General features: G+C 30.4%; 1 protein-coding gene across 4 annotated transcripts; it reads right to left on the minus strand.

The window, feature by feature from the left end:
• Positions 1-7,469: 7,469 nt before the first annotated feature.
• On the minus strand, positions 7,470-75,295 carry LOC126748198 (pituitary homeobox homolog Ptx1). 4 transcript variants are annotated; one of them, XM_050457260.1, is made up of 5 exons: positions 74,949-75,295; positions 54,518-54,875; positions 34,885-35,022; positions 25,768-26,000; positions 7,470-11,397 (listed from the first exon to the last, which is right to left on the minus strand). In XM_050457260.1, exons 2-5 carry the CDS (start codon positions 54,789-54,791, stop codon positions 10,822-10,824), a joined length of 1,221 nt encoding a protein of 406 aa, XP_050313217.1. In that variant the 5' UTR covers positions 54,792-54,875; positions 74,949-75,295; the 3' UTR covers positions 7,470-10,821. The 4 variants fall into 4 exon arrangements, with proteins under 4 accessions (XP_050313217.1, XP_050313220.1, XP_050313218.1 ...); XM_050457263.1 differs by having other exon boundaries at positions 54,521-54,875; positions 74,949-75,292; XM_050457261.1 differs by lacking the exon at positions 74,949-75,295 and adding an exon at positions 65,077-65,305.
• Between the last annotated feature and the right edge of the window lie 42,727 nt (positions 75,296-118,022).

Below are 118,022 nucleotides of genomic sequence, written 5' to 3' on the forward strand. Positions count from 1 at the left end.
GTTTTCTTAAAACTATATACTCTCAACAGCAGGCGTGTGTACGTATTACCAGCTTTAAAATAGGTCCTATTTATGACCTATCACATAAAATAATATGCACAGAATAAACCCCCCCATGCAAATAATACCGGATCCGCTTTTAGGAGAAAAGACATCTTTACGGGCGCACTTTTCCTATTTTTATATCTGTTTCATTCCCGTTTTATGTGCCTTATTTATCCACCCTTGCACACGTCAGTCCTAGTATTTTACAATCTAATCATGGGGAACGCACTTGGGTAATCCCGGGTTATTTCTCTTGGTGTGTTTTACAGTCGCCCAGTCGGTTAGTCGGGGGTGAAAGAGGACAGCCGTCGCGACTAACGGTTTGGCCGACTGTTTCGCGAACTTCCCTCTGAACGGCGAGATGGGAATATAAAATAAACCAAGAGGACCACCCTCCTCGTCCTCCCCCCGTTCCTACATATTTTTTTTCTTTTTTGTTCTGTTTCTTTTCTTTCTGATGCGATGATGATTCAAATTGTGTCGGCCAAGGCTATTTTTCTATTTCATTTTGTCGTACAATATACAGGGTGAGAAATTAAGGGACAAATTAATAAACAAGTGAAAATTTGGCAACAAGAGAGAGAGATTTTTCTAGTCTAGCACCTACTCACCAAAAACCCCAAAAAATATATGAAACACTTAATGGATATACAAAAAGTTTCGCATGCGTAGTCGATAAACGAACTTCGTTCAGTTGTTTATTAATTAAGCTTTAACTGCGCATGTCTTTAAATAAAAAATTAAATCTGTTGGTCATCCTGACTCAATTTGTGAATTTTTTTCCTTTTAATGCGCATGACTTAAATTTGGCATGATGGACGTTTGAGTGATGTGTGTTTCAAAATTCAAAATAGCGCCAATTTACGGAAAAAATTTAAGAAAGCATGATGTGAGTATTTTGGAATTAAACGTAACATCGTTTTCCATGTTGGGTTGTGCAAGATGGCGTCCACTCGCCATTTTCAACTGTATGCAGATACAGAGTATTTTCAATTCATTCATATTCTAGGGTAAAAAAAGAGTTTCTAATGAACGGCGCATGTTTTAAGTAAGAAATTAAATCTGTTGGTCATCCTGACTCAAGTTTTTTGCCTTTAACGCGCATGTCTTTTAGATTTGGAATGATATGTAATGAATATATATTTTGACGTCTAGGTGAAATTTTCAAAATTCAAAATGGCGCCAATTTAGACCAACTGAAAAATCCGTGAATATTCTGGACTATACGTAACATTGTTTTTCATGTGAAGTTTTCCAAGATGGCGTCCAATCACCATACTTACGTTAAACGTAAGGAGTACTTTCAAATAATCCATACTATTGAATGGAATAGAGTTTTTACTAAACTGCGCATGACTTTAAATAGAAAGTTTGCTTTACAAGGTCAAAATTCAAAATGGTGGATCGATGGCATCTTGGAAACAATTATTTAAATCCATGGCGTGAATATTCTGAAAGTTTACTTTTAGAACGTTGCACCTTAAACATCGTTTTCCATTTAATTTTTTGCAAGATGGCGATCAGTCGCCATTTTGAACTACCATTTATACGTCAAAGTGTACTTTCACTCAATACTCTAGGATAAAATAGAGTTTCTACTGAACTGCGCATGACTTTAAATAGAAAATTTCCTTCACGAGGTGACAGTTTTAAAATTCAAAATGGCGAATGGACAGCATTTTAAAAAAATAATTAAAAAGCCGTGACGTGAAAAGTCTGGAATTGTACGTTTAGAGCCTTGAAAAATCATCTTTTTTCTTTTAAGGTTTTCCAAGATGGCACCCAGTCGTCATTTTGAACTGTCATTTATACGTCAAAGAGTACTTTTAATTTATATTCTAGGATAAAATAGAGTTGCTAATGAACTGCGCATGCCTTTAAATAGAAAATTTGCCTCAAAAGGTGACATTCAAAATGGCGAATGGACGGCATTAAAAAAAAAAATGAAAAGCCGTGACGTTTTGTACCAAGATGGCGCTGTCATTGGAACTGTGATTTCTACGTCAAAAAGTAGGGTGGAATAGAGTTTCTACTGAACAGCGCATGCTTTTAAATAATAAATTTGTTTCACAAACAGACATAAGACAGACATAACAGACAAGACGTTTTATACCAAGATGGCGCTGCCATTGGAACTGTAATTTTTACGTCAAAGGATACGATACTATAAAGTTTCTTTTGAACTGCGCATGCCCTTAAATAGAAAAATCGTTTCATAAGGTGACCGTTTCAAAATTCAAAATGGCGGATGGACGCCATTTTGAATTGACGCCAAAAACAAACGTGACGTTCCATTGACGTTTTCTTCGAAGATGGCGCTGACACTGGAGCTCATTTTTACGTCAAAAGAAATTCCTGTTATAATTTAAATGAAACTTATATTCTCGAATGGAACAAAAGTTCTGTTGAACTGCGCATATCCTTAAATTGAAAAAAATTAATATCTAAATCGTTGCAATGCTGCCAAATGTTTTTAAAGAAATTTTTTTGTGCTCCCTCTCTAAAACTAAAAAAAGTATTTATTACCCGACTGTATTTGATGACATTTATATGGAGACGTATAGAATATTAATTTTTCCACCGTGAAGTATCGCCTATATAAAAATAATAATGTTCACACTAATTTTGCCCCTGTTAATTACACGTGATATGATAGAAATAAAATGTTCATTTATTAGATAAAACCGACAGTTTTATGAAGGATATACAGACGGTAGCATATGAAAATAAATTATTGTTGCCGAAATTATGTCACCCTGTAAATTTTTTCTTTTGCTGTAAATTTATACCCTCTTAAAATAGCAGCTCATTTTGTCTTCCTCCGGGTTACATGTCAGCCATAAATCTCTCCTGTTTCTGATATCAGTATCGATTATTTGGCCCATTTGTTTTATGCGAAGCGCAAAGGATAAATCTTCCGTTTCTATTGACTCCCAGACGCTCGCTGGTCTTTTGTTAATGCATTACTTGGACGAAACCAGTGAACATTTTTAGGGTAATTCTCACAAAGTTTTACTTAAACTTTTGGTTTTTCAGGTGCCCCTGGAAGTTCATTTCAGAGAGTGTAATAAGGATATTTTCATAATTAAACGTTTTTTTTTTTGTAGCTAAACAACTTTCTGAGTTAGAGGCAATTTTATTAGCCAAGGTTCAAAGGTCCCAAAATTTGAACTTTCAACATTAACATTTTTATTTTTAGTCATTTAGGACATTTTTGGGTCTAACATTGGAACCTCTTAAAATATTTCCACGTTAGTTATATCTCAATATAGGGAAGTTCCTGTGGATGGATTAATGGGTAAAAACGTTATTTTAGGTTAAGGAATTTTACAGTTTAGGCGGTTTTGGTTGAGGTATTTTTTTAGTTAATTTTTATAAACAAATTTTGACTTTTCCTGAGAATATATTGATATAATGACGATTTTTTGTACCTCAAAAACTTACGAAAAAACTCAAAAACAAAAACGAGTTTTTAAACAAAAAAGAAAGAAATAGACGAACGTTGAATTGAAAAAAAATAATTCGAAAACTATTAACTTAATCAAACATTTTTATAAGAGACTCTTTTGCGTCTTATAAAAAACTCTAAATTTTATATAAATCGCATCAAAATTGGCATATTTATGGTCATTTTTCAGGAAATTGGCCAATTCGGAACAAAGTCATTCAGCTAATAAATTGACCAAAATTTTCATAAGGATCATTTTTGTTCTTTATCAAAAACATACAAAAAATCACAATACAGAAAACATAAAATATAAATCTATAGTTAATAAATAAATATAATATATATAATAAATACTCTAAAATACATGTATCTGTGCAATAAATAAAAATTGTACGTGATGACAATATATAAGTATAGTAAATAGTCTTAGTACCAAATATTTAAAAAAAAGTTAAAATAAATGAATATTTACGAACCTTTAATGTAAAACACATATCATAAAAATCGGGCTAATATTAGCATATCTATGGCTATTTTTTTAGGAAATTGGCGAACTCTGACTTGGAACCAATTTATTCAAAAACTAGTGTTTTTATCAAAATTTTCATAAAAATCTTTTTTGTTTCTTTTTAAATATCCTTTAATTTAAAATAAATTTTATTGAAATCGGACTAATATTGGCATATTTATGGCTATTTCTTCAGAAAAATTGAACAATTGAACAAAAGGAACAAAGTCATTTAAGAACTGTTAATTTTATTAAAATTTTCATAAGAACCTTGTTTCCTATAAAAAATGCTTTACTTTGTATCAAATTTTATAAACATCGGGCCCAAATCGGCATATTTATAGCCACTTTTTCAGATAATCGGCCAACTTTGACTTTGAACAAATTCATTTATAAACTAATAATTTTAAAGGACGGTTTTTGTTCCCTATTAAAAATTTAATTTAAAATAAATTTTAATTTAAAACAAAATTCATTGAAATCTGGCTAAAATTGGCATAGTTATTGCGATTTTCAGGAAGTTTGGCCAACATTGACTTGAAATAAAGTCATTCAAAAACTATTAATTTTATCAAAATTTGCATAAGAACCTTTTTTTGTTCTCTATTAAAAACTGATAAATTTAAATAAATTTGATTAAAATCGGGCCAGTATTAGCATAATTATGACTTTTTTTGCAAGAAATTGGTTAACCTTGACTTGGAACAAATTCATTCAAAATCTGTTATTTTTATCAAAATTTTTATAGGGATCTTTTTTCTTTCGTATTAAAAACCCTTTAATTGAAAATAAATTTTATCAAAATCGGGCACGAATTGGCATATTTATGACTATTTTTTTAGGAAATTGGCCAACCTTGACTTAGAACAAATTCATTTAAGAAACTATTAATATTATCAAAATTTCCATAAGACCCTTTTTGTCATTGCAATCGGTCCAGAATTTACATATTCATGGAAATTTTTTTCAGGAAATTAGCCAACCTTGATGTGTTGCAAACATTCATTTAAAAACTAATAATTTAATCAAAATTTTTATAAGAACCTTTTTTATTTCCTATAAAAAACTGAAATAAATTTCATAAAAATTGGGTTAAAATTGACATATTTATGCTTATTTTTTCAGGAAATTGGTCAACCTTGACTTGGAACAAATTCATTTAAAAAACTATTAATTTTATCAAAATTTTCATAACGATCTTTTTTGTTCCCCATAAAAAGCGTGCGTTTTAATATAAACGAAATTTTATTAAAATAGGGTCAAAATTGCCATATTTATGGCGAATTATTCAGGAAATTGGTCAATCTTGACTAGGAACAAGTTGATTTAAAAACTATTAATTTTATTAAGATTTTTATAAGGACCTTTTCTGTGCTCCATTAAAAATCCTTTAAACTAACATAAATTTCATAGAAATCAGGCTAAAATTAGCATAATTATGGCAATTTTTTAGGAAATCCAATAGCCTTAATAAGGGAACTCGCTACACCAAAATTTTTATGTTCACCAGAATATTTTTGGGCGTAGCTTTGGAACCGCTTAAGATATTTTCATGTTTTTTGTATTCCAATATAGGAAAGTTCCTGAGGATGGATTTGAGGGTAAAAACTTGATTTTAGGTTAAGGATTTACGTAGTTAGGACAGTTTTGGTTGGGGCATTTTTTAACAAATTTTGACTTTTTCTTAGAGGATTTCCATAATGTTTCGTATAAGAACTTTTTAAAAAAAATAAACGTTTAAAGTACAAAAAAACTGAAACAAACAAAAACAAAGAAATTGGACAACCTTGACTCGAAAAAATCCATTTAAAAACTATTAATTTTTTAATTTTATCAACATTTTCATAAGTACCTTTTTCGTTCCTTATGAAAAAACTTTCATTATAAAATAAGTTTTATAAAAATCGGGTCAAAATTGGCGTATTTATGGCTATTTCTTAAGGAACTTGTTCAACCTTGATTTGGAACAAATTTAATTAAAAACAATTTTTTTATCAACATTTTCATAAGAATCTTTTTTATTTTCTGTTAGAAACCCTTAAATTTATATAATAAATTTAATCGAAATTGGCATATTTATGGCTATTGTTTCAGAAAAGTAGCCAATCTTCACTTGGAACAAATTAATTTTATGAACATTTTTATAATGACCTTTTTTGTTCGCTATTAAAAACCCTTTAATTTAAAATAATATATATGGAAATTGAGCCAAAATTGACATAATTATGTTCGGGCAACCTTGAAAAGGTCCAAAAGCCTCCAAATTTTCTACTTTTTATATAAAAATTTTAATTTTTAGATGGATATTTGTTTGGGCAATTATCTTTGGAACCGTCTAAAATATTTCGATATTTATTATATCTAAATATAAGGGATTTTTTGAGGATGAATTTGAGGGTAAACACGTGATTCTAGGTTAAGGATTTGCGCAGTTAGGGCACTTTGGGCTCGGGCTTTTTAAATAATATAATATTAATTATTATAATAATAATCTTTATTTAGCATTAAAAAAAGCTACATATAAAATTCAATAAATTTTACAAAATTTAATAAAATTATAATACTTTCATCAACCCAGTACATTATAACCGACTTTTTCGTTAGCAAGGGTAACATATACCCAATTAACACATATATTCTTTTGGATAATTTTTTTAGTAAGTTTTAACTTTTCCTGAGAACATTTCCATGAAAAAATTAGATATTTTTAAGAAAGTTTTAGCCGAATAAAATGTATTCCATAACCAATAGCTTCATATAATAACGTTTTTTGTACCTCACAATCTTTTTTGAGTTAGAGGCAATTTTGTCAGCAAAGGTCTAAGAACCATCAAATTTAGCAACCACTTGAACATTTTCTGTTTCTTTTTACACTACACACCATTACCATTTTCTTCCTCCTTTTTCGTCTTCTTCTTCATCTTGTTTCATAGTATCCTGATTTCCTTCCTCCTTATAACTGAATGCACCTTTAAAATCTATACAACCCGAATCAGTGTTCACATCTTCTTCGACAGGTCATAAAGGCCCTCGCCCTTTTTTTGATTATGCTAATATTTATCTTTATTGGATTCGACTACAAATGTAACGTGAGAGGGTAGAATAGGCTGACATTATATGCTATTATTTCAAGTTAGGGGGTTAATGAAACATTATGGGGACTGAGTGCCACGAAATATGCCCCTCGGGATCGCTTCGCGCTTTGTATAAAAAAACAGCGTGCGGGGTGGTTAAAAATATGGTTAATCAGTTGTTCTTTAGGGGGCAATTTAATAATTTTTTTACTTTAAGGGATGATGCTATTAATTTAGTCTTTTTTTTTAATTTTATTAAAGGGTTAGTTTGGAAGCTCTCACTTTTTATTAAGGTGTATACTCAAGAGCTTATTTTGTGGAAAAAAAATTAAAGGACATGGACGTATTGTGAATACGGTGGTTTTATTTATAATAAAAAAAAAACAAAAAATAGTCTATTTAAGAATTTATTTATTATGACTAGATGACTGAAAATCTTAAAACACTGTTATACAGATGATATGCACAGAGTATATTTTTATCTTCAAAGTACCTACAACAGTACGATATTAATTTTTACAGTTTCACAAACTATTAGATATTTTACACCATTTACCAACAAACAATTATATTTTAGTAGTACAGATTTTAAAACAGGGGGAGCGCCTTATTTGACGTATAAATACCATACAAACACTTCCAGCTGTCAGCTGAAAATCTATGTATAAATATATACTTCATTATATATTTCTGGTAACTAAAAATTGCACCTAGCAGCCTTGTAATTAACTTACATAATAAGGTTTCTAATCTCTTAAGAAATAGATAATAATAAAATATTTACAACTGTTTATAGAACGTGTTATATGGCACATGTCAAGAACATTATAATAATATACAAGGAGCTGGAGAGACAAAGTGACCCGTTCTTACTTAAATTATTTCAGGATTAATCCTAACTGACAAATTAAATTTCACTGTCTATTTTCTTCTCAAACAAATGCTACCGCATAAAAATAATTATTAGTAAATCCATATATACAGCTCGACCTAATTTTTATTTAATATGGCAGTAATACAAAATTGCACTAACTTAAAGCTAACTAAAAATAACTAACCAAAAACAAAAATCAACAAAATTTTATTTATTAACAAACTATAATAATATGATTAATACATGCGCAATAGGTTGGCTCTTTGGGTTGGAAATTTGGCACTGAACATTGTATAATTTGGCACATCCATAGCTTAAATAGAACGTAAACGAATTTATACAGGGTGTCATTCTGCACCCTGTGAAAATCACGTATTTCTGCCTAATGAAACACAATAAAAATTTGAAAAAGTCTCTATATACATACAAATTCATTGATTTGCACTAACAAACGTTTATTTTTTACACTGATTTCAATTTATAAAGGACATTTACAAAATTTACAACGAAAAGTGTGAGTTTTACAGTTTATTCACCCGCAAATGGCTTTTGTGAATTCACTGTAAAATTGTGTGAATTTAATTAATGACTTTAAGAGCTATGATTTTTTTTAAATATGGGGGGGTGGCTATATTTAGGTTCTATTGCTGTTTTCGTAGATAAACATTTGGAATCCGTTTAAGGGTACAAAAAAGCTTAAGGGTAGTAATTTTTTATTATTTTTAGGTTATTTGGTTTTATAAAATAAATAAATTCAAAAAATTTCCACCCTCGTTTAGCACGCAATAATTACTATTAACCCTTAAACCGATTCCACTATACAGGATGTGTCTAAATTACACGACATAGAGCAAACTATAGTAAAGTTGTAGGGTTACCAAAAATCTAAAAACTAAAAATATTTTTACATATACAAGGTGTTAACATTTGTATTTTTTTAATGCAAGTATATTATTTCACAAAATGCTTTGATGAAGAGAGCTCTATCTTTATATAACCGAAATTAACACAGTAAGTCTAAAATACGTGTTAAAGACTAGCAGTAATATTTTGTCATTTTGTATTTGATAGTGTTTATTAAAAATGTTCGAATTTGTCAAAATTAAATACGCAATAAAATGTTAAAAAAATTAATTTTTTGTTAACTATGCCCTATACCATTTATTTTATTTTGTGTACAGGTAAAAAATTGAGGAGGTCGTATTAAGCACAATTTATAATGTAATAATATTTTAAAAATAAATTAATTAATTAATGGCCTAATTGCCTGAAATAACAAAATATGTATGTTTTGTGTCTAAGAATCTTTAAAAAAATATTCTAGGCAATAGAGCCATCATTTCGTATTAGTTTTGTTATTCCAGGCACAGTTTAGTTATGGTTTTTTTTTGTATTTCAGGAAATAAATTAAAGCAGGCTCTAGTTCTGGTTTAACTGCCTAAAATATAACAAAACGTATGGTTCAACTGTCTGGAATTATAAACTTATGGATTGAGTAATGTTTGTATAATGTATTCAATTTTTTTGCTTAGTAGAAAAGGTACAGTCTATAAAACAATTTTTTTTTTGGATGAATCATATTATGTTATACACAAATCAAAAAAGTTTAGGTAAATGTCGGCAGTTATTAACAAAGTCAATGATAAATTCTGGCTTTTACTTGGAATATCTTGTAAGTGACTTCCCTATTGTCCAATGCTCGTATTAATAATATAAAAAAATTGAAATAAGTAAAAATCGATTTGGAGATAATAATTGATATCTCTTAAGAAACAGGGTTAATTGATTTTTTCAAAAACCTAAGGCGCTTAATATTGAGGTGTGCCTGTAGTTTGACATAAGTATTTTTGATCGTAAATGAGGTTATTTAGTTACTGTTTCAAGTGTGTAATAGCAATTACAATATTTAGTTGTAGCAATAGTATTTATTTTAAATTTGGTGTAAATTCTTAATAAAGGGATTTAAAAATACGTTTTTGGTGCTTACCTTACACAAAAAATTAGGGTTTTTCACAGATAAATTTAATAAAATAAAAATATACCGGGGGTATTTAAAAATTTTGAAACCTAACGTATTTAATTTTGGAAAAATCGAGAAAAATCAATTATTGTATTGTTTATTGCACCGCATGCATTTTGTGAGCAAATTTCCTATTACGTGTTACAAGGCAACGTAAATCGTGTCAGCGTGTAAAAAAAAACAAAATTAATTTAAAATAATTTTTGTCGCATTTGATATATTTTGGCGCCCAACAGTGTGGATGCATTTTTTTTAAACTTCAATTGCATTATTATATTTACAACTTATGCAAATTTTATAAATGTTATATCAAAGCAAATCTCTCTTAATGCCTAAACATTTTGTGGAATATTATACAGGGTGTTCAATTTGAAAAAAATTGACACCCACCTGTATAAGTAAAAGTAATTTTTATTTGTAGGCAATCCTACAACTTTGCTATAGATATTTTTGACTTACCTTAGCTGTGCGTTTTATTGACGCACCCTGTACAGTGTGCTAAAATTGGTAATGAAAATATTGCGTTTTCGGAAATTTGTTAGACAGAGGTAAACGATTATCAAAAAAAAATTATTTTGTTTTAGTGGCGTGCGTTAAAAAAAATGATAATGGTTTCAAAAAACTGAAACCTCGTAAATTGAGCACATAATAATTTGCCAAAAAACTGAAGGATATTTTCTCCTCTCTCTAACTCTCGAAATCGCAATACATGCATCACCTTTTTTCTCCCACACTCTATGAAATAATTATACGAAATAAAAAAAAACAACATTTGTGATCGACGTCACAAGCTTAATCATCCTGGTCCTCATGTTTCATCACAACATGGCCCTCAAGGGCCACCCCCTCCTCTCAGCCCGGCCTCTCACCCACCCCAATTCCAGTACCTGCATACTGACAAGCCTGTAACCCTGCCGAAGCTGACCGGACTGGACTAACACTAGGATAGCTCACGAAGCCAGTATGCTGTTTAGCTTTTAACCTAAGCGACGCTATGCTCGAAGACATCGCTGTACAAGGTTCCGCGGTTGTCCTATGATGGTACATAGAGTAAGGGTTTGCCGGAGTGGTGTAAGGACAGGGTTGAGCGGAGGGTGTGCTGGTCAAATTTGACATTCCACCAGGTAACATTGAACTCGCGGCACCCCCCATGGAAGCGACAGAAGTAGCTGCGTTAAAGCAGTTTACGGGGCTTTGGTGGTGGTTCGATGGTACCACAGGCCAAAAAGGTTTGGTGCCTAAAGGGCTAGGGACCTTCGTCCAGTTATTGTAAGTGGAATAGGAGTAGAAGCTGTCTTCGCCTATGGTAGGCATAAGTCCGTTGAATTGCGAACCGAAACCGGTTTTGAATTCGGCTGCTGCGTTCATTGCGTTCATTGCGTTGCGTTCACGTTTACGCCATTTTGCGCGGCGGTTCTTGAACCACACCTAGAAGAAAATAAAATTGTTAGTAAAGTTGAAGTTTATGGAGAAATTGAAATTAAATAAAGACAAGTATTCAGCGTAAGAAGTAATATGTTAATAAGTGCATAGCGCTTTCATTACTTGTACTTTACAAAAAAAAACGTGAATGAGTTAAAATCATTGAGCTCATAAATTTTAGATTATTTCTTTACAACAATATATACGGTTAAAAATTATAACATCAATAATTTGTTCTTTAAGAAAATAATTATTAAAAAAAAAATCATGACTAATGTGCACCTTACCGATGTGCTATATAAACATGATTTCTAAAAATAGTCGTTAAATGTATACTATAGCGTAATGTAGATCAAAGAACTATGACTAAGCTTTTTTTGCAAATAATTTTTTTAGATTCCGAAAAAATTATTTGATTTTAAGAAAATTAAGTATAGAAAAATGCGGTGAATAAGCATGCTCTAAAAATGTCAAAAGAAAAAGAAACTCTATATAATAATCAAAATCATGTTTTTACTTCAGTCCGTTATTTAAAAACCACAGGAATCACTCACAATGTATTATTGTTTAAATAATGTTTATATCTTGAACCGGATTAAAAGTAACATGAGATATAATAAAATACAATAAACTCTAAAGAATATTTATTTTTCAAAAACAAAACTCCCTTCAATCTGCCTGTTATTGGGTTAGGTTGGAGTGGGTTATGTTGGGACAAATGTTTAATCTATTCCAGGCAGTTGCTTAGAAAAAACATAATTTTTTTGGATGTTTCTTTAACTGCCTGGAATAAAACTTTATTTTATATATTTAAGGTAGCTGAAGATAAAAAAAATTCAACTGCCTGAAAGATAAAAATTAATTGAACAATTCCAGGCAATTGCTGAGAAAAATATATTTCTTTAATTTTCTGGAAGAAAACATTATTTTATGTCGTTTAGGCAGTTAAGGATGAAAAAATTTCGATTGCCTAAGACAACATAATTTTTTTGGATTTTTCTTCAATTACCTGAAAGATAAAATTGATAAAAAAAATCAGCTGCCTGGAATAAATTAAGATGTTTTCTATTCCAGGATGTTTAGGACCAAACAAGCTGAAATACCTAATAGAAACCATAATTTTTATGGGTTTTTCTTCAACCGCCTGGAAAACAAAATTGATTAATTTAATTTATTTTAGGCAATTGTTAAAGAAAAACATTTTTTTTAAGTTTCTTTAAGTGCCGGAAGGAAAACACTATTTTATGTATTCCGGGCAGTTAAGAATGAAAAAATTTGAAATGCCTGAAAGATAACATAATTTTTTTTGGATTTTTATTCAACTGTCTGGAAGACAAAATTGATTCATCTATTTCAAACACTTAGTGAGAAAAAAACATTTTTATTCAGACTTTTTTCTAACTGCCTTGAAAAAATATGATTTTTTAATGTATTCTAGGCAGCTGAGTGTGGAAAAATTTGGACTGTTGGATATTTTTTCAACTGCCTGGAAGAAAACATTATTTTATGTATTCTAGGCAGTTGAGAATGAAAACATTTTGACTACCTAAAACAACGTAATTTTCTTGGATATTTCTTCAACTGTCTGAAAGATAAACAATTGGTAAATAAAAAACATTTTAAAATTGTTTTTTTAACTGCCTGGAAAAAAACATGATTTTTGCTATTTTAGGCAGTTTAGGACCAAAGGAGCTCTATTTTTTACAGTTTCTTTTATAGATATCAAGGAATTTGGGTTTGCCTAGGCAACGGGTACAATTGTATGTTTCTTTCCTACAGTTAAATTAATTTTTCTTAAATGTTCCAAAAAGTGAAAGTAAATTTTTCACGCAATTAAATCAATTTATTTTTAGTCACTAATTTTAGTACTTCATTTCAGCCAGTTAAATTACTTTTTTTATTATTTTTTTTATGCACTTAAAGTAATTTTGTATTTCTTCCAGGCATTTTTCTCTGCAGTTTCTTCTATAAAAATTAAAGATTTTTTTATTTCTTCCCTATAATTAAAGTATTTGGTTTTTCCAAGAAGTTGCTTTTTTATTTTTTTTTAATATAAACAATTTTTGGCTTCTAGTTGAGATAAAAAAAATAGATTTTTTGGAATTATAAAACCTTAAACATATTAAGACTTGAATATAGAAACTATGGATTCCAAAGTCTTAAAGCAATTTTATTTTTATTTAGTACTATGTATATAATATTCATTTAAGTTATGCATTAGAAAAAAAGACAAAAATATTTTGATTTTTTTTTCTTTACCTAGGAAAGAAGGAAAAAAATAAATAGATAATCATAAAATAAACATCCTTCCTTAGACATGTTAAATACATGGTATCCATTTAAGTTATGCCAGCTTTTCCCGTTATGTTCTAAATTTTTATCCCAGTTCGGCTCGACTAATCGATGATATTGTTATCAGAGAAAATCGACCAACCCAGGCATCATTCCCATGTCAACACTAATTTCATTTAATAAAGTAAACACCGCCCAATAATGCGTTTTGACTTTAATTTATAGTCGACGCGTTTATCAAACGTGAACTGTAAAATCAAATTTAATAGAAACCACCGTGTTCGCTAACAAATAGCTTGAATTCCCATGCCCTAATCCCCCAATAAATAGGAATTTAGTGAGATGTATTCAATATTTATCTTTAGATTTAGGTTATTTCGCCTGCCATGTGCCGGTATTCCGTTCTAAAGAGAGTATTAACGCAAACGCTCGATGGATTTACTAATGGCAGCCGATATAATCCGATCGGAATCCGGATTTAAGGTCTGATTTTCAACACCATTATTATGTTTTTTTTTCGGATGAGTTGGATTAATTAAAAAAATGATTTTAATTAAAACTTCAGTTGAGAATATACCACCAATGTTTCACATACATAGAATATTTGGTATTGATTTTATCTGTATAGACATTTTTGGGCCTAACTCAGAAGGCAATTAAATTTTTTTAATGTTTTATTTCACATTGGGTGAGAGGCAAATTTGTTCATAAGAGGACATTTTTGGAATATATGTGCTACCTATCCAGGAACATTAAAATTGCCAAGTTGCCCTAACTATAAAAATAACTATAATTAGCCAGCCAATAACCCATAATATAGTGTCAATGTTATTTTTACGACACCATAAAGCTCTCAGCTTCCCCAAAAGGTCCTTTTGGGTTTGCTAGTACAACACTAAAAACACAATATATTAGCCCATTATGTAGGCATTTAAATTATATATTTTAATTGATTTCGATTACGAGATATAATAAAGAGATAAATGTGAAAACCATAAGATAATATAATATTAACGCCAGTACTGGGGTTTATTATGCTGGACAGGCCATGCGGGGGGTGCTGCAATATATCGCCCCCCCGCAAAGCGAAAGCTCCACGTATGACTTGTTAATCAGCTCAGTGATCAATAACGGCCCAATATAATGGCCGTGTTGTTGTTTTCTTGTGTTCGTTTTACATGGAAAAAATCCGGACTTATTTAATGTCGGATATTCAATAATCAAAGATGCAGCGCGGACATCTTTTATAGATAAATGCAAATCCACCCGCCGGGTAAAATCCGCATTTGAATAGCGAAACCTGGAACATGAGTTATGGATATTTCAGATATTTTCAATAATCGCGCCATAAAGGGTGTGGATTTTCGTTGGCCACGTTGCGCTTCCCTTTAAGCTCCCATAAATCTTCAGTGAATGACCAACGTCCTGTCTGAAAACATCCCTTTATTTTAACGGGACTACTGCAACTTTATATTGGCATTCGCTTTTTTGTATGGTTCATTTAAAATGAAAAATAGTAATAATTTAAAATCATTGTTGTAGCATTGGGTATACTTTGGCGCCCAACAGTGTGGGTCAATTTTATTTTTTTTTAAATTTCCTATTTGTCATCCTTCTTCTCATCATTACGTCAAACTTTCAGAAGTACCATTGCGGTAATTTTATATATTTTACAATAAGTGTAATAAAGATAGATATGTATAGATCGTTTTTTAAAAGAAAACGAAAATTGGGCATTAAAATGAGTGGAAGAAAGATGATTCTATTTAGTTTATTACTCTGTTTAAAGCCCTTTTAGTAGCAATTAAAAGAACATACATATAACCCAAAAAAGAAAATAGTGTAAATTTAGACGCATTAATGTAGTATTACGTATACTTTGGCGCCCAATCATTATATAATACAACCCTTTCCAAGATGAATGATTTCACTTTGATAAGAACGTTTACACCTGTATCAACTATAGTATACTGGATATCTTTTTATGGAGTTTATTAATTAATTACTATAGCATTTTGAGAGTAAATTTTCAATTACGCAAGGCATCGTAAATATTTTAATTTAAAAAGTAGTATTAATTTAAAATAATTTTTGTCGCGTTGGGTATATTTTGGCGCCCAACAGGGTGGGTGTTTTCTTTTTAAACTTCAATTTCTTTATTATATTTTGAACTCTCGACCAAGATGAATGATTTCACTCTAATGAGCACATTGATACCTGTATACCAGTAATGAACAATTCGAAAAAAAATTGCATTCATTTAAAATCATAATTGTCGCATTAAATATGCTTTAGCACCCAACAGTGTGGATGAATTTTCGTTTGAAAAATTTCAAACTCATCATTACAACCCTCTAACAGGATGAATAGTTTTACCTACATATATACCTATAACCAAAGTATACAAGGGGTTTTTTAGTGAGTTTTTTAATAATTAATTGCTATAGAATTTTAAGAGCAAGTTTTAATTTTTGTCGCATTGGGTACATTTTGGCGCCCAACAGTGTGGATGAATTTTTTTTTAATTTTAAACTCATTTTCTTTATTTGTGCAAGGATGTTGAGCATTTAATTCTGGCACTATACCTCTTTTTGTGTTTTTATCAGAGAACCAAATAATGTTTTTAAAAATAATTGTTTTTCTTTTTTAATATTTCTCTTTATACGTTAACAGGATGATTAACACGTATAAAGAGTAGCCCTAGGGTCTAGACTTTGCCATTATTTTCTATGTACTGATTAATTATGTATTTGTATTTGTTTTTTATTTAAATAAAAACACCTTAATAAAAAGTATTATTGTTGCACTAAGTATATTTTGGCGCCCAACAATGTGAAAATTTCTACTTTATCATGTCATTTGCATCCCTTTACCAGGTTCATCCTGTAAGCACGTTGATACCTGTATTAATTATAGTATAAAAGGTATTTTTTTAAGGAAGACATTGCATTTTTTTTATTTATAATTAATTGTTGCAGCCTTTTATAATAGCAAATTTTCTATTGCCACTATCTAGAAAAGTATCGTAAATATCTGAATTGATAAAATAGAATTAATTAAAAATAATTTTAGCGCATTAGGTATATTTTGGCGCCCAACAGTGTAGGTAATTTTTTACTGCCAGGTAATTTTACCTCTATCAGGATGATTTCATTGAGAGCACATTGATACCTATATCAAAGGTGTAGTACACAAGGTATACTACTGGTACTAGCATTCAAGGTATAGAATATACCGATACTTAATGGAATCGTCAAAAGATTCATCAATTTTCTATTTTATACTGTCAAACAAAAAGCCTTTTTTTCTGTTCGCCCTGAAGAAGGCCTAACATAAGCCGAAACTTTGACAATAAAAAAAAGTTTTAACCGGCTTGAATTTTACTTGACTCTACATCCAACCCTTAAAACTCAAAAAATTAATTTGGGGTATACTTTGGCGTCCAACAGTATGGATAATTTTCTTTTTAAAAGACTTTAAACTCATTATTATATTAGAAACTCCCTATCAGAAAGCACATCAAAACTTGTATATACTATAGTGGACAGAATATTTTTTTTAGACTTTTTCTTAATGATTAATTGCTATAGTGCTTTAAGAGAAATTCTCCTATTATGTGTAATAAGGCATCGTATATATCTAAAGTTATATACGATTATAATATTAAAATAATTTTTGTCGCATTAGGTATAATTTGGCGCCCAACAGTGTGGGTAATTTAAAAAAAAAATAAATTCGACATTATTTTTATATCTGCAACCCTCTATTATTGATACCTGTATTAAGTATAGTATACAGGGTGTCTTCTTAGGGAGTTTTTCTAATGATTAATTGCTATAGCATTTTAAGAGCGAATTTCCCATTTCGCCTAACAAGGCCTCGTAAATATCTTAATTTATATTCTGTTATTAACACTTGGCTTGTTTCCCTTCGCCTTGACCATTCAATCACAGTCACCACGTTTGTCTATACTAAAATTAACGCAGTGGAAAATTGGATGCATGAACCAATAATGGGATCTATCAATAATTAGCCTAAGAATATACAGAAATACACCAATTTCTGGTGCTCAAGTAAAATCATTTTAGGGGTTATTTAATGTTTTTATAAATGAACGTTTGTCATGGGAAAAGTATCTTACAGAGCACGTTAACATCTCAATTAGAATCACTACCCCGGAAAACTTCCAAATTGCCTTTTAACAAGCGTATCAGCACACGACTCGGTCCTCCCTTCTTGCCCTGAATTCATACCCCTTAATCGCATTAGTTTCGCCACATATTCTCACGCCTCATCAACCAATGAAACTGTAAATAGATACAGGGTGTTTTTTTGCGTTTTTTTGTTTTTAAATGCTTATTACAGGGCAACAGACAACTATCCTATCTGTTTAAGTTATGCATGACCGAAAATTTCCTCTTTTAAAGCAGCTGTGGCATATTTATAAAATCAGCTTCATATACATTTAAGTTATGCATTAAGTTACGATCCTCAGTAAATTTTTAGAAAATTAGAGATTTTCAGTTTAATATGGCTATAGAATCCATTTAAGTTATGCTAAAATAACACACTTAACGTAGTATTATTGTTACTTTATCAACATTGAAGCAGATACCTTTTTTGATGTTGGCTGCCGCCTGTATTTAACTTCTTGTAGTACAAGCCAGACATGGTGTCTGTTGACTCTCTAAGTAAATAAGAGACGCGTAAGCCCTTATCTTAAAATGCCTTAAGTAAACTGCTTTAGGCACTCGTTACTTTGTTTGGCCAGTGCCCTTAATACAGTTGAAAATGTATCATTTTTCTAATAAAAATTCAATAACCTTTACGGGGAGGAAATTAAACTGTAACGCGTTATTATTGACGCGTAAATCATCGGGGTCCGAATTATTATGCAAAACGTTTTTCATTAGGCGTCATAAAAATGGCCGTCATCAATCACGCCGCCGCAAATTAACGTTGTCGACCTGCGTGCGGCAAACTTTTCAATTATACGGGCATTTGCACGTGCCAAGGCCGATTTAGTGGCACCCCTACGATGTTTTCTTTTACCCCTAGACAATCCGCATGCCGATTCTTATATAGTGGCAGTTAGACAGTAAGGGGCGTATACATTTCATCAAAATTTAAGATTTTAGTGTTTCAAACACCTGCTGATCTGCTGGAGAATTTAGTAAGGAAGTTTTAACGGGAAAAGAGGAAGTAGCCGAATTGCGTTGGGAATACGAAGGCATGAAATTAAAAGTTGATAGACATATCAGAACAGAAGTCTAAAAGTATGCAGCTAGGATTTTCTGGTAATTCTTTTTTAGGCTAATTATTGATAGATCCCATTATTGGTTCATGCATTCAATTTTCCACTGCATTAATTTTATTATAAACAAACGTGGTGTGTAACAGAATATAAATTAAGATATTTACGATGCCTTGTTAGGCGAAATGGGAAATTATAGCAATTCATTATTAGAAAAACTCCCTAAAAAGACACCCTGTATATAATACTTAATACAGTTATTGATATGCTCATCATAATAGAGGGTTGCAGATGTAATAATAATGTCGAATATATTCAAGCAAAAACAATTCACCCACACTGTTGGGCGCCAAGTTATACCTAATGCGACAAAAATTATTTTAATATAAAAATCGTATATAACTTTAGATATCAAGGCATCGTATCCTTGTTACACATAATGGCAGATTTGCTCTCAAAGTGCTATAGAATAATTAAGAAAAACTCTAAGAAACATTCTGTATACTATAGTTGGTATAAGTTTCGATGTGCTTTCTTATAGAGAGTATTTAATATAATAATAAGTTTAAAGTCTTTCAAAAAGAAAATCATTCATACTGTTGGGCGCCAAAATATACCCCGAAATATTTTAAATTAATTTTCTCAGTATTAAGGGTTAAGTTGGATGTAAAGTCGAGTAAAATTCAAGTCATTTAAATCATTTTTCTTTATTGCTAAAGTTTCGGCCTATGTTAGACCTGATTAGGGTGAACAGAAAAATCAGGATTTTTCATTTAACAGTATTAAGTAGAACATTGGTCTATCTTTTGACGATTCCATTAAGTATTTAGTTTTTGAGGATATTTACCAAGTACTTCGATATGTATCCTAAAAACTTGACCGCACATCCAACTTAACCAAAAAAAAACCAAACTGGCTCACTAAAATAACATTTTAAATTATTAAATATTTTATAAATTAAGATATTTATAGTACCTCGTTAGATGTAATGGCAAATTTGCTCTCGATATTCAAAAAACTCCCTAAAAAAATATTTTCTTTACTAGAATTGATACAAGTATCAATGTGCTCTCAAGATGCAATCAATCATTCTGGTAGAGGATTACAATAATAATAATAATAAATCTGAAGTTTAATAAAAATTATTCACACTGTTGGGCGCCAAAATATATCTTATGCCAAAAAAAAAAATAAATTAATACTATTTTATCAATAAAGATATCTACGATGCCTTGCTAGAAATTGAGAGTCGTATTAGTACAGATCTGCATGAAAATATGGAACAAACATGAGTATCTTGAGAGTTAACGTCATAGTTTATTGAGATTTATCAAAAATTACTGTGCGGATGAGTTATACGCCCTAGGGTCTGATTACATATCAAAAACCCTCTATTTATTATTATTGTAAAAAAAAACAATTATAATAAAAACAGGGTTTTTGGGACGTATAACTGATACCAATAATTATTTGTAAGTGTGCCTTAAATTAGTTTTAAGATTTTTTTCCTGTGTGTCTGTTTATTAGTTTCTTCAGACCTATTTCCTTTTAGTATCCCCTAATGATGGACACCACTGTGTCCGAAACTTGTCGGGAATTAAAATCAATCATGTTTAATAAATAAGTAGAGAGAAACTGCAGGATTTTCATTTTACATTTATCTATTTGTTAAACTGTGTGCATTAAAATATGCTGTCAATCACCCTATGGTTAAGACAGAAAGCTTAGCTTCAGCTTCGTCTTTTGTAAGCTTCGGTTTAAGTTTTCAATGAATTATCATTATTATTATTATTATATACGTAGATAACACATAAATTAAACAATGTGTGCATAGTTAACAGGCAGTAAATTGATTAGTATGCACGCTCTATTCCTAAAACCTCAGTTAATCATGGTATACAATAATGAGATAAATGCAGCATAGCGACGTAGCTGAGCGCTGGCGGCCGTTATTCACCGGGCAAGCGGTGGCAGGTACGGCAGACAGCGTCACTCTAATCCCGCCATATTAACACCATAAATCTGCTGCGGATTAACGCGATCGCCATCGCGGATGACCGTGTCTCTGCTGTCGCATCTACTCGCCCATGTGTGCATATTGGACCAAAATATAATAGGCGGCCCTCTGTGCAATCTGGACATGTTCATTATACCTGGCTTTTTGATTTGTGTTCGTTTTAACTGCACGTCAACGATGCACCGTTCTCTCTCTCTGTGTGTGTGTGTGTTTTTTTATTGAAGGGATTTTAGGCCCGGCTTAATCAGATTTTTTAATAGGGCATTTGAAACACGTTATTTAGCCCAAAAACTACATATAAGAAATGGCAAGTCATATACATTTAAGTTATGCATTATAAAATGGACTATAACTTATATATGGGTTTTTATTAAATCGAAAACTTCCGGTTTATCAAATATTCAAGAAATAGCGCTTGTAATAAAAATGATAATATAAATAAATAAAATCCCTTAATAAAATTAAATATTTATTTAGGTATGGAGTAATAGGCGCTTTGTAGTCAAAGCGCATGTATTTTGGATAGATTTCGCAACTTTTACTGTAATTGCATTATTGTACACAATGTCGCCATAACCAAATAAAAATATAATTAAAATATTACATAAATAATATTAGGTTTTAGTTGGACAAATATTTTTTTAAACGCATCTATGCTATGCTGATTTTATTCTTAATATGGGTTTCAAATGAGAGGGTCCTATCAAAATCAATACTCAAATTTCTAGCTTCTGTAACCGGCAGTATACCAATATGATTTATTTTTATAACAAAATTATTTGATATTTGATTACCAAATACAAGATTTTAAATCATTAATTTTAGATTATATTTAGATGCAAATTAATTAATATTATTTAAATCTAAGTTACAGTTAAATTAAGGATTTTGTCAATTATTTTTAGGTAATGATACATACAACTAGGAGACATCAGCAGACTGTTGAACATTTACCACATTCTGCAATTTCATTGCCAAATACATCGATTTGTCTTGAGTCAAACAACTTTTATTAAAACGTAACGTGACCTAATAATTAAAAAATTCTTCATTAATTTAATTGAATTATTTGATAGCCCAAAGTAGCTAAGTTTAGATAGTAGAATTTTATTATTTAGGGTATCAAACGCTTTGCTAAGATCTAATAAATACAAACAGGTGACCTCCACTCATGGATATATTAATTAAGCAAGTTGTGCTAAAATCTTTACGAAAATCCGATTCATAATTCGGAATTATATTGTATATATTTGTAAAAGAAATTATTTGTTTGTAGTTGTGCCTCTCAAATAATTTTGATATTATTAGCAATATACTAATAGGCCTAAGATCTTTGGCATCATAATTACAAAACCTAAGCAAAGGTTTTCTTATTGCCAAACTTCAGGATATACTGTTTCTAAAGGCCGTAAACATTGACCTATATTATCACTTATGTAGACCCAAGCAAATATAAATACACTTATAATCATAGGAAGGTCTAATTTGAAAAATCTCTGCATAACTTAAAGGCATATGATTACCATATCGCTTAAGAAATATCCCAATAAATTTCAAATTTTTCGCCACAAATTACTCCATTTTAGAATGTCAGCTATATGAGTGGTATTGAAAGGAATAATAACTTTATTTGAGGAAATTAAAGGGTTTTTTAGGGTCAAAAAAGAAATGTTTGCCCCTTTGTATGAATACATAAAATTTTAAAAATTTAAGGGATTTTGTCAGGAAAATCATGTTCATGCTCCCTTCACTTCACAACATACAAATATTAGTTTGACACCTTAAACATTCGGTTTAAAGTGTAGCAGACAGGGATAATAACCAGGTACAACAAAGACAGGGATTTGACAATCGAGTGTATGAGTGTGACAAAAAAGATTAATGTAAGAAAATTATATATATATTTTAATTAGTTATGTAGGTATAGTCTTTCCAATGAAAACTCTTCTATCAAACTTCCATAGAAAATTAAAATGAGTGGAAAAAAGATGACCCTATTTGATTCAATACCCTGTTTAAGTACTTCTTAATGGCTGTCAAAAAATAAGTCAGTATAACTTACTAAAAAAAAAATAGTATTAATTTCAAATCATCACTGTCGCATTAGGTATATTTTGGCGCCCAACAGTGTGGGTGAAGTTTTTTTTCTGCATCTGCAACCCTCTATTAAAATAAATGATTTCACCCTGAAAACACATTGATATGATACCTATATCAACTATAATATACAGGATGTCTTTTTAGGGAGGTTTTTTATGATTAATTGCTATAGCGTCTTGAGAGCTATAGCTTCTAACAAGGAATTGTAAATATTTTAACCTATTTAATAGTATTATTTTAAAGTCATTATTGTTCAATTATAGGTATATATTGGCGCCCAACAGGAGGTGTGAATTTTACTAAAAATTTTATTAAAAATTATGTATTTGTAATTTTGCATATTTGATGTATTTTTGTTTATTGTAGATAATTTTATTTTGTATACGTTGTTTTTACTTTAACTATTTTTTTGTTATTATTATTGTTTTTTTGTATAATATTGGAGCTAAAGGTACTATTAATTATATTTTATTTGTATTATATGACAACTAATTAGGATATGGATAAATGTTATTTGTATTTTTTTTATGTATCAACACACTTATTATCTGTATTATTTTTTGTGGTATTTTAATAAATGATGTTTACTATTATTATTTTTTGTATTATTATTATTTGCTTTAAGTCTCTCTTTACACTTATTATTACTACGCGAAACTTCCCAAACTGACTGCGGTAATTATTTATATTTTACAATATGTAGAACAAAGACATGTATAGGAATATGGCAAAGGCGTAAAATTATGTGTGATAATCGAGTATATAAGTACGACAGAGAGGAATAATGACTTTAGGTAAGATTTAGGAGATTAGTGAGATTAAGAGGAAGAATTATCCCGATAAATATATTTTTTAAAACGATAAAGATAGGTACAGTTTTTTCAAAGAAAATCGCAAGTTCGGCACTAAAATGAATGGAAAAAAGATGACGCTATCTAATTTATTAAACTGGTTAAAGGCCTCTTAGTAGTAGTGAAAAAACCTCAATATAGCCTAAACCAAATTAAATTAATTTAAAATCATTATGTCGAATCTAATATATTTTGGCGCCCAACAGTGTGGATAAATTTAATTTTTACTTCAAACCTTTAATCATACTTTTTACAATGAGTCGAACAAAGACAGACCCATTTGATCTAAGAAAATAATATTTTACAATAAAAGTAACGAAGATAGGTATGTAGGTAGATATGGTTTTTTCAAAGAAACATCAATTTTCTTTAGTCTGCGCTACTCAAATTTTCTTATTTATACGTCAAACTTTTACGGAGCAATAAAATGAGTGAAAGGAAGATGACCCTATTTGATTTAATAACCCTGTGTAAAGTTAAACAAACATAAAAAAAATTAATCATTTTTGTCGCGTTAGGTATATTTTGGCGCCCAACAGTGTGGGTGATTTTTTTTGAACTTCAAACTTCTCATCATGGGGCACATCTTTGGAGGGTTTAGTTTTTCGGGTCGGAAAGTTTGCATTCTACTTTTCCGGGGGCGGTGCTTTTCATTGTTTACTAAAATTTCTTGATGTGAGTTTTTAGTAGAGAAAAGGAGGGTTTTGAGGTATTTTTTTATGTAACTTTTAAGCTGGGTAAGATATTTTTGTAATTCTTTTACTGTATTATAGAGGGTTCTTGGCAGATCAGTTTTGTTTAAAAAGTTTGGTCATTAGATGGAAAATTGGGTTTACAGTACAATTTTTTTGGCTAGTTTATTAAGGATAACTTGAGGCACTTAAATGGGAGTTATTCTCAAAGAAAAATTTTTTTTGAAAAACGATTTTTACAAGTCAAATACTTTCTTAGCTAGTTTTACCCATCAAGACCCAAACCCCATCAGATTTGAGGTTTTTGGGACAAATCGGAAATAATCAATTTTTTAGCTTGGTCTTGGACATTCTCCTTTAGAACTTCGTAAAATAAGCATCAAAATGAGTGAAAGAAAGATGAGGATATTTACTTTATTACTCTGTTTGAAGACCTCTTAGTGGCCGTAAAAAAACATCAATATAACCCCAAAAATAGAATCTCCGATATATAGAACCAACATAAAAATAATTGCTTTCCAGCCATTCCAATAAAATACTTCCACGTCTGTCATATCGCATGTCCCGACCCTCGGAGTTATTAAAAGTGAAAAACACGTACAATTTCCCAGCGCCAAGGCCCGTCTCGCGGCGAAAATAAAAAGAAAAATCCCTCCGATTCGAAACAGTCGAGTGTTTCTCCCCTTTTTGCCTGCCCCTGCTGCTCGATTTCCCGTTTTGTTTCCGCCATGGACGGGCCAATGGGGGACTCCGTTGATCTTCATATCGTGGCCGCAATTAGACGGGTCGTTGCCCACCGCAGGGGGGCGAAATCATCCCCATCGCCGAACGACTGAGGGGGAAAAACGGAAACGAGAGATAAAATACCGGGGTAATGGAAGATGATGGCTTCAGCGGTTTTACCGAAATGTGTATTGATTTCACCAATCTGTTTTACTGTATCAAGCCTTATACAAATTTTCTATTCATTTTTCAGTTCAAGATAATTTCATTTATAACAGTTTGAAAGCGCACACCTACCTCCCTGTACTCCCTTAATATTTTCTTATTGTCAACCTCAATGGAAGTAATTTTGGCGCCCAACACGTGTAGTGCCAAAATTATTGATTTACTTATTTTTAAAATATTCTTGATTTTAATTAATATAATGATAAATGGATGAATGCTTACCCTAACTCTGGCCTCAGTCAAATTAGTCCACATAGCAATTTCCTCCCTGGTACTCATATCCGGGTAGCGATTCCTAGCAAAAGTAGCTTCAAGCTCTTGAAGTTGTTGACTGGTAAAATGAGTGCGTTGCCTCCTTTGACGTTTCGTTTTTTTATCGTTTTTACCATCCTCAGGTTCGGTCTGATCTGCCACGCCCGCCTCGGTTTTTATCGTATCTGGTAACGACCGACTCGCTGAAACAAAGAAATAATGATCAAACATAGTCGAGCTAACTGGAAAGAAAAACCGCAATAAATAACTTAAAAGTTGGCCCCGGCAAACAACTCAATATATCTGCCTAAATCCCCTCGAGTTTCTGAGATCAAAAGCTCATTTTGTAAATATAAATTGTAACTTTATGACAGTTGAAAATGGACCATTAGTTGGAAAATAACATTGTTAACGTGTGTAAAATAAATACTGGCCACATTTAGGATCTCGCGCGATTTATTTAAACCGCAAAGCCGTCCTATAAACACAGATTATTCCTGATACCTCCCGTAAAACCAGTGAGTTTTGTTTTAAATTTATTGCACTGTAGGAAATGTTTTCTTTAGTAGCTTTTTGTGAGCACTTAATGGCCATTACGCTATTCATTTGTATGTTTGATGGTCTTTAACTGTTTTGTTATTATGGTACGCTCTCGAAATTTCATATATGTATTATGACGTTTTTAGAAGTTTGATGGATCATATGACATAGTTTAGTTAGACAGATCTTGAGGTACGAGGAGTGGAAACTAACTCCTTTTTTAAATTAAAAGAGTGAGAAACTAAAAAATATTACATTTTTCTGTAATATAAATGGGTTTTAGAAAATCCAATTAATTTTTGAAAAATTACCAATTTACTGCACGTACATAAAAAAATGCTTAAACCTCTGAAACAAAATTAAAAATTAGTCCAAGAATCTGGAATAAATCTTAACGAGAAACTGAAATTTAATTCATTGAAGTACATAGAAAATGTCTTTTAAGGGTTTTAATAAGAAAGACATAAAAAATTACTCTAAATAAATATAAAAGAATTCTGAAATAAGGTGCAAAATTAGTTCAAAAGCCTGGAATATATAGAAAATTATGTCTAATTTCTGATAAATGGTGTTTCTAGTTTTTGGAGTGAAAAGCTTGAGATTTTATTGGGGGTTAAAAATTACGAGAAATGGTTGAAAACTAAAAAAAAGGCGACTTCAACTGCTTGAAATAAAATAAAGAATGGATTCAAAAATCTGGAGCATGTCCTGAGAAATTACTTTACTAATCAGAAAAACCAGGAATTTGTTGTAATAAAATGTAATTTGTACTTTTTTCTTTAACTTTTAATGATTAAAAGAAAATTTCCTCTGGAATCTGGAACAAATGAAAAATACCTTAGATGCCTGAAAAATTAATTTTTTAAAGTTTTCCAGGCATCGGAGCAGCTGATTTTTTGAAATTATTAATTTATTAAATATATTGCAATATGCCTTGAAAAAAGGTAATCATGTATTATAAATTGTATTTTTGCATAGAATTTCTAAATTACGTTAGAATTTGCGTAACAATGCATTGCATTGTTGCCAGTTATTCAACGCAACTAGATGAACTTTTTTTATTCTCTATATGAATGTTGCCCAGATGCTTAAAAATCCTAAAATTCCACTTAGTTCTTACCTTATTTTAAGAGTTCGACATCACTGAATGCATATATTTCAGCCTTTGCATAAGAAACTATTGCAACGTTATCACGATTTGTACGGTATTCAATATAAGTAACTGATTGTACGATAGAGTTTCCGTATGTATGTAATGCAATCATGCCAATGTGCCTAAAAGATCCAAAGTTTCAAATACTTCTTATATAAATTTATTAACTCGGTATATGGTAAAATAGGAATAATAAAGAATGTCCCTCCATTTTTTTTTCGCTCGATATTGATACTATATTTCTATTACTACAATATTCCTGTTATTATTGCATATTCCTGACATTTTTGGTAATGCGTGGCTAATAATTAGTGACGCGTAGCATCTGACCACGCATAAATAGATAGATTAGAATAGATTTCTCCAGTTATAATATAGTTCATAGGTAAGTCTTTCTTCAGAATCTCCAAGATTTTTTGCATCAAAATGGACAATTATATATGAGATGATTTTTAAGTTATAACTGACAGAACATGGAGTGTTATACTTTAATTATGTTAATAATTAAGGACAAAATTTCTTATGACTGGATTTAGAATGCGCCTTTAATATCTCATTCTCTGGCTTCTTAAAAGCGGGTAATTTATTGGAGTACAAAAAACCGTGTCTCAGGCTTAAAATCGTCTATTTCAAAACTACGAAGTATTTGAAACTTGTAGTGTAAGTTTTTATCTATTCTGAACCACATTCAAGACATTTCTTTAAAAAATAACCCTGTATATATTTATTAAAAAAAAAATACGTTGGGTGCCAATTCTCAATTTTTCATTCAATGCTAATTTTTTTTTTTGCATTATTTTATTGTGGCACAGACTGTACATTATATATATTTTCAAGAAAATTTCTGTAAAAATTTACCCTGTGTATATCATTCTATATTATTAAAAATTTACCAAAAAACTTGTTGGGCGCCAAAGTATTGCTTAAAATATTTTTTTAATGTTTATTTTATCCATTACCTTAATCGATTAAATATTTTTCTATTTATTTTAACCAAAGTCTGACGTTATTTTGAACACACTTAAAGATAATTTTTTTAATCGTCGCTGCATATTTCTTTTCTTTTTTCTTAATTTTAGCACGCACTATACACTACATGTATTTTCTTCGCTATAGATGGGGCGATACATTAATAATCCCAACAAACCCCATTAATTTTTTTACATTATTTTTTCAGATATTATTAACAACCCACGTTGGGCGCCAAGATAAAGTAAAATTAAAGTGACTTTAGTGCTTTAACACCTTCTTTACTTATTTCCTGTATTTCTTGGGGCCGACTTAGGGGTAATTTTGGAATATTTTATTTAGCAATACCATAAATATATATGTGTTTTTCCTTGCGGTTAGTTAACTAAACCATATAAAGCAACAAAATTTACACTTCATCTGTTCTTTAATATGTAAAAACCCCATGACGAAAACGTCTTCGGATGAAATAATTGCGTTTCAACATTCCGCTGTTTTACGTTTTTTTTTATTATTATTATTATTTTTTTTAAAGTGGGAACATCGTCCTATAACAACACTTTCAGTTCTCAATTAATTTCAGCCTGGCTAAACCATTTTAATCCGGGTTGTCAGACTAATTACTTAAGGCGGCACCGAAATAGCGTTCCTCTTTGCTGGCTAAGGATTAACTTAATAACATCCGAGATTTCTGGTAGCTCCGAAGTAGTTTGTATCTTTATTTTTGAGAGATAATTATACTCATATAATTAGTTAGAGTTACTGCACAAAGATGGCGGCACCTTTTTATGTTTATGTGCATGACGTTTTAAAGACAAATTTATTACATTTCTATTTCCGAATATAACGGACGTAAGGCAACATTCACTGAGTGGCAGCATGGTTTTTTGTACGTATGCGCAAGACATAATGTCTTTATATGTCCTTTACTTCATTGTTTGACCAATTTTTTCCATTCAAAGTCGTTCATGTGTATTTCTTCAAAAAAATTTAAAATTGAGTTATATTATATAAATAAAACAGTGTTTGAATAAAAAAGGCTTAAAGTTTTCCAATTATTCGTTAGGTACTAACTACGCTGACTTTGAAGTTATAAAACCAATATTCCAGTAACATCCAGTATTTGACATAATGGTTTATATAATAAATTAAAATGTTAAACCCTCACTCCATTAATAGTTTTATTTATTTCCGCAATATTAAGCACCCCATATGTTTCGAACAGAGTGTTCATCATCAGAAGTTTAAAGAGTTTATAAATGAGTGTTTTCTTCTGTGTTTTGGACCAACAATATAATGAAATAAAAATATTCAGAGAATTAATTCTTTATAATACATTGACCAATTAAGTGCAATTAAATTATGCACCAATTTCAAATAACTTTTGACTGATGACACCTAAAACGATGAAACTTTTAGGATAAAAAGGAAGCGAGTTTTTTAGAAAATGTCAATTTTTTAATGAAAGTACTTTTTAATTTAAAAAAATAAATAATTTATGATTAAGTAATGAACCAATTGAATTTTTTATATATTTTTAAGTCTTCTAGGAATTTTCATGACTTTGCCATGTATTTGAGGCAATTATTCTATTTTATTCCAAGCATTTGATACGTCATTTTAAAATTTCAAACATCTAAAGGAATTTTTACTTTATTCCAGGCATTTGTTATCAGTTCTTATCCCTTCCCAGGATTTTAAAGACTTTTTGTTTTCTCCAGGATTCACTTTTTCAGAAATTTATTATTAATGTTCATGTTTGCAGGTATTTGATTTTTTTTCCAATTTTTAACTTCTGCAAGCATTTGTTATAGATATTTTTATATTTTTTAGTAATTTTAAATAATTTTCCAGGAGTTTGAATTTTTCTCTCAAATTGTCACTTTTCCAGTGATTTGTTTAACGAAAACAAATTTTTTACTTTTCTATTTATTTGAAAAAATTTTTTATTTTTTCACAAAAGCCTGGAATAAGCTTTTGTTAAAAATAAAAAAAAATAAAAATTGTTAATTTTCCAGGTATTTGAAAATATTTTCATGTTATTCCAGGCATTTCTTGAGGTCTTCCAGAAATGGATTGTTTTTCTTATATGTCCAAGGAATTCGACATATTTTTCGATGTATTTCAAGAATTTGAAGTAATTTGCAATTACATTCCATTAACATATTTTCCATTCACATTGACATTTGAGGTAATTCCTAAGTTTCTCAAGCATTTGGAATGTAAACACTTTTTTTTTCTATTCATATACAAAGTAAGTATCATCTGCACTTTTCCCAAACTTTACCTTAGGACCTACGCACTTAGAGGATATTTAATCTAAGTCTGTCTTTCTTCAACACATACCTTTATGTTATTTATTTCCCTTTGGTCTGATAAAGATGAACTTCACGAAGAATTAGAAGTGCCCAAGTCTATCCCTCCAGAAATGTTTAGCCTTCTAGCAAGGTTTTATTAAAAAAAATAAATAAATGACTATCATCTTTATTTAAGTTATGCACCATTTTAGTGGAATACAAAATTCAAAAAACGACGATACAAAAACTTTCATTATTCCCTTAAAAATTGTCCGAATTTGATGAAAATTGCCTTAGTTTCATTGGAAAGCTTCAGTTTTTATTTAAAAAAATATTCCAAGTCAATATTCTTAATGAGGAATTTTTTACAGGCTGTCAAAGATGATATTAAATATTTTTTCAATTTTTTGGCCACTTAATACAAAAACCTTCATAATTCTTTAAAACTGGTTCGAATTTGTTCAAAATTGCCCCAATTTGTTTGGAAAACTTCAGTTTCTATTCCAAAATAATGTTTCAAATCAATTTTCTTAATGAGGACTTTTTACAGGCTATCAAAGATTGTGGTGAAAAATTTCCCAATTTTTTGGACCTAGTACAAAAACGCCTCAAAAATGGTCCGAATTTGATGTGTGCGTGATTAAATAATTTTTGACTGATGAGACTTTCATGATATCTAGGAAGTACCCTAGGCCATTTCTCTAGAAATTTTTAACATTCTAGCAAATGTAATTTTTAATTTAAAAAATAAATGAATGACAGTCATGCAGAATTAAGTTATGCACCATTTCGATGTGTGTACTTAAATAACTTTGTACTGAGGAGACCTGAGAACATAAAACTTTCATCATAACTAGGAAAAACTCTAGGCCATTCCTCTAGAAATTTTCAACGTTCTAGCAAAGGCAGTTTTTAATTTAAAAAATAAATAAATGAAATGATAAATAATTGAATGACTCTCAATTATTTGAAATGTATAACTTTACATACCCGATTTATTAATGATCAAAGAACTGGTTATTTGGAGAGTCTTCTACAACATATCCATAATACTCGGTTTAACAAAAATCTTGTAATTCCTTATCAATCCACAAAGTTTTCAGGCGTAATATAATTGAGCAATTTAAGGCCGACTTCACCATGAAAACCTTCATAATTAAAATTGTGACCACTGTACATTCAGTTTGGATCGAAACGCTGTGTTTGCCCTTCAGTTTCTTTCTTTGTGCATTTGCATTTTGTCTTTTTATTTGTTCATATGTAGATATATAAAAAAATTTTTTTTTTGCATTTTTGCATACCATAGATCATTTAAAATAATCTTAAAAGGAAAATATAAACTACAATTTTGTTAGTTTAGTTTCTTGTAATCGATAAACTGTCCTTTTTGCCGCATAAAATATTTTCTCTTTTAAATATTCCTTGTAGTATTATTCGACAAATAAATGATTTCGAATTAGAATTTGATCACAACTCTAACGATAATTTAATTAAAGCGTAGCAAAATAAAAAAAAAATAATAAAATTATCAGGTCGAAATTATTCATGGCTGATAATCGCAGGCACTCTTATCGCAGTCACAATTAAATGGAAACGCTTTAGACGATCGACCAATGAAACCACCTGGATGGATCAGTTGTCACGTTGAGTGGATAAACTGTTTGGTCCACAATAGAACAGGTGAAGGAGTCGGCAAAACGCTAATAGATTTTCTGTCAGGGCGAGTGATTGATTTGGGCGGGATTTTGTCAAAAAGTTTGTTATCTGTGTACGTGTGTTATGGAGCTTGACATTTGGGGTACTTGTTGAAAGTAGATAAGCTTGAGAAAATATGTTTTTTGTCACTTTACAATTAATGACGCGAGGTCTTATGTAATGAGTCATTTGATTAATTATTGCCGATGTTTGTGTGGAGAAAGCTTAGGATCCGCCCACGCGAGACCTCTACCCCTGTAAGCACAACATATTATATACTTATCCCATATAGATTCAACGTTTAATTTTTTTATCAAATCAATAGCAATGCAATGTTTGAATTATAAAATTTTATAAATAGAAGGGGTTTTAGTACAAATTTATAAGGAAACGTAAGTATCACAATATTACAGAGATTCATAGATAAGGTTTATAAAGTAAGGCAGTGTTAATAAAGAGGTAAAGTAGTTTAATAAAATAATTTTTAATAATTGTGATGTCTTTTATTGGGGGTAATTAAACTCATCTAGATAATTAATGAGTAGTCCATTCTGTTTAAAATTTTATGAATATGTTCACTATAGGGGACCAGACACAAGAACTATATTCAAAATGTGAACCCACCAAGCTATATCATACAACAAAGTTATATTAAGAAGCTTTTTTTCTAATAACCATACCTTGCGATCCTTCGTTGATTTTCAAGGGGGTTACATCAAAAATACACTTATAACACAATTATTACACATACTGAACTAGTTATTTCAATTTAAAAGTCGCGCCAATATTCAGATTTGAACTGCCCCCTAGAGGCTGTTCCGGAATGGATCGTCGGAACGTCCAGAGATGTCGCGCGGTATGCTCGCCGCTTGAACTATCGAGATAATTCCCGAATTATTCATATCTAAGTGTGTATTAAAGTCAGATATTAATTTTTGCTCTTTTGCAGATTAAACAAATCGTTTTTGATTAGAGAGTAATAAACATGTGAATAATCCAGATCAAATCAAATTAAATTTGTCATGTATATGTCTTATGAACAGTATAGCGAACGTTCGGAAGCAATATGATGAAAATCCCCAGAACTTTTTAAAAAACTACAGTATATCACTTATGAAGGGTATACACAAGTAGTACTTGTATACACAAGTTACGGCAAGGAAAATCAATGCACTGACATCAGTAATTCACTGACGCCGAAGTTGCTTGTTAACCAGGTCTCATATAATACATTAATCCTGTATTGGGAATCAGAAGCATTTATCAATAGTGATTCTAATTTGGACATTTTGAAAATACACTTGCATATTGGTGAAGGGTCCTTCTAATTTTTTGGCACAATTTTAGTGTTGTCGTTCATATATTTTAGTATTAGATTGCTCTCCCTATTTCGTTGTGAGGTATTGATTTAATTTTTTTAAATTATTCGAATATAATTATTGTACTATTTCTCGAAATCTCTCTCTGTCTCTTCCTTTCGACGGACTTATGATCGGTTTTACCTGAACCGAAAATTTGGTAATTTTGCAATTACATTTAATTAAATAATTCAAGATTCCCTTATTAAAACTTTGCACGAGGGTTTGCCAGATTGGTCTCCTCAAAAAGTTAACATTTGACATTTTTTCTGTAAAATGTACAGGGAAGCCAATAATTGACCCCTTTAAAATTTACATGTGATTTCCTATGTTCCGCTCGGCGACGCACCACCCGGTATATAATTTACTGTCTATAAGATTTCTGAAATTGCTCTGCTGTAAAATTTGAGTGTGGGTCTCAGGTACAGATACTCACTGATTGTTAGAACACTAATATAGACCCTAGGAATGTAATATTCAATTTCCTTGTTAAAAGCTCTCTTTTCCTCCCCGCGTTCCGTAAATCCAGGTATCGGCCGTTCGTTTCACCTATACGAGAGCGAATTGGAAAAGTGCACTCCCTACAAGACGTAATCCCGTTCCGCGCTCAGCTAAATAAACTTAAAAATTGAGCGTTGAGCCTTTTTAAAACAGAGGGAGAAAAATATCCGGGTTGTAATACAGCCGTCTAAAGCTTTGCTTGTTTGAGAAACTGATTAACAATTCAGCTACTAAGCCCAGGGAAGTGCTTGCAAAGCTGATCGGAAGATTTTTGCAAATATTTTTTTCGCCTCTTTTGCCCGGGAGGATCTCACGTATTTTTTTTTTGCTACTCGGTCAGGAGCGAGGGAATTTTTAATGGAATTGAATTTTTATTTCGTTTAATCGCGTGTATGAGAACCCCTAAGTACTTTTAACGAGCTAAGGGCTTATACGCTTATCGATCGATTATATATGGGAAAATTACACAGGAAATAAATTAAATGAACAAAATTACTAGTGGTGAAATTATTTTCCTCTTTAAGTAAGTCTACTTAATAACTCCCTAAATTCAGATAATATTCCTAACATTTACCTTTTCTATCGCGAGTGCGACTCCTCACGGAAGCGGGAAAAGGCAACTGAGGGTGGTCCATTGAGGGGGTTGAACTGGATCCGGGGGTCATCGATCCGGTCGAGTGAGCATCCCGAAAATCCCCGGTTTCGGCCCACACTGTGAACAAAAAATATACGTTGCTCCTTGTTGCATCAAACATATCTAGTTCTACAGTAGTCATTGATGTTTCATAGGGAATTTATATAATGATACATAGTCCATGCCAAAAGGAGATGTAATAAAATATTTTCTGACTCAAATTCTAAAAATTTCCACCAATTTACAAGTCGACAAAAGAACAAGTTATGAATTATTTAAAGCATTTTCTTGGCGCCCAACATTTATGCTTAATGATATAGTATACCTTAAAATAAATATAGATGTACAGAATTATTTTTAAATAATGCATCTTTAAACTTTAGGAAAAATATAGGTTATTATATAAACCTCAGGATAAAAGTAAAAAAATATGTACAAAGTTGATTAAAGTAAAAGTATTTTAATTGTGTAGAAAAAAAATTTAATACGAATGCTTGTGCAAATCTGTTCAAAATAACATTAGACTTCGCTTAAAATAAATAGAAAATTTATAGAAAAATATAAAAAAATTATTTTAAGCAAAACTTTGGCGCCCAACTCATTTTTTGGTAATTTTCTTAATAATACAGTGCATCATAAAATAAATATATACAGCGTTAATTTTTATAAAAATATGTTGATTGTTTATACATCGCCCCCAGATATTAAAAAAAATACGCGTTATGTACAGTCTACGCCAAAATTAAGAAAAACAATTAAATATTCACCGTTAAATAATAAAAAAATGCTTCTTTGAGTGTGTTTAAAATAAACATTAAACATTTATTACAAGCAATACTTGGTGCATATCGTGTTTTTTTTTTATATAGAATAACTACATATAGGGTTAATTTTTAATATAATGCCTTGATTGTTGATGCATCGCCCCATATACTTTGTATAAAATACATATAACGTACAGTCCACGCCAAAATATTCACCGTTCATTAAAAAAATGCTTTAGTGTGTCTAAAATAATGTCACACTTGTGTCAAAATAAACTCGCTAAACATCGATAAAATAAAGATTAAAAATGATTTTAAGCAGTATTTTGGCGCCCAATATGTTTTTTGGTAAATTTTTTATTAATGATGAGCCCCTCAAAGATAAAAGGGTTAATTGTTAAAGACATGTATTGGTTATTGACGCATCGCCTCATCTATTTCGTAGAAAATTCAGGTAATGAATAGTCCGAAAGGAAATTGATATCAAATATATAGTACTGATTAAAAAAAATCGTATTTTGATTTAGTTCAAAACGTTGACTTTGCCTAAAATTGATAATTGATCAAATATCAAATATTAAAAAAATACTTTTTTAAAGAAATGCCTTGATTGTTGATGAGAGATTGTTGTTGAAAATACATGTAATGTACAGTCCGTGTCAAAATTAAATATACATCGTTGATTAGAAAAATTCTTCTTTGAGTGTGTTCAAAATGACGTCAGACTTTTGACAGGTAAACTAAATGGAAAATGGATAAAATACACATTAAATAAAATACACATAAAATACACATACTTTGGCGCCCAACACATTTTATGGTAAATTTCCTACCGACATGGAGCTGCTTAAAAATAAATAAATTTCGTAAAAAATACATGGAATGTACAGTACGTGCTAAAATTAAGAAAAAAAAATATACAGCGTTAAAAAATACTTCTTTGAGTGTGTTGAAAATGACGTCAGACTTTGGTTATAATAGATAAAATAAACATTAAAAAAATATATTTTCAGTAGTATTTATTAATAATTTCTTAATAATATAAAGCTTTTTTAAAATAAATGTAAAGTAACTGGAGATTATAGAAAATTCATCCTAAAGCCTAAACTACGTAGAAAATTACATGAAATAAATACAGAAAATTACGTCAAGGGACTGGAAAACATCAAGTCAAATACCTAAAAACTTTTTTATTAATTTTGTATATCACCACTGCGGTTAACTTATAATGAAATGTTTTAATTGTTGATGTGTCCATAAAATAAATATAAATCATAATTAGGTATAAAAAAAATAATTCAGGGTGCATTTTTAAATAAAGGTCTTTATTGTTGATGCATCATCCCACATATTTAAAAAATATATATAATGTAAAGTGTTAAAATAAACAAAAAAAATAGTAAATATCGTAGTATATATAGTTTTTTGTTTGTTTAACAAAATTCTTTAACCAAAATTTTGGCGGCCAACGTGTTTTTTGTCATATTTTCTTATATCTGAAAAATATTTTAAAAACTATACGGGGTTACTTTGTAAAGAAATGCATTGATCGTCCATATAATGTACAGCCGTTGCCCAAAATTAAGGGAAGAAATAGTTAATATACAGCGTTGATTAAAAAAAAAAGATTCTTCGAGTGCGTTAAAAAAACGTTAGACTTGGGTTAAAGTATATGGAAAATAGTTAAAATAAACATTTAAAAAAAATATTTGAAGCACTACTTTGGCGCCCTCAATTTCGCGCCCCAAATTCTTTAGTATAATAGAGTGCTTCTGAAAAATAGATTTATACAGGGTTAATTTTCAATGAAATTTGTTGATTCTTAATGCATCGCCTATATATTCCGTAGAAAATACATATAATGTATAGTCCGTGACAAAATTACAAAAAAAAATATACAGCGTGTATTAAAAAAATATTCTCTAAATGTGCTCAAATCAATATCTGACTTCAACTAAATAAATACAATAAATATTAAGAAATTAATTTAAGCAATACTTTGGCGCCCAACACAAGAGAAAAATGTTGTAACTGTTAATATAAATAAAAACAAATAACATAAAGAAAGAGTCAGGTGCGTTTCTATTGTTTCAATCTGTGAACATCAATAAACGATAACACGGGAGCAAAATAAACGTCAAAAAACCAATACGGATCCATTAATACTAAATATAAAATGACTTGAGTCGCATTAAATCAGCGGTAACGATGCAGCAAACGAGAAATAATATGTCACCGCTGCGGTCTGCGACCGAAACCCATAAATTCGACTCGTAAAAACGTCAGTTAACATAAGGTAGTCGATGCGTCTTCTGCACATGTTCCTTGCTTCTGAAAAACTGACACCGGTTAACACCCACTTAATGGCAATTAGTTGGGCGGCCCAACGATGCGATTTATTGTTGAAAAAACATGCTTAAGTAAACACTCGATAGTTTGCGTTTCTAGCTGGATCCATATGGGTAAAGCATTTTTCTTTTTTGGTTAAAAAAACTACCGTCCCTCGAACATAAATTAATCAAAACGTAAGTCAGATGCAATTAAGTTATGCACACATATTTAGTATAATATTTGAACCACTTTAAAAATTTAAATTCCATAAGGCGCTTGGAAATTAAATTAAATAAAACGTCCATCAGGTCCAATTAAATTATGCACAGAAAATTCCTATTTAATATTTCTACCTACAATTCAATTACCTCAAAAGTTTAAAGCTGCGGAAACGCTTTAATAAGAAAATATTGATTTTAGGTTCATTATTTCGAGAGGCTCTCGTACACCGCATTTACTTACTTATAGTTTAAATCAGTAGGATATAAAGGATTTGAGGCTCAACGTCTGATTATTTTAGCTTAACTTTAAGCCGTATTTATAAAAGCACGAGGTTGCGGCACAAAAAGTTTTCACACAAACAAATAAATTATATAAATTACCGATTTTCGCGGTCGGGATTTACATTATCTCGTTTTGTCAAAATATACAGACAGAATGGGGAAATAGTACAATTATATGAAAAACTTAAGTTATTATTGATTCAAATGCAAGTAAATTGACAAAACGTACGCCAGGGACAATTAAATTATGCACACAGCATTCATTGAACAAATGTTTGTCATCTTCGGCCATAACTTATGAAATATTTTTCTTATAAATATTTAAATATACAACCGTAATTCTAGGTCAAGGGTTTGGGAAGTTTTGGTCAAGGATAAATTTTCTTCTAATTTTAAATATACTGCGTTCAAATGTCTGGAATAAAATGAACAATTACTTCAAAATAAAAAAAAAAATTAGCTCAATTTTTCGAAACAAATCGATGCAAAAGCCCGTTAGACCCGTAAATCAAAATATAACGAAAAATCCCCTCTCTAAAAATAGGTATAATATAAAACTAAGGGAATTAGCGCAGTGATGTTTTACAACCGCGACACCTGGCGGTCTGAAATAATATCCCGGTGACGAACGACTTCCTAAAATTTCAAAAGGAAAGGCGGGATTAGCGGCTTTATGGGACGTGTCTTAAGAGGGCCTTTAAAATTTTACTACGTACTCATAATTTTTCAAAAAAAGATGTCACCAGTTACGTTAGAGTGAAAGGGCAAATCGCAGGAACGTGAGGATATCGGTTTTTTAGCCTGTTTAAACATATGCTTTAATACTTTAAGTATCGTGGCATAATAACAAGGATCAACGTCTTAATGTTTCGTTTCTTAAGGATTATGACGGGTTTCACCTTATAACAGCTCTGTCATATTAGAATATTGTGTTTCTTTTTTCGTTATTAAGATGTTGCGAGGATTTTTAGTCATTTACCCCTAATTTTAGAGGTTACATGATAAATTTGTCAACAGTTGAAAATAGGCTCTTGAAAAAATAGAAAAACTACTTAAGATAATGCTGAAAAATAATGTTGGGCGCCAAAAAAATGCCTTAAATTTTTTTAAACATTTCGTTGACAGATTTTATCAATTTTAATAATATGATTTAATTTTTTCTTAACGGCGTCATATTATTTAGAAGACGTTAATGATGGTGACCCAAAAACGAAACGTCGATCGCTAAATCAATTATTAAAAATATCATTTTGTAAATTGCCTAATTGTTTATTTATTATTAATTTGCCTTTGTTTCCTGACGATCACCAAATCAATGACCGAAACTTTGAAATTAGCAAACAAAAAAATGGTTCCAGGCATTTGGGATTCCAAAAATTTCCCCGGAAAATTACCCTTTTTGATTTATATTAGTCAAAATAACATCATTTCTGGGATAAAAATCATTAAAAATATCAAAAAATTAAAGCACTATGTTGGCGCCCAACATTTTTTTGAAAAATTAATATAGAGATTTTATTTAAATATGTTCTTAAAATTTAATTTAAGAAGTGTCCTTGTGCCTAGAATGCCTGGAATAAAATTGAAAATTACTTACAAAATCTATAACATATAAGAAATTATCCTTTGAGTCCGACAATTAAATAAAGAAATATTCAAAAAACTTAGAAAGCAATTAAAAACATGCTTTAAGGGCTACGAAAACTGGAAATCACTTTAAATGCTTGGAATATATAAAAAAACTACTTTAAAACAATATAGGCAGTATCTTATAAACCTGCAAAATTGCCTCAAAAACCAAGAAGAAACTAAAAATATCCTTAAATGCTTGGAATAAAATTAAAAACTCCTTCAAAAGTCTGGAACATATAAATAATTACTACAAATACAAGGTAGAAATTTAAACTGGATTCAGAAGCCTGAAATGAGATGAAAAATGAGTTAAATGCCTGAAATATATAATAAACTACTCTAAAATTTAAACAGTACAGGCAATGTCTCAGAACATAAAAAGTTTGCTCAAAGACATGGAAGAAATTAAAAACTAATTTCAAATGTTTGGAATAAAATTGAAAATTCCTTCAAAAAAGCGGAATATATGAGTAATTACTAAAATTCCAGGAAGAAACTCAAACGGAGTTCAAATGCCTGGATTTATTAAAAAATAACCTTCAAAGTCCATAGACACAATAAATGATTCAGTTTAAAATAAAGGTTTTCTTCCTTAGAATGCCAAATAAGCATTACTTAATTAATGAGATACCAAATGGTACTATTTTTTACGATCTTTTAACATTCAAGTAATTTGCAATTTTAGAGGGTTCTTTGGCGCCTAACATGTGAACATTTTTTACGAATATCTTGTTTTTTAGCGAGTTTTGCCTAAAACCTTAAGTGTTAAGGGGTTTAAATTGGAACTATTTTGTACGATTTTTTAACATTCAAGTAATTTACAATTTCAAGGGTTTTCTTGTCACCCAACATGTGGTTTTCTCCTGCAATTATCCTGTTTTTTAGCGAGTTTGACTTAAAATAAACTAAGTCTAACTTCAAATGCCCGTAATAAAATTTAAAATTCCTTCAAAAGCTACAGATACCTGGAGGAAATCTAAGTTGGATTCAAATGCCTGGAATATATAAAAATTATTTTGAGGGTCCATAGACACAATAAATACCTTAATCACCAGGAGAAGACTGAAAATGGCTTCAAAAGCATGAAAGAAATGGGAAAATCCAAAGATCCTCAAAAATTGATCAGCCTTGGTTCTCTAACTTGTAATAGTAAAGAAAATGCAAATTTTTAACTGATTATATCTCACAAATCATCCCACAAGAATACGTCATGTGACTGATAAAATTTCTTCGAATTTCACGTAGAACAAAAAAAAAAGTATACAGGGTGTCTCATTTAAACTAAATAAAACCCTTAGGATCCTTAGACTATTATTGCTATTAATTAACCGTGTAAAAGCAATAAAAATGAAGGCACAACCGCAAAAGCGTTTATCTCCTCGATAAAATACGGCGAACAGAAAATATTTCAAATGCCTAAAATAACACTCTATGTCAAGTACGTGACTTAAGCCAAAACACATCGGGTGAGATACAAAATAAATTGAGCGACTTTATTTTTACTCTGTTTTCTTTCAAAAGAAACATTTTTAACGTTATTTTTTTTTAACGAAAAAAAAAGACTTTCGGAATGCATTAAAATAAAATCGATTTGTCGGCAACCCCGTCGTCTACTGTCATTCGAAAATAAATGACAGAAGTGGCCCCGTCGTAAAGCCAGATTCAACATCATTAATCTTGACTTCCCAAAACGCAAACAAAATAAACTAATAGCGGTCAACCCCTTTTCCTATTATGGCTTGGCACCGATTGCACCCGATCGGGGTTTGGGGGGGTAAGAATATCGCGAACACATCTGTCGATCTGTAGCAACCTTAATCCCTCTATTTGAAAATTTGTGTTGTGCGTCAGTTAATAGCTTTGTGTGATTTATTTGTAAATGAACGAAAGGGGTAAATAAATTGTTATCGAGTTATCTCTTAAAAGCACAAAATGTCACTTTTGGTAAACGTTTTTGGGCGGTTCTTATACTGGAAATTTACGTGAACTTGCTCTTGCAGATTTGTTTATTTCAGAAGTTTATTCATGAAAAAGGTGTCAAATGACTTTATTAGACGAACGTGTGTTCAAATTTTCAAAGCTCTGACTTTCTTGGCTTCGGAGTTATGGGGATTTTGTCCCTTGATATATAATTTGTTTTTAATTTTGTGTTCTTCATTTCTGAGGCTGATTTTATTACCTTAAATAATTTTTAGAAAATAGGGCATCCAATGATTTTATTCGAAGAATCTAAGTTCCAAATTTCACAGGTCCAACTCTCTTGGTTCTAGAAATATTTGAGAAAGCAAAAGGAAATGTTGGAGTATATTCGAAATAGAGATAAAAAATGGCCAGTGTGTATTAACTAGATAGCTAAAAATTACATGGATTTGATAAAAACATCAAATAATTTGGGATTTTAAGCATTTTTTTGGCGCCCAACAAATTTTAATAAAATTTTATTTTTTTCATAGCGGCGTCATGTTATAAGATCAAGCTAGATGATGGTGACTCAAGGACGAAACGTCGAGCGGTAAATCAATCGTCTACTTTTCTTAATTTTAGTTTATGTAATTAGTTATTATACGTATAACTACATAAAAAATAATTTATTAAAGATTTCTTTATGACATAGTTACTTAAATATAAGTATACTTAAATAAAGCAAAGTGCCCTGAGGATGAACAAATAAATAACCAGAATGTCGAAAAATTCAACAAATTCTTCCAGGCATTTAAAATGTTGAGATGCGTCAATCAAGTAAATTGGGATATTAAGCATATCTTTGGCGCCCAACAAATTTTTAATAAAATTTAAATTTTTTGTAAAATTTTAAGGACGGTATGTTATAGGATCAGGCTAGACGATGTTGATGATGGTGACCCAAGAGCGAAACGCCGATCGGTAAGTTAATCTATTTCCTTTCTTAAATCTAGTTTATGTAGTAAATAAAAAAATTATTGATTGAAGTTTTCCCTTGTTATATGAAATTTTTTAATTGTTTATTTATAATTATTGTTAATTTTTTTTCAGGAATGTTTTTTCGTGCCTTAGTGTCCTGAGGATAAGAATAAATGACGAAATAAATAATTTTATAATAAATAAACGAAACGTCGAAATTAATAAGAAAAAAATCTTACAGGCAATTGAGATCTTGAGATTAAGAAAATTATCATGTTTCCTTTAGAACGAAACAAATAAGGAAATGTTGGGAAATATTTAAAATAGACATTGAAAAACTGGTTGTATGTATTAATCATATGGGCAAAAGTTACTTAATTTTGACAAAATGGTAAATAGGTTGATCCAGTAATTGGGATTTTAAGCATTTCTTTGGCGCCCAACAAATTTTATCAATTTTAAGGAAATTTCAATTTTTTGTAAGGACGTCATGTTATAGGATCAAGCTAGACGAGTTGATGATGGTGACCCAAGGACGAAACGTCGAGCCTTAAATTAATTGGTTTCCTTTCTTAACTTTATTTCATGTAACTCATAAAATTATTCTTGAAGATTTGCCCGTGTGATATCAAATTTTATAATCATTATTGATTTTTTTTGGATTATCTTTTCATGCCTTAATGTTCTGAAGATAAAAATAAATGATCGAAACTTAGAAATTAATAAGAAAAAAATCTTCCAGGCATTTAAGATATTGTATTTATATAAATTATACTATACATCTAATTAAATTTAAAAAAAAATTGAAGATTTCACCATGTTATATTAAATATCGTAATTGCTTATTTAATAATTAATTATGAAATCTTTGTTAGTTTCCTGGGGATGGCCAAATAAACGACCAAAACATCAAATAGTCCAAGAGTTTTATTTCCTAGGATAGTAACAGGGTGCAAATAAAAATGTTATGATACTTCATATTTTAATTTGGAATTTTAGGCATTTTTTTGGCGCCCAACAGATTTTATCAATTTTATTAAAATTTAATTTTTTCATAGCATGGCTGGTTTTCATGTTTCAAACATTTGTTTAGGGAAAATGATCAAATATGAATCCAATGTTTTTTTTACGAGAATCTATGGTTCAAATTATAAAATCTTCAACTATGTCGGTTTCCCAAAATAATACCATCAGAAATAGCATATTCAAAATCACTTAAAAACACTCATGTAATGCCTGAAATTGCAGGAAATTTAACTAAAAACCCTACCTCTCTTTTAAAATTTGACTTGTTTAGCGCTAAAAACCTCAAAATTAACAAAAACAGTGTGCATTATACATATACACCCTCACTAAAAACATGACGTCAAAAATTGAACCCTTAAAAAAACTGAAGTTTTCTAATCCGACTCCCGCACCTTGAGTCTCCCATCCGCATCGGCTGTGATGATAGATCGTCGCTGGGGATCGCATAAAAGAGTCATCACTGAACCATTGAATGTTTTATTCCACTTGTTTACGCTTGGCTTCGTTTGATTACCATCATCCTGAGCTGTTGATATCAGAAAATTAACACTTATTGTATAGCGGTGACAAGTGCGTGGGGGCTTGAAATATGCACGTTATATCGGAAGGGTACGTGCTTAATGAAGAAGAAAATAATAAAAATGTACTGCGGGGTTAATTTTGATCATAAAAGTTTCTTTGGCGCATAACATGTGGGTTTTTTTAACAAATATATTGTTTTTTAGTGAGTTGAGAACGATTTTTCACGACATTCTAACAATCATGCAATTCACGATTGAAGATTTACGGACTGAAAACTCTTCTCTACGATGCCCAGTAAATATTGTTTAAGTATTAAGAGGTTTAAAATGGTACGATTTTAACACGATATAGAAGAGTTTTTGGCCCCCAACATGTTTTGTAAACTTTATTTTTTTTTGTTTATTGAATTTTAATTAAATAATTCGAGAGCAATTAAAAAAAATACTCTGGTGATATTATGGGGCTAAAGTATTAAAAGGCAATTTGGCCGTCAATTTTAAAGTCCAAGAGTTTTAATCCCTAGAATAGCAACAGCATTTTTATAAGCAAGAAATTTTGGATTTTAGGCAATTTTTTGGCGCCCAACGGATTTTACCAATTTTATTAAAATTTGATTTTTTTCTGAAGGGTCTTTCGTCATATTATTTAGACGAAGTTGATGATGGTGATCCAAGGACGAAACGTCGAGCAGAATATCAATCGATTTTCTTTCCTAATTTTAGTTTAGTTGTAAGTAATAACTTTACTTATAATTAAATAAAAAAATAACTAAATTGATGATTTCGTTATGTTAAACCAAATTACATAACGGTTAATTTTTTAATTATTATTGGTAATTTTTTCTCTTTTTCCATGTTTTAGTGTCCTGAGGATATCCAAACGAATGAAATGACCGAAACGTTGAAAAGTCCAAAAGTCAGTAGTAACAGGGTGCAAATTAAAATACTACGGTTCAGCGTATTTTCATAGTAAAATAAATAGGGATTTTAAGCATTACTTTGGCGCCCAACAGATTTTATAAATTTTTATAAAATTTAATTTTTTCTTAAGGGCGTCATATTATTTTGATTAAGTTGATGATGGTAACACAAGGACAAACCATTGAGTAGTAAATTAATCATTTTCCTATCTGAACTTTAACTTATGTAATTTATTACAATACTTATAATTAAATAAACAAATAAATCATTGAAGATTTCACCACGTTATACTACATTTCATAATTGTTTAATTATTATTGAATTTTTTTCTTAATAAAGTACCTTGGAAATGACCGAATAAATGATAAAAACGTCATTTATTCGGTCCTATTCCTAGGGAAGCAAGGGGATGCAAAATAAAATATCATGGTATCTTAATAATCAAATAATCTATGATATTTTGGGCGCATTTCTTTGGCGCCCAACAGATTTATTGAATTTTATTAAAATTTAATTTTTTCCACAGGACGTCATATTATTTAGATGAAGTTGATGATGGTACCCCAAAGACGAAACGTCAAGCGGAAGATCAGTGGTTTTCCTTTCTTAACTTTAGCTTATGTAAATAGTAGTTAATTGAAGATTTTACTGTGTTAAACTATTTGCGTAATTGTTTATTTTTTTTTTCTGAAAGCTTTTTCCATGCCTTCTCCTGTCTCCTGAGTATAACCAATAAATGACCGAAGTTAACAATAAAAAATCTAAGGTATGTAATTTTTTTTTCAGGAGAATTATCACAAAAATTACCTAATTTGACAATATGATAAATGCATTCATCAAGGTGAGACTTAAAGCATTTTTGGCGCCCAACAGATTTCATCAATTTTAATAAAATTTAATTTTCTCTTAAGGGCGGCATCTTATAGAATCAAGCTAGACAAAATTGATAATGGTGACCCAAGGACGAAACGTCGAGTGATAAATCAATCATTTTTCTGTTTGCACTTTAGTTTATGTAACTTGTTACTATACTTATAATTAAATAAGCAAATTGAAGATTTCACCATGTTATACCAAATTTGATAATTATTTATCTATTAGTTGAGTTTTTTGCTGAAATGCTTATTTATGTCTAGGTGTGTATTAAAATATTATAATATCTTCATAATCTAATAATTTGGGATTTTAGACATTTCTTTGGCGCCCAACAAATTTTATCAATTTTAATAAAATTTAATTTCTTCTAAAGCACATCATATTATTAAGACGAAGTTGATGATGGTGGCTTAAAGTCGAAACGTCGAATGGTAAATTAATCGTTTTCCTATATGAACTTTAGCTTATTTAATTTGTTACTATACTTATAATTAAATAAATATATAATTCATGGAAGATTTCACCTTCTTATCCCAAATTTCATAATTATTTATTTATTATTTTTTATTAGACAAATTAATTTTTGGATGTTTTTTCATGCCTAAGTGTCCTGCGGATGATCAAATAAATGACCGAAACGTTAGGGAGTTTAAAAGTTGCTTTTCCTGTAGTGGTAATAGGATGCAAATTAAAATATTATGGTATTGCATATTTTCACAGTGTAGTAATTTAAGATTTAAAGCATTTCTTTGGCGCCCAACAAATGTTATCAATTTTAATAAATTTTTATTTTTTTTCTTTCATGCTATACTAAATATCATAATAATTTATTTAGTAATAATTAATTATATTTTTCATGCCTTACTGTCCTGAGGATGACCAAATGAATGACCGAAACTTTCTTTTGGCAAAATCAGAAAAAACATATGGAATCAAGTGTTTGGAATAGACATTGCAAAAATAATTAATTAATTTTGACAAAATGTCAAATGCGGTCATAAAATCCAGGCAGTTCAGGCAGATTATTCACGTTATTTTTTAAATGCTCCAACGTAGTTAGAAAAATGTTTTTAACTGCCTAGAAGCTATAAAAAATTATTTTAATTAAAAGCAAATAACATGACAAGAACTGGAGTTAATAGAACGACTAAAAATGCCTGGAAGAAGTAATTTTAGTCTTCATTGGAAGATATAAATATTGACTTTTCCAGGCAATTAGGGTGATATTTTTGTTCTTTTAGAGTGACAAATTTGCAGTTTGTTTTTTTGAAAACCGTCACTAAACCAAAGTAAACAATAAAAAAATTATTTAATATGTTATCAAAGTGTCCACAAAAATTATGCATTTTTTAAAAGTTCTTTTTATAACAAAAAACATCTTATGACCATTTATAACCAACATTTTTTAAAAATATTTTGGCCGACCGTAAATATTTTCGCATTCACGATGACGTGTAAAAATGATATCACGCTATCTGCGTCTGGTTTTGCGACTTAAAACTATTGGTTAATGTAAACCTCCGTTGCGTCAATAATAAAGACAATAGAATTTAATTACAAAGATTTTATAAAAATAAAACAAGATGGTTATATAATTCGTACATATTTAGAGATGAAATGAACGAAAAACAGTGTGTGTGTGGAGGCTGTTCAAACATGAATTTTATCAAAAAACGCACGAGCTCGCATTGTGTTGCCATATACTTAGCTTGAGCAAATATCTTTTTGGAGAATGCCCGTTTTTCCTCAAATATCACGTATTTGTTCTTTTTTATTAAACATTGTAAAGGAACAGTGTAACCAGCTCGTTTAACGACACTTACGGTTGTGATAACGTTTACGATGTGTTTAATATTACAAATTTTATTTACCCGAGCTAATATTGTAAAAGATAAATGGTCGTATTTTCTTAAGATAAAATTAACAATAATTAAATGTCGTGTTTTTGACTCTGACATTGGTTTTTATTTCTCCTCTATAAGTAAAAACGTGTCAGAATCATTTGTTTGTCAGGTGAACTTATTTGTTCGATTACTAATCGTAAAATGAAAAATTTGCCATCAATAAATTACAAAAAAAAAATATATATATCATTATCAGGAGATAAGAGCCGTTTTAAACAGTAATATAATATTTCAATTGAGCACAGAAAAATGCCGATGACGTCCTGTATCATGATTGATTGAGTCGGCAGTATCTGATGTTACCGATAGTTAGAGGATCGATTATTATTTGTACATTTAATAAATATTCGAAAAATAAATATTTGCAGCAACGTAACAATGAATAACTAATATCACAATCTTTAATTAAATTTATATATTTTTATTTCTCAAGGTTCTGAGGTATCATCATCGTAACACCTTAAAAATATTTAGTTGCCTCCATAAAATCATATTACCCCGCTACGGAAAAGCGGCTATAAATTTTATGAACGATAAAGCATAATCCCCTAATTGATAAAAATTTATTATGAATTAGGAGCCATATATCTTAGCCCGACTTGGACAAATTTTTTTTTTTGTTTTATGTGAAAGGTGAGAGTAATCAGGTTTTAATTATTTTCGCAAATTTAGGAGAAAATCAATGTATTTTTGAAGTAGAAACGGTTTTTTGCACAGCAACTTCACATTTCTAGGCAGTATAAAAAATTATTTATTTATTCCAGGCAGTCAGATGGAGAATAAACTTGTTTTTCCAGGCAATTTCACTTATTAATTATGTGTGCCAGGCAGTACTTTTCCAAATAATTTCACATGTCTAGGCAGTAAAAAAAAATATTTATTTATTGCAGGAAGTCAGATGAAGCAGAAACGATTTTTTTCCAAGCAATTTATATTCAATTCATTTTTTTAGATATTCTAGGCAAAGTTGTTTTAAGCAATTTCACATTTCTAGGCAGTATTAATTATTTCCAGGCAGTCGAATGAAACAGAAATAATTTTTTTCCGGCCGTTTTTTCAGGTATTTTAAACACAGCTTTTTCAAGCAGTTTTGCATTTCTAGGTATTACAATAAAAAACATTTATTGTTTCCATGCAGTTAATTATAGAAGAAACGATCTTTTTCCAAGCAATTACACTCGTTTCTTGTCAGTTTCAGGCAGTGCTGTTTCAAGAAATTTCAATATTCTAGGCAGTATAAAAAAATTATTTATTTTTTCCAGGCAGTCAAATGAAGAAGAAATGATTTTTTTTCCAGACAATTTTAAGTATTTTTTATGTGTTCAGTGCTTTTCTAAGCAATTTCACATTTTTAGATAGTATAAACAAAATATTTACTTTTTCCAGGCAGTCAGATGAAGAAGAAACGGTTTTTTTCCAGGCAATTTCACTAATTTTTTTTTACGTATTCTAAGCAAAGGTTTTCCAACCAATTTTACATTTCTAGGCAGTATAAAAAGTAATTATTTATTTTTTCCAGGCAATCATATAAAAAAAAAGCTTGAGTGAAATTGTTTAGAAAAAAAAAATTTTTTTCTAGGCAATTTCACTGATTTTTTTTATGTTCAGTATTTTTTTAAGGAATTTCACATATCTAGGTAAAATTAAAAATATTATTAAAATTTTTCCAGACAGTTATGTTCAACATGCAATTTTACTCTTTTTTCAGGCAGTGATTTTCCAAGCAATTTTACATCTCTAGGTAGTATAAGAGGTAATTATTAATTTTTTCCAGGTAGTCAGATGAAGAAGAAACACTTTTTTTCCAGGCAATTTCAATTCAGTTAATTTTTTTAGGAATTCTAGGCAGCGCATTTCCGAGCAATTTCTCATTTGTAGGTAGTATAAAAAGTAATTATTTATTTCCAGGCAATCATATAAAGAAAAAAGATTGAGCGAAATTGCCTGGAAAAAAAACAATTTTTTTTCTAGGCAATTTCACTGATTTTTTGTATGTTTAGTATTTTTTTAAGGAATTTCACATAACTAGGCAATATTAAAAAAATTATTTAAATTTCTCCAGACAGTCATGTTCAACATGCAAAATCACTCTTTTTTTGAAGGTATTCCAGGTAGTGCTTTTTTAAGCAATTTTACATTTCTAGCCAGCTAAGAAAATAATTTTTCCAGGCAGTATCATATCACAGGCAGCACGTTTTTTTTCCAGGCAATATCACTAATTTTCTTTAGGTATTCTAGGCAGAGCTTTTCCAAGCAATTTCCTTTGCTTGTTACAAAAATTGAAATTAGTCGAATTCTTTTAATTCAGCCCCAGTGCCTCATATCGTTTTTTTTCAAGTCGTTAAAGTGTTTATTTGATTTTTCAGTTAATTAATATTTGCCAGGGATCTTGGACCACCATGCAAATCCTGCAAAATATTTATTAATTTCACGAATAGTTAAAGTAATGTTTATATATTTATGTTTTGATAGCCTTAGGATAATATTATATTAAGTAAACGGAATAAATTACAAATGACTGTTAAATATATAAAAGAAAAAACGACCTGGACTGCCTGGAATAAATATATTATTATTTAAATTAACTGTTTTAAATCGAATATATGGAACAAATTAAAGATGAATTTAATGGCAAAAAATGAAAATCTTTACTCCTTAAAAAAAAGAAAGAACGATCTGGACTGCCTGGAATAAACAGGTAATTATTTGAAATCTTAAAATATTTTAAAATTTTCTTAAAATCCAAAAAACTTTTTGAAAAATTAAATTTTTTAGTCGATTTATTTAATTATATAAATGTTCAGCTATTTTTCCCATTTAGTTTAACAGTGAAATCAGATTTTTAGTAGGATTACCGGTTTATTCAAAAAAAAATCTTAAAAATTAACCTCTAATAATAATTAATAAGTAAATTTATGGAAAAATTTGCAACTTCGAGTTTCGTCCATGTAAAATTGAATTTTTTCAGTTAAAAATAAATACTAGAAATCCGGCTCGAAGGACCAAAGAAAAATTTATTTTTAGGACTAAAGAGAAATATTATTTAAGGTAAAGGATCACAAAACATGTGAAGACGTCTGTACAAAAACCGGTACAAAGGACCAAAAAAAAGACCCTTAATAACTTAACAGATAAATCAAATATATGCTACAACAAACGCTTCTGCCAAAAACTAAAAAATTATCGATCTACTAAATCACAATACTACACTCATAGATCACCATAACGCTTCCCTATTTACAATTACTCATTCAAAAAAATCGAATAAACCATAAAGCAAAATAAACTAAACTTTAAAACCGCCTTAATCTCGAATTAGGCCAAGTCAAACAAAAAAAAATTAATATCATCGAAACCTTAAGCAGCATGGGAAAGCGGTGGAAAATCAAAAAAAAAATAAAAAAAGCGCGCATTGCCGCTTCCTTGTATCACAACCTGATCCGCTCTAATCTTCAAATGTGCTATCAACTTTTATACTATAATTCCAAAAGCATAAATTTAATGATCCGTGTAATCCAAAGTATTACACGCCTAAGCTGAATCCAAGGAAAATTAATGCATTAGCTAATTTTCTTGTCGCGATCCACTCAAAACGTTTTAACGAGCTCGTAATTCTTTTGAGGCGGAGACCTTTCATTTTTTTTTTATTGGTTTTAATGGTTATAAAATGGTTTTTTGATGTCACTATATAATATAGCCTTTCAGTAGGAACGTACTAATCCTGTTTTTGTGTTTTTAAGTTTTATCATTTTAAGAAACCACTTTAATCTCTGTTATGATTATTTATATAAAAATTGCTTATTATATACTTTAATTAAAGCAAAAAGGTATTTAGGAGTTGAGTATGTTTGTCAAACAACACTTGTAAATCACTCTCTGAAGGCCGATTACAACGTCGTCACACGTGGCCTTAGGAAACTTGATTGCCGTTATTTCAAATCACATATAATTTTAATATTCCCATGAAAATACCCTACAACTCATAGAAATAATTCCAGAGAGATTCAGAAATTAAATATTTTTTTTGCCCTTTGAATTTCAGGCGTCCGTTAATTAAAAATCATAACTTCAACAATTTTGATGGGCTTAACTCGATATTTGGATATGTTCAAAAATACATCACAAGCTATTGATCTACAGAATTGCATTAATTTTTGATTAAATTTGTTTATATTTCTGCAGTTTGAATGTCACTGAAAGATGAAAATCACTCGTGTGTGATGTTCTCGATCGAAATTTTTGTCACCTCTAACTGAAAAAACAATTCAAATTTTTGAATTATTTCAAAAATGTTTTTTTCGCAATATCCTAAAAATGAGACCTGATCAGAACAAATCAATGTAATTTTCGGAATCAGACACCAAAATAATCTAAAAAACATATTTAGAATTATAGTACCAATAATTTTTTTTATATACCAGTGTAATGAATGCATTTAAATTAAAATAATTTTTATATACGTATAGCTTTGCATTTAATTATACACCTTTTAGACATTTTTTAGTGATGCAGGGCCTCTGTCTACGTACAAGGCTTTTATTACTACAATTTCAATATAAAATTGGGTGAAAAATAGTACAAAATATTAATAGGGTATTTTGCTGTTTATAAATGTTTTCTTCCAATTATCATAATTTTTGCATTTAAATTAAAGGGACACATTATATTTATGGGATTACAAAGACTAAGTTAAATATAATATAAAATTCTTAAGTTAAAAGTGTAAAATAAGCATAAAATAAAATATTACAATAAGCACAATTAAAAAAAAAATATATAGTTTGGAAAAATGCTGTAAATAATTTTCCAGGGTTATTTGAACTTTTTGGTTGTTTACCTCACTTAAAATTCACTTCAACTGCCTGGAATGTTTTTTTAATTATTATTCAAGTAGTTCATAAGTTTCCAGGAATTGGAAATCATTCTGTTTTTTATTCCAGGCAGTTAAAATAATTCTTAAATTCGTCCAGGCAATTGAAAAGGTACCTTTTTAATTCTTAAACTCCGATTTTTAAAAAAACCTATTTTTCTTACTTAAAATACTTTAACTGCCTGAAATATTTTTTTAATTAATGTTTAAACATTTTTAAAATTTTCAGGAATTTGAGGTTACTAATAGGCCGTTGAAATAATTTTTAATTTCGTCCTGGAATTTGAAAAGGTAATTTTTTAATTGTTGAATACAGTTTTTTGGAAAACTCAGTTCCTCCCTCTTAAAATTCACTTCAACTGCCTTGTATATTTTTTTAATTATTATTCAAGTAGTTCATAAGTTTCCAGGAATTGGAGGTCATTCTGTTTTTTATTCCAGGCAAATAAAATAATTTTTAAATTCGTCCAGGCAGTTGAGTAAGTATTTTTTTAATTCTTGAACTACGATTTTTAAAAAAGCCCTGATTTTCTTATTTAAATTACTTCAATTGCCTGGAATATTTTTTTCAATTAATATTTAAACAGTTCATAACTTTCCACGCAGCTGATATAATTCTAGATTTATTTCCAGGCAGTTGAAATCACTTTTATTTTGTCCAGGAAGTTGAAAAAGTTCCTTTTTAATTCTTGAACACAGATTTTCAGAGAGACTCTGTTTCCCTCGCTTAAAGTTCACTTCAACTGCCTGGAATATTTTTTTCAATTAATATTTAAACAGCTCATAATTTTCCACGCAGTTAATATAATTCTAGATTTATTTCCAGGCAGTCGAAATCACTTCTATTTCGTCCAGGAAGTTGAAAAAGTTCCTTTTTTATTCTTGAACATAGATTTTCAGTTTTCCTCGCTTAAAATTCACTTCAACTGCCTGGAATATTTTTTTAATTACTAATCAAATAGTTCATAAGTTTCCAGGACTTTGAAATATTTTTTAATTTTGATGTGTATTATTTTTATTTTGTTTCCAGCAATATATTTAATTTTTATGGAAAATAATTTAATTTTAAGTTTGAATTTTTCCATTTAAATTAAAACACCTTGGTGATGCGTGTTTTCAATTGCCATTCATAATATTTATTTATTATGAAGAGTCCTATTAGCCATAAGAAGCGCTAGTGCGAAATGCTCTAATTTTTGGGATGATATTTCCAAAAAATATTAATAAATCTTCCCATTTTATTTAATTTAATTTTCCATTAACCTATCGTACTACACTATGACGGTTCATCGTTCATAAAGTGAAAATCTCCCTACATAATCCTCCCAAATCAAAACGTACTCACCACGTTTCAATTTCTCCAACGGTTCGTGATGTAGCGAGGGAGTGTGAGGCACAACTCCATGATGGTGAGGCGAATCATGGCTGGACACATGATGACCCAACGAACCGGAAGTCATGATACCGGAAATAGCTGAGTTAACCGAAACAGCGGAACTGACGGAGTCGTGGAGGTGATGGACCCCATGGAGATCCGAGTTTGCCGAGGAAGTTGTCACTCCCGTCACCAGTTCTTGGAGGCAGAGAGCTGGATCGGACAATTGTTCTATCCGGTCCATTAGTCTGTAGGATGGGACGGTATCTAAAAGCGTCGTCGTGGTGGTGGTTTGATTCACGATGTTCTGGAATGTACTGGGATCATTCTGCAAGAAAATTATTAAAATTAGTCTAGAGTTTTGGTCACAGGAGGTCAAACCAGGGATTTTTAGGAACAATTAATTAATAAATGAATAATGCCTTTTATTTTATAGTGTTTTTGCAATAATAATGGACAAAAGAATAGTAGACACTGGTGAAATCTAGCTTTCTGACAGCTACTATACTGAACCAAGTTATGAGTGCCTTATATTTTTTAAAATTCACAAAAAAAAACTATTAAAGCAAATAATACAAGTGGTAAGATATTCAAGCTAATATCTAAAAAACAACCACTAAACAAATAAAATATTCATATTATATATTAATGACATGACAGACACAAATATTTCTCGTATTTTTTTCTTTAAATTGAATTATCTTAAGGTTCAGGTGTTTATTGGGTATCCGACTGTAAAAGAAAACAGTGTTGTACTAAAAGCTACCCTTAAATAATGTACCATCAGAATTAAACCCATACAAAAAAACCTCAATAATTAAATTGACTCAATAGTGGGCTCTCGCATAATATACGCACTAAAAGAATTTAAAATAATTTTTTAAATGTTTGTTTTAAAGATGTCCGATGATTAGTACAATTTTAATATAAAATTGAGTGACCAATAGTACAAAATATTAATAGAAAATTTTTTTAAAAAACGTTTTTTTTTTTTTTTTTTTTAAATAAAAGAACTCAATAAATCTAGTTTGGACAAAATAAAATCAAAGTGTTTAAACAGTATTATACTTACAAGCTAATAAAAGCACTTAATAGAGTCTAATTCCATTAACATACAGGAGAAAAACGATAAAAGAGTAAGAAAAAAAAGAAAAAAATAAGAGAAATACAATACATATTTAATTTACGGAAGATTTGTTGCTGTAATTAAAGTTTACTACTACGCGAATGATACGCAACTATATTACTCGTTTTTTAAATATCTTCGGCTCTATTCCCTTAGAGCATTCTCTTTATATAAATCCAAGCAACTATTATTTGTTAATATTTGGTCCTAAGTATGATATGCACATTATAAAAAATCAAATTAATGTTAGAGCAGGTGACGTGTTTTTAGAAACAAAGGAAAATATAAAAAATCTTGGTCTTATTTTTGACAGTTAATTAGGATTGTTGTGAATTAGGATGCACTATGGATATCTAAAAATAGATGTAGAATCGGGTAAATAAACATATTTGTATAGATAATCTATATCTGGACTTTGCTTCTTTTCACAATAGTACATATATTGTATACCACTTGTTAAATTGTAAAAATAACTTACTATTACTATCATAATATTGTAAATTGAGATCTTTTAGTGAATAAAAAGCTTATTTTAGGTAAAGGGGAGAGATTAATACTTTGATATCTTGTTGCTGTAAGTACCTGAGGTCTATTTTGTCTAATTTTATTACTGCATAGGAGGCTAACCACTGAATTTATGTAAATATGTTGAATTTGAAAAACTCCTGCCTCTTCAAACAGGTCAGTTAATACTTTTTGTGTGACTACAGATTCTGCCAAAGTTTTATATAGTGACAAGATCTTTATTTCGGTAAAACTTCTTAAGATGTAAAATTTATGTAACCGATTTTATTTACTACATAATCAATATGAATATCCCGTTTAGGTACACTATCAAAATATACTATTAACAGAATCAATTCTAGTGTTACACTAGCAATTATGGTAATTTAGATAATCTAAGAAGATTGAAAGAAGACTGAAATGAAACCAATACTTTATCCTTGATATCATTAACTCAGCTTTATTTTTTAACATAAATTCAGTTCTTTTTCCAGGCAGTTGAGTTTATGATTTTTGAATGAATTGGAAAATTATGCATAAATTCATAATTTTTTTATTCTAAGGTTTCCACCATGCTTTAATGCATCATTTCCCTATTTAAGGCAATGTTGCCTAGAACTTAAAAAATCATGCGACTATACATCCCTAGAATTGATAGATTATGTGCTTAAAAATTCTAAATATGTTCAACTGCCTGGAAGAAACCCTATGCTTAAGGGTTTGGAACAATCAAATATACATGTGTAAAAGTCCAAGTTTCAGGCAGTGATTCATAATTCTTCTATGTAAGCATAAATCAGCTTTACCCAGGCACTTAAATATGAATTTATGATTTTTTTTGAACATTAGTTTGACAATTACGCATGGATGCGTTATTTTTTTTTATTCTAGGCTTTTTACCATTCTTAATTCATGGTTTTCCTATTTTAGGCAATGGCGTCTAGAATTTTTTAAAATAATATGACTATGCATGCCTATAATTGATAAATTATGTATAGTTATGTGCCTAAGCATCCTACATATGCTCAAATGCCTGGAAAAGCTGGATTTTTAATTAAAGGCTTGGAATGCTCTAATGTACATGAATGAAAAAATTGAGAAGCACCATTGAACCTAAATTCATGATTTTCTTAGTTTCAGGCAGTAAATTATTTATTCATGATTTTTTTTATTTAAGCATAAATTCAGCTTTTTTCCAGGAAGTTGAATATGAATATTTAATTTTTAAAAACTGAACATTTGTTATTGAACATTATTTTACTATTCTACGTTATCCACCATGCCTTAATGCATGATTTTTCTATTTCAAGCAATGGTGCCCAGAATTTTAAAAAACCTATTACTACGCATGCCTTGAACTGTTAAGTTATGCATAATGATGTACCTAAAAATTCTAAATATTCTCAACTGCCTGGACAAAACTTGGATCTGTGCTTAAGGATTAAGCTTGCTCCAATATATATAAATGAAAAAATCAAAAAGTACTATTAAACATAAATTTATGATTTTCTTAGTTTCAGGCAGATGATTATTGATTCATGATTATTCTATTTAAGCATAAACTCAGTTTTCAGTTAATTTCTGATTATTTTTGAGGGAAGTTGAACAATATTGTCAAATTTTGCAGTATTTTTATGATCTAAGCCTTCTACCATGCTTTTATGCATGATTTTCCTATTTCCTAAATATGTGCGACTGCTTGGAAAAAACTTGGATTTATGGTTAAGTAAGATCCTTTTCAGTACAATTTTAATATAAAATTACGTGATTAGTAGTACAAAATATTAATAGACTTTTGTAGAATTTAAAAATTTCTTTGTGCTCACGTCGCGCCACTGTAAAATTCCTAAATTTATCACAATTTTTAATATTTAATTTAAGATACTTGTGATGCAAAAGACCTTTTAAGTACAAATTTAATATAACATTATATGACAAATATTACAAAATATTAATAGATTTTTGTACTATTTGAAAATACTAAAAATTAACCTGGCCACGAGATTAAGTAAACAAATAAATTATACTTGCCTAAAAACGCAGTTTAAGATAACTTATAAAATGATACAAAATTAACGTTTTACCCATTTTTATATCTATATCATTACCCTATTAAAATTTAATAATAGGATAGTAATAAAATAATTCTTTTTTTATACAGGGTGGCTATTTGAAAACGAAACAGAGCCTATTTTGGGTCCCTCAGAACATTTGCGAAAAAATCCTCGGACCGGTCAATTTTAGGGCAAAGCCCTAGCGGGGGTGACAAGGGCCCTCAAAATTTTAAATGGAACGGGGGGTCGAGTGATACCTTATTTTGAAGGTATTTTTATGTGGATTATAACCCTAAGGTTTTAAATCGTTACTATTTGCCTAGTCGATACAGGGGCTAATAAAAGTTACAAAAAAATGTTAAAAAGTATAATTTGAAATAAAGGGCTTAAAGATAAAATCAATCAAGTAAATGTTCAAAATATTGGCCTTCGACTTCCATACAATAATACAGGTTTTGTTCAAACCTTTCATGTACATTTTGCAAAATTCCTGGGGTGATTTGACGACATTCATCAATTATTCTTTGTCGCAAATGGTCTAGCGATGTTGGCTGACTAGCATAAATTTTAGTTTTTAAATGGCCCCATAAAAAAATCCAACGGACTTAAATCCGGGGAACGAGGACGCCATTCAATAGCTCCTCTTTTTTCAATCCATTGTCCTGGAAACGTTTGGTCCAAATATTGACGAACCCTTGCAGCATAGTGGGATGGCGCCCCATCTTGCTGAAATACTAGACGATTTTCCAAGTACTCGTTGTTATTTTCTAGTATCTCCATTAATGCTGGATGAATTGTATTTTCTAATAACTTCAGGTACATCTCTCGTGTTAAATTGCCAGGTAAAAAAAGGGGCCTACGAAAAATGCCAGCCCAAACATTTAATTTTTCAGGATGTTGTGTATGCACCTCACGAAATATTCTGGGATTTGAATCAGCCCAATAGAGACAGTTGTGACGATTCATAGTATATTCACGTTTAGGAAAAAGGAGCATTCGTCAGAAAAACATACATTAAATAGAAAGTGTGCATCATTGGCGGCTTGTTCAGATATATTTTCACAAAATTGTACTCGCCTATCAAAATCGTCTTCGTTTAGTTCTTGTACGAGATGCATTTTGTACGGATGAAACTGGTTTTTTTTTAATATCTTCTGAATGCTGCTTCTCTTAACCCTTAATAGGGCAAGTTTTTATTATTAATTAAAAAAATATTTTCGCATATTTTTTTCTCTATTTATATCATAAAGGCTTCAAAAAATTTACGCTTTTATTAGCCACAGACCCAGTTTCCCAAAATTTTTGAACCAATTCCAAAATGTACTTGCGATGGACCTGTCGATTAGGGTGTTGTAGTGTGTTAAAGAGCTGGGCAGTTCTATTAGCATTTTTATTGTTCGTAAAGAAAATATAAATTATTTCAACTCTTTCAGCAAGTGAATAAACCATTATCACACTCAATGTTGTAACTAACTAACTTTAAAGAGCTATTTGTTTGACACACTATGATCTGACAGCAGTAATTGATAACCACTATTAAACTTCAAAATGTTGCTATAATAACAGTCTCAACAATAACCAAGACTTCCCTTGCAGAATTGGCATAGATACCTATGGGTATTAAAAAAAAAACAACAGAAAAACAACAATGTAGGAGATGTTGACATGTTTTTGTAACTTTTATTAGCCCTTGTATCGACTAGGCAAATAGTAACGATTTAAAACTTTAGGGTTATAATCCACATAAAAATACCTTCAAAATAAGGTCACTCGACCCCCCGTTCCATTTAAAATTTTGGGGGCCCTTGTCACCCCCGCTAGGGCTTTGCCCTCAGGGGGGCGAGCAAAAAAATGGTTCCCCCTTGAATCAAAAATTGACGGGTCCGAGGATTTTTTCGCAAATGATCTGAGGGACCCAAAATAGGCTCTGTTTCGTTTTCAAAGGGCCACCCTGTATTGAGCAGGAATACGTTAAAAATAATTGTCATTTTACCAATTTTTAGATTCTAAGAATTGTAATGCTATTTGCACATAATTACCTTTAATAGTTTTTTTTTTTGGTTTTTTTCTTCTGCTTAGTACATTAAGCTACTTGTATTAAAAATTAAAATTTTATTAGAAATAATAAATCTTACAAAAAAACAGCAATTCAAGGTAATGAACAAAAAATAAAATATGGAAAAAATCTATAAAAATAATTGACATTCTACCTACTTCTAGATTTAATAGAGAATCGTAATGAAATAATGCTCTTAGATCATAATAGAATAATCGTAGACACTGCAGAAACTAAATTATACTTTTATTCTTAAGGCTTTTTTAGTAAAATTTTAATATAAAATTAGATGACCAATATTACAAAATATTGATAGATTTTTGTAAATGGCCCAATGTCTAAATTTAAGGGGTCAAAAAAAGGACGTTTATATAAAATTAATATTTAAAAAAAAATTTGATGAAAATGTTTTACAAATTTATAATGCAAGTTAACAAAAAGAAAAATAAGGATAATATTCTTAATAACAAGAAACAAAAAAATTAATTAACATTGCAGTGCTATTAAAAGTGGTTCTGTTAAAGGTTTTTAGTTTATATACCCAGAAATGAAAATATTTTTATCACAATACTCCAGTTCAAACGGAACCATCTGCAAAATCACTGTTATGATAAATATTTTAGCAATTAGGCAGATATGATAGAAAAATGACAAGTTACTAATTTTTTTTCATCAAAGTTCCTTTAAGTATATTAATCATCAAAAAAAAAATTAATTATGCTAGCCAAAAGATGAAATGCCCTATTGTAAATCAAAGTTTTTTCATTGGAAACAAGTTAAAGTGATTTTAAAGGTATTTAAATTTTATTCTATTTTACATACCCAAAAATAAAAATATTGCTTTTCACAATACTGATATTTTAGTCCTAATAAAGGCACCTGTAAAATTACTGAATGACAAATACTTTATCAGTTCTAGGTAGATAAGAAAACCATTTGACGAACTACTAGATCCCCTTGTTAAAATTTATAAAAAAAAGAAAAAAACATCTTAATAATATCACACAACAAAGATTCAAATCTTGTAGAAAATAGCCTTAAGTATAATCCGCTTTTTATTGGATAGGAATATTCCTATTACATTTTTATATTTTGGACTTTTAAGTGAGTGGTAACTTTTGACTGACACCATTATTTACAAAATTCTAAAATTTTTGACCTTTTATTTTTATGATCATCTCTAACAATGCATAAAATTGAATGCTGAGGGTAATTCGATATATTTATAACGAGGGTCTACTGATCCCAAGTATGTGATAATTCGTACAGCCTTTTTTGCATATACAAAACTTTAAAAGCGATTAAAGAACTACCCCAGACAGTGACACCATAGGGCAATTTTAAGTGAAAAAGCGCAAAATAAGTCACCTTTAATGCTGCTTCACATATTCTCCAATATGGGAGAGGACAAATTTTTAAATATTATTTTAAACCCTTACTGTCCATTAAACGAGATCCAATTAGACCATTTTTTACAATACTTATTTCACAATTAGTTTTTCAAAATCATTTCACCATGTTTCATTTCATGGTCAATATTAGTTACTTAAGCACCTGTCAAAACTTTATGAATGATTAGTGGTAGAAGAATGACTGTGTGAGCCTGATTGCATAGTTAATTTCTCTAGATAAGCGTGTTATCGAGTGACACGTTTTCTAAGAAAAAAAAATGTTCCGTCTATTTTCGGTTTAATTAGTCACAATTTAAAAATATAATTTGACATGTACATACGTATGGTAAAACAGCAAATAACTTACCGATCACAATAATGGCTAATCCTTATTCCGCAATGTGTTCAATTATTAATCGTTATGTTGACACGGAAAAAATTGAGCAAATATAATTTAATTTAAACGATTTTTCTAAAACACATTAATTTTACTTTACTAAAGATTAAGGATTAATGCGGATTAAAGATTAAGAAGCAGTTTATTAGCGGATACATTCAGATAAAAAAATTATCTGGCTGGTATCAATCGTACAACATGTAATTACCGTTGTAAATAGGTGTTAGATAAGTCGATAAGATTATGTTTACACCGAGTGGTTGTTTTTTTTTTCGTGTTTTCCTGTCGGACAATCAGTTTTATTTTAAGATCGTTATTGAGTGGAAAACCCGTTAAACTAAAACAAAACATGTTTTTTTTTCGTTAATTATCATCACAAATAAAAATGCATCTTTAGGCATATACCTTAATGATCATGCGCACATCATGATGACCGTTTACTCAAAATAGGGCGGTGCGCACGTCAAGCCAAGGAAGCTCAAGGTTAAGCTGGTTTCATACTAAACTGGTAAATGTTAGGCCGGAGTTACGCTGGAAAAAACTGGATTTATTATATACTTATATATAAGTTATATATCAGGAATTTTTAGTAATAAAACAGATTATTTTGGATAATTTAAAAATATTTGATACAGCAAAATTGTGCGTGGGCATAGGATATGGCTCATTATAAAAATTTTCTATCACAGTTTTTTTAATTAAACGAAGAGAATTAAGGGACTCTTAGTGATGCACGTAGAAATCGTTTTTTATACAATCACCGGCCAGTACAGGGAAAAATCCGATAGTTCCTATCCTCGAATTAGATCATGAATGTATTAACTGCCTGTGAAAACACATGAATTTATGCATAATAGCCTCAAATAAAGAAACTATGCATTCATCTTCACTTTGCTTCATAAAAATAGTTCATAAAGTCTGGAATTAATGCTTTGACGATTGAAATAAAAATATCATGCTAAAGAAAATTAATTTTCAGCTTAAATTAATAATCATGAAAGTATCAGTTGATCAATGATTCATGATTTTGTATTTAAGCATAAATTGAGCGATTTTACCAATGACAATTTGGACAATTTTCCCAGGCAGTTAAATCTAATTTATGCATGGATACATTATTTTTCTATTTCTATTCTAGGCTTTTTACCATGCCTAAATGCATGATGAATGCATGATCAGGCCATGGTGCCTAAGGTTAATAAATTATACATAATTGTATGCGTAAGAATTCTAAATATGCTCAACAGCCTGAAAAAAAATTGAATTTATACTTAAAATCTTAAAATGCTCTAATATTTTTTTAGTTTTAGGCAGATGATCAATTGATTCATAATTTCTATTCAGGAAAGTTCAACATGAATTGGACAATTATGCATAGATACATTATTTTTCCATTATAGACTTTCCATAGTTATCGATAGTTTTTGTTTTATTACTACAATACATTATTTTTTTATTCTAGACTCTCCATGATCCCTTAATGCATGACTCTCCTATTTCAGGCAATAGTACTTAGAATTTGAAAAATCATATAATTATACATGCCTAGAATTAATAAATTATGCATAATGCTATACTAAACCCCAAATATGCTCGACTGCCTGAAAGAAAACATTTATTTATGATTAAGGGCTTGAAATGCTCTTGAGTTCTTTTCCCAGGTAGTTAAATCAATTTATGATTTTTATTCAGGGAAATTTAATATACAGTAGAAGAAATAGTAGATAAAGATAGAAGAAGAAGTTGATTAGACAATAATGCATGGACAAGTCCTACATGCTTAAGTGCCTGGAATAATGTGGATTTATGATTAAAAGGTTTGAATGCTCCAATATACATGAATGAAAAAATCAGAGAGCACCATTAAGTATAAATTCATGATTTTCTGAGTTTCAGGCAGTTGATCATTGATTCATAATTCTTCTATTTTAACATAAATTCAGTTTTTCCCTGGCAGTTAAATATTATTTTAATTTTTTTTTATTCTAGGATTTTCACATATCTTAATGGATGATTTTCCTATTTCTGGCAATGATGAAAATTAAAAAATCATCTGATGCATGCCTAAAATTAATAAATTATTTATAGTTTCGTGCTTAGAAATCCTAACTGCCTGAAAATCTGAATTTATGCTATAAAAAATGAAATATATGAATATATATTAAGAGAAATGAATAAATATTAAGCATACATTTATCATTCATTCATATTTTCTCTATTTAATCATAAATTCAGCTTTGTCTCCAAGCAGTTGAATATGAATTCGTGATTTTAGTTTAAGGAAGTTGAACATGAAACTGATAAGTTATGCACAATTATGTGCCTAAAAATCTTAAATATGCTCAACTGCCTGGACAAAAACATGAAATTATGCTTAATTACTTGAAATGCTATAATATACATGAATGAAATAATAAAAAAACACCATTAAGCATAAGCTCATGACTTTCTTAGTTCCAGGCAGTAGAATATTTATTTATAATTTTTATTGAAGTTATATATAAGCATTTCTATTCTAAGCTTTCCACTATGCCTTAATGCATGATTTTTCTATTTCAGGCAGTTTTGCCTAGAAAAAAAATCATGTGACCATGCATGCCTAGAATTGTTAAATTATGTTCTTAAAAATCCCAAATATGCTCAACTGCCTAGAATTATAATTAAATTAAGACTAAAACCACCTTGTTTATGGCCAGAGGCTTTATACAATTATTATAATTTAAAAAAATGTATATAAAAAGAGAGAATCATAATTTATGCTTCTGAGCAATTTTAATATTTCTCTTAGGCAGTTGATAGAGCAATACAAAATTTTTTTTTTCACTTCACCATGCTTCCTTTACTTTTAAAGAATATTAATGTACTTTAGGTTTCTGAAGAAAATGACAGTATTTTTACCATTTTCATGATCTAAAAAAAACACTATAAAAGGAACATTTCACAGTGTTGACTTATATAAGAATAACAATAAAATATGACTAAAAATAAAACGCATTCTTACATTTTTCACTGTTAAATTTAAATGAAAAAAACCGGGAATTTCTAAGCGACGGTAAGTGACGACACCGTAAACAACCGCAAGAGTAAAGTCACCAATTAGGGAAAAAAAAGGCCGGAAAATCACTCAAGTAACCTCCTCAAATCCAGGTGAGACGTGCAGCAAAGACCAAAAGTCTGCTAAGTCCGCGAAAAAAGACGCTCGGCTTAAAAACGGCTTTGGCCAGGTTTAGGCAGGATCAGCGTCGCGACGCCTCGAGAGCTTTGCTTCTACTAAGGCTCCCCTCTCCCCCTCGCCAATTCGACGGCCGCCGTCGTACTCCCCTGACGTCCTTTCTCCCCACCACCCTCACCCTGTCTCACTCTCCCCCCCCCCCCCTCTTGGTTTCCATCCCTTTTTATTCAAGGGGAAAACTGAACCGTTTCCCTACTGTTTTTAGGTTGTTTTGGATGCCGCCAATCGTTTTGATAGTCGTTCGTTTTACCGTTAGCGGCGCGCGTACAGATTGAGGAAGCTTTCGAGGAGCTTCGTGGAGATTTTGGACGCTTTGGTGGCCTTTACAGAGATATTTATCTCGTGAGAAGGAGTCAGCCTTTGGATTTGTTATTAATGCGATTTAGTGGCTTTAAAATTAAAAAAAAATCATAATTTCGTTTATGTTTTCTTTTTTGGTGTCATTGTATCACTCGTCTTCGTCTGATATTGAGATTTTTATAAACGTTCTCGAGAAATCTGTACTGTACTAGCGTATTTTGTTAGGCATTACGTCACTGTTATAGTAAAAATCAATTTAGAAAATATTATCTGAATTATTGAAAAGAAGAAGAGAACACACAGACTTTTTGACGTCTTTAGAAGAAATAGAAACTTAAATCTCTAACGATAACTTTCGTTATAATTAATTTAATCTAAGTCCAATAAATCTTTAATACAATAATTTACTTGAGGTATAATAAATTTTTTTTATATACCCCTGGGTATAGCTGAGGTTTTATCCTGCCTAACTTGATTTTGAATATTGAAATTGAAAGAAATGAGGAACCTATTTATTGAATACAAATACCTAATTTGAATCAATGTTTCGGTAATTAAATTTACTACCGTTAGCAAAGTAAATAAAATTAAAATTAAAATATAAAACTACTTATATTTGTTTACTTCTTTCCCGTTTTTCAAAATGTTTTTTAATTATATTTTTTTATTGTTTGATTTTGATAAACTGTATTAAAAAGTAATATAGAAAATACTTTTTTAAAAATAAAGGGGTATGATTCTTATGTAATTTAATAATAGAAAATATATAAAATTATCAATTAATTTTAAGAATGCCCTGTTCTACCTCTCTTTTTAGCAAAGGAATCCATGTATTATTAAAATCAAACGAACAAGTAGCTATGAACTTATCTTCATTTAACATTATAAATGCACTTTCCTTTAATTTGCGTAATTTTCAAATCTGTTTCTTTGCCGAAATTGAGAAAACAGCTCAGCTTATTCTATGGTTATTATCGAATGCAGATTGTATAATTTAGGATTTTTAAATATTATGTTTCATGTAAGATTTATGTTCATTAATTCTTTTTGGTAATGGTCTACAGGTTTCACCTACATAAAATTTACCACAAGTCAGAGTAACCAAAGTACAAGGAATTTTATATATTACATTTTTATCAAATTCATTTTCATTTAAAGGTTAAGCTTTTATTAATAGATATCGTAATATGTTTTGCGATTTAAAATAGTCATATTATGTTAAAGTTTTAAGCAATTCTTTTGATTTTATCAGAGACATCTAAATTAAAAGTAAATGTAAAAATTATCTACTTCTTTAAAATTTGGAAATTATGTTTCCAAATTTTCTAAATCTTTTTTAATTAAAATATCAAGAAAAGGAATTAGACAATCAGCCTCCTTTTCGAGAGCAAATGCTATAGTAGACTCTTTGGAATTAATATAATTTAATAAATTATTTCATTATGGTGGTATATTGAAAACATACATCAACACATCGCCACCATATTCCAGGTTTTTTATTATATAAGTGTTGTACATTCTACTAAATTACTATCATTTTGTTTTCTCATTCATTTGTTAACTGGAACATCAGTAAAAACCAACGTCAAAACTTACCAAAAGATCATGAGAGATTAAAAGAAATTGTAGAAAGTTTTTCAAAAAAGTGTTTAAAAATCATACATATATAAGTGTTTTATATTTTCAGTGTTTAATGTTTTTATATTATCATTCTTGTGCTTTTATTTTTATTTTGATACTTCTTAGTATCGTTTTAAATTATATTTGTGCATTACGAAATGGTTTTTTTTTGGTAAGTGCTTTAAATTGTCTTGTTTTGTCCTTTTATCTTTATTTTCACACTTTCTAACACACTAGTCTTAGGTTTTATATTGTTAATTATGAGTGTGTATTTTCTAGAATTTTGCCTTGTTGTATGTAGCAAATATGCTAAATAAACAAATAATTACTAATATTTTTACTATTAAAATACAAGGTGTTTCAGAACTATGGGATCAAACTTCTAGGGGTTGTTCAGTGCAACAGTAGAATCCATTTGAGTATAGGAACCCATGTCAGGAAATATGTCACTACGCCACTACGGCCCTAAGACGCGTTTAAATTTAGAAAAAATATTAATTACCTAAATAGAATCTGATGCATTTATTTTTACCTTTTGTATATGATACCATCACAACAATTGTTCAAAATGTCTTCCTCCAACCTCAATACACCGATTTAAATGCCGCACATGATTTCGGCGGACTATACACTAAAAATTTGATCCTCGTTTTGAATGATTTCAAATGCTGCTGTTATTCGTCCAATTAAGTCTAGCTCTGATTCTACTGGAGTTTCGTAGACTAAAGACTTTACACGTCCCCACAAGAAAAAATCGAGCGACGTTAAATCGGGTGACCTAGGAGGCCAAGAAACTGAGCCAAATACTCGCGTACTTGTACAGCAAAGTGAGCCATCATGCTGAAACCACATTTGCTGTCTAACGTTTAGTGGAACGTTTTCAAGGAGTTCTGGGAGAACTTCCTCCAAGAAACGTAGATACATAGGTCCTGTTAACCGTTCCGGTAGAAGGTATGGCCCAATTAAATAATAATCAACAATGCCTGCCCATACGTTGACAGACCAACGATTCTGATGTCTTCTCGGAAAAATTGCATAAGGATTTTCTTCGTCCCAAACATGGCTATTCCTACTATTAAAAATACCGTCTCTTGTGAAAGAGGCTTCATCGGTCCACAAAACATATCGTAAAAAATTCGGCTACAATCATACCTTGAACTTTCTGGAAGTGGTAAGGATGGAGTTGTTGCTCGTGTAGTACCCGCCAGACAGAAGCGTTACTCGTATTCATATTCTTAGCGAGATCACGTGTGCTATTTGATGGTTCATCGGCAACTCGCTGAAGCACCTCTTCTTCAAATTCTACCGTTCTTACGGTTCGAGCAACACCAGTATCATGCATCTTGATCTTAAACATGCCTGTCTCAGCGAGCCGCCGATGAACCACAATAAACTTTTTGTATCCAGGATGCTGTCGTTCGGGATAACGTTCATGATACAACCGCGATGCTGCTCGTGCATTGCAGTTTGTTGCTCCGTATGCCAAATGCATATCCCCCAATTCTTGATTGGTAAAGTTTTCCATTAGCAATAAATGTTTAAAAATTGTAAGCTATAACATTTTTAAACATGACATTGAGAATTGACATTGATAAACGTTGATTTTAAACAATTGTTGTTATGGTATCATGTACAAAAGGTAAAAATAAATGCAGCAGATCCTATTTAGGTAATTAATGTTTTTTATAAATTTTAACGCGTCTTAGGGCCGTAGTGGCGTAGTGACGCATTTCCGGACATGGGTTCCTATACTCAAATGGATTCTTCTGTTGCACTGAACAACCCCCAGAAGTTTGATCCCATAGTTCTGAAACACCCTGTATATTTTGCAAGAGGGTGGTTTAAGGAAATATTTATTTTATGTATTTTTGGTAAACCATAAAATGTGGTATTTTCCTATTATGTAGAGCTAATTTATATTAAATCAATATGAGAATTACCATAAATAATTGATACATTTAATTTCATCTACTTTATCCAGCAATAAACTTGGAATTTGCAACTATAAATCCAAAAATCCAATGGATTTCAGATAGAGATGTAACCCCAAATAAGCAGTAATAATGAAAGAGAAAGAGACCAATATATTCCTTTTTTCTTCGTTCCTGTTTCCTCCATCTATTTTGAAAACTAATTAATTTCTTGTCAATTCAGAGACAATCAACACAGTTCATCTTAAGGAACATCCTTTAAGGTTTAAAACATTTAATCATTGATAGAAATCTACGAAAAATGTCATGAATTTTATGTATTGAATGCTCATTCTAAGTGTAAAATTACAAGTATTTTAAACATTTTTTCGAAAAATGAATTGTATATGAATTATTAGCATTTTTCAGTGTTTGATCAGAACTGCCTGGAAAATTCGGAAAAATTAAAAGTAAACGAAAATCGCAAAATTCTTTTTTTCCTTTATTGAGCATCAAGAGATAATGAAGAAAGTCTTATGATAAAAGTTTCTATTTGCCACAGAAAAGGCAAAAAAAATTAACAAATCTCATGAAAACTAGGGAAAAATCTTCAAAAATGAATTTTTCATTCAAAAATTTTCAAAAATTAATTTTTTGAAGATTTTTCAAAATTTACGAAAAATATCATATTTTTTATGTATGTAATGGATTCTCATTTTAAGTCTAAAATTAAAAGTAAGCTAAAATAAAAAATTCTTTTTTTCCTTTATTAAGAATGAAGAGATAATGAAAAAAGTCTTATGATAAAAGTTTCTATTTGCCACAGAAAAGGCAAAAAAAATTAACAAATCTTATAAAAACTAGGGGTAGCTAGTAATACATTCCATTGCAATAAAAAAAAATGGAATTGACGGATTTCTTAAAATCTACGAAAAATATTATGAATTTTATGTATGTAATGGATACTAATTTTAAGTGTAAAATTAAAAGTATTTTAGACATTTTTTCGGAAAATGTATCATAAACAAGTTATTGACATTTTTCGGTTTTTGACCAGAATAGCCTGTAAAATTTAAAAAATTAAATGTAAGGTAAAACGAAAAATTCTTTTTTTCCTTTATTGAGCATGAAGAGTAAATGAAAAAAGTCTTTTGATAAAAGTTTCTATTTGCCACAGAAAAGGCAGAAAAAAATTAACAAATCTCATAAAAACTAGGAGTAGCTAGTAATATATTCCTTGTCAACTCAAAAAAAATGAAATTGACGGATTTTTTTAAATCTACAAAAAATGCCATTCTTTGTATATATGTAATGGATGCTCATTTAAATTGTGAAGTTAAAAAAATTTTACACATTTTTTCGGAAAGCGAATCATAAATGAAAAGACCCTTGCAAGTATCATTAGATTTTTTTAAATGATTTTTAGCACATAATTTTGCGTAACTAAAACTTGTAATTGCCGAGTTTTTACGTGGAAGTTTCAATTCAATTACACGGAACGATACCTAACCAACAATTCTAAAACCCCTTAACTATTTAAAGAATCTATTAAGATATCGATTATAAAATGTAATTAGGTAAAACACTGTTACCAGTTTTATCCGGAGCAAATAAAATATTAAAATTAATTTATTTCCACACTAAACATTATCTATATAGAGCACAGAGCCGGGGACTTAATTCTAAAATCGTTTTAAAACCCTTAACCGACGGTTTTAATCGAAAGCTTATCCTTTGAAGTTGTCGACTGAATTTCCGAGCGGCTTTGCAACGGCTGCGACCCGGATTTCTACGGAATCTCCGGGATTTTAGATAAACTTGCTTTTTGCCCTCCTGACTCTCGATTTTACCCTTGATTTTTCGTTGATTGTTCATTAAGAAAATAATCATCATTCAATTAGTTATCGTTTATTCACAATACCAACTGTTTAATTTATCCTGATCATTCACATTGACAGCTGACAGATCTCATAGTTCATCTGTGACATTTAGATTTTCAAAAACTATTAATTACTTATAAAGAGTGTTTCGAATAAAATACTTATTTCATTATATTTTTATTTTTATACTACAGTCTGTCTTGCGTATAATTGTTATAAAATAGAGGACTTAATAAAATAATCCGATTACGTGAGAAAAACTATCCTCGATGAACACCTATCGTTACGTCGGTTTTTATGTTATTTGTATATGGGACTTTTAGGTAGGGTTTTATGGCCCGTGTGGCACCAGATAAGATGATTTACGAGTCCTAAACTAGCAAACATCATAACAACTTCTATAGATAACAGTGAACAGATGACTTAAGAAATCCGTAAATTTTAACAAATATGTTATATTTCACCTATTTGCCCAATTATTAAACGAGGGTGCGACCTGCTACGTCATTCTAATCAGTAGTGAAAAAGTGCCATGAGGATTAGATTTTATTGTATTTCATAACTTAATTTATTATGCTGCTGCGCCAACTTTTGCGCATTTTTAAAAAAAGTATGAATTTTTTTTTCTCAATATAATAATTTTTTTAGTTTGGTGTAAAAGAAAATTAATATGTTTTAAAGGGTTCCTATAATATTCAATCAAAGCTTCAAATCTTGTGAGTCTTGGACCTTGGATGGCAAAATTGCCTCTAACTCAAAAAGATTTTGTGGTACAAAAATCGGTCTCCTATAAAATTAATGGCTGAGAAATGTTGTTGTCTTAAGTCTTGTGAAGGCAATGAACACATTTTTTATTTCGTCAAAGCAGTATGTTTTTGACATAAAACTCCTTTCGAGTGTTTACGGGAAACTAACATATATTAAAATGACACTCGTATCCAATTAAATTATGCATTTTAAATAAATTCTTTTTTACTGTGCGACGGAAAACGACCAGGAGAAAACTGTGGAATGAAAATGGAATATGCTTTAAATGCAAAAATCAGGTATTTAAAATGACATTTTGAGTGTCATTTTGTCTGGAATTTAATCAGTTTCCTTGTCTGTAATAACTTTATGGCGCCCAACGTGGAGGTCATGTGGCTTTAATATATAATTGTTATGTATAACATGCAAGTTTAATTAAAGTTAAAGCATTTTTTTGGCGCCCAACATGTGGGTTGACATGGCAATGAGTTTTGCGTGATAACAAGTGGGACCCAACGTGTGGTATTCACAGTTAGTATTAATATGTAAAAATGTGTGACAACTAAAAAGTCCATTAAATTTGCTTTATTTCATTACACTAAAAATATTTTTGTAAGTTCATCCCTTAAGGAGATAAACTTTTTAAATTTTATTTTGTACGACTAGATAGCTGATTTAATTTCCCAAATAAATTATCATATATGCATCCCTTAAGGAAATATGTAGGGTGTTCTAAGTTAGTGTCTTATTAATATGTTTTTTAACATGGAATATTTATTTTTTGTTTGTGATATTTTTGTCTATCCTGTATTTTATTAATTTTGGTATTTTTGCTGATGGTTTATATTCTTTGTTTTTGTGTAATACATTTTTTATATAATTAAATAAATTTATTTTATTAAAAAACACGTACAGAAATAAAAATTTAGAATCAAATTTCGATTTTTCATAAGATTGATCTTGCCATGCACGATGTTGAATCCATTTATTCTATATATAAATATTTTATATTTTAAGGAGATGTTTGCGAACAAAAATAAAATTTTAATACATAATATTAAAATAGTGATTAATAACAAATTTTCCTAAGATAAATGAGATTTATTATAATGACTCTCATATCCAATTAAATTATGCATTTTAAATAAATTTTTTTTTATTGTGCGACGGATGGCAAACATGAAGAATTGTCATGAAAACAATTTTAAAGAGATATTTGCCATCAAAAATATGTATAAATTAAGGAAATATACAGGGTGTTCTAAGGTTGTGCCTACAATAATTTTAACCCTCTGTAGCTCAAGGGCTCTGTTGAAAAATGTTTGGTACATCTAAAAATTACATTAAATTATTAATTTACTCTACTACAAATAGTTTGTTGGAACTTAATAGCTGATATTCATCAAAAAATACGCATAACATTAATGGATATGAACGTAATTTTTTTATAAAGGTAGATAATTTTGAACCATTATTTTGTAATTAATTTTATATTACTACGAAACGACTAACTATAATAAAAAAATCCAAATTTAATGCCAATTGTAGAAATACAAAAACTTTTAAAAGTTGAAGTTACCTAGCTTTGAACTGTCAATTAAAGATATAATTAATTATTTAATTCATAAATTTAAATAAAAAATAATAAATAGCAGTTTTTGCGATTTTATAAATTATTTGTGGATTTTTTGATTTTTTTTTATCGGCAATTGTATAAAATTTTATGCATTATTGTGCCCAATTTCTTCAATATAAATTTCTTTTATGCATAACATAAGTGCATAAGTTTCCCTCTTTTAAGGCACTCGAAAACTATTTCATTTTACTTAAAATATTAAAACAATAAGGGTTTAAATTTTTAATATAAAAAAAAGGTGTCCACGGTTACGGTATACATTTAAATTATGCATAATTTTTTAGGCATTTTTATTCAATACTAAACCATAATTAATTACATTATAACTAGGAATTAGATCCAGTAAAGTTATAATTTTTTTTAAATTTTTAAGTATATTAAGGGACGCATTTACTTTTTTATTTGCTACAGCAAATAAATGAAACATTAAGTCTTCGAATTCGATTGGTAAGAAAACTTTAAAAAAATGGGTAGCGTATCTATTAAAATCTATTTGTTTTTTTCCATATGTATTATCTATCTTTACCTTAATTTGAAAGAGTATGCATAACTTAAATGGATACGTTTTTCACTATTTGGGAATTATTTAAAAAATTAAATATAGTCCAGAATGTCCCGTTTATTAATTATTTAGTCCGATTAAAGGAATTCGAAACGTTATACTTACCTGAAATAGAGTATCAAATTAATGTAAGAATTTGCATAATTTTAATGGATACACACGGTTGTCATTTTTTACGTAATTAAATAATTTAGGGGACTGAAGTTATGCATTTTTTAAACATTTGTTAATTTTAAGGGATGCATTTATTTTCTTATTCATTACAGGGAATAAATAAAACAACTAGTCTTGGGACTTAATTTACGTACAAAAAACTCTTTAATATTCAATTATATAAAGCTGTGTATCGTGTCCATTAAAATTATGCATTTTTTTTCTGCCACGATAAAGGTATTGTCTATATTTATTTTAATAGTAAAACAAATATGCATAACTTAAATGGATACTTTTTTTACTATTTGGGAGTTAGTAAAAAAATTAAATATAATCCAAAATATCCTGTTTAATGCAATTTTAATGAAATTCTAGTTCGGTTAAATTAATTCGAAACTCAATATTAAAAATAAAAAATCAAATTATTGTTATAATATGCATAATTTAAATGGATACGGTTGTCATTTTTTAACGTAATTAAATAATTTAAGGGATTTTACTAAATTATTTAAATTCATCCATTAGGGAGACATATAGGGTGTTAAGATAGTTCCAATAGAATTTATTAAAATGGCTCTTATATCCCATTACATTATGCAATTAAAATAAATTTCTTTATATTTTATTAATTTTCAGGTGAGGAGCACACTGTGCGACGGACAGTGAACAAATTACTCATGCCTTTATACGGACACATTTAGGTGAGTTTAATTAGTTGATGTTTATAGTACTACGTATTTAGTAAATGTTTAAAAAATAGCTCCCTTTTTGGGATGATAGTCTATAGACACGTTTTCTTGTTTACTACTTAAATATGCATAAGTGAGACTTACCCCCGAAAAAGGTCAGAGAAAAAACTAGTTCCAGTTGTCACAAAATAACGAACCCACCAGATAGCCACAAGTCACTCAAAAAAGAACCAAAATTTCAAAAAAGAAAATTTAAAAAGTTCCTGTACGATTTCGTCAAAAAAAAGTCCCGTTCACCGACGTGCTGTCTTAAAACCGTACAAATCACTAACTGGGCATCAGCCGGCCTAACACGATATCCTATAAAAGTATTAAAAAGTCTTAAACGCTTAGATATATCGGGTTAGGATTTGATACTGCAAAGTCCCTCTAATCTAGGCCACTTCCCAACGCGATTTAAACATAAGTCGCTTCACTCTATATATCATAGCATAACGCGAACCTTTGCTCTAACAGAAAAACATCCGTGTCTCCCTCTAACGCACTACAGGACACATATCTCTTGCCTTAACTGTCCAACAGGAGCGTTTAAAGACACACGGTGACGCCCCCCAACAGTGATTTTTAATGGGCATGCGTGTGAATGTCATGTTTTCCATCTAACTGTTCCGCTCGGTTTTATCGTGTTGCCATAAGGTTGTCCTTGTTGCCGTATTGATAGGGTGGAGTTGGGAAGGCGTTAAGTCACGGGAATCTGTAAACGGGGTCCCTCGTATTGTATTGATAGAGGATTTGGTTTTAGTTTTGTTTATTTTCTTTGGATAGTTTCTTAATTTTTGACTGGAATTGAGAAATCACCCAAATATTATCACTGTCATAAAGTGATGACGTGACGCATTGTTTGTTCCATTAAAATTTAATTTGTGGGAATATTTTTTTTTAATTAGTACAGATTAAATACGTGAAAAAGCTTCATTTAAACATATAAAAGATGGAATAATTTAACTGATTAATACATAGTGGGATAAATAATATTTTTTCCAAGTTTCAGGAACTGAAATCTCGGATATTTATTTATTCAATTTTTAACCTTGTGGCGCCCAACTGTGGGTCACAAAAATTAAAAAAAAGGCAAAACAAGTCCTTTCACATTTTTATTATTTTTCTTTTAATTTGTGTTAACTTCCAGAGATATAGTGAGACAGAAAAAGATAAACTTATGTGAACATTAATGTGTGGAACAGAGAGCGGAATATAATTTCTCAACAAATTGTTATATTGACTAAATAATTATTTTTTTAGGTTCTAGTGAAGTGAAATATAAAATATTTATTTAAACTTGTGGCGCCCAACAAAAAAGTTAAAATAATTTAAAAAATTTATAATTTAATTGACTATGATGCACAGTTTAATAAAATTATATACATAAAATAACTAAATATTGTGATAATTTAATTTATCACGATGCCCAATTTATTAGGATTTTATTAAATATAAAGAATATTCAAGGGGTAATTTTAAGGAAATAGAATTATGTCTATTTGAAGATCATCTTTTTAAGTCTCTCTCTCGCACGTTGTCTACATACAAGTTTACCTTTGTCTATAACTCACTATGCCAATATCACAATTTCAATTTTTAAAACATTTAGGCAATTGTCTATAATTTAAATCGATCTTCATTTTATTTTTTTTAAGGTCAGACAAAGATAAACTTATGTGAAGATTAATGTCTGGGACAGAGACAGGGATACGATTTTTCGATAGATTGTTATCTAGTGTAAATATTTCTTTCTTAAATTTCAGTGGGCTAAATTATTAAAAATTTATTTATTTATAAAATTGAAACTTGTGGCGCTCAACTGGACACGAAATATAGGAAATCGGTCGAAAAAGATCTTTAAAACGTAATTTGTGAGTCATATTTTTTTGTATTATTTTACAGTTTTCAGTAGTATGGCTCACTATGACAAAGATAAACTTATATGAAAATTAATGTGTGAAACAGAGGAAGACATATAATTTTTATTAGTTTCAATGAACTAAAATATTGGAGATTTATTTATTTTTAAAACTTGTGGTGCCCAACTGTGGGGCACAAAAATGTAACAAAATCAATCAAATATACTTTGTGAGCTTTTATTATTTTTGCACATTATTATTATTTTTATTTTAAGTAACATGTTAGTGATCCAGACAAAGATGAACGTATGTAAAAGTTAATGTCTGAAACAGAGATAGGTACACGATTTTTTAATAGACTGTTTTCTTGTGTAAGTTATAGTATACTACAATAATAGATATTTATTTTGGCGCCCAACTTTAGGGCACAAAATGTACAAAAAAGGCAAAAAAAAATCCTCAAATTGTTCCTAGTGAGCCAAATTTATTATTTATTAGTTTTGCATATTTGTGTTACTTCTGTTTTAATTTACAGCGGCCAGTAACCTGTGAATGAGCCAGACAAAGATAAACTTATTTAAAATTTAATATTTAAGACATAGATAGGAGTACGAATTTTCAATAAATTGTTGCGTTGTGTAAATAATATTATTATAAAGTTTCAGACTAAGTTTGGGTATTTATTTATTTAATTTTTGGCGCCCAACAGTAGGGCACAAAAATGTAAAAAAATCCTTAAAATGTAGCCAGACAAAAATTAGCTTATGCTAAAATTAATGTTTGAATCATAGATAAGGATCCCATTTTTTAACTGACTGTTATGTGCTATAAATAATAATTTTTTTAGTATACTGAAATACCGGATATTGATTTATTTCTTTTTAAGACTTGTGGCGCCCAACTGTGGGGCACCAAAATTAAAAAAAAAAGGCCAAAAAATTAACTGTACTTAGTGAGCCTAATAATGAGCTTATTTATATTTTATAAAATTTGTATTATTTTTGATCTCATTTACAGGTTCCAGTAACTCGTGAGTGAGCCCAACAAAGATAAACTTGTGGAAATGTGGAAATTAATGTGTGGGGAATTAATGGAAGTTAATGTGTGGGTGTAAATAATGTTTTTTAGGGTACAGTTAATTTCAGTTTAAAATTAAATAAATTTTGGATATTTATTTATTTTTAAGCCTTTAAGGACCCAACTGTGAAGCATAATAAAAAAGGCTAAAATTTTTAAAAAAAATTATTTTTTGAGCATTTTTGAGTGTTTTTGTTGTGATTTACAGCCTCCAGTAACATAGTTAACCAGATCAAACAAAGATACACTTATGTGAAAATAATGTGTAAGAAACAGATGGGTATGTAATTTTTTCATAGATTGTAATGTTGTGTAAATAATTTTTTTTTTGTATGACTGAGACACCGAATATTCATTTATTCATATAGGCCTCATGTCACCCAACAGTGTCGGTTCTAATATTTATCTATATAAAGTATATAAAATTAATTACAATATAAAAATATTAAAGCAACTGTCTATAAATTAAACCTCCAAACTTCTTTATTTGCTCATTTTAATTTTTTTTTTTATTTACAATTCGGTTCCAGTAACATGTGAGTGAGCCAGACAAAGATCAACTTATGTAAAAATTAGTGTGTGAGACAGAAATAGACACACGATTTTGCGATACATTTTTATGTTGTGTAAATATTTTTTTTTATTTCAGTACACTCAAATGAGAATATTTAACTTTTTTAAAAAACTTGTGGCGCCCAACTGTGGGGTTCAAAAATGTATAAGAAAAAGGCCGAGAGTTCTTATAGTGCTTAGAACCAAAAACAATTCCAAGTATCCTTGCTTCTAAAAATTAAATTCAACTTCTGGCATTTAAGACCTGATGTCCTTTCGATTCGAATTTGTAATAATATGATATTTTGTAATTCTTCCAGGCAGTTAAAACCAGGACTATCTGGAAGAAAGAATAACAACAACTTAAAATTTATTCATTGTGTGATAGCTCCTAAAAATTGCATCCAGTTTCCAGGTGTTTCTGAGTCGGTGTTTTTAAAATAATTTCAAATAAAATAAATTTTTGCTTTTTTCCAGGCAGTTGAGGCCAGGAGCTCATTCATATATTGCCTGAAAAAAAGAAACGAGTAATTTAAGTATTTATTTTTGTAAAGTTCAATTATAACTTGATAATATATAAAAAAAAAAGAAATATAAGTGAGCTAGATAAAGATAGACTTATGTAAAAATTAGTGTGTAATAGTAAAGAGAAAGTGTGAATAATAATTTTCCTAGCGTTCAACGGAGTGAATTATTAAATATTTATTTACTTATTTTTTTAAAACTTTTTGGCGCCCAACAGAGACACAAAAAAGTTAAAAAAATTTCGAAAAAATACTCAAGATGTACACTGTGAGCCACATTTATAATGTTCACTACAATACATATTTAATTACATAAAAAACAATATATTTATTTTAAATAAACCCTAAACAAAAGCGCGACATTTTAAACCCAAACAACCGGGCATTTCTTAAAACGCACAACCTCGGAGCCATCAAGAAATCAAGACGAAAGGGGGGCAAATGAAAACCGTAGAGGAAAATGACAAAAATCAATTTCCCGGAGAGAGGAAAGAAAAAAAAGGAGCAGCGAGCGGAAAATGCCGTCGTCAGCATCAAATAAGAAACAGAGAGCATCAAAATAAAATAGTGAACAAGTTCAGTAGAGAGTTATCGTAAGGACTGTCAATCAAAGGCAACATCATCGTCGAGGCCACCGCCCACTTACCGCACGCTCGCCAATCGCAAAGTAGAAGGGGTAAGCGTCCAATATGGCGCCGCACGACGCTCGCCGACGCTACGCGAGCAGTTCGCTGACGATACGTTCATTCATCGACCGGCGACGGAAAGTTGGTCATGGGGAACAATGGGGAGCAACTTTTATTTCATTGTCATTTTTCTGTTCAATTTACCATTACAATATTTTCTTTTTAATTAATTTAGGGGGTTGTTAGTGACTCTCGGTGATTTTTATGTTGTCATTGTTCGTAAGTTAAAAGTGATTATGAATGTTTGCTTTTGGTTTTGATAATGAAATGTTGTTTTATTGCATGCAATCAACGGGGTTAAATTGCCTTGAATTTATTCAGTTTTTTTTGTAATAACATTATGGCGCCCAACGTGGGGGTCATGTGGCTCTAATGTATTAATGTTATGTATAACATACAAGCTTAATTCAATTGAAAGTTAGAGGGTTTTTTTTGGCGCCCAACATGTGGGTTGATATGGCAATGAATTTTGGGTGATAACAAGTTGGTAGCAGTGGCAAATTTTTTTTTAACTGCACTTTAGAGCTGGATACAATAAAAGAAATTAAATCATGTTTCCAATTTCTGGAAGTTATAAAAGTTACGTCAAAAATGCCTGGACGACCTCAAAAAATAATCCTAGGCACAAAAATACCCAGTTCCAATGCCTGGAAGACCTAGACAATGAGGCCAAATGCCTGAAATAAATTGGATACAACAATTTTATTTTATTGCATACCATTACCGGGCTTAAATTGCCTTAAATTAATTAAGTTTTTTTTGTAATAACATTCTATGATATTAGGATGTCGGTGTTCAATTAGTACTTTATGGCGCCCAACACGTGCGTGGATATGGTAATAGGTTTTATATTTTTAGAAACCCACTCAGGTGGCACCCAACGTGTGGTGTTCCTAGTTGGTACCAGTGGTCAAATTTATGTTTTTTTTTAACTGTGCTAGAGAACTGGATGCAAATGGAGCTAGATGAACGAATTAAAATTGCGTTACCAATTCGTGGAAGTCTAGAACCCTTAGATGCTAAAAAGCACATTTCCAATGCCTGGGAAACGTAGGCAATGACGTTAAATGCCTGGAATAAAATAGAAATTTTTTTCATACATCTTAAGCTATCAAACTATAAACGATATATTGTTTTATTGCATGCAAATACCAAATTTAAAATGCCTCGAATCTAATCAGATTTTTTTTTATATTAACATTCTTCATAATATTAGAACGTGGGCATTCAATAAATTAGTATGCCATACAGCTCTAATATATGAATGGTCTATATTAGACATACAGATTTAATTAAATTAAAATTAAATAGTTTTCTTGGCGTCCAACATGTGGGTTAACATGGCAAAATTTATTTTTATTAAGCTGTACTATAGAACTAGATACAAATGAAATTTGATAACGAACACAAAATTGTGTTTCCGATGCCTGAAGAACATAAAATTCAGACCTCAAAAGGTAACCCTAGACTCAAAAAAGCACATTTTCAGTGCCTGGAAAACGTAGACAATGGCGTCAAACACCTGGAATAAAATAGACATTTTTTTCAAATGCAAACATAAACAATTTTATTTAATGAGGACATAGGTATTCAATTAGTATTTTATGGCGCTCAATATGGGTTCATGTTGCTCTAATATTAAGTGTTATGTATCAGATGCAGATTTAATTTAATTAAAGTTAAAGCATTTTTTTGGCGCCCAACATGTGGGTTGATATAGCCATAAGTTTCGGGTGATAGCAAGTCTGGTACCAGGGGTAAAATTGAATTTTTTGTAAACTATACTGTAGAACTGGATACATTGAAAGACATGAAATTGTGATTACAATTCCTGGGAGTCATAAAACTGACGCCAAAAATGCCTGGAGGACTCAAAAATTACATTTCCGATGCCCAGAATACCGTTTAATGCCTGGAATAAAATGGAATATTCTTTTCAAATGCCTAAAAGTATGAAAACATAAACAATTTTTTTAATAGTGGTTATAATGAAATTTTTGTGAAAATTGAGTTTTTTTACATCAATGGATTCGTTAAGAAATTCTATTTGTCATTATTCTTTTCATTTTACAATAATAAGTATTTATAATTTATTAAAGCAAACTTTACTATGCACAAGATTATCAATACAAAATGAAATAGTAAAACTTGATTTTTTAGGATTTAACTTAAATGTACGTAGTATTTAACTTAAATGGTTTGTAGGGCAGAAATATCAGGGTTAAATTTCTTTGACCCTAATATCTAAGTTTTTTTCGAAATCACATTTCTCATTATATTAAGGCGTGGGTATTCAATTAGTACTTTATGGCATCCAACGTGAGAATTTAATTAAATTAAAGTTAAAGGGTTCTTTGGCGCCCAACATGTGGGTTGGATAAAGTTATGAAAATGATGTTTTTAATTCCTGGACACCATAAAAATGACTGGAAAACCTCAAAAATACCCTTAGAAACAAAAAAGCACATTTCCAATGTCTGAAAACGGTAGTCAATGCCGTCAAATGCCTGGAATAAAACAGCCATTTTAGTTCAAATGCCAAAATGTATTAAAACATAAACAATTTTCTTTTATTGCATGCATTACCGGAATTAAATTGCTATGAATTTAATCAGCTTTTTTCGTAATAAATAATCTTCATGATATTAGGACGTGGACATTCAATTAGTACATTAGGGCGCCCAACTTGGGGGTATGTACGATATAAATATAATGTATAACATACAGATTAAATTAAATTAAACTTAAAGTGTTTTTTTGGCCCCTAACGTATGGCGCTCATAGTTACATACTAGTTGCCAAATTATTTTTTTTTTAACTGTATTTTAGAACTGGATGTAAATGGAACTATATGAAAGACATGCAATTTTAGTTCCAATGCCTGGAAGTCATAAAAATGACCGAAGACGTTAAAAAAGAAGCTTTCCAATGCCTGGAAAATGTAGACAATGTGTCGTATTCATAGTTGGTACAAGTGGCAATTTTTTTAAAACTATACTATTAAACTGGATGTAATAAAAGACATTAAGTTGTGTTTTCAGTTCCTTTAGAAATGCCTGGAAGACCTCAAAAAAACCCCTAGACATTTCCAATGCCCACAATGACGTCAAATACCTTGAATAACATTGAATTTTTATTCAAATGTCAGAAGTATCAAAACATTATTTCTTGTTTCTGGAAAACATGAATGATGGTTTGAAGAAAGAAATAATTGAAAATTCTTTGCATCAAATGCCTGGAATAAAAAAATAATTTCACTGAAAAAGCATGAATGACTTTTGATGCCTAGAATTTTAAATACCTTTAAAAAATTACTTAAAAATGCAAAAACACATTTTTTTTATTTGGCAAATATGAAAACCAAGGCGAAAAGAAACAAAGAAAAACCACGTCATAATCAAACTACTCCTTGCTCTCTCTAACAAACCAACCACGAGCTGTCACTGATAGCACCACAAAGCCCTTAAGGCTTAAAAGTTATTACAAACGCCATTAATTAATTTTAATCCTCAATAGACTAAGAGTTTTGAATCAATTTAATGGACAAATTGGATATTGGGGCACCCAACGTGCCTCAAGTTCAATTTAAGTGAAGACATGAATTGAAGTGAATATTCACGGAAAAAAACTATTTTGACGTGAAAGCTCACTTGAAAATCCGTCAATTAGTTTCACTAAAGATCTAAGCCAACGATAAAACTTAGCATGAAAGAGCACCTCGATTTTATCCTAGACGGCTGCTGGAATAGAGATTGTAATCCACAATAAGAGCATAGATTTTAGAAACCAGATGCATCAGCTCCTGAAGCTTTAAGCTAAGCTACCACCTGCTGCTGTGTCGTTCCACGCCCCCCCTCTTAGAAACGCAAGAGTTAAGAAATAAACTGACCGGATTTTTTATCTCAATTACAAACACATTTTGCAAATATTTAAACAGATTGGTCTTTATGCAAGTAGCGCTTATTTGCATAAAAGCTGTTTTTTGATTTTAAATCTCGTATGATTTCTGCTTATCGGAGAAATCCGTAGCAGTTTTATTGGGATTTTAAGACGTGAGAATATTGACAAATTTGGTATTACGGGATCAAGTTTGGCGCCTATTGCGATTAGGAATGTAGGCTAGTAAGTCGAACGTTTACTTACTTATAAAACTGTACCGAGTTTGATATTTTAAAGATTTATATGATGGCTTAAGATACAGCTGATGATGTTTTTTATTAAGCAAATATTCGAGTCCATTTTTATTTTTGCCTTACAAGTTAAAATCAGTATAATATACCGGACTACAAGACTTAGTTTTGAGAGGTCAAATAGGGCCGTTTGGCTTCCAGTTCACTTAAATTAGCATAAACTTATTTGTGTGCATAACTTAAATGTACACGATGAACAAATTGATTGGCAATATTTTCGCTATCCTCCCTGGTGTTTATTTTTTCTGCACAAGGGTAAATCAGGGATGAACACGTTTTGTACATTTAAGCATCATCAAATTGTAATGATATTTTGCAGTAATAATTTAATTAAATACCTCTTTCAAGAAGTAAATCCGTTCTGCAAAGAAATTTTTTTGTACATTTCAGTTATGCATAAAATTAAATTCTAGTACAATTTAAAATAGACCCTCGACCAATTGAGACTAAAGGGTGTCTTTAGATTTGTTTTTAAAATTGTACAAATTATCATAATTTTTTTGTAATTACATGGAGACAGTTGAGGAACGCAGGTCTTGGGCCACGCATAATGGATATATTGGCTTGACAAAAAAATTGTTTATCGTGTACAATTAAGTTATGCACAAGCACCTTAAAAATTAATTCATCAATATGTTTTAACAATGCGGGCCTATAATAACATATATATTTAATTATATTAAAGTTGTTGATGTTTTAGGTTTGTTTGGCGCCCAAAATGTGGGTTGACATAAAAATACGTTTTAAATTTTTGAAACCCATTTGGATAATAACAAGTGGCACCGAACGTGGTATTCAAAGTTGATACCAGTAACATGATTTTTTTTTATTGTACTTTAGAACTGCATTTAATGATAGAATGAAAACGTGTTATTTTTGTTTAATACAACTGACCAATTAAAGTTCTGTAGTACTAGTTTTAATATAGGGATATCTAATTTAGATATAGTTTTCTTTGAAGTGGTATTAATTTTTTTCTGTTTTTCTTTTTGACTTATAAAAAGCATTATTGGGCTGTGATCTGTGATGTTTTCTTCAATAATAAAAGAATCAAAAGATAAACCATTGGATTTTAACATGTGATAAATAAATAAATGATCAAGGCAAGTCTTTGATAAAAATCTTATTGTTGAGTTAATATATAATTGGAAACGAAAATAATTCATTATAGAAAGGTAGTTTGCAACTTGGGTATGATTTTTTTCTAAAATATTAAATAATTAATTTATGCATAGTTTTCAATTTTAGTGCAATTTAAAATAGAGCCTCGATTAATTGAGAGTAAGTTAGAGGGTTTGTTTGGCGCCCAACATGTGGATTGACATGGAAATAAGTTTTACAATTTTAGAAACTCACTTGGATAATAACAAGTGGTAGGTACCCAACGGGGTGTTCAAAGTTGGTAGCAGTGACATGATTTTTTTTATTTAATTATACTATAGAACTGGATTCAATGAAAACGTGTTTGCCTCAAACTTAAAACTCTTAAAAGTACATGAAGAACAAATTGACTGGCGATATTTTCGCTTTCCTTCCTGTCGTCTTCTAACCTAGGGATAAAAAGGAATTAGTGGGTTTTTATTTTTTGTGCACAAGATTAAATCGGGGTTAAACACGTGTTGTACATTTAGGATAATTTCGCAGTAATAACTTTTTTAAGGAAATTGTTCATCATATGCAATTAAGTTATGCATACAATCAAATTCTAATACAATTTAAAGTAGATTCTTGATTAACGGGGACTAAAGAGTGTTTTAAATCTATTTTTAAAATTGTAAAAAATCTAATTTTTTTATAGTTCAATAAAGACAGTTGAGGTCTTGTGATCTTGAAGAAACTCTTGTCTTACCATGTTATGCATAAAATTAAATATTAGTACAATTTAATTAAAATAGATTCTTGATTATTTAAGAGGCAAGGATGTTTGAATGGATATATCGCCTTGCCAAAGAAATTGTTAACCGTGTTCAATTAAATTATGCACAAGCACCTATAGAACTAATTTATCAATATGTATTGCACCAATTAGAGTATGAACATGTAAATGTTTGTTTGGCGCCCAACATGTGGTTTGACATGGAAATAAGATTGAAATTTTTGGAAACCCGCTTGGGTGTTAACAAGTGGCACCTAACGTGGAGTTCATATTTGGTGCTAGTGACTTGATTAATTTTTTTTTGTACTATAGAACTGGATACAATGAAAACGAGTTTGCCTAATGAAACACTTAAATGTAAAAACGATGAACAAATGCCTTGGAAATATTTTTTCTATTGTTTTCTAACCTAGGAATAAAAAGTAATTATTTTCATGGTTTATGGACAAGGGTAAATCAGGGTTCAACACCTTTCGTGCACTTAGGATATTTCGCAGTAATAATTTTTTCAAATGCATTTTTGAAGAAGTAAATCGAATCTACAAGGAATTTGTAGGTTCGCTTCTTTCCATTGATCGGGAAAGCAGTTTTGTTCTAAACATACGTTTATAATATGAGTGAGTGGTTTAATTAGGACAACAGGTAGGACAACAAAGCAAAATCAGGGTAATGTTTAATTGATCAACGCCAAATGCTTTAGATTTAATAAATTTTAAGTAATTTATTATTATATCTTGTGTCACCAAATTAAATTTAGCCAAATAATTTAACCTATGTTTTTTAAAATACCCAACAAATTCTTCGTCAGGGTATTATTGTTTTTGTTAATATTAGAAAAAAAAAATTAAGTTTATCTACATCTTGCATAAGAGGAGGAAGTTGTATATTTGATTTATTAGAAATATTTAATTTATTAAGTTCTTGCCATGTTTCTTTGTTATTACATATTCTAAATCTGTGAGCCAGGTATGCCTTTTTTTCCGCCCTAATTGAACTAGTTGCAAGATTTCTGTACTGCTTATAATTCCCAATCCTCGCGACTTTTGGTGTTTCTAAATTTACGTAAAGCCGAGTTGCGAAGTCTTTGTATAAATCTAATATTAGGAGTAATCCAGGGGCAATATGGTCTAGTTTTACCCTTTACGTTTTTTATAGGAGCATGTAAGTTAATTAATTCTAATAAAGATTGAGTAAAAAAAAAGGCTTAGGTATATCAAAGTTTATGTTGCAGTAAATTAGCATATGATCCGATATTTCAATATCCCTTATTCCACAATTCTCCACCGACTCTAAATTTGAGAAAAGTAAATCAATTAAAGACATAGTGGTGTTGGATATTCTGGTAGGGTCAGTTATAAGCTGTTGCAAACCATATAATTCAGTTATTTCGCTTAATGATACCTTTAAATTCAAATCTAAAAAATTGATATTAAAGTCACCCAAATATAAAATAGACTCATAGTTAACTATATATATAGAATTATATATATAGACTAGTCAATGAACTTGTTTATCGTGTACAATTATATTATGCACAAGCACCTATAGAATTGATTGATCAATATTTGTTTTACCGATTGCAGTATGAATATGTAAATGTTCCATAAAATATACAGATTTATTTAAATCAAAGTTTAAGGGTCTGTTAGGCGCCCAACATGTGGGTCAATATGGCACTAGGTTTAAAATATTTACAAGAGTAAATCATTTTTAAACACGTTTTGTATCTTTAGGTTTTGCAAAGAAATTATTCAGCGTGTTCAATTAAATTATGCATAAAATTATTTAAAATAGACCCTCGATTAGTTGAGAATAAAGCGTGTTTTAAGATCTGTTTTTTAAGTTGTATGCATGACTAAAGTTCGTGTGGATACAACCTGTGCATGCATACTTAATGTATAATATACTAACCTAAAAGAATTGTAACAACTGAATATTTTAATATCTATGTTAAGGTTACATTTTTTAAAATGCGTTGGAAAGACGTCAAGATAAAGGAAAAAAGAAATTATTTAGAAAACGAATTTATAATATTTACTAACTATTTCCTTTACAATCTTGCCTTTTATTTTATTATAGCCTTTACTTGTCATGTTATGGGTTTGCTGTGGTATTTACATTATGTATAGTAAAACGGAGAGGAACGAATAGTTTTTGGTCATATGTGTTATTACTGATTTAACATATATTTACTTAATCATTAGGAAAAAAGTGTATTAGAAGAGTAAAACTTAGATTTTCTTATAACAATTCTTAAGACTTTTGAGTAATAATCAAAAATTCTATATTTGTTTTATTTGTTGCTCCCTATACTGTAACGCAGTAATTTAATGCAGATTCTACTGGAGATAAATATATTAGTTTTAATAAATTTATAGTTCATGAACTGTCTTAGCTCGTACAATATATAAAAAAGTTTGTTAATACATATTGTATATGTGAGTTCCAATTCAGATTTGCAATTCACGCATGGTCCAAAAATTGATCTTTATGTACAGCTAGGTATACCAGAAAACTATATCTGCGTGTTGTGACTGAATGGCAGACAAAATTCTGTATAATAGATTTAATGTTAAAGGGTTTTTTGGCGCCCAACATGTGTGTCGATGACGTGATGTTCATTGTTGGTACCAATTATCCTACAAAAGTGGAAACAAGAAAAACATATTTGCCTAAAAGACCTCAAAAAAATATCCCTAGACGTAAAAAACGAAATGTCCAAATGTAAGTATATTAAAACCATTGACACTTTTAATTCCCATTTTTTTCCCATTCCCCCAAAAACGAGGGCAAAGCATTATCGTTGCAATAATTAAAGCCATGCATGCACGTTTGGCCGACGATACCGCATTTATTTCGTTTTCACGATAGATTAAACACGCACCGTTGGGCTCATGAAAATGCCCCGCCAAATTTCGCAAATCTATGCCGCCGTATTGGAATTGAATTCTGATTAACTAATTACGATCGAGATTAAAAAGCCACCCGGATGGCCGGAATTCGATTACCGCCAATAATCCGGTTGTTCAAAATCAATTTCGAAACGGACTCTATGATTTTTAATGCCCGCCGTCGGCCGACCGGCTACGAAAAATATACAGATTTTGTATGTTTTAGCGAATTATTTAGAGATTTAGTTGTTGGTAAGTTAAACAGCTTTTGCGAATTTCATGTTAAAATGCCTCCCAGGGACAAATTTACTCGTGATGCGACCGATTACGTGCAAAACGCGTTTTATTGATTTTATAATTGGGCAATTGGCGGTTGGGTTTTAAAAATTATTTATGAAAAAAGGACTTTTTATTTAATTAAAAACCGATGGCCAGCAGTCCCAAGGATCTTTGATAAGCGAGTCACAAAAACCCCCTTTCGATCATCTTAAACGTTTATCTACTTTACAACAACATGATTCGCAGTTTATCAATATCGATCAGATCATCTTTCTTGATTTCTCGAAGGCCTTAGATAGAGTTGCTCTTCCTTTTATTCTTAAACTATATTATTGAACAAGCAATCAAATGTTAGGGATATACTTTGGTGCCCAATTGGAGTTTATGGAATCTTTACTCTTGTAAGGGAAAATTATTCCTCCATTCTACTAAGCTCTTGTATGATTAATGAAGAGTGGAATATGAAATTCTTGAAAGAGTTCAGCCAAAAATTTGTAAATTTTATTTCTCTTTAAATGAGCACTTGAACCTATACAGTTATTGCTATCTCTCTTGGTCTCTTTTGAAAAGAGAAGAGAACTTTTCGAGTTTTTAAGTAACCATTATAAGAAAATTTAAAAAAAGTGTTGTTTCCTACTTTGAAAGATGTGGTTACTGTGTGGAGAGTTAAATAAGTTTCAATACTTATCATCGAGGAAGGAAGGACTTTTTTATGTTGCATTTGAATGTTAATTTTCATAATTTATTAAATAGGTTTAAACTTTAAATAGGGCCAAAGATCAACTTAACGTAGTCAAAACACAAGAAATAATATCCCAGTGAAATTTCTGAGGATCACGGGCCATTTAACTTCTAACCGTGATAACTCAAAAACCCTTCCAGGGATTTTTATAAAATTTTCATAGCAACTTGAAATATTTTTTAAAGAATAATTTCAAGTATTAAAAAATTCTGTAACTTGAGAACTTTTTAGGTGATAGTTGGATTTAAGAAGGATGAATCTAACTGGGGCCCAAACAGATCATACAAAACAATTTTAAATGTTACTGAAAAACTTTTTGAGATATTTTTATATTTTTTTCAGAAGAGCGTGAAAGGATTTCTGAGGATGGATCTCATGTAAAAATCGTATTTTTAGAAGCAAAATTGACCAAACTGAAGCAGTTTTGGTGCAGACATTTTCAATAGGCATTTTTATAGAATAATTAAATTTCTATCTATGATAACTCAAAAACCCTTTTAGGGATTCCCATGAAATTTTCCTGGAAACAGAATGCATTTCTTAAAGAATAATTTTTGTATATAAAAAATTATTATAGCTCAAAAACTTTTTCAGTTACAGCCAAATTTATGCAGAATGAACTGAATTGCGGCCAAAACAGACCATACAAGCCACTTTTGAGTGTTCCTCGCAAACTTTTTGAGGTAATTTCATATTTTTTCCAGAAGAGTATAAAATGATTCCTGAGGATGGATTTTGTGTACAAAATGTCGTTTTGGGAGTAAAATTGACCAGACTGGTGCAGAAGTTTCTTGTCAAACCTGTAAATCACTATCACATGCCGTTAAAAACAATCTACTGATTCTTGTTTCGACTAGAATTTTTTTACTGTGTTAAGAATCTATAATTTTTAAAATCACTGCTGTGATAAATTTATTTTGTGTGGAACCTATAAAATCACTATTTCCATAATAACTATTATTACTAAAAGCAATGATGTGATAAAATATTAATTAATTCCAAGCCGGTAAAAAAAAAATTCATTGCTTCTGGCTGAAACTGCAAAATCCTTGTTATGATAAAAAACTATTTTTGCTAAAATCAATACCGTGATAAAAATTGTATTACCGATCTAACCTATAAAATCACTTTTCTGGTGGGAACTGTGGAAACACTTCTGTGATAAAAAAACCTATTATTTTTAAAATCATAAGTCACTATTTTCATAGGAATCAAATTTTTAAGACACCACTACTGTGATAAAGACTGTATTACATGTCGAACCTGTGAGATCACAGTTGTCATCAGAAATCTTTTTTTTTTAAATCACTGATGTGACGAAAAATTTATTAGTCCCATGTCGATAAAAAAATTATTACTGGTTCTAACCCAAACTACAAAATCACTTTACTTAAATTACGTAATCAAACCTGTAAAATCATTATTGCAATAAAAAACAATTTTTCTAAAAATCACTGCTGTGATAAAATATTTATTAAATCCAAGCCAATAAAAAAATGCACTTTTTCTGATCGAAGCTGTGATAATAAAAACTATTATTTTTTAAATCACTACTGTAATAAAAATCAATTGTTTAAAATTACGGCTGTGATAAAAAATGTATTTCGTTTCGAACCTGTAAAATCACTATTGTCACAAGACGCGATTTTTTAATAAATACCTGCTGTGATAAAATATTTATTAGTACCAGGCCGATAAAAAAATTTCTACTGATTTTGGTCGAAACTGTGAACCACTGTGATGTGAAAAATCTATTATTTTAAAAAATACTGCTATGATAAAAAAATGTAATTCCTATCAAACCTGTAAATCACTATTGTCAACAAAAAGAACAATTAAAAAAAAATCATTGCTGTGATAACATATATATTTGTCCGAAGCCGGTAGAAAAAAATTGTACTGATTCCGGTCGAAACTGTAAAATCATTACTGTGATAAAAAAAACTATAATCTCTAAATTCATTGCTTATGATAAAGGTTGTATTTCCTGCCAAACCTGTAAATCACTATTTTCATAAAAAGCGATTTTTTAAGGAATCACTGATGTGATAAGATATTTATTAGTCCCAAGTCGAATAAAAAAAAATTCCACTGAATCTGATCGTATTTGTGAAATCACTATCGTAATAACAAACTATTATTTTTAAAATCACTGCTGTGATAAAAATGTAAAAAAATTATATCATTTTTTGCTTTGTTAATTTCGGTAATTGGTTTCTGTATCTTCTAAACTCATTTTCAGTATAAGTAATGTAACGTTTAATTTTTTTTTGATGCTGGCTCTCATCGGTCGAATAAACAGCACAAAAAAAAATCACAAAATAAACAAAACTCACTTTGACCCCTATTAAACGCATAGGCACGTTCAAAAATCGAATTTTTTTCATCCCCTTGGAATAAAAACAATTAGAGGGAGAAAAAAATAAATCGAGTGAAATTATGTGATGCAATCAGATATTTGTGGAGTAATTTTCTTTTGTATGGACAATCCTTTTTCCCATACATTAAAAAAAACTATACCCCATTTTATTATCAGTTTATGAACATTTAAAGAAATCATGCGGTGGCCTAGATAATGGGGATCGGACCACCCTTTTGTCCCTACCGATTTTACGTGCCACTGAATATTTTACAAAGAAATTACATTTTTAAAGTCCTTATTTATTCAGAAATTTACCTTTGATTAATTACCAAGAGCGAGCAATTAAGGGTCCTATTTATTTCTAAATAAAACAGTGAATTCAAACTGATCACATAAACCCCCTGTACATGAGACTTTCATCCCTTTTAACCGATAACATTCTCAACGTAAATCACGACATATTAACCGGTACTTGCATAAATCAAAAGCCATTTAAAATGTTATATAGGTGTTTACACGATCCGGGATTATCCGCAACGCAAGCAACAATGTCACCAGCCCTGCCCACCATACACGCATTTTAGTCCGTGGGGGTAATTTATTAAATAGTCCGGCACAAAGACGAAATGATAATATAGTAAAAGGCAGACAATACTAGGGCGAAGTTATAACAACAGTAATCCCGGGGTATAGAGTGGGACAATGCGAAGATCCCGGTGCTATCCCTGCGCCCATATTTCTATTTCCATTACAATGGGCTCTTTGTTGCGGTGCAACTCCGCACTTCATGGAGTAGTTCGGGTTCACGCGGCTCGGACGTGGCTAATACATTGTTGATATTCCTGGTTGTTGATTTTCTGGAAATGAGGGAGATTTTCGACCAATTTTGGCAAGGATCATAAGGGTCTTTTATTTGGAATTATCATCAGTCAACCCCCAAACTTTTAATATATAATTTTGTTCTATACAGGCGATATCATTTGTTTTACACATCAGTTCGGAAAATTATTTAGTAATTTATTAAAAATAAATTGTTCATTTAATATTTAATGTTTTACTGCAAAGCAACTGAATGTGTCTCAAAAAATCCAAAATTTTCAGTTTCTATTATAAAAGTTCCATGAATGAATAATTTTTATATACAGGTGCCGTGTAAGAAAAATATGAATATTTCATTTTTTACTCCAAGGTAACTGAATGTGCTTCAAAAATTCCAAAATCTGCAGCTTCTATTCTAAAAGTTCCATGAATGAATTCAAAAGTTACATAATTTTGAATACTTAAAAAAAACACAATATTCATAAATAATATTGATTAACTCATAAAAGGTGAATGATTTAGTTAAAGTAACGGCACTCCTCTAAGAGAAATAATTAATATTTTAACTTTTATTGCAAGGATCTTAATTCATGCTTCAATAGTAACTAAACATGGGTCAAAACTTCAAAAAAAAAAGTTTTGAATTTTCTTGCATAACGAAGAATTCCATGATGCAATAATTTTTCCATGTTCCAAAAATTACCTAATTTTAAATACTAGAGGAAAACGCAAAATTCAGTAATTCACGTTAAAGATAATCAGCCACTCAAAATATTCAGTTCAAATTGCGAATAAATACATGGTTTTTATATTGTTACGTTATTTTGAATATTAGAAGAATTTAATATTTAGCAAATTATAAAGGGTGAATAATTCAATTTAGTATAGACACTCCTGTAAAAAATATAAATATTATATTTTTGATTGCAAGGATTTTAATAGTAATATTATTCCGTCTTTTTGACTATTAGACACAAATATTCAGTAATTTATAAAAAGTGAATAATTCAGTTTACTGTAGGCACAGGTAAGAAAAATATAGATATTTTTTCTTTTATTGAAAGAATTTTAATTAATATTTCAATAGTAATTAAACGTGCCTCAGAAATTCTAGAAAACTCAAAAGTTATGAATTCTTAAGCTTCTATTACAAAAGTTCCTTGAATTATTGATTTTTCCATACTTAAGAAAGATTTGAATATTACCACATATTATGAATAATGATGATCCATGGTATCTTAATTGTTACGTCATTTTGAATAATAGAAGAAAATATTATTCAGTAATTTATAAAAAGTAAATAATTCAATTCACTGTAGGCATTCCTGTAAGAATATTTCATCTTTTAGGGTAAGGATTTCAATAGTAACTAAATGTGTAAAAGGTTATGAATTTTTCAGTTTGTGTTTGTTGCCAAGAATTCAATAATTTTTCCATGATCCAACAATTACAAAATTTTGAATATTCAGTAATTTACGTAATGTGAATAATTTAGTACACTAAGAAAGATAAATATTCAGCTCATAAAGCAAATATAATCATGGTTTCTTTATTGTTACGTCATTTTGAATATAAAAAGGAAATAATACTTAGTAATTTATAAAAAGTGAATAATTCAGTTTACTACAGGCACTCGTATAAGAAAAATATAAATATTTCATATTTTACTGCAAGGATTTTAATAGTAACTAAATCTGTAAATGGTTATGAATATTTCAGCTTCTGTTACAAAGAGTTCCATGATTCAATAATTTTTTCATAATCGAAAAATAACCGAATATTGAATATTCAGTTATTTACGTAATGTGAATAATTAAGACAAATATTCAGCTCATATAGCGAATAAAGTCATGGTTCCTTTACGGTTACGTCACTTCCAATATTAGAAAAAAATAATCATCAGTAATTTATAAAATATGAATAACTCAGTCGACTATAGACACTCCTGTAAAAAGAATATGAATATTTTACATTTTACAGCAAGGATTTTAGTAGTAACTAAATGTGTAAAAGGTTATGAATTTTTCAGCTTCTATTACGAAGAATTCTATGATTCAATAATTTTTCCATGATCCAACAATTTTATAATCTTGAATATTAAAAAGAAATAATCTTTAGTAAATTATGACAAGTGAATGTTTTTACTCTACTACTTTAATTACTATGCAATAATTTACATGATGTGAATAAATTGATACAGTAAGAAAGATATAAATAGTCAGCTCATATTGCTATAAGTCATTGACTTAATTTGTTTTAATAGTGACCTTAGAATTAGTGTTGAGGTGAAAGATATTAATATTTCTGATCATTATCTTACAACATGTACATTGCTTGATTAGGATCTGATTCCATCAGACAGTATTAATGTAACATTTAGAAATATCAAAAGGATTAATATGAATCAATTTCAGCAGGACTTGGAAGCAATTGAGTGGAATGCTATTTATATTTTGGATACAGTGGATGAAAAAGTTAATTTTATTTCCACTAAATTAACTACCTTAATTAATAAACATGCACCTCTTAAAATAATAAAACAAGTTGGTCCTAAACCATACTGTCCGTGGTTTACTGATAATCTTAAATTATTAAAAAGACTAAGAAATGATGCACTAAATCGATTTCGCCTCACACGTTTGCCTCAACGTTGGGAATATTACAAACAGCTTCGTAATACTTTTACAACAGCATATCGCGCAGAAAAAAAAAGCATACCTAAATATAAGATTCCAAAGTTGTAACTCTAGACAAAAGTGGGCTGAATTAAAAAAAATTAATGTTGTGAATAGAAAAATAAATTCACTTCCGACTCATTTAAAAAAATCTATAAACGAGATCAATTCACATTTTGTTAGCACACAAATTTAAACTCTGCTCCTAACAAAGACCTTTTAGAATTTTACAAGAATAATAAAAAAGTCAATCAGGAATTTTGTTTCAACAGAGGATACAATTTCCAATATTGTGCTTGGGATGAAATCTAAGGCTTCTGAAAGCGATGATATTAACAGTACTATTTTAATTATAACTTTTTAACATTATTCCTTTATGACTTGTAAACTCTTAACTTATTATATTTTAATTCTTTTGTTACTTACAGATTGAAAGCGATTTTGCCCAAATTGCCCCCAGCTCCGCCTTGAAGACTTTTTCATAAAATATGGGGAAAAAATTTAATATATATCCAACAAAAGCAAAAATTAAGCAAATCAATAATTACGCTATTTTGAATACTGGAATAATGGTGGAACTAAATACTGTGAATAATTTGATTTAGTACAGGCACTCCTGTAAGTAAATGTGAATATTTCAACTTTTACTACAAGGACTATGATGATTAATGATCCAACAATCAAGAATGTAAGAAATCAAGGATTTTTAATTCTTCATTTCAAAAATCAATAATTAAATTATTTTGAATAGTGTAATAGTGCTGGAACTGGGGTCTTATTTGCATACTAGAATGCAGAGTGTTTCTGTGGATGGTGCCCTTTCAAGGGAGCAGCTTGTGACTCATGGTGTTCCTCAGGGTTCAGTTCTTGGGCCACTTCTATTCCTCATTTATATTATTCACATGGCCAATCTTAGGATCTCAGGTAAATTCATTCAGTTTGCGGATGATTCAACAATTTTATGGCGTGACACGAGTGCGATGAATCTAAATACCACAGTTAACAGAGATATTGTTGAAATCAAGAAATGGTGTAATTCCAACAAACTGTGTTTAAATATTTCAAAAACTAGTGTTATGAATTTTAAATGCAATTTAAATAATGTGTTTTTGGAGAATCACATTCTAAACAACTTAGACGAAAATAATTTTTTAGGTTTATTTATTGATAATAAACTAAAATTTCAGGGCCATATCACGCAATTGTGTCGAAAAATATCAGCAAATTGTTATGCTCTTAAAGTGGTCACAGTAGAGTTTTATTTTGACATGGCGAGAAATGTTTATTTTTCTTTAATTGAGTCTTATTTAAGTTATGGTTTATGTTTCTGGGGTGCATGCACACATTACTTATTTAATAGTATTTTTGTTTTGCAAAAGTGAGCAATCCGACGTGTGTGTAATATGAGTATGAGAGAGTCTTGCAAACAGCTATTTATCGCTCATAAAATCCTAACCCTTCCTGCCTTATTTATATTGAAATCTATTTGCCTCATTCATGAGAAATTTAGAAATGTGAACACAACTAATAGGCATGAATATAGCAGTCGACGAGCTAATGATGTGCTCTTGCCTATGCCTACAAATTCACTGATCAAAAGAACTTTTATATTTGATGGTAAAAAACTCTTTAATCATCTTTCCTAGCTGGAAACTTTTTAGAAAACGTGTTAAAAAACTCTTAGTTGCAAAGGGCGCTATTATGAAATAACTGAATTTTTGTCGGATAGATTTTAGTCATTTTTACCTTTTTCTTGCAGGACTAGGTATATTCTTTATATTTTTTACACCATATCATTTCGCTAAATTTATTTCTGTGATTTTTTTTTTACAGTATTACATTTAATAAAATTGTATATTTACGGAGTGAATAATATCTGTTTGTGTTATACATATTGAAATTAATAATTTCATTATTTTTAATATTGGAATAATGGTGGAACTGAATAGTATGAATATTTTCATTTAGCACAGGCACTCCTGTAACTAAACGTGAATATTTCAACTTCTACTCCAATGACTGTAATGGTAGATGATCCAGCAACCAAGAATTCAAGAAATCACGATTTTATTATTTTTTTATTCAAAAATAAATGATTACATTATTTTGAATATTGGTGGAACTGAATACTGTGAATAATTTTATTTAGCACAGACACTCCTGTAAGTAACCGTGGATATTTCAACTTCTACTGCAATGAGTGTGATGATTAACGATCTAAGAACCAAGAATTATTAAAATTTCACTTAAATTGAATTAAATAAAATAAATTTTAATTTGAATTAATTAAATTATTGACATTGAATTTATAGTTTTTTTGAAGGATATAAATCTATTTTTTTTTTAATTTGTTCTGTATACATGTAGTGCTCCGCTTTACTATTGTTTAGATAAATTAATTTATTATCTGTATAAGTACCAAATTCTTTAATTAATTTTTATCTTAAACCGCAAGAAACACTAATTTTATTTTTAACCGAGAGATTCCTGAAGAGCCAAATATAATTCGAAACGTTGGCAAGAACCGGGTTTTTTTTTTATACCTTAAAATTTATTTTTCTAAATTCATAAAAAAAAAACAAAAATAACATTTTTTTATATGCACTAATAACGTCATAGATTATTTATGTATTTAGGGCTCATTATTTATTTATGTTATGATGTGGTTATATATTTTGTACTTTTTTCTCATCATTTCGAAGAAAAATGTTGACAGATTGAATTTTTCCTAAATTACTAAAATGCAAAAGTGTACGACTATTTGTACGTGTATATTATTTACTTTATGTTTTCTAGAATATTAAAATACTGGATTTGTTTTTATTTTATTAAGAAACAAAAATTAAATATAAGATATACTGGGTGGTCCAGAAAATATAATCTTATTAACTTCATTAAAATGCTTGGAAATTAATTAAGACATTATTTTTTTTTTAATTTTATTTATATTGATGTATTAGATTTATTAATAAATTTTAAATTTATATTAATAACAATTTGAGTAACAAAAATGTGAGAAACAATAAAAATACAAAAAGTTATAAAAAACCAAAATAATTAATAATTTAATTTGGTATAAGCTCTTCTAAAAGAATAATATGGCACATATTAATGGTTTCTATGAAAAAATATGAATAATTTATTTATCCTTTATTGCAAAGATTTCAATGAATCAAGAAATCCATATAAACATTCAAGAAATCAAGAATTTCATTATTTTGAATATGAAACGTAAAATATTTTATCAAGTACAGGCATGCCTGTAAGATTATCATGATTATCCCCCCTATGCTTTTATTATAAGCATATCAACAACTGAAGTAATTAAAAACTAGAATGAAATAAATTCATAATTTAATACATTTAATGCATATTCGAAATAAAAAGGTGAATATCACGCTTTCTACAAGGACTATCTCAATATCAGATGAAGAAATTTTTAAAAAATCACAAAATCTAAATAAATTCCCTCTTAGTATTTTATTGAGTTAATTGCAATAACCCATTAAATACACACTAGAATGTACATATGGAATATTAAAACCTGCAATTTATTTTAAAACATTACCCTAGTCATTAAGCCATCTGTTCTATTATTCCCTGATTAAATCATGTAAATTTATGCAATCATTAGGATATCACCAGGCCATTGTAAATTTTTAAAAATCCGCACAGGTTTTGCCCCCATAAGTTTGATCGATATTTAATAACCAAATTGAAATTTTGTTTTTGGACACTGCGATGCATAATTCATGTGTTAATGTCGGCTCAAAATACAGGGTGGCCACCGATATTTAATATATTTGAATTTTACCCCAACCGGGTGGAAAATCCGGCCAATATGATTAATCTTTTAAAACAGTTATTCATAAAATGACAGTGTTCGTAAAAAATGATATATCCAATCATCAGGTGCATAATCTGAAAACATTTAATCGCTAATCCGTCTTTTAGACTGCGGGGAATCTATTCACAGGCCCTAATTGATCGTTTAGAGCCCCCGGCGCTGTTGACTGATCTCAGTGGGGTGCGAGTGAGGGCTCGATCGCATAATTACTTTCTTTTTTTTTGTTTGCCCTTTTTTTACTTTAGGTCGCTGATGCAGTTAAAATGCATATATACATTCCATTTGAGCAACTTGACACATAACACTCTAGGTTAGAAAATAACCTCTGAGGCTCCTGGTGAATATGATTTAGATTTTTTATTATTTTAATTAAATTTGGCAATCTATAGATTTTTACGTATAATCGAGTATAAACACGTGTTATGTTCTTTGAAGCTACTGAATACCTTCCTGTCAAAATAAATCACCAAGAACGTGGATCTTTGATCTTCGACAGTGAAAAGTGATATTTTAATTCCGATACAAATTTCGGGTCACCGCAGAACTGTAGATTTATGACGTTATTTATTGCTTGACAAACAAGACGGTTGCGGAATGTAGTTTTATGAAAAATTGAGAACAGCCCCCTCGCTCGTCTTCGGTTACAACTTTTCTGACGGATGCGTTTAGTTTTACGAACCGTGTAGTTTTTAGTGTAAACACTTGGTAGAACATTTAAATGTAAGTTGACACCCTGCAAGGAAATACGAGAAACAAGTTTGTGCAGATTTTTTTTAGAGGATTAGCCCCTCCTCCATTTTTAGATTTGTTGATTTTTCACCCAAACAGTCTGTTTTTAGGCCTGTAATACTTTGTGATTTTTCAAAAACTTTTTCACTTAAGATTGAGATAGTCATTGAAATCCTTGCAAAAGATGTTGCATTTACAGTAATTGATACATTGTTGAAATGATGAAATCCTTGATTTCTTAGATTCTTGATTAATATATCATCAATCATTACAGTCCTTGCAGTAGAAAGTGAAATATTTACGTTTACTTACAGGAGTGCCACCATTATTTCAATATTTAAAATAATGAAATTATTGATTTTTGCATTGAAGAATGATAAAATCGTTAATTTTTTTGATTCTTGATTGTTAAATCATCAATCTTTGTAGTTACTGCAGTAGAAGTTGAAATATTTACGTGTATTTACAAAAGTGCACGTACTAAATCAAATTATTCACAGTATTCAGTTCTATCCTTATTTCAGTATTCAAAATAATGCAATTATTGATTTTTGAATTGAAGGATAATGAAATTCTCGATTCCTTAGATTATTGGATCATCAAAGCCTTTACAGTAGAGGTTGAAATAATCCATTTTTTCTTACAGGAGTGTTTGTACTAAGTAAAATTATTCACAGTATTTAGTTCCACCATTATTCCAATATTGAAAATAATGTTATTATTGACTTTTGAATTAAAGAATAATGAAATCCCTAATTTCTTGAATTCTTGGTCGTTGGATCATCAATCATTACAGTCATTGTAGTAGAAGTTGAAATATTTACGTTTAGTTACAGGAGTGCCTATACTAAATCAAAATATTCGCAGTATTCAGTTCCACCCTTATTCCAGTATTGAAAATAATGCAATTTTTGATTTTTGAATGGAAGAATAATGAAATCCTTGATTCCTTAGATTCTAGATTGTTGGATCATCAGAGCCCTTACAGTAGAGGTTAAAATATTCTTTTTTACTTAGAGGAGTGTTTGTACTAAGTAAAATTATTCACATTATTTAGTTCCACCATTATTTTAATATTGAAAATTGTGAATCATTAATTTGTGAATTAAAGAATGATAAAATCCTTGATTTCTTGGATTCTTGGTAATTAGATCATCAACCATTACAGTCACGGGAGTAGAATTTGAAATATTCACGTTTAGTTACAGAAGTGCCTGAGCTAAATGAAAATATTCTCAATATTCAGTTCCACCCTTATACCTGGTTTGATCCCATGCAACTTTTTATTTTTGTTTCTTTAATATTTTTTACATAGTCGGATAAGGCTATATAAAATTCTGGTATCTACAGTGGGTAATTTGCAATTGAATTGGAAGATTTATTTTTTTAATTTTTATACGACGTTTATTCACATACTCTTTATGCTCGAAAAATTTTTTCCCGATATTTCCTTTCTGCTTCCTTGTACTTTCCTTATTCTTATACAATTGCCCTGGTATCTATGTTGGAATAAGATTCTTAGGAAAAAGTACCTGAGCAGAAAAATGCTGACGAGCAGCCTAGTTGTCATTACCGCGCGCGTAAGTTATCGAGGTACTGCTACGGCTGTTAATTTTTATGTCCTAAGGGTCTGATTTTATCCCAATTTTATCCTCCTTTGAGCTAACTTATGGGTAAGTCGAGCTTCATTTCATAATAATTACTTATTATTTTATTCTTTATAAAGGGTGTCCCAATAAAAAGGCACGTTTTAACTGGTAAATAAAAGTCATAATTTATTTTAAACTGAGTCTTATTTATATTTTAATGTAAAGCTAATACACTGCAATTAAACGTGAAAAATAATATCTGGCAAATGGCCGCCTCGATTTTCGTGACAGACTCTTATTCGTTTTGAGAAATTTTCAATTACATTTTCACATAATTGCGGTCCAATTTCGCTAATAATACGTCTAATTTCGTTTTTCAACTGTGGAATTGTTGTTGGGTTATTAGCGTATACGAGGGATTTTAAAAAACCCCAAAGAAAAAAGTCACAAGGCGTTAAATCGCATGATCTTGCGGGCCAGTTCTGGTCTCCATTCCGTGAAATGACACGACCGAGAAACTTTCTTTGCAATAATTGAATTGCTTCACGTGTATTGTGACATGTCGCACCATCCTGTTGGTACCACATACCGCCCGTATATATACCATCCAATTGAGTCCATAAAAACTCAGTGAGCATATTACGATAGCGTTCGCTGTTCACGGTAACTGCATTTTCAGCCTCGTCCTCTAAGAAGTACGGTCCAATGTCCGCACCAAACAGTGACTCTTAATGGATGCATTTTCTTCTCATGAATTACTTTAGGATTTTCTTCGCTCCAAATTCGGCAATTTTGTTTATTAACAAAGCCATTAAGGTGAAAGTGTGCCTCATCGGTAAACAAAATTTTTTTCGAAAAATCGACGTACATTTGTTGTTTTTGCAATACCCAAGAAGAAAATGTCCGGCGCGTCGCATGGTCCACTGGCTTTAATTCTTGGGTCAATTGAATCTTATAGGCATGTAAATGAAGATCTTTTGTTAGAATTCGGTGCGTAGTGCTCTTCGAAATGTGCAACTGCTGTGCACGATGACGGATAGATGTTCCCGGATTCTCGCCAACACTTTCACGCACTGCGGTAATATTTTCAACAGAACGGCTAGTACGGTGACGCACTGGTGTTTTTACATCCACGACAGAACCATTTTGTTCAAATTTATCAATTAGTCTTTGAACGGTCAAAAATGCCCCGCAATTTACGAACTGTTTCCGCAAAACATTCTCCATATTTGTAGTGTGTTTTAACGAAAATAATTCGTTGTTCAACCGTATATCGTTCCATGGCTACTAATCGCAAACTGTTTACATTATTCTTTTCAGTTTTTTTTTGACATACTGCGATAAAAAAATAATGCTGCGCAATTCAAAACGTGCATTCCTATTGGGACACCCTTTATATTTACCGTCCATTATAAATACTGAGAACTGGCTCAGGGTACCCAGGAAGACTGAAGTACTAAAATCAGCTTCCCTTCTCAAATACAGTTCATTTACCTTAGTAGATCTCTAGATTTATTACAATTCCAATATTCAAAATAATGAAATTATCGATATTTGCATTGAAGAATGAAAAAAACCATTATTGAAATTATTGATTTTTGAATTGAAGAATAATAAAATCCGTGATTCCTTAGATTCTAGGTTGTTGGATCATCAATCATTACAGTCATTGGAGTAGAAGTTGAAATATTCACGTTTAGTTACAGGAGTGCCTGTGCTAAATAAAATTATTCACACTATTCATTTCCACCATTATTCCAATATTCAAAATAACGTAATTATTGACTCTTGATTTATAGCTCATCAATCACAATTATGAGAACAATATTAGAAATATTATTAAAATTTTTACTCCATTTACCTTTAGTTTTTTTGGCCTTCTATTGGTTCGTTATTAGGAAAACCTTAAATTCATTTCCTCAGCCATTAATATAAAAGCCAACATCCGTATCAAGAAAATACCCTTATAAATAAACAAACGCCGGCGTGTTTGAATACGGAAGGACTAAAGGAGATTCTTCAATAAACCCGTCAAAAGAAACAACGATCTACGGTGAATGGGATCTTTATTAAGAAACATCAAACTATTATGGCTCTTTGGTTACACACAAAAGCCGCTTGAGCAAATAATGGGTGTATAAAATAACACCCTAAAGAAAAGGGGTTCCTTGTTGTTAACGATATCGTTCGGCGTGTAAGTACGATGACATTATCAGAAGACGGCTACTTTAAATACCACTTAAGTCAAAGAGGCTTCCGCTTACATCTGAAGATAAGCTAGAGGCATAGATGGTTCTTTATTAGTTATAGGGTGACTACGGATTACACTATTTATTTTCATGGAATTTTTCAAAATCCAAAAAAACTTACCCGCGTGATCTTTTAATATGTGTAAATTTTGTATTTTTAGGATATACTTTAGCACGAGGTACTAAATAAATATAATGGGAAAGAGATCAAAGGTTTTAAATCCGGACCTGCAGAGGAAGTTTTTGACCTCTTGAACCACCAGTTGAAAGTTATGAATCTGTAAGTGAAAATTTATTTATTTAATGATTTAGATATGTTTATTAAGCAAAATGGTTTATACTTTATTACTAAATTTTTTTGCGATTTTTTCCTACCTGTGAATGTGTGAATTTTATTACTGGGAAACGGTGCCTCGTACGTGAAAAAGTTAATTTGCTGCAAATTAAACGAGGATTTCAAGAGTAATTTTTATTTTTAGAAAAACATGATAATATCGGTTATTTAGCAAAATAGCTACATACAAAAAAAGTATATAAAATATACAAACTACAAAATATAGGCTGCAAGAAGAAAAAATACAAAAACCTTGAGAAGCACCAAGATTAAAATTAAAACTAATTGCTAATATAAAATGGTAAAGATAAAATTGTGAGCTTAAAATAAAAGTTAAAATTTTATATATACAATGGCTACAAAATATTACAACAAAACTAACGAAGATAAGAATAAAATAAATTTTACAATATTTCAACATTTATTAACAAATCCTCTCAGGTGCCGCTTAAACTGGTTCAAATTATCACAGCTTTTGATGTCAAACTCAAATAAGCCCTTGAATAAAACAGTATTGAGCATTTGACTGATTCGACATCTATCTACCAGAATAAAATCTATACGATTTCTTGTACTGTATTCATGTACATCTGCGAATACTCTTAATTTTTGACAAATATATTCGGGTAGTAGACGTTTCTTTATTTTAAGAAGTACACATTAAACATAATTCTTCGTTTTACATATAACATATTTAGGACATTTAACATAGACGCAAAACCAGTGGATTATTATTTTTTGTCTAGAAATATTCAGTCTCGCTGCCACTGGTAGAATTATAAAAAAATATTTGTATGCAAAAATTACTCCTTGATGCTTAAAATGCGTCCCGGAAAGGCAGGCTAGAGCTTATTTTTGACGTTAACATTTTCGGTTAGGATCTGGAAAATCTTGTATGCCTCACTACCATCGATGCTACTGAAATGCAATTGGATTTTACATTCTAGGACTAGTATCTGCCGTAGACCTAGAAGCAAGCATGCCACGAAAACAAAAAAATATGTATTATGTTATTAGCCAGTTATGTATTTTTTTGAAACATTTTGTTATCTAATATAAGGGATGCATATAAGATATTTGTTAGGTCTACTTCTAAGCTTTCTAATACTTTTAATTGATTTGAAAGCGTTCTCTGATTATTCGTGAGTATAGGTTTCCATAATGCTGGTCAAAATGATATTTTTAATATTTACTTCTTGTTTTTGGTTAAGAGTATCAAAGTATTGGTCGAATCTTTTTTCGTCGTCTGAGTCGAAAGAGCCAAATAACTATTTATTAATTTTACCAACAGCGTTGAATAGTCCTCGTTTCGGTCTTAGGGGTAGTGTGTGAAACAACTTGGTATTTGATAGAATGGATTCTAAAAATTGATGTTTGTGAAAATTTTTATCTTGTTAGGGTTGCAAAATGTTCTGCTTTATTTGGGTTTTATTTGAGGCATCTAGGATGTGTTTTATATTAAATAAACAGTTTTCTATTTGTGTTTAATTAATATGGTAAAGAGCAGTATGGTGGGAAATCGTAATAAAGATTTTGCCTAGAGATGTTGTAACGATTTTGCGTTGAGTTTTTATTACGTTTTTGTGAATGTTTTTCTTTGCATTTTTATTTTGAGAAATAATGACATTTTCTTTAGTTGTTATAGGAGGCTCAACTTTTTTATATTTGTTAGTTTCTTTTACTTTTGATTTTTGGGGAAAGGTTTTAGTAAATAGGGGTTGGTCAGGATCTACGCTAGTTTCTTTTTGCCTGTCTTTATTAGCTTTATTTAAATTAGAAGTCTGTTGTGTAGTAAGTGATTTATAAATTTCTTTATTCATGGCTTTTATATTTTCTGAGTGTTCTTGAATGTATTGCCTCAATTTTTGTTCTTCTGAAAGTTCGAGGGGATTTTTATAGTCTAGTTTTCCGCGAGCAATTTGGAAATGGGTGTATTTTAATGAACTATGGGTCGAATTATTATACGATAGAATAGCATAGTTCATAAGATTGATGATATTTTCTTTGGGCCTTTTATCTTTGAGGGTTAAGATTATTTCACTCAATGTGGAGTGTAGGCGTTCTATGGGGCTGTTTGGGTTTCGAGGGGTACAATAGTGAAGTTTAATTTGATGTAGGCTGCAAAGGTTTTAAATGACCTCGTTTCTAAATGTCGAAGAATTGTCCGTCGTAATTTTTCTGGGAGATCATAGTGGTTGAAATAAATAATTAATTTATTGGCAGTTGTAAAAAATTATCCTGGAAATTCACAATTTCTCCATAATATATAATATATTCAGCATACATTATAGCATTACAAAATAACAACTGCTTAACCGCTAAGAATACCCAATGCACAATGGTATTTTAAAAATACTGTGTGTGCATTTCCTGTCTTTCCAAATTAATTAATTAAAATAAAAACAATTTTTAAGAAAATAATATATAAACAAATAAAAACTATAAAATATAATTAAATTAAATTAGGGGAAAGAAAGGGAAAAAACAGGAAGAAAAATAAACAGTACTATATGTGTATCGTACTAACTAAGTGACGTTATCACCTAATATCCAGTCGTGGATTCTACTTTTAATTTTGTTATAGGGTTTTTTATAGATTTTTGCTGAGATATATGTTAAAGTTTTTTGACATTTAGTTTTTGTGGTCTTTGGGATAGTAACATTCTTATTTAAAGCTTGTCTAGTGTTCTGATGGTGAGATATGAAATGCAATTAGTGTGGATTCTTACACAGAAGACTAACCACTGCTTTCAAATAAATTTGATTTACTTGCAAAAATCTAGCTTCTCTAAATAAAATATCCGGGAATACAATTTTGATTTATTAAACATTACCTTCAGAACATATTTTTGGGTAATCATATGAGGTTTCAGGATGGTCTTACTTTCCGCCCCATGCTGTTATGCAATAGTTTATAATTGATTCAACCAAAGCTTGATAAATGGTCTTAAAGGTCTTTTTTTGCATAAATTGTCTTAATTGACGAAATTTATAAATAAGTTTCCGAACTCGAGTGGAAATATAGTCAACATGGTGGTGCCACTTTAGATTTTCATCCAAAATAACACTTAAATATGTAACCTTGGTCTGCCTTTTTATTTGCTGGGTGCAAGAATATTCAGTTATGCCACAGTCGTTTTCGTGTAATGTGATCTGTTTTAATGCGCTAGATCTACAGAAAAGCATAAAAAGCTTGACTTTTCTGAGTTTAGTGTTAAATAATTTAAACCAAGCCAAGATTTGATTTTTTTCATGGAAGACTCCGCAACAGTCTTTACCAAGACTTTTCCTTAATCATTATTGCGGTATCATCTGCAAAACACACCATGCCGACATTAGGTAACAACTGCAACAACTCATTAACATATACAAGGTGGCCCATCAAAAACGTACCGCAATTCATTACAGGGTGGGAAAAAACTTTTCGGCAAAATCCAAAAATAATCAAGTATGTTTGTCACGGGGACAACTTTTGACATAAAAACCATTTCAAAAAACTCAACCCTCTAAGCGGGGGTGACATCCCCTTTTTTTTTAAATGGGACGAGGGTCAAGTGACATTTCTTTAAAAGAGTCTTATCATTCCCTATATAATGCTGCTTAGTTTTTAAAATTCGAGTGACTTGTTCAAGAAATATGGGCTCTTGAAAGTTGAACAGTAATGTGTAACGATATCATTAAAATTTATTGAAAGAGTGAGACTGAACCCAGAGTGAATATAGAACACATCTTTAAGTCGAAACACCAAATTTAATCATTTCAAGTAAACAAACGATAAAGATGCGAGAAAAAATTTTTTGTCTTTTAAATGAACTTGTCGTTTTTGCGGCAAATTCTTTCTTTCACATTTAGTGAATTAAAATATCCGGTTTCTTTCTTCCCTTTTAAATAAGGTCAAGTAGTTTTGCTAAATACCTGTTTTGTGGTTAAAGTCTTCAAAAATTTTTGAACCTTTAAATTTATCATCAATTATGGTGTACTCAATTGCAGAAACAGTAGAGATTATTGACCTTTTTTAAAAACAATGAGTGTGGAAATTGGGTCTGGTTGCGAAGTTTCGCGAAACAGCTTCAGTTCATAACAAAAAGAGGAATATTGAAAATGCAGAGTTTTATGAAGCTATGGAGATTGCAGTATTGCGGGAAGTTGAACTGACAAAAATCCAAGGATTTTCCACAAAACACGCACACAACCCCCCAGAAGTTGTATGAACTGGTATTTTTGGAAATTTCATTGTGGGCGCTTTTTTCCTCCCTGGAAATTTAATAGGCGATATGTACTCCACCTGCTACATTAGAAGAGTTGCGAAGCAGAATTATATGTAACGTATGTCGCGAAGTGACACCGCAAATGCTTCTAAACGTTCGGCAACGGTTTAAAGATAATTTGAATCACTGTATGAACGTTGGCAGACAGCACTTCGAGCATTTACTTGATTAAAATAATAAGCATTAAATCGCTTTTTGCATTTTTCGTGACATATTATTGTTTAACTTTTAGGAGCCAATATTTCTTGAACGAGTTACTCGATTGTTAAAAACTAAGCAGCATTTTATAGGGCAGACTCCTTTAAAGAGGTGCCACTTGACCCTCCGTTCCATAAAAAAAAAATAGGGGATGTCACCCCCGCTTAGAGGGTTGAGTTTTTTGAAATGGTTTTTATGTCAAAAGTTGTCCCCCTGACAAACATACTTGACGTATTTTTGGATTTTGTCGAAAAGTTTTTTCCCACCCTGTAATGCCTTGCGGTACGTTTTCAATAGGCCACCCTGTATAGAGAACAATATCGGTCCAAGGACAGTTCCCTGTGGCACACCATATTCTACCAACCTAGGCAAACTGATACATCCATTTACACACATCGGAAAAGTCTAGGGATATTTTTATAAATTGACCTTATTTTTTTTTTAATTGTTCTGGATAAATAATAGCCGAATTATAGTAATACAAAAATAAAGAACTGCCTATAACTAAAATTTAAAAAAAAGTCTACAATTTCTTTAAAAATTTATTGTTTTGTATAATGAAAAAAAAATGTTTTTTAAATTAGATACAAAAAAAAATCTTTATAAAAAACGCAAATTAGTACAAAGTATGACCTCCACGCTGATTTATGACGGCTCGACATCTATTGTTCATAGACAAACTAACGTTGTCGATGTTTTGTTGGGGTAAGTTTGCCCATTCCGCTATCAGTCGCTCCCGGAAACGAAAGGCAGTGTAAATGTCACCCATCTGTGAAGTCATTCTTCGTTGGAGCATATCCCATACATGCTCAATTGGATTAAGGTCAGGAGATTGTGCTGGCCATGGCAATCCATCAATCCCCTCGTTCCCCAACCAGTCTCTCACTAGGCGTGCGACATGTGGACGCGCATTATCATGCATTAGGTGGAAGTTTCGGCCAACAGCACCAGCAAACGGACGAACAACAGGTTGAAGAATGGTATCGATGTACTGCTGAGCTGTAAGGAAGCGATCTGGAAAAACGAGGTCGGTTCTACCGCCCATCATTATTCCAGCCCATACCATAATTGTACCCCCTCTGTATGTATACACTTCCTAGACATGTCTTAACCGTTCTGCATTTCCAAATCGTCTCCATACCCTCACTCGACGTGAATCTGGATGAAATCCAAATCTGGATTCGTCGGTGAATAAAACTGTAGCCCAATCATGTTCATTCTAGTTTTGATATTCTTGGCACCATTCTAATCTCGCAGCGCGATTGCCTCTGGAAAGAGGTGGACATCTATCTACTCATCCTTCGATTGTGGAGGTTGGCTTCATGGAGACGATTTCTTATAGTATCACGGCCTACGGTAATATTGTGTGCTCTCTGCAAGTTGATAACCAATTCAGGAGCTGTAATGTTAGGTTGCCTTCTAGCAGTTAAAACTAAAAATCTATCTTGAGCATCTATTTGTTCAGCTGGATTTCCAGTTTCACGAAAACGCCGCCACAATCGACTTATAACGCTCTGAGAGACTTCTCGACGCTCAGCTACATCAATTTGCCGCATGCCTCCTTGAAGAAGTCCTACAGCTCTATTCATCTCGTCCAAAGCTAAATGACGTCGTTCCATGATAAAACACAATTTTTTTATTCACTCTGCAAAGCAGTAACTCTGTACCATGAACGAAATCGAGACTATTAGAATATTTATTGCAATATAAAAACCATGGTTTTTTCTGTTTTGTGAAAAAATTCCTAAAATATTTGTTATCAGTGTTAAAATTCTGTTTGTTTTCAGTTTTGTTTTAAATCTTCAAATTTGATTTAAATTAATCACCAAAAAATTTTCTTTTATAATTTTATTATTTTATAAAAATATCGTTAGACTTTTCCGATGTGTGTATTTTGGTGCTTTGTGTTCTTTGGTTAATGTAACTTTCAAACGGGTTGTAAGGGATCCCTCGAATCCCAATATTTTTCAGTTTTTTTAGCAGAATATCAAGTGTCACAGTGTCGAACGCTTTGCTGAGGTCCAGAAATATTGCCATGCACCTCTCGTCCCGGTCGTTCTATAATACAATTCACCGCATCTTCTGTACTTTTATTTTGTTTAAATCCAAATTGAAATTGCGACAAAAATTAATTTTTTTCTAAAATCTCGTTAAGTCTAAGTTTCATGCAATTCTCTATGATTTTTGAAAGATTACTGGATAAAGGTATGGGTCTATATTTACTAATAATTTTTTTATCTCCCGATTGCAACAGAGATACAGTTGAAAATTGAGGGAAAAACACCAGTCTCAAATACTAAATTTACAAGATGTAGAATTGGTTTAATAAGGTGTTTATGATACTTTTTCAAAAATAGTACAGGTCTTAAGAGTGCTTATTAATTGAATTAATTCATTTTGCGTTATAGGTTTAAGATACATACAGTTTCCACTTGGATTATATTTTGGGTTTAAGCTGGCCTGTCTTGGATTTTTAATTTTACCCGCCATAATTTTTCCAATTATGCTGAAATAGGAATTAAAAGCATCTGCAATATTATCATCTCCTGCAATTTTACCACTGCAGCTGTTGTCAATTACAGCTGCGTATTCGCAGAGCGATCTTGTTCTCTCGTTTGTCGCTTCTTGACCACCTTCCAGACCTGTTTTATGTTATGTTTATTTTCCGCGATTAGTTTCATTAAGTAATCTTAAGCAGAGCACTTTTCTTTTTTAATTTGTCTCTCGTTCTAATAGACTTAATTATACCGAGAGTAATCCAGGGTTTTAATTTACGATCTTTACATTTAATATATGAGTTGCTGTTGGCGTTTTCGAATATTAGTTTAATTGATGTTACGAAATTATTAGCACATTGATCAGAATCATTGGAATTTAATATTTGTTTCCACGTTTTATTCTCCAAAGCACTTTCTACTTGATCATAGTCGATTTTTTTCACACTTGTATTTTTACTACATATAGATTCTCTTTGTAATTTTATACTAAGTAAAATTAGGTAATGATCTGATAAACCGTATATAACTTTGGAGCTCATGTTAATCCACTCAGTGTTCTTGACAAAGAAATGGTCCAATCATAAAGATATTTGTCCATTTCTTTCCCTCGTCGGTTTATCAATCATGGAGTTAAAACCATTCTGATGCATAATATTTAAATAATTCACCACATTTGTATCGTGCAAATTCAAAATATTGAAGTTTATGTCTCCTACAAAAATTCTTATTTATCTGTTGAGGGTATAGTCTATAAATACCAGTTAAACCTATAGTCGCTTTTGATTTGTTAATTAGTATTCTTAGAAATTTATTACTACCGACATTAATGATGCTATATTCTTGCAGCAAATCGTTTTTGACATATAGAACAAACCCATCGCTCTGATTTATTTGATTTTCATTGTAAATTACATTGTAACCATTAATGTTAAATTCTTCTAAAGATTTCATTTTATTTGTTCATGACACCTAATTCCTTCTAGTCTCTCCTCCAGTAAATTCCCATCTTGTATACTACTGATGAGCACGGATATTCAGGGAAATGTAAATTTTTTAATTGAAATCGGATTACACCGCGCGTCTTAACCAGTAAACCAAAGGCAATTACGTTAAATATGTACCGAGAAGGAAAATTACCATGCAGCATGACGGATTAGGGGTTTCTAACTGAGGACACCTCATCCGATTGCCCTCCATCCGATCCGGATATTATCCGGTTAATTCAATGAGCGACACGCCGCCCAAAGCAAACAGAGGGCGCGGCACACGTCTTTTGTACAGGGACACGTGACCGGGACAAAAGGAACGGACGGTGTCCGGGATTACATCGGTCCGGACTGTCTTGTTTTCGTAGGCGTGTTGTTTAATTTACTTTGTATATGGAAACATGCAAATTTGGTGGGGGGAACCCCCGTGGTAAAAGAAAACACTCTTAATTCAAAAAAAACATAAAATTAAAATTTAACTATTAAATTAACACTTTTTAGGTGTTGAATAAACACTCAAATAATAATAATAATTTTTTTTTATTAAGTTAAATTATGCAGCATACAATTTTATAAACAGGTTGCAAATATATTTCAAGAAGGCGACATCTAACCTATTGCTACTCAAGCTTAATCTCCAATGGAATATTTTAATCTAAATTACAAAAATAAATATGTTGCACTAAAAATCGTATGTAGGAAACAAACTTAATACTAAGAAAAACATCATTTTGTTCACATACTTCCCTAATTCATAAACTAAGACAAGGATAATTATATAAATGAGAATGTCATTTTGCCATCTATTTCTATATCACCGTTTAGTTTGCTTAATAGTATTTGGATCATCTGAAAATAGTGTTTTTTTCTTATAACTTGTCCAATTGTATAAGAAAAACATTATTTTGTTCCCATACTCCTCTAATTCATAAACTGAGAAAAGGATAATTATATAAATGATAATTCAACTTTTTTCTCTGTTTCTATATCACCGTTTGGTTTTCTTAATAGTGTTTGGATCATCTGGAAATAGTGTTTTTCTCCTATAACTTGTCCAATTGTATAGGAAAAATATCATTTTGTTACCATACTTCTCTAATTCATAAACTGAAACAAGGATATATAAATAAGAATTCAAATTTTTCCCCTGATTCTATATCACTGTTTTATTTTCTTAATAGTGTTTGAATCAACTGGAAATAGTGTTTTTCTTTTAAAACTTGTCCAGTTATATACGAAAAACATCATTTTATTCCCATACTCCTCAGGGATCTTTGGAACCTCTAGCAAGCAGAGCAAGATCTCGAAAAATACGTTTATCTTCTTACATTTTTTCAAGTAAAAAATTACTCGTAAATTTGTGTATTATTAGCATATATATGGAGCAGCGAATATATAAGATAAGAAAATAAGTGCGAAGTATATAAAATGAAGAACAAAGGTCCAAGGATGGATTTAAAAAAATAAGACAACTAATCCTAGATTTTTACCTAGTCAAATACGTATTTCTTCCAAACCCTAAAGAGCTTAAGATCGCCAAAAATAATTTATGATTTAGTTTATCAAAGGCCTTGCAATAATCTAATGATACTAAAGTTGGTAATTAATTCCGATCAGCTGCTTGTAAGATATCATCCATCAATGGAACAGCTGTAGTCCCTTCTGAAACCAGATTGAACTAGAGGCAAAATAGCAACAATACTTTGGAAATGGTAGGAAGAATGCTGATAGAATAGAATGGACTAGAATTAATGAACAATAGTGTATCTTATGTTAAATTAATATATTTTTTATTAATTACTAATAATAAATTAATAATTTTACGTATATTTTTTAAAACGCAGTAATTTAATTGCAGTAACGTCATAATTTTTAGCAATGTAATACAGCGACTTATTAAATAAGCGTAACTAGTTAAAAATCCATCTATTGCGCAGGCAATTATTTGAAAAGAACCGCACTTTCTCCTTTTCACATTTCCCTAAAAAAAGTGGAACCTAAACTGCTCTAAATAATAATATAATGACCACATTTCGATTCTTAAAACCTACGTCAGGAAACCTTCAAAAAAACGTTCTTATACTGACATTCAAGCATTTGAGGTTATTTTAGAATAAACGACTTAAAATGGACGTGACAATAAAATTAAAAACATCAAACCAATGCCCCTATTGCATGCAGCTTTTATGTCCAAGGGGATTAAAATAATTTACAATTTATTCCCCAACCTCTTAATCCCCTAAAAGCTTAAAAAAAACATTTGGAGTCCAATTCGATAATAATAAATAAATTGAGGCAATAACCTTCCGCTCGTGTGGGCACCGATGCTCTATCGGGATCTAACCCACCCTGTTTAGGGTCCGAGGTGTCATATCATCCCCATATTATGACAGCTCCATTGTTGCGACCTTAAGATAAATTACTGGGAAATAAAACGAGTCACCCTCTCTCACTTTTTCAGTGTAAATATGCCATTTGTTAACTTCGTTTGATAACGTACAATATAAATGAAATATCGATTTTTTTCTAGGGGTGCTTTTTTGTCAATTAAATCAGAATGCCGTGAATTATTTCAGGAGATCATATAGACCTGGTTCCGGGCTGAATTTAATCACTTCACTTCTTATTGTTAGTCGTGCCTGCTTAAACATAAACTAGAAGTTGGCTCTTTTCTGTTTAACCCTCAGGTAGCCGCAGGGCTCCGGGACAAATCCTTCTAATCCGGGACCGCAATTTACTTTAGCCTGGACTTTGTCCGGTCCAGTCCGGACGCTGAGTTTTATTATCTCCGTGGACCGCTTGGACTCGGTGGACCGCTAAAGCTGTCCACTAACTTTATTACGAAGTTTACGGCCGAAATAACTGCCCTGGAGGAAAACTGAAACCGGTACATACGAAGTTCCTAAGGAAAAAATTTCATGGTTATTTTGCTTCTTTTTTTTTGTTGTTTTGGCTTTGGTTGCTTTGTTTTTGTTTAATCAAGATTGCAGGAAATCACTTTTTTTATGGAAGTTGCTATAAAAGTCAGGAATTGTCATTAACACGTTCCAGGGGTGGTTTTTATGCTTTTACGAGCTGACGGTTTTTTTTTTGAATCTGCCAAAGCATTTTTTTTTAAACTTTAATAGACCGCAGTTTCTGAGCATCAATTTGAGAGTAAAAACCGTATAGTGCTTATGAAAATTTTTCGCGGATTGTTCTCATCAAGTACATCACGAAAGCACCGGATTATAAAGGAATCGGAGCAGAACTAAGAAATCGAGTATTTTTTCGACCTCGTTTTTGAGACCAAAAATGTGCATCAAAAATGCCATATCTCAGCTACTATTAAAGCTATGGCCTTGGGGGTAGTCTCGTTGAATTAGAAATGACGAAACTAAGATAAAACCGTTGGAATTTTCCCAATAGCTCCTATAGAAGCCGAGATATCAGCCTTCAAAGTTTGGGATTTTTCGATTTTCGGGTATACCCCCCCGTATCGATTTTTTTCAGAAAAAATTTTTTTTTTCGAATTCGAACTAACTATACTAGCGGATTGTTAGATCACGAAAATACCGGGTTTTAAGGGAATCCGAGCAGAACTAAGAAAGCGAGTATTTTTTCGACCTCGTTTTTGAGGCCAAAAATGGGCATCAAAAATGCCATATCTCGGCTATCGTAAAAGCTACGATCTTGCGAATGGTCTCGTTGAATTCAAAATGACGAAACTAAGACAAAGCCGTTGCAATTTTCCCGATAGCTTCTATAGAAGCCAAGATATCGGCCATCAAAGTTTGGGTTTTTTCATTTTTCGGGTATACCCCCCCCGTTTGGATTTTTTTCAGAAAATTTTTTTTTTTTCGAAATCGAACTAACTATACCAGCGTCTTTTTTAGACTACCTACATTACGAAAATACCAGATTATAATGAGATTCGAGCAGAACTAACTGAATGACAGCACTTTGAAAATTCGAAAAAAGTCATTTTTCGACCTCGTTTTTGAGGCCAAAAATGGGCATCAAAAATGCCATATCTCGGCTATCGTAAAAGCTACGATCTTGCGGATGGTCTAGTTGGATTTAGAATGACGAAACTAAGACAAAACCGTTGCAATTTTCCCGATAGCTTCTATAGAAGCCAAGATATCGGCCATCAAAGTTTGGGTTTTTTCATTTTTCGGGTATACCCCTACGTTTGGATTTTTTTCAGAATTTTTTTTTTTTTCGAAATCGAACTAACTATACCAGCGTCTTCTTTAGACTACCTACATTACGAAAATACCAGATTATAACGAGATTCGAGCAGAACTAACTGAATGACAGCACTTTGAACATTCGAAAAAAGTCATTTTTTGACCTCGTTTTTGAGGCCAAAAATGGGCATCAAAAATGCCATATCTCGGCTATCGTAAAAGCTACGATCTTGCGGATGGTCTCGTTGGATTCAGAACGACGAAGCTAAGACAAAACCGTTGGAATTTTCCCGATAGCTCTCATAGAAGCTGAGATATCGGCCATCAAAGTTTGGGTTTTTTTATTTTTCGGGTATACCGTATATCCGTTTGGACTTTTTTCAGAAAATTTTTTTTTTTTCGAATTCGAACTAACTATACCAGCGGATTGTTCTCATCAAGTAGATCACGAAAATACCGGGTTTTAAGGGAATCCGAGCAGAACTAAGAAAGCGAGTATTTTTTCGACCTCGTTTTTAAGGCCAAAAATGGGCATCAAAAATGCCATATCTCGGCTATCGTAAAAGCTACGATCTTGCGGATAATCTCGTTGGATTTAGAACGACGAAACTAAGTCAAAACCGTTGGAATTTTCCCGATAGCTCCCATACAAGCCGAGATATCAGCTTTCAAAGTTTGGGTTTTTTCTTTTCGGGTATACCCTCCCGTTTGGATTTTTTTCAGAAAATTTTGAGGGTAAAAACGTGGTCATCAATTAAGTCCTTGAATATAATTAACCCATAATAACTGTTCCTAATAACTCCTATAATAAGCCGTATTTTTTTTCAATAAAATAATTTTACCATATCATTGATGTATATATAGTAAGTCGAAATTAATCAGGATACAAACATAAAGCGGCACGACCAAGGCCTTAAGCAGCCCTTGTTCATATATTGACACACGGATGAAACTGGATTGATGCGACACTCTCAACGGGAATTCATGTTTAGAAACTGCAATATGGCCGCCTATATATGTTATATAGTTGCTCTGCTATTCATGCATCTATATACCCATCCTTAATTGAAGTGCTTGTTAATTATATAAGTTCGCGTTAATATTAGATAAACTTTATACTAAGGACGTAAGTGATTGGTTTGCATAGACATTAGCCCTATGTATACAAGGTGCTCCTTTATGTTTTTACTATACACACAAGGATGGTGCTAAAAATTTAAACTCGAGCACCGTGTGAAAGGGTGAGAGCGTTCGCCACTGATTTCTTTTGATTTTAAACCCGCCGCTATATAAAAACACTTGAGTGTTAAAAAAATAATAAGGAATAAAGGATTAAGTAATAATAGAAATAAGGTTAGTTTGATTTAGTTTTGGCGTATGCTTATGCAAATTGAAACAGCACTACAGATTAAATTAAATAAGGGGGATGAACACTGAACAGTCAACTTTAACAAATGTATATAAAGAATAATACTCACATGCGCAATACAATGTCATTGTTATGTGACCTTAAGAAAATTATTGATTCTAGTTTGCCCACAATAACACCTACGTAAAAGGTTAAATTGTACCTACAATTAACCTACAATTTAACCTTTTGTTTGTTTAATTATAACGAATGTAAAAATACTTTTTTTTTAATTGTACAAAATGTCCATAACTCATAAACCTGACTAGACAAAACTTTAAAAATTTGTACAAATATAGTCTAAACAATTTAATTGAATACGTATTTTAGCATTTTTTTTATTTACATTATATTTACATAATTTTT

The sequence above is a fragment of the Anthonomus grandis genome, chromosome 22 (genome assembly GCF_022605725.1).
Source record: "Anthonomus grandis grandis chromosome 22, icAntGran1.3, whole genome shotgun sequence".
NCBI classification, from domain to species: Eukaryota; Metazoa; Arthropoda; class Insecta; order Coleoptera; family Curculionidae; genus Anthonomus; species Anthonomus grandis.

Bases quoted from the DNA above. Each gene is read 5' to 3' on its own strand.
- LOC126748198 (XM_050457260.1), bottom strand. From the start codon at position 54,791: ATGGACCGGATAGAACAATTGTCCGATCCAGCTCTCTGCCTCCAAGAA. The intron at 26,001-34,884 runs GTAAATGTTAGG...TCTTTGTTTCAG, and splicing joins TCGCACTCGCGATAGAAAAG to CGAGTCGGTCGTTACCAGAT. The intron at 11,398-25,767 runs GTAAGCATTCAT...ATTTTCTTCTAG, and splicing joins TGACTGAGGCCAGAGTTAGG to GTGTGGTTCAAGAACCGCCG.